The sequence below is a fragment of the Nannobrachium achirus genome (assembly GCF_963921795.1).
Source record: "Nannobrachium achirus genome assembly, chromosome: 8".
Classification (NCBI taxonomy): Eukaryota; Metazoa; Chordata; class Actinopteri; order Myctophiformes; family Myctophidae; genus Nannobrachium; species Nannobrachium achirus.
Genome location: NC_137817.1, coordinates 43,414,763 through 43,558,941, shown reverse-complemented (window position 1 = coordinate 43,558,941; position 144,179 = coordinate 43,414,763). Strand labels below are relative to the sequence as shown.

General features: G+C 42.1%; 4 protein-coding genes across 5 annotated transcripts in view; 3 read left to right on the top strand and 1 right to left on the bottom strand.

Annotated features, from left to right (window-relative positions):
* Window positions 1-20,877: 20,877 nt before the first annotated feature.
* On the bottom strand, window positions 20,878-44,628 carry LOC308290131 (myosin heavy chain, fast skeletal muscle-like; the record flags this gene model as incomplete). Its single annotated transcript, XM_080731906.1, has 39 exons — window positions 20,878-20,907; window positions 23,949-24,077; window positions 24,421-24,516; window positions 24,619-24,723; window positions 24,821-24,991; window positions 25,216-25,341; window positions 25,510-25,713; window positions 26,082-26,390; window positions 26,529-26,653; window positions 26,786-26,951; window positions 27,081-27,264; window positions 27,746-27,942; window positions 28,276-28,394; window positions 28,544-28,670; window positions 28,916-29,305; window positions 29,388-29,478; window positions 29,858-30,003; window positions 30,089-30,265; window positions 30,550-30,792; window positions 30,958-31,213; window positions 31,396-31,532; window positions 32,382-32,505; window positions 32,591-32,708; window positions 33,145-33,232; window positions 33,719-33,783; window positions 35,272-35,575; window positions 35,889-36,059; window positions 36,146-36,295; window positions 38,259-38,377; window positions 39,416-39,554; window positions 40,075-40,178; window positions 41,658-41,756; window positions 41,876-41,939; window positions 42,026-42,118; window positions 42,254-42,371; window positions 42,460-42,487; window positions 42,786-42,942; window positions 43,607-43,750; window positions 44,404-44,628. The coding sequence occupies 39 exons, from the start codon at window positions 44,626-44,628 to the stop codon at window positions 20,878-20,880; spliced, it is 5,838 nt and encodes a 1,945-aa protein (XP_080588032.1).
* Window positions 44,629-77,472: 32,844 nt separating this feature from the next.
* vps53 (VPS53 subunit of GARP complex) lies at window positions 77,473-128,046 on the top strand. Of its 2 annotated transcripts, none has more exons than XM_080731459.1 (22): window positions 77,473-77,597; window positions 80,354-80,434; window positions 84,202-84,251; window positions 84,350-84,416; window positions 95,491-95,577; window positions 96,227-96,342; window positions 97,338-97,457; window positions 101,526-101,604; window positions 103,966-104,109; window positions 104,559-104,701; window positions 107,524-107,668; window positions 108,275-108,370; window positions 110,075-110,169; window positions 111,557-111,799; window positions 113,655-113,802; window positions 114,194-114,276; window positions 114,490-114,568; window positions 115,165-115,313; window positions 116,372-116,441; window positions 116,867-117,004; window positions 125,868-125,972; window positions 126,409-128,046. In XM_080731459.1, exons 1-22 carry the CDS (start codon window positions 77,511-77,513, stop codon window positions 126,577-126,579), a joined length of 2,496 nt encoding a protein of 831 aa, XP_080587585.1. In that variant the 5' UTR covers window positions 77,473-77,510; the 3' UTR covers window positions 126,580-128,046. The 2 variants fall into 2 exon arrangements, with proteins under 2 accessions (XP_080587585.1, XP_080587584.1); XM_080731458.1 differs by having other exon boundaries at window positions 108,272-108,370.
* A 217-nt stretch (window positions 128,047-128,263) lies between these two features.
* On the top strand, window positions 128,264-131,124 carry rflnb (refilin B). Its single transcript, XM_080731320.1, has 3 exons — window positions 128,264-128,968; window positions 129,876-129,943; window positions 130,317-131,124. The coding sequence occupies exons 1-3, from the start codon at window positions 128,735-128,737 to the stop codon at window positions 130,633-130,635; spliced, it is 621 nt and encodes a 206-aa protein (XP_080587446.1). The 5' UTR covers window positions 128,264-128,734; the 3' UTR covers window positions 130,636-131,124.
* A 3,478-nt stretch (window positions 131,125-134,602) lies between these two features.
* dus4l (dihydrouridine synthase 4-like) overlaps window positions 134,603-144,179 on the top strand; it is a 15,538-nt gene continuing 5,961 nt past the window's right edge. The window contains exons 1-10 of the mRNA XM_080731904.1: window positions 134,603-134,907; window positions 135,112-135,233; window positions 135,342-135,459; window positions 136,092-136,214; window positions 137,357-137,583; window positions 137,734-137,997; window positions 140,014-140,057; window positions 140,966-141,072; window positions 141,544-141,644; window positions 143,525-143,672. Of these exons, the coding sequence (XP_080588030.1) occupies window positions 134,822-134,907; window positions 135,112-135,233; window positions 135,342-135,459; window positions 136,092-136,214; window positions 137,357-137,583; window positions 137,734-137,997; window positions 140,014-140,057; window positions 140,966-141,072; window positions 141,544-141,644; window positions 143,525-143,672 (1,340 nt within the window). The 5' untranslated portion in view covers window positions 134,603-134,821. The remainder of the gene's footprint in view (window positions 134,908-135,111; window positions 135,234-135,341; window positions 135,460-136,091; window positions 136,215-137,356; window positions 137,584-137,733; window positions 137,998-140,013; window positions 140,058-140,965; window positions 141,073-141,543; window positions 141,645-143,524; window positions 143,673-144,179) is intronic.

The following is a 144,179-nucleotide window of genomic DNA, read 5'->3' as shown; positions in this document are numbered from 1 at the left end:
ACTTTGAAATGTCGGGGAAGGGGATGACCTTTGGTGGGACGACCTTTGGCGCTGGGGCTCCTTCCGTGTCAATCATGGTGGCGGCCATTTCAGCCTTTATGTGGTGCTCGCTGCTCGTGCGATACCAGACAATTGTGATCCGCTTTTGGAGAAATTACCTGTGTTGGTTTGACTGCTGCTTTTATATCCGTTACGCTGACGACAGATCTACCCATGACGTCATCCATTGCTTTGTGGAGTTCAGTTTTGAAGCCTTGATTTCGGCAAATTAGATGTACTGTAGCCTACATGTAGGATGCTGTCATCATGCCATAGGTGACCATATACTGTAGGTCTATTTGTTGTTGTTGGGTGGGAGAGTGGAACTGGGGAGACACATCTTTGCGATCCCCCATCTTCAAGAAACATTTATTTTAGATCATCCGACATAATGTTCAAGTGCCACGTTCCTTTCCCTACAGAGAGAAAGACAGCGAGAGGGACATGGAGAGATCTATTCAATATTCTTCTATGAGTCTCGGTATCTGAATCTATCTCCAGATATCTCTGTAAATCTGTATACTACTATATTCTTCTGTATATAGCTAATTTATAACTAAATATGACGTCATGCCGTGACGTGACGTATCATGCTCGTTTCCTCGACAACACTGCCCCCGTAAATCCGATAACATGAGGATTCACAACGTACCGGTATGTTAGAGGTAACGAATGTTTCTTCTTCGCGTCTCCTAGTCCTGTTGCGTGGATCTGATGTGAATTATTCCGTTTGGGACCTTCTAAGTCTATGCTACTTCGCTCTTCCTTGAAGCAGATTATAAGGTTGGGGTGGAGTGGAGCTATGATGGGTCTACTCTATGATGATGAGATTACATATCTTCAAGACGCTAGAAATATCGTGGTAATGTAGAATTCATCTTTGAGGTCTTGAATCTCATGTTGAACTATGAAGGTTGAGTAAGTACATCACATTTCCATATGCTACGTGAACACATCACATTGTGACTGTAAGTAAGCTATGTAGGTACATTGCGAAGAAAGGGCTTGAAATCAAAGTTCACAGTATATCATTGCGACCGTAGGACGCATTTACTACCAAAACCTCCACCGGCTGTCCGTCTGTGAGTCAATGAGTCAGTGAGTGAGTCACACTTTTGCCCTGCTCATATCTCCACAACCGTTGCTCCCATCCATGCCAAATGTTGCACACACACTCCTTACCTGCCAAACTACAACCTCCAAGGACCCCCAGAGCTCCAGGGACCCCCAGGTCCCTGGGGGACCCCCAGGTGTAAATAAATGTCCCTCCGTGAGTGACACGTCACACATCACACTTTTGCCCTGCTCATATCTCCACAACCGTTGCCCCCATCCATGCCACATTTTGCACACACACTCCTTACCTGGCAAACTACAACCTCCAAGGACCCCTGGTGTAAAAAATGACCACATGTGCAAAAATGACCAAATGACCACCCCAAGTGGTGGCGCCCCCAGTGGAGGACCCCCTCCACTGCAGCTCACATAAAATGCCGTAACTCGGGCTAGGAGCGTCCGGGAGAGCCGGGGCCGGTACCTATTCGTCCGCCAAGGCAGCGCGGAGACCCCACCCCTCATTTCTCACATGGCCCTCTTCTAGCGCCACCTGCAGGCCGATTTTTAAAACACATTTTTGGACACTGCTCCTACAGTTTTTGCCCTAAAATCACGCAAATCGCTACACAGTATGTCTACACTCATCCCATCAACATGAATCTGTCCCATATAGCGCCACCTTCAGGCCGATTTTAAAAAAACACATTTTTGGACACTGCTCCTACAGATTTTGCCCTAAAATCACGGAAATCACTACACAGCATGTCTACACTCATGTGATCAACATGGATCAGGAAGATTTTGGAAAAACCCATTTTTGCCCTATTTGTGGAGATAAGCGACCATCTCCCGATTAGGGAGTCTTACTGGTACTCCCTAAATATTTCTGCACCGCTCACTTCGCACGGGTGCGATTTTTTTTGTACATTTTGATGCAAATACTTTTGTACTTTTACTCAAGCACCATAATTGCTGGATTATAAGCCACACCTGAATATACGCCGCACAAGCTAAATTTAGAACAAAAAATCACACCCATGTGAAGTGAGCGGTGGTCGTGCTTGCATAACGTCTTCATCAATTGGTAATCGGTGATGTAATACAGGCTACACACACACACATTGCTATGGCAAAACGCTGTGGAAAAAGACTAGGATATAGGTCTAGGATGTAATTGGTGATGTAATATGGCTACACACACACACACATATTGCTATGGCAAAACACTGAGGAAAACACATTGCTATGGCAAAACGCTGAGGAAAAGTGGCTACTGATAGGTCTAGGATGTAACTGGTGATGTAATGTGATGTAATATGGCTACACACACACACATTGCTATGGCAAAACGCTGAGGAAAACACATTGCTATGCAAAACGCTGAGGAAAAGTGGCTACAGATAGGTCTAGGATGGTGATGGCTACACACACACACACACACATATTGCTATGGCAAAACGCTGAGGAAAACACATTGCTATGGCAAAACGCTGAGGAAAAGTGGCTAGACACACGCACAGCCACTCTATGGAGCGGTTTACCACCGCTCAAAACCAAATGTTTACATATTAGCCGCACCTGACTATAAGCCGCAGGTGTCCTTCCTGCTTCCTGTTAGAGCGCCCCTGGTGGCCGCTGTAAAGTCTATATATAAATCCTTGTTAAAGACCATTGTAAAACTAACTAACTGGCCGTTAGCTGTAAAAATATCTATATAAGCCGCACCGTTGTATAAGCTGCAGGGTTCAAAACATGGGAAAAAAGCTGCGGCTTAGTCCGGCAATTACGGTACATTTTGATTGAATTCCAGACTTTTCCACCATCGGCAGTTGACCTCTATGTCATATCAGCGACACGGCATGCAACAAGCGTATGCAGCAAGTGTAAGTGTATGCAGCATGTGTCGACCACATCATACTCCAGTCCAAACCCTACCTGTCCATTGTCCTGTTCAAGTTGTTAGACATCTCCCATCTGGACAGCCACAACTCCATCCTGGCTGCCATCCCAATGTACTCTCTCCAGCCTTCTATAATTCATCCAGAACGCTCCAGGCTGTTCTCGCCTGTTCTTTTAGCCGTGCCAACATTCTCCCATATCGCACCCGTCCCTATGCTACCCTCCGCTGGCTGCCAGTGGCCTGGATTGTGTCACATTCAGAAAATCCTGGAGTTGGAGTGGCAGTCAGGGAAAGCTGCTCACCCCTCCATGCCCCTGGGCCAGGGTCCTGCCATACACTTCAGCCTGTAATCTGTTCTGTGCTGCATTACTAGAGGCAGGGACGTGCTGGGCCCCTGATTCAGCCCGGGAAAAAGAGTTGGAGAGGCCCTCATTGCGCGCTATAGAGAGAGATCTCTCTCTATAGCGCCGCTGCTACTCAAAGATTTGCCATGACAAGTGACAAGCCAGTGGGCCAATTACTGTACATGAGTTATATTTCGTCGTTGTAGGGTGGAAACCTTGTACCGGTATGTCCAAAACCGTTTGTTTAGAATTTTTATCATTTTAAAAATGATTTAAACTAGTGAAAACAGCCGATCTACAAGCACACAACGCCTCGCACCGCGAGGCGTTGTGTGCTTGTAGTTCTGCTGTTTTCACTACTTTTGTGCGATGGCCTTGTATGATGAAGCAGGGCTTTGCTTTGCGAAAAAAATTATAAATTGGAAACTTGGAGATACAAGGTTTCTGCCCAACACTCAGTGACGATTTACTTTGTTGGCCGCCCAGCCCCCAACATGGAACGAAGGCAGACATTTTATTTAATTATTTTTCCTAATGGCCGGCCTGGACCGGCCGGGAATGAACCGGCCGTTTGGGAGTTGTCCCACTTTTCCCAATGGCCAGCACGTCCCTGACTAGAGGCCACTGAGCCCGAGCACTCTCCCATGACTATATGATACAATACAACACAGTATATTGCAGCAATGCAATATATTAAAAGAACGAGCCACCACGATACACTATGGACCTGCATTGCAGACAGAAGCACTTTAGATTCTCGTTATTGCGACCGTAGGTCGCAGTTACTTGCACTCCTATACTATCCAAACCTCCACCGGCTGTCAGTCCGTCCCTCCGTCAGTCCGTCAGTCCGTCAGTCCGTCTGTCAGTCACACGTCACACGTCACACTTTTGCCCTGCTCATATCTCCGCAACCGTTGCCCCGATCCATGCCAGATTTTGCACACACACTCCTTGCCTGCCAAACTACAACCTCCAAGGACCCCTATGTCTACACTCATGTCATCAACTTGGATCTATCCCTATAGCGCCACCTTCAGGCTGATTTTTTAAAACACATTTTTGGACACTGCTCCTACAATTTTTGCCCTAAAATCACGCAAATCGCTACACAGTATGTCTACACTCATCTCATCAACATGGATCTGTCCCATATAGCGCCACCTTCAGGCCGAATTTTTTAAACACATTTTTGGACACTGCTCCTACAGATTTTGCCCTAAAATCACGCAAATCGGTACACAGTATGTCTACACTCATGTCATCAACATGGACCTGTCCCATATAGCGCCACCATCAGGCCGATTTTTTCAAACACATTTTTGGACACTGCTCCTACAGATTTTGCCCTAAAATCACACAAATCGGTACACAGTATGTCTACACTCATCTCATCAACATGGACCTGTCCCATTTAGCGCCACCTTCAGGCTGATTTTTTAAAACACATTTTTGGACACTGCTCCTACAGATTTTGCCCTAAACTCACGCAAATCGCACAGTATCTCTACAGTCATGTAATCAAAAAGCATCTGTCCCATCTAGCGCCACCATCAGGACGATTTTGGTACAACTAATTTTTGGCCTATTTGTAGAGATAAGCGACCAACGGTCGCTTATCTCCCGATTAGGGAGTCTTACTGGTTGTAGCTCCATTGCCCTGTCCTGTAACGTGTAACTTATTCTATTGTTCTGTGTACCAGAACCATTTTTTAACCGTGTGAAGCACAAGACAATTTTCCTCTTGGGGGAAATAAAACTTTATCTTATCTTCTTCATCTATTCACTGAAGCCACCTGCCCTCTCTCTCTCTCTCTCTCTCTCCCCATAAACCCTTACATTTTGCCTTTTTTACTATTTTGATTTTTTTTTTTTTTTTTAATAGTTCAAATAGTGGATCTACAAGCTCACAACGTGTCAATGTATTTGAAGTACTCAGAAGATGGGGTTTGACAGTGTGGTGCATCAACGCAGTGTTTTCATTGGTTGGTTTTCATGGCGGTGTCTCGCACTTCATGTGAGCAATGGTGTAGGAAATGATAACAGAATGCACCAATCTGCTTGATTGGTCCTTTAGGCTTAATTGTTACACATGCATCAATGTGTAAACTATCAGCTGGTAGGCCAATGTTATGAATGAAATTATCTTTCAATTGCAACGTTACGTTAGCAACTGCTGCTTTTCAGAAAGTTTTCGTTCAGAGTTGGGGTTCACCCATAGTTCCGGCGGGCCGTTGGTCCGACCAGGTTAGCATTCACCAGGTTACCATTGACCAGCGTCGGCAGGTTAGCATTTCACCAGGTTAACATTCACCAGCGTCGGCAGGTTAGCATTTCACCAGGTTAGCATTCACCAGCGTTAGTTTTACTGAGGTTAGGGTTAAGGTTAGGTTTAGGTGGTCGGAACACTGGTCTGTCGGCCTATTGATGCGGACCCTCAGAGTTAAGGGCCAGCTCGCGTATCCGGAGGGAAGTATGATTCCCCAGAAAAAAGAATGTGTGTTTTTGATGAATCTATCATGGTTATAAATGGAGTTTGAAGTTACATTTGGTTTGCATAGGAAGGGGGTGTGGCTGATAAAATCAATACCAAATCTCTAAATACTGAATCAAGCAACTTAAAAACTGTTCTGGGTGCTTCCAAAAGCATAAGTAGATGATAAAACGACCAAATGTTTTTTTAAGTAAATATCCCTTTAAGTACAGTAGCCTACTTATATGTGAATGTACTTAGTTACTTTATACCAGGGGTCTTCAACGTTTTCAGGCCAAGGACCCCTTAGTCGAGCAAGAGATGACGCAGGGACCCCCACAACCTGTTCATAGATTCCATATAGTTTCATTGTTTGACAGCACGGTCATCAGTGTATTTTGAATTCATGTCAATTTGTGTTTTCAGATATTTAACCACTTCATTCGCCGTCATTAACTAATAAATCTGCTTGATTGGTCCTTTAGGCTTAATTGTTACACATGCATCAATGTGTAAACTATCAGCTGGTAGGCCAATGTTATGAATGAAATTATCTTTCAATTGCAACGTTACGTTAGCAACTGCTGCTTTTCAGAAAGTTTTCGTTCAGAGTTGGGGTTCACCCATAGTTCCGGCGGGCCGTTGGTCCGACCAGGTTAGCATTCACCAGGTTACCATTGACCAGCGTCGGCAGGTTAGCATTTCACCAGGTTAACATTCACCAGCGTCGGCAGGTTAGCATTTCACCAGGTTAGCATTCACCAGCGTTAGTTTTACTGAGGTTAGGGTTAAGGTTAGGTTTAGGTGGTCGGAACACTGGTCTGTCGGCCTATTGATGCGGACCCTCAGAGTTAAGGGCCAGCTCGCGTATCCGGAGGGAAGTATGATTCCCCAGAAAAAAGAATGTGTGTTTTTGATGAATCTATCATGGTTATAAATGGAGTTTGAAGTTACATTTGGTTTGCATAGGAAGGGGGTGTGGCTGATAAAATCAATACCAAATCTCTAAATACTGAATCAAGCAACTTAAAAACTGTTCTGGGTGCTTCCAAAAGCATAAGTAGATGATAAAACGACCAAATGTTTTTTTAAGTAAATATCCCTTTAAGTACAGTAGCCTACTTATATGTGAATGTACTTAGTTACTTTATACCAGGGGTCTTCAACGTTTTCAGGCCAAGGACCCCTTAGTCGAGCAAGAGATGACGCAGGGACCCCCACAACCTGTTCATAGATTCCATATAGTTTCATTGTTTGACAGCACGATCATCAGTGTATTTTGAATTCATGTCAATTTGTGTTTTCAGATATTTAACCACTTCATTCGCCGTCATTAACTAATAAACGTGACCTTTCACTCTGTACTTAGTCTGCTCTTTTCCCGTCTACACCACACCTCTTTGCCAAAAATAGAGGATCTACAAGCTCACAGCGCCTCGCAAAAAAATTGTATTTAAGGCTTATTCGCAAAATCTTTTTATGGAAACACTTCAAAATGCAAATAAACGTTCATTATCCGCAAAAGAAAAATATCCGCTTGGAGGAGGTGGATTTTGAGGCTTTATCGAATAAACTAAATGCGTATTTGTGAATGGAAACAGGTCAGACAATAATTGCGAATAGATTATGACGTTCTGGGTTCATATCGTCCTCCAATTTAACACTTTCCCCTGCCGCGTAACGTCCGTTAGCCCACAAAACAAACCAGTAGTTTGTTACACACAGAGTGACACGGACCGTGTTTAAATTCCTCCCGTTTTCACCTACCGGAGTCAAGCCATCCGTGGCTAACCCTTCCTCATCACACAGTGTTGCGTATCAAAAGTGGCCGATCTACAAGCTCACAGCAGCTCGCATCCGCGTCTCCGTGCCGCATTGTGAGCTTGCAGATCGGCCACCTTCCAGAGGACGCTGAAACTGGCAGGATGAGCACTGTGCAGCGACCGACCGCGGTTTTCCCGGTGAACCTGAGCACAACGTTGGGGGCGCGGGAGTGTGGGGAACACACACCACTGACTATTGCCGATGACGCCATGACGGAGAGGTTATATAGCTTTATGTATTGAGAGGAACTCTTGCCAATTTCGTAAGAGACTCGTCGCCAATTGTAATATATTTAAAAGTTATTTGGGGCCATATCATGATGATTGATAACCCCTTCTCTTCCCACTACTAGACAGCGACCGGGTCACAGCAGTCTGACGTGCAGTGCTCATGTGGTCATGGGACCGTCGCTAATTCGAATGACACCCGCAAATGGAAACATGCTAAATTCGCTTTGTCTTAATGCGTATTTCTGATAATTCGCTTCCCTAATTCGAATAAGTTTATGGAAACATGGCTATTGTTGCATAAAAAAGTTTAGAACAAGTTTACGAACAACGAAATTGGAAAACAAACCCCTAAATATGGACACTAGGGTTCAAGTTGTTAATATAAAAAGGATTGTAAGATTTGGAGGACCCCCTGTAGTAACTCTGAGGACCCTCCAGGGGCCCCAGACCCCTTGTTGAAGACCCCTGCTTTACACCACTGCAAACGTTCTTTGGCGGTAGCTCAGCTCCCTGACAATGATGATCCCACTGAGAGCTGTGAACATCTGTGCCCTCCTTAAGCACTTTCTGTCTTGACAAGTGTATCAAACTTATTCAGCTTTGGAGACTAGGGATGATCTCGACTACTGTACAGTTAGTTCCCCTCAGAGCCCGACCTCTCCATAGGCGGCTGTCGGCTGAATGGATTTAACGTCCATCCCAAAAGGTTCTGCCCAGGAGAGGTCTCCATAAGAACAAGCCTCTCGGCTTAATGGGAGAGCAATCGCAAAATATCAAAATAGAGAAATGTGTTACAGAGGATTGCTGTGTGCTGGAAACGAAGGAACTTGCAAAACAACAGAACGGAGATGTTTTCTCCAATCAGTGAGCACTACCTAAGCACAAGCCAGCGGGCTAATGATGGGCTAATGCACATGTTCTCAACCTTTTCAGGCCGTGACCCCAAAATAATCATATTTTAACTGGGGACCCCCCACCCTGACGAGCACTAGGGGTTGAGGCTTAACATTCGTATAACACGGTTCTATTGTGAAAATAGCAGATCTACATGCTCACAACGCCTCGCAATGCGAGGCGTGCTCACAACGCCTCGCAATGCGAGGCGTTGTGAGCATGTAGATTGTCTATTTTCACAATTTCTGCCTCTAATATTTGACAATTTGGCCAATGTTTAATTTGCCATTTTAGAGGTATTAAAAAGTCCTTAATTTGTCACTTTAGAAATGTGCAGATACCCTCTGTATACTTAAACTTTATGTTGGTTTGTTTACTGTTTAGAGAGAAAACAATGTTGCACATTAAATTAATCATCTGGGGACCCCCCAAAATAATTTCACAGGTTGAGAACCCCTGGGCTAACGTTAGCTATAGGATAATTCTGTTCGGGCGCATAGGGACGTGTCGATGTGCCGCTGTTTCGAGCAGGGGCATGTAGTCGGAAACCTGCTCCTAACCTGCCATGAAACCACATATTTTCAGATTTTCAGATGAGTGAGAGAGAAGGAGAGAGATGGAGAGAGAGGGGGCCGGGGGACACACACATGCTGAGGGAGACCTCCTCCCACGCCTGTCCTGTCAGTCTGTTCTAAAAATGGCCTCACAGGCCTCTCAGGATGGGGTGATGTATGTCTGTCTGGCTCAAATTGACTTGCCTAGAGCTGTCACTCACACGCACGCACGCACGCACGCACGCACGCACGCATGCACCCACACGCGCGTGCACACACGCAAAGGAAAACACTGTTTTGAGAACATGCACACTAAGAGAGAGTGAGGGAGAGAGAGAGATCAATACACCAAGACACTCATAATGGGTTTACAAATACATGCACTGACACTATACTGTACGCACACAAACAACAATTCTTCATTTTGCTCATGTACAAATGGCCACACAGACATGAACATGTTGAAAAATCTGACTTCAGTGATGTTCACACCTGAGCCAAAATGATTATACTGAAGTGTTATTGTTTTTTCTGCTTAATGTTTCTTTCTGTCTGTCTTAAAATGTATAAACAAATAAAATACATCTAGAATGTCATGTCTGTTATCCCATCCCTTGATGGGAAGTACGTAAACAAGAACGTGACATCCGATTATCAGATTTGATCAGAATTATAAAGAAAATGTTATTTATAAATAGGCTAATGTTTCACATCTATATGAAGGGCGGTGTGTACAGTAAGCCTAATGGAGACAGAACAAGGCAGACAACAGATTCTTCATGTTCCCAAAAATAAATGAAAACACCACATTTTTCTATCGATTACTCATCCCATGGAGACTTGAATTCATGGATCTTTTTTTGTTTCAGTTTTTGCCGCATTCCTAAACCAATCATTTGAGCTATTTGTGTCTCCATAGGGAACAAAGCAGGCCCTTTGTGTCTCCATAGGGAACCACTGCTGGTCATCAAATTATTGGCTATTTCAGTCATGCGACAAAAAGTCTCCATGGGGTGAATTATCAATAGAAAATAATAATAATAATAATAATCTTTTGGGTGAACTATCCCTTTAATAGTTTTCCACAAGATTCAAGTTCAGGCAACTGCTTGTCTGTCACTGTCTGTAGCTGTGAGTTTGAGACATATGATGGAGTGGCGAAGCAGGAGACAGACAAGAGCAATTGAGGTCTATAGAGTCGCAATAATAATAGTATCCATGCATGGGTTCTGTGGCTGTGTGCGCGTGCGTGCGTGCGTGCGTGCGTGCGTGCGTGCGTGCGTGTGTGTGCGCTCGTGTCCCCATTATCTAACCTCTTTGGGGCTGACCTTAACCACTTTAAACCATAATTACGTACTTTGTTGTACATCAAGAACAAAAATATCAATCTGCTGAATGTCCACCTTCTTTGCAACATATAATTATGCAAAATGTTGGCCTACGGGACAGTATATCCACTGAATGTTCGTCACATAGGGTTCTGGAGTCCTGAAACAAGTTGTGTGCTTGCAACAGGGGAAACTGTGTGGGGTTCGCTGAAAACACGTATGTTATACAGTAGAAAATGTACACATCCCTCCTCAGACTGACTTTTGATTCAGCTCAAGCCCAAGCAGTAATACTGTACAAATGGTAAGACAGAATTCATTTCCCAGAGGATTCCTCCCTGTGTTTGTTCAAAAATCTCAAAAATTATAAAAGCAATAATAACTGTGTAAAGGTGAACAAGTTGAACACAATTTCTAGTAGTAGTAGGAGTAGAATGCAAAAATAAGTGGCGGAATAAATATAAAGTGGGGAAAACTAGTGTGTGGGAGTGAGCCCCCACTTAGAATACATTAGCAGCAATCAATTGTTTAATCCATAAATACGTTTCTCAATAAGTGGTATAAAAATTAGTAACTCAATACTAAAGTAAAGTACAGATACTCAAACGATCTGTTGAAAAGCGTGATCCCAGCATTGATTGATTGAATTGATTGAAGACTTTATTAGAAGTTTGCATAGGAAAAGGTACAGTTTCATGACGGTACAGTTCACTGGTACAAGGTCTACTAAAAGGAGATCCATGAAAAGACTAAGCTTATTTCCACCATTAAAGTATCTCATATAACATTGAATGACAGCATCTGTGGCACCTGTACTGTTGAATTATATTGCAGATATTATGTGAAAACATTCAAAGCTGCCCATTATAGGCATCTGCGAAGATGTGCATTTTTATTAAAGGTTCAGGTGCTGGTAGAAGAGGAGATTCTGCACGAGATAGTATGACATCTCATGCAGGGGTAACATATTGAGCATAATGGCATTTTTTGGAAGGTTGTGATTGAACAGCGTTATTTCACCCACTACACTTATCTTCATATAATTGATCATTAGTAATGCTCCTTATAAGATGGCACATTATCCGTCTACTTGCTCTCTGTCTCATTGGTGGGCTATGGACAGTTCAGAAACTGTGTTTCTCTTATGCTGAAAATGTAGCATGCTGAAATAGAAGCCACAGTTCTTGCATCTCTCTCAAGGTCATCGTCAGACAAGCTACATTGTCCCTTCCAGTCGTCCCTGTTCTCCATACATGGGTAGTTTGCGTTCCTGCAACTTTCTTGAGTACATACTGTACACCAGTGGTTCTCAAACTTTTTCAAGTCAAGGACCCCCAAATTGACACTTAGCCCACGGACCCTCATTTGAAAAGACATGCCAGGGACGCCCATAAGAGAAGATTTTTATGGCTCTAGCAGTGATTCCCAAGCATTTTAATTTCAAGGACCCCCAGTTTGACATGCATTAGGTGGACCCCCATTTAATGCATTTCTATCTGTAAAATCAATGTTAATTTAACTCTGAGAGTTAAGCCCTTTGCACACAGGCGCGTTTATCCGCATGGATAAAACGGACAATTTCGTTTTTTTAAAAGAAAACAATGATTCTCTATGACCTCATGCACACCGGATCCGAATTGGCCGTGCGACGAGTGGCTGCGGCCGTGCGTTTTTTTCTCGATCGAACCTAGTTCGATTCGTGCGTCTTGTCGCATGCGGTAAAAAACTCATCACTCCTTTTATGACTCCTTTTTGGATCCGCAGCGCCGATTCCGCACAGCATTGCACACCAAATCCAATGCGTTTTATTCATACAGCAAACGGAAGAAACGCAACTGTCCTGTGTGCAAAGGGCTTTACAGACCCATAAAGGTCCATTTGGTTCCAAACTATCATTTAGCTGGGGGGACCCCCTGGAACTCTCTCAAAACCAATTCTGTACACCTTAACGTGGGACCGCTGCGTGACCGATGTCGTGTGTGTTGGTTCCAAAGGACCAATTTACTGCCTAGCAGCTCTTGATGTATTTGGCAATGTATTGCTGTCTCGTTTTCCTGGCAGCTATTTTCTCGCTCACCCCAATTAATAAAAAGCTTGAAATCTTGTTTGAAATGACCAAAACTGCCAAAGGATAATGATATCATTGATATACATTTCTCAACTGCCCATAGCCCCCCTCTGAGACAGACAGAGTGAATAACGAGTATTAGAGAGGACTGAAAATGGATGAAATGGTCCTTTAAGCAATTTGTTATGACAGTGCATGTCCATAACAGAGCTCGCTCTATTATTATGGCCCTGCACTGCCACAGAGAAACAAAGCCTGATTTATTGTTTGCTTTTTTCTCAGCACAAAACTGACTTAAGGGTTAGGCATGGGGAGACATGCTGGTGGAATGAAAGCCTTTTCCTTGAGGGTCCTGGAGGGACGCTTTTTTATTTTTATTTTATTTATTTATTGAAGAATCAGGTGAAAGGAAAGAAAGGGCATATGACTGAGAAGCTTTAATGGCTGATGCAAGGCCACGAGAGAGACTATTGTCAGTTGAGTGAAAAAAAATGAATAAAAGTTTGAGTTGGTCAAAAGAGAGGCTGCATTAGGGGTCTGGGGGGAGGGGAGGGGGGCATAATAACTAAGACACTAGCTGTGAGTAAAGGTTACATCTGAAGTCTTTCATTTGATAGTCACTCCTCAATCCTCACTTGAACCGTAAGTCATTCTGGTCCGCCATTTCAAGGATCATCCCAAAGATCTAATTTCGTCTCTGAGGGATCTTTGTGGAGCTATGAGGGAGGATACAGTACATGAGAGCAGCCTTCAAGGAAGCTTTTCAGCTGAGCTGAACGCAATGGCAATGTTTATGTCTCTGCTGGCAAACTTGAATAAGATGGCATCATGACCTGATGAATGTGCCGGGTGAGCAACGTCATTGCATATACGAAAACAACACTACGAAAACAGCCTTACTTAAATTGCTTAATCATCTTACAGCCTGTTAGAACCTATTGCCATTACCATGCAGTACACAAGATTACTTCGTTTTAAACATTCCCACTGTTGATTCTGAGCTGGGTAAGAGTGCCTTTCATTACCTGTCTGTGCCCCACACGTGTGGAACTTCGATGAATTGAGTACAAAGGACCCCAATGGAAACAAGCCATAGTGCTTTCTTGGGTTTCAAATCCTCTTAGCAGACTTTAAGACTATATTGATTCTGTCTGTACTTTGAAATTCTGAAATGTCTATTATCTTGTAATTAGCTTGTGTTAAAATCGTAAGCTATGTTACCGTAACCCTAACCCTAACTGTAATCAGGGTGTCATTGGATTGCTTAATTGACCTTCCTGAATAAATACAAATATATGTATATATTTTTAAATTATATAAGCCATTTGCCAACCAGTATGGTGATCAATAAATGCACCTCCTGTGACCAGCCTAGTCTGTAAAGTCTGTAGTCATGAGGTCCTTCTTGTCATCACAGTACACAGCTGTGCATGTATTATTATTATAAAATAAAGCAAACTGTGTTTTCTCCACATTTCTGTTCTTCATGAAATAACAACATGTGTCTGACTCTGTGTCTGAACTACCTGGACCACAAAATGTATTTGACATTCTAGAGGCTTTGGTTGAGATATATTCCACCGTTGCATGTGCATTCTCTGTTTGGCATTTGCCTAAATGCTATGATGTCTGATTACAACCTACAGCTATCACACATCACATGTGTTACATGTCTAATGGTCTGGATTGTTTAAGATAAATACTATTAGCGTTAGATATGTGTGATGCTTAAAGCATGCTTCTGTTTTGATATCCTGCATCTTGAATGCTCCTGTTCTTGCTTTAGTGTGTCCCATGTGGCTTGTATGCACAAATGGCAAATGCAAAAGCTATTGGTCTAGCATTATATGATACTTACAGGCTTGTAGAATCTTAATGAACTTATTGGGTTACAGCTTATAGTTTGAGAAGACTGCTAATTAACTAATTGGCCTACATTCAGCTGTTGAACGAATGTTTCAATTGAATAGAATTAATAGATTCGTGAAGGTGAATTCAGTTGAATAGCATTAATTTCGGTCTGTAATGAAGCATAGAAATGAATTGATATAAATATACAAATTCATATATGCATTTGTAGACACATAAAATGAAGCACAATAACAGCACAACAACGCAATTTAAAGACTTCTGCTGGGCGTGCATGCTGACCTACTGGTCCAGGCGCATACCAGCTTACTGCAGCTTAGGCATTGCCACATAGGAATGGATGCCTGGTGGCGTCACCGGTTCAATTCCCGATCCGGGTGACATTTCCGCATGTCACTCCCCATCTCTCCCCCCTTTTCCTGACAGTATACTGTCCTAAAAATAAAGGCATAAAAGCCCAAAAACAAATCTTAAAAAAAAAGAAAGACAAAAAGAACAAGACTTTTGTTGTCCGAAAAGGTGTAGACTGAAGCTATGGCCTATCTTCTTAACCCATCAGGTTCAACCTCAAAACAACAAACAACAAACATTGTGAATCTGCTAATCACAGTGACAGTGAGTAAATGTCATAGCAAGGCAATCAATGAACAGTTAATTTGTCTATCTATCTATGACAAATGACTCAATAACGATACAAATGCATGTGTTTTGTCTTGAAGGTAGAAGGAGGACGGTGGGGGGCTACCGTTTATATCATTGTAATAAGACAGACGCTAGCAGCAGAATGAGCAGATCCAGCTGTGCTGCAGTAATTGACGTAGCTTCACATGACACTTCAGAGGAAGGGACGTTTCATTTCTATAAACATGAAAAGCATCCTTGTTTCATCTCTCCTCCCTTTGGTTACTGACTGCTGTGTCTACACATCCTCAGTGGGAGGGACAAGATGAAAGGAAAAGAGGCTGAGGGAAACATGAATGGAATTTAAGAGATATTGTGTAAATAAAAGGATTGAAAGAGGGCAGGGGTGTGGTTGTTGGTGTTGGTGTTGGACCCTTGTGCAGATAATACTTCTGGGAAGAAGGAGACTGAGGTGTCAAGCAGACAAGCCTATATGCTACACGTGAAACCTGCAACACAGAGAATTGCTTTCGACGTTTACAGCACACACTAACTCAGGAGGTAGTCACAAAACACAGGGGAACTTACTCAATAATGGACCGCCACAGGTGGACTAAATAATCACAAATGAGGACACCGACAAGCAGGCACAAGAGTGACATCCAGAGGACAAACAAAGAAACACATGCAGGAACATGATGTCAGGCAGGGCACAAGGAACCATGACACTGATGTAGTAAAAGCAGCCTGGGAGCCGCAGCTGAGGTGGCAGGTACTGTAGGTAGAGGGCAGAGGGCAGAGTTCAGAGGCCAGAGTGTGACTGGCAGGAGAGGTGGGCTGAAGAGCCCCTCTGGGCCACACTGAGCCTGTGTTTTACTTTGAATAAAAGTATCAATACTGCTACGTAGAAATACTCTGTACAGGTAAAAGTAACCGGAATTCAAAATGTGCTTGAGTAAAAGTACAAAAGTATTGACATAGTACTCATTATCCCATTTCAAGTTTTCAACAATCTTTTGAAAATAGCAGATCTACAAGCTCACATTGTGAGCTTGTAGATCTGCTATTTTCAAATGGCCGAAATGTATACAGGGATTACTGTAAGTGGTTAATGTTGTAATAATAAACAAAATCTACAAATTAAGAGGTAACTTCTGGAATAATTGTAGTGGAGTAAAGGTACAGTCGGCTATAGGCCTATTTGTCTCTGAGATGTAATGGTGTAGAAGTAAATGTAGGCCTACTGATTATTGGAAATTCTCCAGTAAAGTAAAAGAACCTCAAAACTCAAGTAAATATACTTAGTTGCTTTCCACCACTAAAGGGTGATTTCTACTTGGTTGCGCACCGGTGTACCCTGTCTGTCAGACACCGAAAATAGCCAATTTACAAGCTCACAACGTGCTGTTAGTTTGCAGATTTTCTTTCTTGGTGTGCGACACAGACGTGTCGTGCACCCAAGACCCAAGTACTGTAGGCCTATAACCTTTTTTCCCCTCTCATTTCCTTGATTATTGCAACAGCCATGTCAATGTTAGACTATTATTGCTTTTAGGCATTGAATGCCATTAGTCAAATGGTTCATTACTAGACCACAAACACACAGGAATTGAGTTGGGAACACTCTCCTTTAATGATTATTGTTCCTCTCAGAATGCATCAATACACAAAGATTTATACCTCCATTATTTCTGAAAACCTGACTATGGCACCAGTGTAAAATCCATATGTGTGGAGCATTGAGCTGTTTGCTTGGACATTTTCCACTGTTTTCCAGGTTTGGAGCTCTGGTCGTGAGTACACTGTTATCAAAATGTATTGTAAAGTAAGTATCCCACTATCTCATTGTATGCAAAAACAAGTATGCATCTATCTCTCTCTCTCTCTCTCTCTCTCTCTCTCTCTCTCTCTCTCTCTCTCTCTCTCTCTCTCTCTCTGAATATGTATGGTAGAGTACAGGTACGTATGTATGTATTGCTTAAATGTAAAGAAAGAAACTGTCCTGGGGTGATTTAGACGACTTCTGCAAAAATAGAGCCCATTATGTCCAATCGGACACGATTGGTCAAGCTTCACGTGACATCACAATTACATAATAAAAATAGTAAGATGGAATTCATCAGGAAGAGTACACTTTTTTTTCCCCAGTTCAACCACAACAGCAATTTCTCAGAATTACACCTATCTAGTTCATATAATTCTACCTTCTTTCCAACTCCTAAAATGGCTACCTGCATTTTACACATTCACATTAAATGCCATCCATTCACTTTATATTTTTATTTTTATTTTTACTACAGTGCAGTGTAGCACTTTCACTATCGGCTTAGATTCAATAGCCACCTTTTTTCGGTGGATTTAACTGCTGTGTTTTCATCTTGTTTACCATATCATGTCTCATATCAATGACCACCAAGGTAATCAATAAAGTCAACCAACGAATTCGCTTCTTGCAAAGGGTTGCCCCGCTGATCAATATTAAATCCCGAAAGACACTAGGAGGAGCTCTTATTGGGCCCCTCATTGATTACGGAGTCCTTGTCTGGTATCGCGACGCCCCAGCTGCCTTAAAGTTAAAGCTCCAAACAGCCCAAAACAAACTAATTAGGGTTGTGCTTGGTCTCCCTCCTCAGACCCACCTTACCGATCATCACCACGAAAGCGTGGGATGGCTCAAAGTAGCTGACAGAGTACAGCATCTTGCAATGGGCCTGGTGTACAAGATACACTACACCTCCAAGATTCCCATGTACCTGACAAACTACTTCTTAAAGGACAAGGATGTTCACAATCACAACACCAGAGGCAGCTCCACTAATCATCATCAACGTAGATTTAACACTAAACAAGGCTCTAACTCGTTCTCCTGCTACACCATCAACATGTGGAACGCCCTTCCACAAGCCCTAAAGGAGAGCAAATCCCTAGCCTCCTTCAAAATTGGTATGAAAAGTCACCTTCAGACAGCTGCTACCCGTGACTTGTAAATAGACTAAGCCCCCATGCTCCCCCCCCCCCCCCCCCTTTTCTCTTTTTTTGTTTCTGATGTTATGCTTTTGAAACTGATATTATCCTAGATAAAGTACTATGTTCTATCCGTCTGTCTTTCAATGTTATATGAGATACTTAAAGTGTGGTTCCTGTGGAAATAAGCCTCGGCTTTCTAGGATCTCCTTTTAGTTGACCTTGTACCAGTGATTTGTACTGTCATGAATCTGTACTTTTTTCTATTGCAAACTTCTAATAAATTCTTCAATCAATCAATCAATCAATCCCTTTCCCTCAGCTGTCTTATGCTCCCAGGGCAGACACTGATCTTTTCTATATTCGCCTTTACCTCGAATTTCATGGCTTTATTTGTCTGTTGTCTGAAATTGTTTCTTCCGAAACCAAGTGCGCCTTCAGGGTTGGAGGTGGGAGGACAAGATGAGGGAGACAGAGAAATCATGGGTGACAGGGGAGGAAGATATAGGGATAAGATGGGAGAATTGAAGGAAGGGAAGAGAGGTGGCAAAATGACACATGGCAGGGTAAGAAATGATAATAAAGGAGAAGAAAAATAACTTTCAGGGCATGCAGTATAATATGATCTAAGTGTGCAGGAAGGGGTGTAGGGTGGATCCTTGTAGGCCAATGGTTCTCAACCAGTGACCACTGGTGGTCCTTGAGGGGGTTCCAAGTGGTCCCCAGCTAAATGATGGAGAGTCGGTAATCGATTGGAGCCTATAGATCTTTAACTCGAGCGTATCATGAAACCAAATGGACCCTTACAGGTTCATTTGGTTTCATGCTATGCTCTCAAGAGTTAAATTATTGTTAAACATCTGCATTACTTAAAGTTATACCATGTAACTTTTTTTATAAAACAAATCTTAAAATTGTCCTAACTGTTAAATCGCTAAAGTTTTAGAACACCCACTCCGTTATTTTCAGCTTCTAAAGCCTTCTCTTTATGTTTTCTATGATCCTGACCGGGGGCCGGTTTTCGCGGAAAAATTACGTCATCATACACTACCGGCCAATCACAGCGAGGGTTATACACTGCCAGCCAAACACAGCGCATCTTGAAGTGGGGTCGCTATCACAATAGGGCGGCCATATTTGTAGGCGCCCGTGTGTCTCTATACTCGGGTGAAGGAGTCTGTTTCTCCGGAATGCCTGAACGCACAGGAACCAGGGACCCCTCTAAAGATAGATCTCGGCGAGGTGGAGGCAGACGCGGGGGTGTGAGGCCCGGTCCGCGGCGGAAAACGGCCGAAAGACGCGGATGCGACCGCGGTTTGCTATAGGGCTACTGACCACTAGTTGAGCAACGTACACAGTATAGCTTTAATTCACAAGAAGTCTACACAATTAGAGAATATAGAATAATTGTTATTTTGATCAACGTTGGCCTGTTATCTCTCCGATACACATCAATACAGCATGTAATTGAGGACAAAATCGTATCCAATGACAACTAAATATTCTTAAGTTTGAGGTCAGAGAGGCTAAATCTCATCAAATGGTGGTCCATGGCTCAAACGGGCAATAAATAATGAACGTTGATAAGAAATGGGTTGAAAACCTCTGTTGTAAGCCATCTCCAGTGTGAACAGGCGGCTCTATAACAGCCATATTATACAGAAATTGGACCTACTTACTTCACAGGTCTTACCAATGATAGTATACTATGGGTCGTTTCATACCGTTATAAGGAGCCTAACTAATTTCGGTTCGGGAGGACGCCCCGACCCGAAATTATTTAGGTTCGGGGGGAGTTCATCCATACTTTCTTAACGGCTAGTGCCCAAGTCGCTTGTAAATATTGGAGGTCCGTGGCATGACGACGTTTGTGGCCGATGAATGAGCGTTGCAGGGCGGATATACATATCTGACTTGCCCTCGCGCTGCACACTGAATGACTGGAGGTCCAGTGAGTAGCAGCTCCAGCAGGCAGCAGCACCAGCGGGGTCTCTTCTCTCTCTCTCATTCACACTCACAAACGCTCGGCTCGAGCTCTGTCAAAAACATTTAATCTACAAGCTCACATTATAGACGTGCCGCCTCCCTTGCTGCATGCATGTCATCACGCAGTCACACAACTCGTCGTGGAAAAAAAACATATCAACACGGAACACTAGCAATTAGCAAAGTTGTGTTTAAGCTCTTCTTTTCTCTTTAAAACGGTCGGCGACGCGTTAGCAGCGATACACCCAGCAAAGGCGTGTGTGTGTGTGTGTATGTGTGTGTGTGTGTGTGTGTGTGTGTGTGTGTGTTGCGCGCGCGCCTCCCAGTCCACCACTCTTCGTCTCCAGTATCCGCTCTCTGATGCCCAATACACGGCCACACAAGCATTTGGAAGTCGGCGTGTCTCCCACACAAACAACGGCTGTTTCCTTGGATTCACAGCCGAGAATATGAACGTGAAGCCGGGATGAATGAATGAGAAGACACCGCTGAGTACCGAAATTAAGTCGGGAGGTCACAACATTTCGTCTGCACCGTAGAGCCGAATTTAGTCGGTTGACGCCCCCCCGAACCGGGGGATGCGAACCATATTTGGGTTCGCCTACTGCCGAACCGAAATTAGTTAGGCTCCTTATAACGGTATGGATCGACCCTAAATGAAGCCTCTGTTCCATTCTGGAAGAGAGAGGTAGGTAGGTGTGGAAACCCCCTGCTACACCAGTGGGTCTCAAAAGCCATACCAGTTTTTATCCCGACACTACACGACACGGCACGACACCGCACCGCACCGCATTTTATATGTAGGTTTTCCACTACAGTACCCCCCCCCCCCTCTCCTCCCCTCCGCCCATCCGCTCCCGAAAGGAATCGACGCCCCTTTCAACATACGGATAGGATCTTTCTCTGTAAACACAACGGAGGAGCTAACTTGCGCTAATTATTTTTAGAGATGAGGTGGACAACTATAGCGACGACTAACGGGGTGAACATAGTCAAATAATAACTTTATTGGCCAAACTACACAAAGAAGTATGCTAGAATGTAGAGGCTAGTTGCGCTAGCATATATGCTACTAGCGCAGCTACAGTACATGTACTTTAGATTCTTTTCCCCATTCAACACATGCAGTTACAAATACTAACAGGATTGATTGATTGATTGATTGATTGATTGATTGATTGATTGATTGATTGATTGAAGACTTTATTAGAAGTTTGCATAGGAAAAGGTACAGTTTCATGACGGAACAGTTCACTGGTACAAGGTCTACTAAAAGGAGATCCATGAAAAGACTAAGCTTATTTCCACAGGAAACCATTTAAGTATCTCATATAACATTGAATGACAGACGAATAGATAGGATAGGAGACAAAGGAGACATCTCACTGAGAAGATCCATATAAAGATCTCTATAAAATAACGGATGGCCGACGCATTGGCCGTTGTTTATTTCGACTCGCGACGATAGATGTATGTCCGATTGTCCGCTGTTTGTGTTGGTTATGTTCTTGGTGCTTCGTGGAATCTCAACTGCAGGACTGGGGTAGAAAGCCTGGTGGGCGAGGTTAGGGCTGGGGAACACAATTCTGCCTATAATCGACCTCTTTATAAACAGATATAGCCTATAAAACAAACAGGTGTTGCTTTTATATTTGATTTGCAGCCGTGACTGCAAACTCAAATCTGTCTCAAGTTGTTATGAAGACACACAGCTCAGCCAGTGAGCCAGATTCTCCGACCAATCAGTATCAGCAGCGCATATACTGTACGTCACTTTTAAGGCACCGCTTCGCCTAGCCCGGACCCACTCTTGAGTGGATACTAAATAGTACCTCGTTTAGTACCACTTTCACACCACTCTACCCAGTTCCTTGTAGGGAAAAACCTGACACAAGTGGGCGGTGTGGTGTGGAGTGGTGTGGTGTGGGGCCTATGGAAAATGCGCTAAAGAGTGGTCCAGCCAGGGACCCGTAGGTCCTTGGGGGGTGTTCCAAATGGCCCCTTACAGGTGTGTAACTGAGTTACCTACCTACCCACCTACACTGTAACTCTTAGAGTGTGTAAATGGAACCAAATGGACCCTTACGGTGCTGCGGCATGAGAAGGCAGGTGTGAGAAGGTGTGCGTGCCGTGCCTGTGTTGTAATTCTGAAATTAAATTCACAAACATTGGCCAAAGCATTCAATTGAAAGTCCAAACTTTGAACAGGTATAACTCATGCCCTGTTTGAGCTACAGCCATGAAACTCACATATGTGTCTCCTCATGCCGAACAACTTTAACACTGACTCATGACCTCTGCCCTTTAGATCTCCCACCATTTTGAATTATGTGAAAAACAGTTCAAATCTATCTCCTCCTGGGATTTTCGCGCAATGTGCACAAAACTCTTTTCACATGAACTTTGGACCAATAGATATTGAGAAGTAAAACTGATCATTTGTAGGTGAAAGAATAAGGTTTTATTCACATACAACACATACATGCAAAGTCAAATTTTCAAGACACTTTGCAATAATGTGGAGGGTTAGTCCAAATATCACTGAAACCAATCTTACTCCAATTTGCGCTAATAGCAAACGGGCATAAGTCATGCCTTGTTTGGCCTGAAGCCATGCAACTTGCTTAGAAATGTGCCTTGACTCAAGTGGAACACATCTGTCTATTAGACCTAATCTGTAATAGGTGTAAAGGTGTAATAGGTGTAATTGCGACCGTCAGGTCGCAGTTACTATCAAAACCTGCACAAACTGTGAGTCCGTCCGTCAGTCAGTCCGTCAGTCTGTCTGTCACACGTCACATGTCACACTTTTGCCCTGCTCATATCTCCGCAACCGTTGCCCCGATCCATGCCAGATTTTGCACACACACTCCTTGCCTGCCAAACTACAACCTCCAAGGACCCCCGGAGAAAAAAATCACACAAATCGGTACACACTATGTCTACACTCAGCGCCACCATCAGGCCAATTTCTTTCAACCACATTTTTGAACACTGCTCCTACACATTTTGCCCTAAAATCACGCTGCGACCTGACGGTCGCTTATCTCCCGATTAGGGAGTCTTACTGGTAGGCTAAGTGTAAAAGTAACAGTTGTAATAGTGCAATAGGTGTAATAATGTAATAGGTGTGATAGTGTAATGGTGTAATAAGTGTAATTGTGTAATAGGTAAGAGGGAGTGGAGGTGGGTGGCGGTGGGTTAAAGTGGGTGCAGATGGGTGAAAGTGGGTGGAGGTGGGGAGAGTGGATGGAAATGGGTGAAAGTGGCTAGAGGTGGGTGGGTGTGAATGGAGGTAGGTGAAAGTGGATTGAGGTATAGGTCAGGTTAGGTTAGGGTTAGGTCTTCTTTCTCTCAAGTTCAATCTTCCATGTTTCTATGGCTTATAGTGCATATTGCTTAGAGGTTTTTTTTTCTGTGTGCCTTAGTCTATAACTTGGCCCCAGTATCGCTGCTTGCAGCTATATTTATCTTTGAAATGGGTTTACAAAATAGTGTGTGTGTGAATTGGAACCAGAATACTCTGACGAACCTGACAATTAAAAGTGATTGATGAGGCAGTGAATACAAGAAACAATAACAAAATATTTAGTTGCTTTCTTTATTGAATACAATGAGTCATATTTTATGACTCTTCATGTCGACTTGAATTGGAGAACTTATTCAGCAGCATCTTTTCCCTGTAAAAATATAAAATAAAATGGGAATATAATATTAGATTATGTAACACTAATCTTTTGTTCAATCTCAGTTAAAGATAATCATCTTAATAAATCTTAATATTGAACATGTGTTTACCTTGGCATCACGACTTTTAGTTCTCATCTTGTTGACCTGGGATTCGGCGATGTCGGCGCGCTCTTCCGCTTCTTCCAGCTCATGCTGAACCTTCCTGAGCTTGGTCAGATGAGAGTTGGATGATTCCTCCTACAAATAGAGATGGTTCAAAACATTGTCAATTTCGACAGATCATCTTTGATTTAGTTTTAGTCGTTGTCGTTTCAACGAAATTACATTTAGTTTTAGTCATATTTTAGTCATCTGAAATGTTTTAGTGTTAGTCTAGTTTTAGCCGAATAAATATCATATTGGATTTTAGTTGACTAAATCTTGTCAACTCAAATGTTTTTCCGCAGGCCTTGATGGCGTCGTAATGCCTGATTCTACACTTGGTTGCATGCCTAAAATGATCTACAAGCTCACAAGGCGTTGCACATGGCCACACGTGTAAATTCATCACCATGTATATTATGTATATTATTAGTCTTACCGCTTCCTCCGCCTGCCTCTTGTAGCCCTTCACCTTCAGCTGCAGCTTGTCCACCAGATCCTGAAGCCTGGCAACGTTCTTCTTGTCCTCTTCAGTCTTCAAGTCAGAGTGAATTCATAACGTTAGTTGTACGTCCAATCTATTAACTTTGTCAGAGGCATGATGATGGTCATTAAAGTGATAATGGTTTAACAGTACCTGGTATGTCAGCTCCTTCACTTTCCTCTCGTACTTGCGGACACCTTTAATAGCATCCGCTCCGCCCCTCTGTGCACTGTCAACCTCTCCCTCCAGCTCACGCACCTTCACAGTTGAATAATACGTTATGAGGTTATTTCGTCTTATCTCATCGTCTAAGTCTAAGACAACAAGCTGTGTTGAAGTGAACCATACATCTTACCCTGCTCTCCAGTTTCTGGAGCTGCTTCTTGCCTCCCTTCATGGCCAGGTTCTCAGCCTCGTCCAGACGGTGCTGCAGGTCCTTCACCGTGACCTCCAGGTTCTTCTTCATCCTCTCCAGGTGAGCACTGGTGTCCTGTTCCTTCTTCAGCTCCTCGGCCATCATGGCAGCCTGGAAAGCCATTGTTGCATCGTGTTGTATGTTAATATGAAGCATGATGACATGAGGATATCTAATAGATAAGGGTAGGGCATCCTAATGTATATGATTGTATCATATGTTAATATGAAGCATGATGACAATTTACGGCAATTTAGGCATTTAGCAGACAAAACTTAATCCTGAACGATGACGTGAGGATATCTAATAGATAAGGAATGGGCATCCTAACGTACATCAGTGATGGCTTTCTTGGCCTTCTCCTCAGCATTCCTGGCTTCTTGAATACTGTCGTCCACCTCGCCTTGGACCTGGAGCAGGTCTGTCTCAATCTTCTTCTTGGTGTTCAAAAGGCTTGTGTTCTAAAACAAAGATTCAGTTGAACAGTGTAAGTAAGCATGGTGTAAATGTTGTTTTATTGTGAACTTCAAACTTGACTTAATTACCTGAGAGTGAAACAGTCCAGTATTACGCATGGTGTAAATGTTGGTTTATTCGGAACACTGAACGTTTTCTATTGACTTGCGTACCTGGGAGTGCAACAGTCCAGCGCGCTCACTGGCATCCACCAGTTCCTGCTCTGCCAGTTTGCGGCCTCTCTCTGTCTGTTCCAGAGCCGCTCTCAGCTCCTCTATCTCAGCCAACATGAGGCCATTCCTGCGGTCCACCATGGCGGCTTGCTCCTTCAGGTCGTCCTGAGCTCTGACGGCGTCGTCAAGGTGCAGTTGGGCATCCTGAATGAAATCACATTTGAGGTGGTCACGTTAAGAGAAACATCAAAATGTGAGTTGTTTGATTGCAGTTCCACTGTTTGAATATAAAGCCCCTTTTCCACTACAGGGCCGAACCAGAACTAGAAAGAACCAGAACTTTCCAGAGGCAAGAACTTTCAAGAACCTGTGAAGTTCCGGGACCAAGTTCTGCTTACATTTCCATATAACCAGACCTAACCGGGAAGGTCCCAAAAAAAGCATCAGCGCTGCTGGCCCAGCCCATAGGTTCCCAGAACTCAAGTTTAGTACTACATCAAAAGCAGGACCTTAAAAAAATATATAGGTTCAGTTTCTGGAAGTTCTATGTGTCTGACTACTGTGTCCTGCACCTTGAGCTGTCCCTGGACGACCCTCAGCTGCTTCTGGGCCTCAGCAGCCTGGCGGTTGGCGTGGCTCAGCTGGACCTCCATCTCGTTCAGGTCTCCCTCCATCTTCTTCTTGACCCTCAGGGCATCGTTCCTGCTCCTGACCTCAGAGTCCAGGGTGCTCTGCATGGATTCAATCACCCTCTGGCTGTTCCTCTTGACCTGCTCCATTTCCTCGTCCTTCTCCGCCAGCTTCCTGTCCACCTCGCTCTTGATCTGGTTGAGCTCCAGCTGCACACGGAGAATTTTACCCTCCTCGTGCTCCAGAGTACCCTGAAATGTAACACAGGATCCAAAGGTTGTAATGTTAACATCGATCATATACTGCTACGCTGCTTGATGATAAAACGTATCGAACAAAATCTAAAATACAGAAAATGTCTTTGTTCGTCAAGGACCGAAAGGTTTTACCTCCGCTTCCTCCAGGGCTGTCTGGATCTCTGCCTTCTCTGTCTCCACCTGTTTCTTGGACTTCTCCAGCTCATGGATGCTCTTTCCAGTCTCACCCATCTGTTCAGTCAGGTCTGAGATCTCCTCTGCAGTCGATTGAAAAGAATGAATTGGGAACTTTTTCCATTCAGCGAGTGTTTTGCATTTGAATAAAGTTGGGTGTAGCCTGATCCACAAGATCTTGAACATTTAAAAGAATTACGTAGAGAAAGACTCACGTTGCAGGTTCTTGTTCTCGCGCTTCATGGTCTCCAGTTGGTCCAGAGACTCCTCATAGGAGTTCTTCATCTTGAACAGCTCGGTGCCGAGAGAACGAGCCTCCTTCTGAGCTGCCTCCAACTCTGACTGACCCTCTTCATGCTTCTGTTTCCATTCTGCCAGGACCTGCACAGCATTTTTAATGAGATGTATCATGTACCCCACTTTAAGGACCTGCACAGCATTTGTAATGACCCCACTTTAAGGAGGCAAGAATGATTTGGGTTTTAATATACTATTCAATGTCAAAGGCACCTTATCGAAGTTCCTCTGCTTCTTGTCGAGGTTGGCGGCTAAACCGTTGGCCCTCTCCACATCGATCATGAGGTCTTCCACTTCACCCTGGAGTCTCTGCTTGGTCTTCTCCAGAGAGGCGCACTTGGAATTCACAGCCTCGATCTGCTCCTCTGCTTCCTGGAGACGCTGGGCCAGCTTCTTCCTGTTGGTCAGTGTCAAAAGGAACCAAATTATTACGGGCAATATTTTGCATAGTGAGGGGCACCTGACAGTGTAAAACATTGGTTCTCAAAGTGGGGTCCGGGGACCCACAGGGGTCCTTGGGAAGGGGGGGGGGGGCTTTTGATGTAGCACCAAGTTCATTTGAACCACTTTAACCATACGTTGGCTATTCAAAAATAGCAGATCTACAATCTAACAGAGCGTCACTTTGTGCCATGATGCGAGCTTGTACATCTGCAATTTGAAATTTGTTTTAGAAAAATATCAAAATGTCAATAATTGGAATATATATACATTCCACATCCCGCGAAGCTTGGCCAATGTGACCCTGGGCGTACAACAAACTTTGAGCGCACTGTGCCAAGATGTAGGCCAGATATAGGCCACGCAAGCCAGATGTTGGAGCTTAGCTCCTTCCGGGAGCACCGATCAAAAGGGTGTTTAAAACACTGGTGACTTACTTGGCTTCCTCCAGCTCCTCAGTGCGTTGGACAGCATCAGTCTCATACTTGCTCCTCCACTGAGACACCTCAGCGTTGGCCTTGGACATTCCTCTCTGGAGCTCAGCCTTGGCTTCCTGCTCCTCCTCAAACTGCTCTCTTAGGAGGTCACAGTCATGGCGGGCCGACTGCACAGCATGGGCAAGGGCATTCTTTGCCTGTCAACATAAATAATAATAATAATGTTAGCTGAAGCCTGTTGCCACTTAGCTTCTCTCTGCACACGTCTTTTATTTTATTTTGCACTTTAGATACATCCTTAATGTATTACGCAGATTAGCTACATATCATGCACTTTATGTCTCTCCTTTCCCCCCTCTTCTCTTATGCTCTTATTCTCTGTCTTCACTGCAATGATGGGTCTGCACACACACATATATTACCTGTAATGTGATGTGACAATGATTGATTGATTGATTGATTGATTGATTGATTGATTGAATATTAATCAATATAAAACTAAGACAAAAAAAACAACAACTGTTCCTTACCTTAACCTCCTCTTCAATGAGTCTCTTCAACTCCTCAATCTGCTGGGTGAAGGCCTGCTTGCCTCTGGTCAGCTGAGAGACGAGTGCTTCCTTCTCCTCAAGTTGACGAGCAAACTCACCTAATTGGAGATTTTAATTATTTGTTTAAAACATTTCAAACAGATCATCAATAGCAAAGCATTGATGAAAGCATTATATCTAATTATGGTAAATCTTCTCAAGTACCATCGACAAACCAGGCAACATAGACCGTAAGATGGACATTTACCATTCTCTGTCAACAGTCTCGCTCTCTGAGCTCCAATATCGTTGATCTGGCGAACGTTCTCGTCACTCTTGGACTTGATTTCACTAAGTTGGTCCTCAAGGGTGCGGCACATCTTCTCAAGATTTCCCTGGAAATGAACATTGGACATATTCAATCATCGACGCAATTGTGTGAGCAAGGGTTCCGATTCACGGTCTTCAAGTTTTCAAGTCTTTTCTTTCACGCGGAGAAGAAAAAATACAATCGCGATGATCTGTGTGTAAGTTAGGGCGTCATTGCCATCGATTGACCTTTCTGAATTATTCAGGGCGAAATGAAAATGTAAAGAGCCTTATGTCAAGAATTATACGATACAAAGGCATTCCTTCGTACCTTTGCCTTAGCGACGGCCTCCATGTTGCTGGACAGGTCATCAATCTCCATCTTGTATTCACTCTTCTCCTTCTCAAGTTTCTGCTTGACGCGCTGCAGGTTGTCGATCTGCTCGCCCAGCTCTGCCACGCTGTCCGCCTGCTTCTTGCGGAGGGCGGAGGCGGTGGCCTCGTGCTGCAGGGTGGACTCTTCGAGGTCACGTCGCAGCTTCTGGAACTCGGCCTCGCGCTTCTTGTTCATCTCGATCTGAGCGGCGGTGGCTCCACCGGCCTCCTCCAGCCTCTCGCTGATCTCCTCCAGTTCCCTGGAGAGGTCGGCTCTCTGCTTCTCCACCTTGGCACGAGCAGCGCGCTCTGCCTCAATCTCCTCCTCCAGTTCTTCAATACGAGCCTTTTCAAATCAATGGACGTATTAAAATCCGGATTTACATTATATTATCATTATGATTCTAAAGAAGAAGAAAAAATAATACCTGAAGTTCTTTGATCTTCTTCTGCAGCTGAGCGCCCAATGATTGTTCATCTTCAATCTTACTCAGAAGCTGGCTGACTTCAAAGTCCTTCCTGTGGATTACAGAACAGCATATTTTACTGATAGTTTTTAGAACAACAGACTCACTCCCTAGCTTCCGCCGTGGCCTGAAGACTCACCTATTCAGACTTCACCTAGGCCCATAGCACTTACTGTAGCACTCGCCTTCCCCCAATGACCATACATGAAAGCTAGATAGCATTTTTATGTATGTTGATGTATTGATGTATTAGCTTGCTTATTGTTTTGATGCATTACCTTACTTATTGTAAGTCACTCTGGATTAAGAGCGTCTGCTAAATGCCTAAATTGTAATTGTAACACCTGTGTTAAATAGTCCCCCGTCTGAAAGGTGCTTTATTTCATAACGTTATTATTATTATTATTATTATTATTGTTGGTCCACATTACTTCTTCATCTTCTCGTCAGTCTGTTGCTTGTCGTTCTCCAGGTCCATGATGGCTTCCTGGGCCAGTTTCAGATCACCTTCCAGCTTCCTCTTGGTTCTCTCCAGGTCCATGCGGAGTTTCTTCTCTTGCTCCAGAGAACCCTCCAACTGCGCAACAATGTATTTGTCTTGTTATTCTGCTACGACAATAAACATATACCGCCTAAGTTCAAAACTGACTCTGTGGACTCACGTCGTCAACTTGCTGCTCCAGCTTGGTCTTGGCCTTGGTCAGAGTGTTGACTTTGTCTTCCTCTGCCTGCAGGTCATCCAGGGTCTGCTGGTGGGACTCTTGGAGGGCCTTCTTCTCCTTGGTCAGCTTAGCAAGACCTTCATCCTGGGAGGCCATCTCCTCGGTCAGGTTCTTCACCTAAAAAATTATAAAAAACAATACTAATAAATAATAATATATCTTCCTGAAAGGCTTATATCAGGTTCTTCACCTGATATAAGCAGAACAGAAAGTGTTGTCTTGGAATAGATTGTTGTTGCTCTCTGTCGGGTGGAAACCTCACGTGTCCAAAACAGTTACTTGTCAGGATTCACATCCAATCATAGAAAAATATCAGATTGGCAAGCTTGTAGATCTGCTATACTTTTGATGTTTTTGTGTGACAGTATAGTATGATCAAGCAGGGCAGTGTGATCATGAACCTTGTTTTCAGTGGCGTGCTTCTCCTTCTCCACTTTGGCCAAGGTCAGCTCCAGGTCATCGATGTCCTTCTTGAGCTCAGAGCATTCGTCTTCCAGTTTCCTTTTCTTGGCGGTCAGCTCAGCATTGATCTCCTCCTCATCCTCCAGTCTCTCTGTCGTCTCTTTGAGCTTTGCCTCCAACTGGATCTTACTTTTAATAAGACCCTCGCATCTCTCCTCGGCATCGTTCAGAGCCTCATCTCCCTTGTGGTCAACGGAAAAAGTAAAGGGAACAAAACACGAGGGAGAGGAAACATGTCAGAATTTGTTCTGGAAGAGATACACTTTTGCAGTTGCCTGTTAAAGGGCTACAGCCTCTTAGGGAGAATGGTGTGAAAAAAGCACAGCTTTGTGATCTGAGGGACTCACTGATGAAGCTGCCGTCTGGAGGTTATTCCTCTCCTGGGTCATTGCCACCAACTTCTCCTCTAGTTCCTTCTTCTTGGCCAGGACGGTGGCATGGTCAGAGACCAACTTATCATGGTTCTCCTTCAGGTTTGCCATCTCCTTCTCCATCTCAGCGCTCTGCAGGAGAGGCTTTATCTTGTAGTAGACCTTCATCCATGGCCATGTTTTGACATTCATGAACGACCGTATGTTGTATTGGATGGTGAAAACGGCCTCTCTATGAAAAAAATGAAAAGAAAATAAATGGTTGAAGTGTGTCATGATTGTGGACAGTGTTGGAAGAAGTATATGCTGTTATTATAGTGGTTTGACATTATAACAAAATCATATTGAACATGCAGTAAGTGTACCTACTTACAAATGGCACTAAATATTGAATAAAGGATTTTTTCAAAGTACCTCCTTTCCATCATCTTAACAAACTCTTTCCTCATGAGGAAACCTCGTGAGAGAGCCTGAGTCATTGTAACCAGAGCGAACAGCTTCTCATCTCGCATCTCCTCAAGGACACCCAGCAGACCAGCTTTGAAGAACACCTGAACACAATGTTACAAACACTCTAACTAAACAACCTGAAGAACACCTGAACACAATGTTACAAACACTGTAACTAAACACCTGGATACAATGTCACAAACACTGTAACTAAACAACCGTAACATCTACTGAATACAATGTTACAAACACTGTAACTAAACAGTCGTAATATCTACTGAATAAAATGTCACAAACACTGTAATTAAACAATCATAACATCTACTGAATACGATGTCACAAACACTGTATAACTAAACAAACAAAGAACAGCTGAACACAATATGTTACAAACACTGGAACAAAAAAAACTGTCTTGAAGACAGTGTAACAAACAATGTAACTAAACAACCATAACATCTACTTTTAGTCCTCTCTGGATAATGTTAAAGAGGTGGTGCCATACGCTTGTACTTTTTCTGATTTGTATGTGTTTATGAAGTTAACATTGTTCTAATATGCCACCGGGTGGGGTTATAATGGGCAGATTTGTCTTCCCTGTTTATTTGTGTTTACTTCCATAAAACTGAAAGCCTCTTAGTCAAAAGGCCCAGTCGAAAAACAGATTAAATGACATCATATACTCATCCCCTCCCCTTTTACCATTCACCCAACACTGTGGGTGTGGCTAACTTCAGCTGGGCCCCACCCACCTGACAACCAAGCATACCTAATGAACTGGTGGGTGTAGCCACATAAAAACAAAATTTTAACACTTTCATTACACTTTTTTCTTTTTCTTTTCTTTCTTTCTTTTTTAATCTTCCTCCTAGTATAATCATAATACCTAATCATCATGTTTTAGGTAAGAAAAAAATCATGGCACTGCATCTTTAAACCAGTGTGTTTACCTTGGTGTGTCCGAACTTGTACTCATCAACAGGGACAGGAAGCGACGCGAGCAGCTTCTCGGAGGCTTTCTTGTTGTCCATGAATGCGCCTTCGGGACATGCGCTGGCATTCAGTACTTTGTACCTGTTTTGTAAAAGTTCATGGTCATTTTGCTGCCTCCCCGTTAATAGGTGTGGAACTAAAAGCTGCTAGGAAAAGGAATTGATACCTCTGCTTGAAGTCAGCATATGGGATTCTGCTGGGGTAGCCCTTTCTGCAGATCCTGATGCCCTCCAGCACACCGTTACACCTCAGCTGATGGATAACCAGGGCGTTCTCCATCAGGCCTGTAAAGATGTTTTGTTTTTGTTTTTTAATTAACCAAATGATGGTATAAGTGTGAATAAAAAATGTCCATCCACTAAGCCAAGCATAGCGGTCTGATTGGCTTCTTCTCCCATTTTGTGCACTGGGTTTGTTTGTCTATCGGTTGGTGCACCAGTACGATCGGTACACCTGAAACTCATCCAATTACACGGTGTTAAAATATTACTATAATAGAAAGAATATGGTTACACACTGGTTCATTATTATTAGGACGAAACTGGCCAAAGTGGCATTAAATGAACACCTCATATCATTGTTTAAATGTTTATTTTCTGTCTTTACCTGCAGTATGTAATATAAATGTGTGTGTGTGTGTGTGTGTGTGTGTGTGTGTGTGTGTGTGTGTGTGTGTGTGTGTGTGTGTGTGTGTGTGTGTGTGTGTGTGTGTGTGTTTACCAGGAGTCTTGGTCTCGTTGGGAATCAGGCAACGCACAAAGTGAGGATGCGTGCGATGCAAGTTGGTCATCAGCAACGCCAAGTTCGCCTGTTGAGACATAAAAGAGACAATTTAATTAGGCTTAATAAATTATTAGTAAAAAGTGATACAATATAATATATCCTCCACTATTACTATATTAACCACTTAAGCCCTATTTTAATCTTCAGCCATTCAAAGATGGGTGATCGAAGCTCACAGCATGTGAGACAGAAATTGTTTAATAGGCTATGCACAGCAGCCATTTTGGAGAGAATTTGGTTCCCTTCTCACTTCCTTCACTGGTGTTACCAATATAATACTAATGAAGGCTCTGTTCCATTCTGGTCAAACAGTATCGTGCAAGTTGGCTTCATTGATAACACCTTTTGAAGGAAGTGGACTCAACTACTCTCCAATATGGCTTCTGTGCGTATAGTCTATTCCAACATGAAAAGACATGGATATAATGTTGATGATAATAATAATAATGCTTCATTCTTACAGGAATACAATAATTTAATAATGTTGATAATAATGAATACATATTCTTACCCTGAAAGCACTAGACACAGTCTGCATAGAGCCACCTTTCTTCTTTTTTCCTCCGCCGCCAGCAACTGTTTTTATTTGTCAGAATCATAAGTTATACACTTGTTAGAATCATGAGTTATCATAAGTTATACACAATGTATTATCTGTTTATATTTGTTAGGATCATGAGTCTTCTTATTCTTGTCGTGCCACTCTTCCTACACCAGTTTGCGTAGTACCCCTTCCCCCGCCTCCCCATTCCGTTCCTCTGTCGCGAGTGCAACACAGACACACAGTAGTCACTTTGACTGGCAGCGATCCCTCAGTTTTTACCGGACGCCCGTCCAGAAGTTGTTACACGCCGCATTTGCCACGTTTGAGTTTTTATATTAAATCGTAGCTTGCTGTCTGGGGCAGCTGCGGAAAAGCTCCAATTCCAGCAATGCAACGGGAGATAAGGTGATCAGGAAATCCAGTTCTCCAATACAGGCCAGTGTTATGAAATTCACAAAAGTGGATTTATCTCGTAATCTAACTCCAGATCACGTTCATTTAAAATGAGCCCTTCTCTTCGATCGTTACAAAAGCACTGATGGCTGCGATTGTAATTTTTCTGATCTGTTGAGTGAAAGAAAATACTGTGCGGAAACAACGGAAATACTGTAATTACATTACATTACATTTACTCAGATTACTTCGAATCTCCGAAATATAAGGAAAAAACAATAACATACCCTGCCACTTAAATCATTGTTTAATATCAACGGCATCCAATGTTTTAATATAATAAAAAATACCACATATTATATATATATATATATATATATATACCAGTAAGACTCCCTAATCGGGAGATAAGCGACCGTTGGTCGCTTATCTCCTGTCACACTGCTGACATCAGTATGACATCACACCGTACACAAATGACCCTTATATAAGACCGGCATTATCTACCGACAGATTAGTAACAAGATGTCAAAATCGTTGAAGGTTGAATCTCCAGATATGGAGATAACCAACACATCCCTCCATATATGGAGATAACCGACGAATCTCACTAAGTCTGACCTCACAAGCCCCATATTTCGACACGAACAACATATAACTCCATATATAGAGACATAGCTGCTGACATCAGTATGACATCACACTGCTGACATCAGTATGACATCACACCGTACACAAATGACCCTTATATAAGACCGGCATTATCTACCGACAGATTAGATGCAAGCAGGATCTCGACTCTGACACAACTCATCGGCTCATAAGCTGGTTCTCCCTCCATATATGGAGATAACCGACGAATCTCACTAAGTCTGACCTCACAAGCCCCATATTTGGACACAAACAACATATAACTCCATATATAGAGACATAGCTGCTGACATCAGTATGACATCACACTGCTGACATCAGTATGACATCACACCGTACACAAATGACCCTGACGGCACACACCAAGCAGTGTGATGTCATACTGATGCGGAGATATGAGCAGGGCAAAGGTGTGACGTAGTACCTTCAGGCTCAGGAGGAGGATAGAACACATTATATTATATTAATAAACATACCTTCAGGCTCAGGAGGAGGGTAGAACACGGACAGCAGCTTCACTGAAGACTTCTGGTACAGCTGCACCACAGAGTCGTTAAGCGGGTCCTTGTTCTTCTCCAGCCAGCCTGTGATGCTGTAGTCCACGGTTCCGGCGTAGTGGACCAGGGAGAAGTGGGCCTCGCCTTTGCCCTTGGCCGGTTTTGGCTTCTCAAAGGCCTTGTTCTTCCCAAGATGCTGGTCGAGCAACTTCTCTTGGAAGGTTTTGTCCGTAGCCTTTGGGAACATGCACTGCTCTTCAAGGATGGAGAAGATGCCCAGGGGCTTTGTAAAGGAGACAAAAGAGACAAATCAACAACAAAAAAAACATACTACCAGTAAGACGCCTAAGGCCGGAAAAGCTTGCCCTAAAGGGCGAGGTCGAGCCATCAGTCTTGGCCATATATGGATTCTGTTTGTGTGGTTTTCCTAACAGGGCATCAGCTGGGATACAATCCCTTTTATGCCCATATATGGAGATCCCTAACAGAATCCCTTTTATGCCCATATATGGAGATCCCTGCTCTCAGTGCTCTGAGTATCTGAAATTTATATTTACATTTAATTGTATACATAAAATATAATAATAATTGTATACCTTCTCAATGAGCTCAATGCAGACAGCCAAGTCCATGCCGAAGTCAACGAGATCCCAGGGAATTCCCTCCTTCATGTACTCCTCTTGCTCCAGAACAAACATGGTGTGGTTGAAAAACTGTTGCAGTTTCTCGTTGGTGAAGTTGATGCACAGCTGCTCCAGGGTGTTGAACTGTGAGTGGGAGAAAAAAAAACATTAGCTTGCAGTCTCTTGTAAAAATTATTTGTCTCCATTTTAAAACACAAGTCCATGCTTACATCAAAGATTTCAAATCCAGCGATGTCCAGCACTCCAATGAAGTAGTTTCTCTGCTGCTTGGTGTCCAGCTGCTCGTTTATCCTAATGACCATCCACAAGAACTCCTTCTCATAGATGGACTTGGCCAAGGCACCGACTGCGTTATTGACCTAAGGAAATAGGAACATTATTATTAGGGGTGTGATTTACACAGTTTACAATTTAGGACATTCTTAATCCAGAACAATTAACAGTAAGCAAGGAAAACACAGGCTAATACATCAAATGCATAGCAATAGTAATCTAGGATCATAGGTCAACCAAGAACCTATCATCAGTCTAAACAGTCTAATCTCAAAACATCTATAATCTGTTCATTGAAACTACAGGATGTCAGGACAAATTAACCTGCCATCTGTCTACATAATAAAGCTAAATTAGCCTTTGCATAAGCCTGGGAGGTTGTGAAGGCTATAGGGCAAGTGCTACGGGCTAGGGTGGATTCTGTAAAGGCGAGTCTTCAAGTTACAGTGGAAGATTGGGTGTGAGTCTGCAGTTCTAACTGCAATGGGGAGTTCATTCCACAGTTTGGGAGCCAGTTTGGGTGTTTTAGGGAAGATGTAATAAAGACCCTGAGAAGTGTGGAGGCACGCTCCCGACACACGTGCATGATGTAGGGGTGTAACGATACATTTTAATAGCGATTCGATACATATCACGATACATGGTTGACGATACGATACATGGACGATATTGGTTCATTCATGGCGATACGATACGATTCGATTCAATGATTTAAAATCGATATAGTAACTATTTATCAAAGACCTTAAATCTGTGTGAAAGGTGTGGATAGTGCAGGTTTTTAAGGGAAACATGTATTATTATGGATATAAATAAGTAAACACAGTGATTATCTGCCAAATACATGGACATTGTACAGTATATTGACAAACCTGCACCTTGACATGAACCCAGAGATTACACACATTTATCGATAGAAATGGAAAGGAAAAGTAATTAAACCCCTCCTTTTCATTTTTTCTTCTTAAAAATGCTAAATACAATGCACAAGTAGGTAGTATCGATACAATCGATTCTTTGCACTGCCGATTCGATACGATACAAAATAAAACGATACGATTCGATTTTAGTTAAAAACGATATTTCGATACAGTTACTATATCGTTACACCCCTATGCATGAGCACACCCCGCAGGCACGGCACGGGAGCGCGGCCACACCTGTAGCTTTAATCAACATCCAGACTCAGAGAGACAAAGACAAGCTGTTGGACCAAGAGGGAACACAGACTTTCTGTTTTATATTTCTTTTTCTCATCTCTTGTGCCTGTGTGCGTCATTGAGCTACTGTAAGTTGTGTTTCACGTTTACTGCATGTTTCACTGATTATGGCCGAGTTTATAGCTGAGTTTTCACAACTTTCATGTTTCTAACACTGCGTGTTGTTTCGTATGAAACCACTGACTGTGTCACAAATCAGTGTATGATTATAGTAACTTGGTTTATTGACTGTATTTGTTTATTATTATATTAGTGACTGATGTTATTAGGCACAGTATAGTAGGATATAAGACATGACTGATATGTATATACATGTATATTCTTTATTATTTTCAGAACCACACACAAACAACACTGTACCTGCGCATATCTGTGTGTTTGTTGCCCTAATCCATCAGTAAATGGTCATACTCTATCACTTGCCTCATCATTGCGTGTTTTGACTGACACCCCAAGGTGAGTACAACTCTATAACCCCCCCAGCACCTATCCCTTCACTTCAGAAGATACTGACAACGTCCCTAGCTGATCTGAGTGAGCGGGAGGGGTTGTAGGGCGCTTTCTTTTCTTTTCTCTTTTACTGGTATAACAATACTGTTAAAGAAATGCAAGGAACTGCACATGTTTCTGCAGAGTGATGTGTTTTGTATGCTCTTCTTCACATATTAAATAAATACATACAAATTCATTTGAATAATGTTGGAGGATACTTTTAATTACAGAGGGTGGTTTAAGACCCAACTCAAGATATTAGAGTTCTTGTGGTATGCTGTGTTGGGAATATAAAGGTGTATGAAATCAGAACATGGAAATCATGTAAATGACTCACCTGGGCCGGGGTCTGTCCCTTAGTGACAAACTCGTTTCCCACTTTCACTCTGGGGTAGCAGTATGCCTTAAGCATCTCTGCTGAGTTCAGACCCATCAGGTAGGAAATCTTGTCAGCCTCTGAAATGTTATTTGCAATTGACAATTTAGGCTTTTAGCAATCCAGAGAGCGACTTACAGTAAGCAAGGTGAACGGTGCCGACGTTGCGATGGTCGGACTCACCCCATTACTAACCCTATCCCTAACCTAAGCCACATAGTCGGAGTAATGACAATTAAGTAATGGAAATATATTGAAAATTATATTTAGCATAGTTAATTTAGAACAAGTAAATACGATACATGTGGAAAAGTACGCCATACATGGCCTACTTGTGCGACAGCATAGCGCGCCATGAGCCGTTTGTATTTATGTGTTAAACACACACGGCTACCGACCTACCTACCTACCTATGCAACCGAACGCAGCTGTACTTGCATTGCGCGCTCTGCTGGCGCCAGTAATAAACAGAGGTGGAAAGTACAATGTGTGATGTCATCAAGTTGTACTTTACAATACAAACCCCAAAATCAATCCTCCAGTTCTAGGCAACACAGAAGGGGGGGGGGGGGGGGGGGGACTTTTTTTCTATTTCCACACAACTCCTCTCAGGTATATTAATGACATATTTCAATATTGAAAATGGGTGGTCTTCCCCTTTAAGTAAAAGTATCAATACTGCACTCTAGATGTACTCCGTTACAAGTAAATGCCCAGAATTCAAAATGTATTTGAGTAAATGTATGAAAGTATTGGCATCAATAAGTACTTAAATTACCAAAAGTAAAAGTACAAAATGTTGTGAGCTTGTACATCTACTTTTTTCAAATGGCCACCGTATAAAATCAGGCTTAAGTGGTTTAAGTATGTTTTATAATATTGTAATTTAGATCTGCAAACTAACTAGTAACTAAAGTTTCAAATAATTGTAGTGGAGTAAAAGTAAAATATTTGGATCTGAGATGTAGTGGAATAGAAGTAAAAGTATTGGAAATTGGAAATACTCAATTAAAGTACAAATACCTCAAAACTCAATTAAAGTACAAATACCTCAAAACTGTACTTAAGTACAGTACTTAAGTAAAAGTACTTAGTTACTTTACACCACTGCAGCTTACCCTCGCTGCCATCAGGTTCTGCCTGTTCCTCGCGCTGCTTCTGCTTGAACTTCATGTTTCCATGGTGCATGACTGCACCGGTGAACTTGTAGATATAACTCCTCTCCTCTGTGGTGAAGCCCAGGATTTCAATGGCTTCCTGTTGTCAATGAGCAGAGATGCCGTTCCAAAGATTCAGATTAAGCATTAGATACATGGGGTCTTCAAATATTTGATAGGATTTTTTTTTTTTTTTTTTTTTTTTACATTAACCACTTGAACCCCAGCATCCCTATTCTGAGAGGAACATAACGAAAAATAGCAGATCTACAAGCTTACAACGCCTCGCTCTGTGAGGAGTTGTGAACTTGTAGATCGGCTATTTTTGGCAAAGAGGTTTGGTGTAGAGGGAAAAGAAGAGCAGACTAAGTTTTGATTGTTCAAGACAAGTGGTGTCTACACACTAATCCAACAAGTCTGCACTGTCTAACAAAATCTATGAACATTTTTAAGCTGCAAAACAATTTTATACAATATGTAGTGGGGGTCTCTGCTTCATCTCTCTCTCTCTCAACTAAGGGGTCCTTGGCTGAAAACATTGAATTAAATTAACAACACTGACTGCAGTAGCACAGCAAGTAAATTAGAAAGATGAAACGATAATGTTTGTTTCCACTGACATCAGTAGCGTCCAACTCCGCCTTGTCGTCAATGCTGGGCACAGCGATCACACCCATGCTGATGAGGGGGAAGTCATAGGGGTTGTTTGTGATCAGACACATCTCTGAAAAGGGATGAAAACAGGGTGACATGTGTTTTTATTTACTCATTAACACCTTCTAAGCCAAGGGGAGCCCCTTAATGTTAAAACCGTACTATATCGCACATCCCCCCAGGGACTCTCAGCCACGTCGTACATTCCCGGACTTTGTCTTTAAAACCGGAATAAAAGCTTTTGATCCGAAAATCGGCGATCGTCTAACCTTCCCTAGTCACCACTCGTGCACTGATAGCTCATGCAGACCGTGCATGAAGCAGAGGTGACGTCAGCGCCTCTCCTTCTCCAAGGCACCTTCCACCCATCCGTTTACTGTCTACACACTCGAGCTCCTCCTGCAGCCATGCTTGGGGCTATGCTAGCGAAACCTTTCAGTTCTGTTCTTCAGTCACACATGGACTATTTGCGGGGACATTTACGTGAAAGGATCGCGCACGCGAAACGCACGGGGACATCGACGATCGGCCAAAACCCCCATTCTATCCCAACGGAGATCGAGAAAATCATGGTGAGTTACTGGCCTGGGGGGGGAAAAAAAAGAAAAAACAGCGGCACTGTTCAAGATGGAGGGGCTGCGGGGTCATGTTTATAAACATAATATTATGTCTCAGATCACAATACAATAATAGAAATTTCACGGCTAATCTACCAACCACCATTCTATTTCGGACTGCAACGTGTTAATGTTCTCACTGCATCGTCAGTAATTCATTTAAAAGGGACTAAAACAGGGTGACATTGGGCCCGATTCATCAATCTGAGGCGTTGTGTGCTTGTAGATCGGCTGTTTTCACTAGTTTAAATCATTTTTTAAATGATAAATGCAAAATTAACGGTTTTGGACATACAAGGTTTTCACCCGACAACGACGATATGCAAGCTTTGCGCCCTGGTAAGTCAGCCTGGCAGCTGGTGTATTTCTGCATAAATCCCGACAAAATAACATTGATGAAGAATCTTGTGCCAGGTTTTCCACTACAAGGACCTGGGTAGAGTGGTGTGAAGTTGGTACTAAACGTGGTACTAAAAGGTATCCACTCTAGAGTAGGTCTGAGCTAGGCCAAACAGGGCCAAACACTTCATAATGACTGATCACTCACTGACTTTTCATTTAGACCACCAGGATATAGTTGTAATACATGATAATAGATTCTATTGTGTTATAACCACTATTATAATCTATTATAGTGTATTATAATTATCATAGTAATACATTAATACTTTATAGTGTATTATAATCACAGTTATAATCCATTATAGTGTATTATAATTTAGGATAGTTAATACTAATTTATATTGTATTATAATGACAGTTAAAAGGGACAATTTGTTTATTAACGATAGGGGTACTTTTGTGTAATGGAAAATGTAGATATTTTTATGTGGTGCGGTGTGGTGTGGTGTGGTGTAGTGTGGTGTGGTGTGGTGCTAAAGCTGCTGTCGAAAAGGGCTTTAGGTTCTCGCAGCATCATCAGTTCCACTTACCAATGATGTCAGGTTTGTGGTCGGTCATCATCTGGAAGAAGATGTGGTAACCTCTCTCTGCAGCAAGCTGGTAGGTCACTCTGGACTTCTCCAGCAGATCTATATGGGTTGTACATACCGGTAACTCATAATAATAATAATAATAATTTACATAACTCAAAATGTAATACTGAAGGCATAGGCCTATATAATGTTTCATCTGTGAACGTCATACTTACATGTCTCAATATCAGCGCTGGACAGTTTACCGGTTCCGCCGAAATGAATCCTGATGAATTTACCCTGTTTGATATAATAGCACAATTTGTTGCATCCCTCTCTACACTGTGGAATTAAGAGCAGGTTTTCTCATAAAAGTTTACACTTACAAAGCGAGAGGAGTTGTCATTCCTAATAGTCTTGGCATTACCATAGGCCTCCAGCAAGGGATTGGCTGCAATAATCTGATCCTCCAGGGATCCCTAGAATGTTTTAGACATCACAAAAATTTGGTCAGACTTATTTTAAATTGAATTACTATATTGAATCTAAATGTTTCATGTTCAAAACACACCTATTTGTTAAAGTTAAAAACCTGTACACATATTAATATATACCTTGATTTTACCGCTACTTCCTCCTCCTGCATCACCACCTCCACCACTTGCAGCTGCTGTTGCAAAGTACTGGATGACACGCTTGGTGTTCACAGTCTTTCCAGCACCGGATTCTCCACTGGTTAGAAGAGCATACATTCAGAGAAATGCAGTTTGTCAATTTGTGTACAACATTCTTTTTTATGTCTAGTAGATGGGAAACTTACGTGATCAGGACAGACTGGTTCTCTCTGTCTGTAAAAAAAAAAAGAAAGCAAACTATTAGCCGCAATTACAACACCAGAGGCAGCTCCACAAATCCCATCCAACCATTATTATTATATACAATATTATTTATTTTTTGCATAGTCCTGTGTATATTTGTTATTTCATGTCTCAAATGGACTACAAAAGGACCCCAATGTAAACAAGCCATCAGGCTTTATTGGGGGTTTAAAATATTTTAGTTGACCATGTATCTGAACCAATCAATCATGGATATGGCACAAAACCATTATAGTTATGTATGTTTTACGTTGTCCTGAGTACGTACCCATCAGCATGAACTGATAGGCGTTGTCAGAGACAGAGAAGATGTGGGGTGGAGCTTCAATACGCTTCTTGCCCCTGTAGGCATTGACAACCTCCTGGTCGTACACTGGGAGCCACTTGTAGGGGTTCACAGTTGCACAGAACAAGCCAGAGTAGGTCTGAAGGGGAGAAGAGAGAGAGAACATTAAAATCACACAATATAGAGAGAACATTAACACAACCCAACATAGCGCTGAGCATGCCACATATCTGGGACGAGGGATCACGTAGAGCTGGGATACAGGAGTCAACAACATGTCCGTACACGGACAAATGTGTCCGTGACAAAGACTTGGCCTTGACCGTGGCAAATTTGAGATTTTCTTTTTTACACACCATTTAAAATGTCTTATTTTGATCATGATACCCAATTACTGAATGTCAAGCCTCCAGGTTTTCTTCAGTATATGTATGACACTGTACTTGTGTCATACCACTAGTACAAGTGGACCCCCCACAACTCTGAGATTGTACAAATGGAAGTTGGAACCAAATGGACCTGTACACTCTCAGAGTTAAGGACCTGTTATGGCCATTCAGGCCTATCTCTTTCTGGTGTTATTACTGTCCGCTCATTTTGTATGTCCAAAAATGGCAAAAAATGTACCCTGCTGGGATTACAGTCTCAAGTTGCAAGTGGCATCAACTAATGAGCAAGTTGACAACCATGAGATTGTTTGCATTTGGTTTTCACCTGATGATATAACTTGAACTCTGTATTTCTCTTTCTTTGTTATGGACAGTTGCAATACTGTACTGTTCTCAGCATGTAGGAAACCTTACGTAGATCATCCATGCTGCATAACGATCTTTGAGGTTATACAGGACGGTGGCTTCTGTGAGGTGGGTCATCATGGCCATGTCCTCAATCTTGTCATACTTGGGAGGGTTCATAGGGGAGACATCTTTCTCAGGCACAGTTCTTTCCTAAAAAAATTAAAACACAACTTTAGAACGTCTTGCAATTGCACTGTGTCACTATTTTATCTTCAACTTCTTCTTAAAATAATGGCCTACGTAATTTTTTTGAGCGGGCTTGACCGAGTGTATGTATGTAGCATCTGTAACTAACTATGTATGAGCATGAGCTGCAATACCGCTGGTTGACCACTCACTTAAAAACTTGTTTTTCTTCTTTTTTTTTAAGGAAAAATTTAAAAACTGATCCAAAACTATAAAACTACGATATTTCTTAATCATTTCATCCAAAATGTTTATAATAATGTATAACTATAAACATAAAAATATGTTTAGTTATTTAATATAAGTGTGTTTTCAAATCGTTTGAATGGGATGGCAGCATTCAGACCAACTATTAAAAAAAAACACAATATTGAAAGAGTTATAGTTATCTTTATAGTTATTGTGTCCAGTGGCAATGGCACATTTCTATCACTTTTTTTTTTACCAGAGGTGGCCAGTGCCACAGAGTGACATGTCATGAGGAGCTGACAGCAAAAATATAATATTCCTAAAAAATAATAATAAAGAACCTAGGCCATTAGTTTCAAATAGCCTCGGGCAGGCATTTCAGTTCAAGAAGGTGACATTAGTTTAGATCCATCTCCACCTCTACCTACCTCCCCAGTAGGCGTTTCATCGGGGTGGTTCAGCATTTGCACGGTGACTTTGCCACCGTCTTTCTTCAGGATCTTACACTTGAGGTATAAGTCCGCCTTGTCGGCCACGAATGCTGCAGTCTTGGCATCAAAGGGCTTGGCCTGAGCCTCCATCCTCTCCCTCTCCGGCTTACGGAGGTAAAGGGCGGCCTTGCCGTACTGCTCCATCTCGGCGTCCGTACTCATGGTGGCGGCTTTTTTCTGTAGACGGACAAACAGATCGGTGGTGGTGGTGGAGAAAGTGTTTGCGTGTTTTACTAAAACGTATCGATTCTGCAATGTAGATACTGTACACTCTGTTACAGGTAAAAGTTCGGAATTCAAAATTGCCTTGAGTAAAATTACAAAAGTATTGGCATCAAAATGTACTTAAAGTACAGAAAAGTAGAAAGTACTCATTGTCCCGAATGTCCCGTGTATCAAATGTATACAAATCTTTTGAAAATAACAGCCGAAATGCATAGGGCGATGTGGTTTTGTTATGTTATGTTTTGAAATAATAATCCGAATCTTCAAAGTAACTATTAACTCGTTTTCAAATGCATGTAGTGGAGTAAATGTACAATATTTGGATCCAACATGTAGTGGTGTAGAAGTAAAAGTACTGAAAATTGGAAATACATACTCAAGTAAAAAATAATACCTCAAAATTTAAGTAGCCTACTTAATTTTACTTAAGTAAATATATTTAGTTAACACTGCAAGTGGATCAGTGGTTGTCAAACCAATTGATACGTTACATTTATGTCAAACATTTTGTCGCAGAGAATCTTTTCACCCCCATTAGGACAGCTTGAACGTAACTTTTATACTTGGCATTTAACCACTTAAACCCCAGCATCAAAATTCTGTGGGGAACAAAAGTAGCCGATCTACAACCTCACGATGTGAGCTTGTAGATCGCCTATTTTTGGTGAAGAGACTTGGTGTACAGTAGGCTGAGAAAAGATTACACCAAGTTACAGTGCAACGCAGGTCCTTTTTACAAAGTACAAGTGGTTAAACTAAAGTGATGATTGATGAATTCCAAATATTTTCACAGTATTCTGAGGCACCCCTACTTGCATCACGGCACCTACTTTGAGAAAGCCTTAAATAGATGTAGTTGATGCCTTTGCTGACAGATTCAAGGTTCAACGTTGGATAGCTATCTTAAGGGCTATTGTGGTAGACAACCAGCATTCCTAGGAGTCCAAGGTTCAAGGATTCAAGGTTCAAGGTTGTTCTAGTAAGTGTGACGTAAGTGTGACGTGGTTTGCGGTTTTCTTCCCCCATTCTGAATTCCCATAGACCTTTTTCATATTGCTTCATATAAGAACTATTTTCCAATTATAAACAAATTATCTCAGCGGTTTGACTCATATGGATATGAAGAATCAACTGATGGTGAGAAAACGATAATGTTACTGTCGCCGAATTAGTTACATTTTCGCTAGAAACAGGCTTTATCAAATATGAGTGACTGACTATCATAAACCATACAGAGCCACCTCGCCGACAATATCGCAAAGACCATTTGTTTATTTTTGGACCGCAGTGCTTATATGAGACGATTTAAGATGACTCAGTGTTGGGGTTAGGGTTAGGGTTATGACTCGAGTCACGTTGTGAGTGACTTCACTGTTCTATAGTTACGTTTTTTTTTTTTTATCCTTCAGACAATGCCGTGGTATATATAATGACAGCAAACAATATAATAAAAGCAAACGACAAAAGAAAAAATCTAAAAATATAGTAATAATAAAGATAATGACGTAGAAAGAGTGCAAAAGGCAAAAGACCCAAATTCAAATAAGAGCATTCTCAAATGTACATGTGCATAAAGTTTGGTATATTGTATACACCTACAGCTTTTTTTCCAGTGGTTGCTGCTACTGTATAACTTTTTGTAATGATCTGCACAGTATGTTCTATGTGCAACAGGTTAGTATATTCAACCTCCCAGTATATATTCATGTACAGTAGGTGCAATTCAGCCTCACAGTATCTATTTATCTTATGGTTGTAATGTTTAATAGAAGAAATGATGAACACTCACTTTTCCTCTCTACCAGTAGCGGTGGAACCTTGTCTGCAACCCTTAAGCATGGGGGGGGGGGGGGGGGACACATCATTATGAGGACATTAACATGAGTTAAATGATTTAATACAATTTATAATCATGAATTAAATTAGATTATGTGAATACTAATGTTCATTCTTGCCACACACCACTTCGTAAGAGCGACATTTTTAAATGTCTTAGTTCCACATATGAAAAGAGTGATCCATTTCAATATTAGTACATGCAATGAAATGCCCATTTGGTTATTTTCCTTTGTTTGTTTGTTTAATTTGTTTGTTATTTGCTTATTCCTAATTTCACCAAGTAATATTTTTTGTCAGTACAGATGTGTCTTTTTTTTAATCTGTATTGAAACAATGCTAGCTTTTTTCTTCCTAATACTCTTTAATTCCATTGTATGAATTAAAGTTACATTCAGAGGTGGGTAGACTAGCCAAACTGTACTCAAGTTAAACAAACTTTAAATCAATAATAATAATAATTTAAAAGTGCATGCAATGCAAAATATTATTTAAATAATCATAACATAATTGAAAAGTATTCTCCAATCTCCACTACAATTGCAGTCTGGCCCAAACCCATATCAATATAAATAGAGGAATACACAATCAATCATTTCAATCTGTACAATATAACATCAATGATGCTGTCAGTGTGTCAGTGTCAGTGTTCTTATTTGTGTGCAGGTGGGTCATGTCTGTAGCTATGTTGCGTTAAGGAGGCATGTTAACAATGAAAGGCTAACATGTTTAATTGATTCAAATGACTACATGGCTCTAAAACATTTATGTGACTATGAATATCCAACACCCCTAAAACATTTATGACTATGAATAGCTAACATCTCTAACACAACACATTAACATGACAAAGGATGGATGAAGTCTCACTCACCACAACCGAATGGAACTCTGAACTGCTCTCCTCTGGGTTCCGAGCCAGCCGCCTCACCATGCTTTTATATTGGTTCATTAGTGCTTGCTATGCAGAAAGTTAAAGTTGGAATGGCCTTTCAAGGTCCTTTCCTAGCCAAATCATGCCTATGAAACTTGATAGTGCATAAACCACATATCTTGGATATGTGGTTTATGTCACTATCATGTATCATGTCCCATGCCATTATGTCCATACCATAGGTATAAAAATAGAATAAATGGCAGCGTGCTGGGGTTTGGGCATCATTTCAGTATGACTTGCCAGATACAAAACAACTAAACTAAAACGAAATATTTAATAAAAAACACATTTTATACCTGGGTATAATTTTAAGGAATTGTCATTTTACATAATTTTCCATGGAAGAAGTATTCACATTAGTAAGTATGGTAATCAAAATGTACTGGTGTAAAAGTACAAAGGTATTGGCTTAAAAATTAATACTCATTATTATGCAGAATGTTACATTTCACAAGTTTCCACATTTCCACACTTTGAAAATAGCAGATCTGCAAGCTCACATCAGCAGCCGATCAATGCCTGGAATGTTGTCATTTTAGGGTCAAGGCCACTTGGTCTTTAGTGTTGTCTGTTGTCACATTTTTGAGAGCACAAAGCCAAGTCCAAGTGCAAGGGCAGGAAGGCCATTTAAACAATGACGTCCACTCCACAGTCATAATTAATTTTGCTTAAGCGTTAAGCTGTCTGTGATCCGACTTGATGTATGTATCGAGGTGCACGGACTTGACCCCAAGGTTCCTGAGGTTGGCGCTCACATTGTTTTTTGAGGGACCCAAAGCAACCAGCCACCCTGGATGCAATGCCATCAGAGGCCACAATGAGCGCCTCGGTTTTAGCCTCATTCAATTGGGGGAAGTTGCTTAATGGCAGAAAGACACTTGTTTAAAACATTACTACTTTAATTAAAATCATCAGGGCAGTCTGGGTTAAAAGAGCAACAGAGGTGGATAGCATCAGCATAAAGGTGGTAGAGTTAATAATGTGTCTAGTATGGGAGCAAATATTGTGCAAATAAAATCGGACCAAGTACTGAGCACAGGGGGACCCCACATGAAAGGGGGCAGACTTAGACAAATGAGGGCCTACTGCAACTGAAAAACATACCGCCGAGATTGGACTTAAAAAGTGACTTTAATACCCAGCACTCTGGTTGAAAAACGTACTCACAAGTAAAAGTCTGGAATTCAAAATGTCCTTGAATAAAAGTACAAAAGTATTGGCATCAAAATATTGCTAAAATACCAAAAAAAAAGTACTAATTTAGCAGAATGTCCCATTTCTAGTTTTCAAATGCATAAAAATCTTGAGAAAGTAGCAGATCTACAAGCTCACAATGTGCCACATCTCAACGCATTATGAGCTTGTATTGTAAAACTGCTATTTTCAGATGGCCGAATACTGTAGGCCTATAGGGCTGAAGTAAGTTAATGTATGTTTTGTAATGATAATCAAAATCAAGTAACTAGTGTAGATACGAGATGTAGTGGAGTAGAAGTAAAAGTATAGGAAATTGTAAATACTCAAGCAAAGGAAAAGTTTATTGTTAGTTATAGTATGTTACACCACTGCCTCAGTGGTTTCATTGTTAAACAATGCTGCTATAGCTTGGCATGGTTTGATTTCACTCAATGTGCCTTTTACAGTCAATTAGACCACCTTGGCAATAGAAAACTCCCTGTTTCACACAAATGTATTTAGGTACTTTTACTTTACTTTCCATTTGTATTACTTCTACTCCGCTACAATTACAGCATTTGACATCTTTAGTTACATGTTACTTTGCAGATTGTAGCCTATTGTTAATACAAAACATAGATTAAGCACTTAATAAAAGTTAAAAGCTATTCAAACACACACACACACACACACACACACACACACACACACACACACACACACACACACACACACACACACACACACACACACACACACACACACACACAGACTTGCAATATTATCCTTTTAGCTATTAAACTATTTAAAAGCCACTTCCAACATTCACCCCGTGCTTGGTATTTAATGAGAGATGGTGAACTCGCTCCATGGTACGTTTTTGCCGGTGGCTATTAAATTAAAAACTGCTGACCAAAAATAATCTGTATAACTCGGAGGGCAGGTGGAGTATGTCAAATAATTTAGATTATTTGGAGCAGGTTAAGATTCAGTGGTGGAAAGTAAGTATATTTTGCTGCTAGCCTATGAAATATGTCATCCAACGAAATGTCATTTCCAGCAGCACCTTTAAGTTATTTTTAGAGTTAGAGCCACAAGTGTGTGACATCATCTTTACGTTCTACGAATCCAAGTACGCCTCTTGTCTCAAACTACTGGATGAAATGAAGGACAACGTTCTGCTGGACATATATCTGGATCTGAAGTCAGAACACTGTACACACAGTACGAGGTGTACTATCAAAGGATTTATTTCCTAATTGTTTATTTATTTTAATATTTTAATATGCCGGTATATATATATATATATATATATATATATATATATATATATATATATATATATATATATATGTTTTTGTTTTTTGGGCTTTTTACACTATGTTACTTCAGTTTTGGCCCTGTTCTTGTAACAATTTCTGCAAGTTCGGTCACAGCTTGTCTGTATGTATGTACCTGTATGTATGTATCTCTGTCACGCCTGACACTGTGGTTCTATCGGTTTGTCGCTCTGACATCATGCTTTGATGTCACTGTGATATCAGGGGAACCACTCTTAACAGAATGGCTTTGCAGCTCTGACATCACTCTCTGGCTTCACTGTGATGTCACACTAACAGAATCACTTTTATACCCATAGGCAGGGGGAAATTAATTGTGAAATTAATTGTGAAATTAATTGTGTCTAAATTAATTAATTCATTTAGCTATTTCTTGAGTTCTCTGCATTAGGCATTGTAAATAGATTGTGTATGAAATCTCTGATCTCTGCTCTGCCCTGCAGGAGTTAACAAACATAGTTTGTTTTCGCTGAAAGTCGATCAAACTACAATAAAAAGGACTGTCTATCTATAACGCTGACATGTGTGTGAAGGATTTAACATGTAAGCAAGCTTTGTCGCTGACATGGAACGTGACATTATTAGCTATGTAGGAGCCATTATGGTCTTAGCATATTATTGCGACCGGTCACAGTATACCATGAGAAATGTCTCAGCTTGTCTCCATGTCAGTCAGTCAGTACACCTTTTTACAGTCTATGGGTTGGTTCCCTTGTCACTGTGACATCACAGGTGATATCACAGGTGACATCACCTGTAAAAGTCCATATATGGGTATTCCCCAGAATACCCTTTATGCCCATATATGAAGATCCCTGATATCATCGATATATATATCGATGGCCAAGTCATGGCCCATATCTGTGTGGCTGGTTCAGATAGGGATCTCCATGTATGGGCATAACATATATTGTATGTACTGTATATGGATACCTATTATTATTAAAGGATAACATTAAATAAAAAGTCCATATATGGGCATTCCCAGAAACAAAATCCCTTTTATGCCTGTATATGGAGATTTCTGATGTCATCAATCCCAGACCCTAACTGGCCCAAGAGCCTGCTTTACTCTGATTTACACCCTACCTTCCCCGAAAACGTTAATTTTAAGTCCATATATGTATATGGATATATATTAATAAAGAATAAAATGAATAAAATGTCCATATACAGTATGGGCATTCCCAGATGATGCCCTGTTAGGCTACCCCCTTATGCCCAATGCCCATATATGGAGATCTCCAGGCATCAAACCCAGGCCCTAACTCGCCAAAGGCCCGGCTTGGCTTTACTAATTAACATAAGTTTTATGCCCATATATGGGCCCTGCCCCAATGTCATCAATATTAAGGACATATCTGGGAATGCCCATATTTGGTAATGCCCATATATGGGCGTGACCTCGCCTTTTAGGGCTAGGTTGCATGTCGCCCTGAGGCGTCTTACTAGTTTCTAGTTAGGCTGCAGTTTTAGTTATTGACACTGGGTGGCAGGCTCCAGATTTTCAGCACTGGGAAGTTAGTTAGGCTGCAGTTTTAGTTATTGACACTGGGTGGCAGGCTCTAGATTTTCAGCACTGGGAAGTTGGTAACAGGCAAGAAGAATCAGAGAAGGAGAAGTCACACCCACACCACGTCCATGCGCCATGACACTTTCGGTGGCAAACTCGCACCTGAAGTTCGATAACATTGGAGTTTCTGAGCGCTGGCTGGGACAGCTCATGAACAAAAAATAATTCTGAACGAGAGAGATCTTTGTTGTATAATTGCTCCAGGAATATAAAAGAAGGCATATCACAGGTATTTTTACAATCCCTTGCTTTTCGATGTGCACGGTACATAATGTTATTGAGGCAGCTAAACAGCTGCGGCGGCTGTTTCTGTCTCGGAGATATCGCGAGATTTGGATTCCAGACAGGGAATGGTGGAGATACCAGCTAGTTCAGAAACGTAATTTGTGATCTTTAGATGCTTCTTTAATGTTATACAGCGTACACACCGAAAAGCAACACAGCAGAAAACAATGTGTGACTGACATGTCTTCTTTTATATTCCTGAGCTGAGTATTTTATAAAGGTCTCAATCGTTCAGAATTATTCTTTGTTGATGAGCTGTCCCAGCCAGCGCTCATAGACTCCAATGTTATTCACCGAACTTCCGGTGCTAGTTTTGTCACCGAGAGTGTCATGGTGTATGGCCGTGGAGCCAAAAAACGCCCTGTGTCCTTTCTTGCTGAGACGTTCTTTGGTCACAGGTAAAAGATTCAGTAGGCCTAGATCAGTGGTTCTCAACCTGTGGGTCCACATTATTTGGAGAGTCCCCAGATGATTAACTTAATTTGCAACATTGTTTTCTCACTCAACAGTAAACAAACCAACATAATGTTTAAGTGTATAAAGGGTATCTGCACATTTCTAAAGTGACAATTTAAGGACTTTTTAATACCTCTAAAATGACAAATTAACATTGGCCATATTGTCAAATATTAGAGGCTGACAATCTGCTATTTTCACAATAGAACCGTGTTATACAAAATGTAATGCCTCAACTCTTAGTGCTCGTCAGGGTGGGGGGTCCCAGTTATAATATGATTATTTTGGGTGTCGCAGCCTGAAAAGGTTGAGAACCACTGCACTAGATCATTTGGGTTGTTTGGGAGCACACCCTTCTTACCAGCAGACCAGAAACCAGACAGAAATACAGGAAAGCACTTCAGAACCCAAAACTGCAATATCAATGTCAACTGACAATTTAATTTCACGACTAGACATCCATATTGTTTGTTTCTGTGTCATACTGCATAGGATCATTCTCGACACAACCTGTGAAGTATACGGTATGTGCAAGGAAATTGGTGAACATTGCCATTACAAGCTACATTGTTTTTCTTACTTTGCAACTGTCTGCTAGTTTAATATTTGTATTGGCTTAAGTAGGCTACTTTGCAGATGGAGTACCATATTTATGTTTTCATTATTATGTTTATGCATTTGCACTCCACTAGCCATACTGGTGGCAGTAGAGTAATAGCGTCTGTTGATAATTTGTTGATATGTGAGCCCTGCACCTGCTATTTACAGATATAACACATTATCTGTAGCCTATGCTGGACAGTCCCTTTAATAAGCACTCTCTGGTATATCAGCCGATATTCGCGTTATCCTCCCTTGGGCGTATATAGGATATACTGACATGTGTGTGTCAGTATATCCTTACAGAGTCTAAAATCTCTTACAGTATGTATTTAGGCATGTCTGACATGTCCAGCTGGGACAAAATGCCCGCCTGTAATCCAATTAAAGCATTTCATTTGCATCCCTTGTGCTCATCACGTTTCATTTCAGCATTACATGTCAGCATCGAATGATTCATTAACAGACTATGTACAGTAATGTGTTGCACACACAGCATCTCTGACTCAGCTGATACAGTCCAAGATTGTCACAGCTTGCCAATCAAATCAAGCAGATACAAAACTTTCCTAGCACAAATATAGACTTTAACCAGACTCTACCAGTGAGGCATAACCTCTGACTGTACTACCCGTACTGTTAATAGTTGTGTTAATTAAGTATTCAATCGATCAAAAAAGGGTTGAGCACAGAACTAGCTGGGCCCCTGAAAAGGTACAGTGAATGAGCCCTCCCCAAACCTGCTTCACTCGTAACAGGTTCATACTGTACAGTAGGTTGTGTATTTGCAGTGCATACCATCCAGTTATTACACTGGCCCGGGGTGTCCAGGATTTCTGAGAAGTAAAACATTTCAAGCAGTCGTTCACCCAAAAAATGACTTCATTCATATCAATTACACACACCCCATGAAGCAGTGAATTCATGGAGATTTCTTTTTTTTTTTTTATGTTTTTGCACATTACTTTTTTTTATCTTTATTTATTGTTTTTCACATTATCATGTGGGCAGTAATGCTGTCCTCAATGCCCACCCCTCCACAATCCCAAGCCAAGGTATGGACAAAATCCACACCTACACAAAACAAAACAAGAACAGAAGAAATTAGTGGTATACATCTTTAACCCTACTATAGACACAATCAGTGAGAGACTCAAATATACACCTTTTTTTATTTAATACAAACACACACTTGTATGTAAAACTACTATGAAAAAGAAAAACTATTTAAATAAATAAATAAATAAAATAATTTGGACAGGGACATCAGGGGGTACAGGAGCAAGCACATGTACACAAAATCCACACCTACACAAAACAAAACAAGAACAGAAAAAAAAGGGAAAAAAAGGACAGTATTAGTCTCTACGGTACAGTACTCATATATATTTAATTAAAGTACATTGTTGGGTGGCAAACCCAGCCGCCTTGCATTGCCGCTGCCTTAAGATCCAGAGTTATGAATGAGGACCATGTGAGGGGACATTTTATCTCAAGCCATTTGATGATAATGATTAAGACCCTCATGTATATCTGGTAATAGGAGACACAAAGGAGACTCTTTGTGTCTCCTACCAGACACTTGAGGGTTGAATAAGATACTGTACTGTAAATAGTTCTCTCTCCTTCAACTGCTGACTCCTGCAACAGCTGCGAATGCTTTGTGAGACTCACTCTGATCGGTAAGAATGTGTTGTGGTGTGCCAAGGGTTATGTGCCTTACTACAAGAAGGGCGTTAACTCTGGGTTAAACATAGGCTTCATGACCATGTAGGTAGCAGTGGTGGAAAGTACATTTTCTTAAGTAGGCTACAGTACTTAACCCTTTGAAGGTCGCACCAGTAAGAAAGCTTTCAAAAAAAAAATTCTTTGCATTTTCTATTCTCTTTAGGCAATAATAACAACAATCAATTGTTTTTTTTGGGTTTTTTTACAATACACCACCCAGTTATTAAAATATAAGCCTCTACCAAATGGTAGACATGTCGTTAATGTTAAAGGTGTATTTAATAGGGTAACATTTTTAACTGATAGCTATAAAAATGAAACTTCTCCAGTTGATTACTTACATTAAAACAAACATTTATTGTATTACAAGTTTTCTGAAATTATATTTTTAAATATGCAAATAGGGCATTATATCCACAAAAATGCCCAATTTGTATGTATTTTGAGGACATAAATCTGAAGATTGGATAACGGCAAATTCAAAACTATTGTTTCATTTTCTTGACATATTAGTGACAAAACAAATGGTTTTTAGAGAATATGTTGAACTTTGATAATTAGGGTTGAATGTGTGAACAGGTGTACTGTGTATTGTTGATTAGACACTACTCTTTTACCACTAACAGACATCGCAACCGTTTGGTAAAAGTTTTTTAAAATAAAAAAATTTGGACAGGTACATCAGGGGGAACATTATCCAAAAATATCAGATCTACAAGCTCACAATGTGTTGCGTTGTGATTTTGTAGATTGTTACATATTGTCACGTCGCGTCAGATGCAACCGTTGTGAGCTTGTAGATCACACTCGGCTGCGGCGCCGGAAGCTGCCGCACAACTTCTGCGCATTGCTCGATGGGACGCTGGAATGTTGTGGATATGCTTAACTTTCACCAAAGGTTTATAGAACTTACACAACTCTACTTAGCTAAAGAAACATGGACAAACTAAACGAAAAGGCCACCCACCACTATGCTACAATGACTGTAACTCATGCTAACTAACGTGACGTCACACTTTTGCCCAACTCATATCTCCGCCATCGTTGCCCCTATCCATGTGAAATTTTCCACACACACTCCTTGCCTGCCAAACCACAACCTTCAGGACCCCCGGACCTCCACGGACCCCCAGGGACCCCCAGGGACCCCCTGCCACCGCCGGCAAATAGTGCAAAAATGACCAAATCAACACCCCAACTGGCCTACTCACGGCGAATTCCCGGGGACCACCGACTCCTGCTGCTCTAACAGTCCTTCACCTTCATTGGTTTAACTTTGCCACGCCCCCTCCCCTCATTGGCCAAAACTTTATTTGGCTTTACTCATCAACCGTTTGTCGTACAAACTTGTGGGTGGAGGGTGGTGTCAATTGACTTGATTAAGAGTCCTTAACCTTAATTGGTTTACCTTTGCCCCGCCCCCTCCTCTGATTGGCCGAAACCTTACTTGCCTTTACTCATCAACCGTTTGTCGTACACACTTGTGGGTGCCGTCAATTAACTTCATTAACAGTCCTTCACCTTAATTGGTTTAACTTTGCCCCGCCCCCTCCTCTGATTGGCCAAAACTGTATTTGGCTTTACTCATCAACCGTTTGTCGCACAAACTTGTGGCTGGAACCAATGCCACTCACAGGCCTCTTTGTGTATACTGTGACCTGACGGTCGCTTATCTCCCGATTAGGGAGACTTACTGGTAGTATGATACGTGTAATAGCACAATAGGGGTAATATGGTTTAATGGTGTAATAGGTGTAATAGTGTAATAGTGTAATAGTGTAATAAGTGTAATTTGTGTAATTGTGTAATAGGTAATAGGGAGTGGAGGTGGGTGGGGGTGGGTTAAAGTGGGTGTAGATGTGTGAAAGTGTGTGGAGGTGGGTGAAAGTGGATGGAGATGGGTGAAAGTGAATAGAGGTGGGTGGGTGGATGGATGTAGGTAGGTCAGGGTGAGTGAGGTCTTATTTCTCTCAAGTTCGATCTTCCATGTTTCAATAGCTGCGTTTTCCATAAAGCCTCTTAATGCGCAAGAGTTTTGTGAATAAATCCTTTTATGGAAACACTTCAAAATTCGAATAAACTTTCCTTATCCGCAAAACCTTTTATCCGCTTGGAGGAGGCGCATTTGTGAATGGAAACGGGTCAGACAATAAATGTGAATAAATTATGATGTTCTGGTCCATATCGTCCTCCTATAACACTTTCCCCAGTTTAATGGAAACAGACTAAATTCGCTTTGTCTTTATGTGCATTTCTGAGTGCCTTGGTCTATAGCTTGGTCCCACTATCGCTGCTTGCAGCTACATTTGTGCTTGATCTGGGCTGATTCTGACATTCATCCTCGCCTCTCTCTCTCAAATGTTTTATCAGATTTAGATGGAAGTTGTACCCTAGCTGCACTGAACAATGACAAAAGTTTGAGAGACATACAGTACATGAACAGTTAGTTAGTGTCGTCTGTAACTCTAATAAACCATCCTTCATAAAACAAATAACCGGATTGACAGCAGCTCCATAAGAATAGAGTGCAGCCATTGTTGCTGTCTTATTTTACATAGATGCATTGATTTGACAAGAATTTGTCAATAGCTTAATTAAATTTGATGGCACCCTTGTTTGTCTTTGCAATTCGGTGATTGGAGTGACATGTGGGCCCCATTAATGGAAAGGAGTGGAAGTGTGCCAAGAGTATAAAGCAACAAGATACACCTGAAAACAACATTTCTTTCTTACTGCAGTACCTTTAAGAGCTACTTTTTGTTGTTGTTGACCCAGCGCAACAATCCCTATTTCTTCTGAATGTTTGCAGTAGGTTGTGTTGTGTCATAATAAGATACAGCATCTATCTATAAATTCCACTAAGCCTATTTGTATACTGTGTGTGTGTGTGCGTGCATGCGTGCGTGCGTGCGTGCGTGCGTGCGTGCGTGCGTGCTATGCTGTGCCAGCCTCATATTTTTCTCACATTGTGCTGATTCTGAGACAATAGTTCTGGATGTTTCTAGGCCATGGATGTTACAGCAAGTGATCTCTGAGTGATCCACTAAGACACACGCAAAGGGAAGTGCAAGAAACACAAGCTATTTTTCCGAGTTTTTTAGGCCAACAACTATTTTATTCCAAGGTGGTCTTTTCTGTTTATTCATCCATCTCTATGCTTTACCCCCGCGCGTGCAAGCACGCACATGTCTCTTTCTCCCTCTCCCACTAAAAGCTATGATTGATAACAATAATTCTTGTGACCCAGCATTCAGTTACAGTATGAACTAGAAACCTTCACTGAACCTGCTGTATTCAGGTATGTTTTGCTACATATCTGTACTGTATACCAGTGGTTCCCAAACCTTTTAGCTCAAGACCAAAAAGAGAAATTAGATGTTTGCCCAGGACCCAAACTGGTGAAAACAGCAGATCTACAAGCTCTGCAAGCTTTTTTTTTGTGTGACCCATACGGATTTGTCCGTGACCCACAAATGGATCCCAACCTACAGTTTGGGAAACAGTGCCGTATACTTTATCTCATATGTCCTAAATATCAGTGTTTTCCCCATGCCCCATTCTTTTCAATACTATGCTATATTATTGCGACCGTAGGTCGCAGATTAGTGTGTGAACGGTCACAGCTTGTCCGTATGTACTGTATGTACTGTATGTATGTATCTCTGTGATTCTATGGGTTTGTCTGTGGTTCTATGGGTTTGTCGCTCTGACATCATGCTCTGACGTCACTGTGATGTCAGGGGAACCACTCTTAACAAAATGTGTTTGCCTCTCTGACATCACGCTCTGGCTTCACTGTGATGTCACACTAACAGAATCCCTTTTATGCCCATACTGTATATGGTGTTCCCTGATGTCATCAATATGGAATTCATAGTGGGAATGCCCATATATGGAGGCCACATCGGCCACATACCACACTAACAGAATCCATATATGGCCAAGACAGGCCAAGACAGCCCATCTACAGACAGGAATTTCTATGTATGGGTTTAAAAGGGTATGATGTCAGATGTCATAGACATCATAGGACTTTCACACAAAGAATAACTGAGTAAGCATGTTTGGGCTTTCAGCATATCTCCATATACAGTACATGTATATATGCATATATGGGTACCAGGGGTCTCCATATACTGTATGGGTAACTGGTCCGATATACGTCACTGGCCAGATGACCAAGAATTGGCGCGACCTCGCCCTTTAGGGTGAGGTCGCATGTCGCCCTGAGGCGTCTTACAAGTTATATACGGTATGTGTACACACACACACACACACACACACACACACACACACACACACACACACACAAACAGAAACTGTTTGCTTAGCCAGCATCACTTTCCATTATCACCCTCTCTTGTTTCTTTTTTTAATGGCCCAGATAAACAAACCGTGGTGAAATTGCAGCGGAATCTTACACCATTTATTCATCTCCAAAAATACACTCCTACAGTATAGGCCTGCATCTAAATCTAGGCTATGCAGGACAGCCTTTGAAGGGAGACGTGAATTCTCAAATATTCTGCATAACAATCTGCAAATATTTGAGACTACAAATGAATTGCACACGAATAACACGTGCAGCGGTTGAGGGTGGTCTATCATACCACTGACAAGTTTAAACCCTGGTGTCGGAGACACATGATTTACAGTGTTAAAAAGTTATTTGAAACAGACTGCTCTTTACCACCAGATCAGGGTTTCTCAAAGTCGGTGCCGTGGTTGACGCTAGTGGTAAGTAACTACCGGTACACTAGTACTTTTACTTTAAAAAAAAAAACGTTTGGTCATTTCATCGTCTAATCAGGCTTTTATGAGAACAGATTTTAATTTACTTGATTCAATATTTAGATATTTGATGTAAATGTTATCTGCCCCCCCAGGCTCAGGGCCTCTCCCCACACACACCCATTCTAACTTCAAACTCCATTTTAACCATGATAGATTCATTAAAAACACCCATTATTTTTCTCCTCCTGGCTGTGTTGTTTTTTCATTTATTGTCTCCACCAGCCGAAGGCAGGGGGAGAGTATGTTTTCGCCCCTGTCCGTGCGTCCGTGCGTCCGTCCGTGCGTCTGTCCGTCCGTCCTCCGAGTTTGTTACCAGCTAATCTACGGCGCCGTTGGCCTGGTCCCTGCCAAAATGAGCACACACACTCCCTGGATGCCAATTCAGAACCTCTGCCCCACATTTTTCAAATGGCCCTGTTCTAGCGCCACCTTGAGGCCAATGTTTGCAAAACACATTTCTGTACACTACTCCTACAGATTTTGTCCAAAGATCACGCAAATCGGTAGACAGCATCTCTACAGTCATGTGATCGACACAGATCTGTCTGATTGTCCATATTCCATCCTGATTGGCTGATATTGGCTTTCAAAGTTTGTAAGATTGGTCCATTTTGGACAAAATGCCTCAAATCACAAATGCAGAGTGCAATTAACATGAAATCGCGCACACACACGTTCCCACTAGGCCGAGGAAGAAATGCCACTTCAAAATGTTTAAATCAGCCTCATGGTGGCGCTATAACAAGCCCATTCGTGGTTTTACCTATAACTCCACCGATCAGTTTCAAACTTTGTAAGCGCACTCCCTGGATGCCAATTCAGAACCTCTGCCCCACATTTTTCACATGAGCCTGTTCTAGCGCCACCAGGAGGCCAATTTGTGCAAAACCACCTTTTGGCCAGTAGGCCTACTCCTACAGATTTTGTCCAAAAATCACGCAAATCGGTAGACAGTATCTCTACAGTCATGTCATCGACATGGATCTGTCTGATTGTCCATATTCCATCCTGATTGGCTGACATTGGCTTTCAAAGTTTGTAAGATTGGTCCGTTTCGGACAAAAAGTCTCAAATCACAAACGCAGAGTGCAATTATCATGAAATCGCGCACACACGTTCCCACTAGGCCGAGGAAGAAATGCCACTTCAAATTTTTTAAATCAGCCTCATGGTGGCGCTATGACAGGCCAATTTGTGGTTTTACCTATAACTCCACCGATCAGTTTCAAACTTTGGAAGCGCACTCCTTATAGGCCAAGGAAAAACCCTTTCCTTGCATTTTTCACATCAGACTTTTATAGCGCCACCAGGAGGCCGACTTATGTAAGACACATTTTTGACTACAGTCATATGATCAAGACGGATCTGTTCTGTATTAAATATTCCATCCTCATTGGCTAAGATTGGCCTCCAAACTTTGCAGGATTGATCCGTTTCAAACAAAATGCCTCAAATCAAACACAGCGTGCAATTGTAATGAAATTGTGCACTCACATTCGCAAAAGGCCAAGGAAGAAGTTACACTACAAAATGTTCAAATCAGCCTCATGGTGGTGCCATGAAAGGTCTAAGATTGGTGAAGAACACATGCCACCCTTTTTACATTGGCCTATTATAGCACCACCAGGACGCGTGGCTGGTGGAGACCTGTGCTCGGAAGTGCACTTCTTCTAGTTTTTGGAGCTGTGTGCAGCTCCCTATACGTGGCTGTGTGGGTCTGTGTGTGTGTCTGTGTGTGTGTGTATGTAGCCTGACTTCGGCGCGTAACTAGTGCCGCACCATTTACGCCACTCGCGCAATATATACATCAAAATGTGCGGCTCGGCCGGGAATGGTGTTCTATTACCTTTCGTTCCGATCCGCCTTACCATGCCGACGTAATCGGCAAAAAACGATGCTTAATTGTCCCCATTGACTTATAATGGGACAATGCAAGAAATCACTTTCAAGTATTTTTCTCTCGTAAACCATAGGAGCTACAGTTTCAAACCTCGGAGAGGAGATTCATAATGATTTTAAGAATGAATCGAAAAATAATTACATCACTCGGCCTCATGGTGGCGCTATAACGGCCCACTTTACGTTTTGCCCCGTAACTCTTGAACCGTAGATCGGAAAATTAAAATTATTTTTTCCCTGGATTCATATAGGCCACGCCCATTTGCGCCAGGATAGATTTTCCACCATCTTGAATTTTCTCCAAAACACACTTTTTGCTCCTTTTCCTACATATTTTCTTCAAATGTCACAAAAATCGGTACACATGATCTACACACACACACACACACACACACACACACACACACACACACACACACACACACACACACACACAGCTCCACTTCACACGGGTGTGATTTTTATTATTGTTATTATTATTGGGAAAATGGAAAAAATTAAATACAATAAAAAATAATTAAAAATAAATGAAAAAGGTTATCGAAAAAACATGGCCTGCTCACATATTAGAGGGTAGTATGAGTCATCAGATGGGTTTTAACGAATCTATCATGGTTAAAATGGAGTTTGAAGTTACAATGGGTGTGTATGGGGAGAAGGGTGTTCATAAAAGCCTAATGATGATAAAATGACCAAAAGTTTTTTTTTAAAGTGAAATATCCCTTTAAGTAATGCACTTAGGTGCAATTTTGAGGTATTTTCAATTTACAATACTTTTAATTCTACTCCACTACATCTCGGATCCAAATACTGTTCTTTTTCTCCACTATTTAACTTTAGCTACTAGTCAGATATAAATATAATATTACAAAACACATATTAAGCACTTTAGCCCTATTTTATACCTAGGCTATTTTAGTCTATCTACAAGCTCACAGCCCACAACGTGTCGCATCACGACCCTTTGTGGGCTTGTAGATATTGCAGTATTGATACTTTTACTTATTATATATTTGAGTAGCTACTTTTTCCACTACTGCTTGACGCAAGGGGTGCCTCAGAATGCTTTGATAATATTTGGAATTCATCAATGTCACCCGAGTTTAACCACTTAGACACTCTATATACTTAGTAAAACAGCAGAGTCAAGCTGTACTTGGTGCGTTCTTTTTCAGCCACTGCATAAATGTACAGATGGTTACTTTAATGGAGACGGGGAAGTCAGAGGAAATGAAGGTGACCTCGTCGTCTAGTCGAATGACACTAACAGCGTAATTAACCACGAGGCCTAATGAGCAGATTCTTAACGAGGCACATTCATTTGTTCAATTAGTGTGTGTGTGTGTGTGTGTGTGTGTGTGTGTGTGTGTGTGTGTGTGTGTGTGTGTGTGTGTGTGTGTGTGTGTGTGTGTGTGTGTGTGCGCGCGCGCGCATTTGTGTATGTGGGTTGCTGATGTGTTCACATCATGACATGTTAGCTGATACAGGCAGGTTATCCAATAACATGTTTCTTATTTCATGCATGTGTTTAAAGGATGCAGTACAAGTAAAAGTATCAATAATGCAATTTAGAAATACTATGTTAAGTTTTTCTTTGAAAATAGCCAATCTACTGCGGTGTAATAAGCTCCCTTATTACGTAATTTGAACACTATTTTTCACATTTCTTATATTAGCTGGAAGTACTGTGTAGACGGCAAGTCTGGGAATCTGATTCTGTGGGGCCAAAGGGGCCAAAGCCACTCATTGTCACCTGTTGTGCTAGCTGTTGATACTTTGTATACGCTCAAACAAGGTGACATCTGCTTGCAGGCCAATTTACTCAGCCTATCTTAAGACTCCACTAACAACAAATGTTCTTAGTGGCCAATAGAGTGCCCCAGCAAGCTTGTGATCCACCTCTTTTTTGAAACCTTTGATGTAGAGACTTTGAAACATTATAAAGACCACTTGAAATATACCGGTACTATTGGTGTGTCACTTCCACCAAGCCGAAGGGCTGGGGACTTAAGCCTCGATCAGAGTCTGCAGTGAAGAGCTATCCACCGCAAATTTGAGGTGGAAAGCTTTCCACCTCAAGTCAGAAAATGAGTGAAGGCCATCATAGTCCGTCACGGTGGAGTCCTATTCACCGTGACTGACTGGTCCAGTTCGACCAATCAGTGAACGGGGTGAAGAGCCTGTCTGTCTGATAGTAAAAATCACACCCGTGTGAACTGAGCGGTGGTTTACCCACCTCATAGATCATGTGTACCGATTTTTGTGACATTTGAAGAAAATATGTAGGAAAAGGAGCAAAAAGTGTGTTTTGGAGAAAATTCAAGATGGCGGAAAATCTATCCTGGCGCAAATGGGCGTGGCCTATATGGGGAGATGCGTCTTGACCCAAGGAATCCAGGGAAAAAAGAATTTTAATTTTCCGATCTACGGTTCAAGAGTTACGGGGCAAAACGTAAAGTGGGCCGTTATAGCGCCACCATGAGGCCGAGTGATGTAATTATTTTTCTATTCATTCTTAAAATCATTATGAATCTCCTCTCCGAGGTTTGAAACTGTAGCTCCTATGGTTTACGAGAGAAAAATACTTGAAAGTGATTTCTTGCATTGTCCCATTATAAGTCAATGGGGACAATTAAGCGTCGTTTTTTGCCGATTACGTCGGCATGGTAAGGCGGATCGGAACGAAAGGTAATAGCACACCATTCCCGGCCGAGCCGCACATTTTGATGTATATATTGCGCGAGTGGCGTAAATGGTGCGGCACTAGTTACGCGCCAAAGTTTAGGCTACACGGACGGACGGAGACAGACCCACACACACGGCCACGTATAGGAGCGTTGTGACCACCGCTCAAAAACAGAGAGATGTGTCGGGACTCGCGGTGGAAAGCTCTTCACCGCGAGGAATGATAACGTTGTAGTTTCATGACTCGAGCCGACTCTGATCGAGGCTTTAGGCCTCTGTACCATATGGCTCCATGCATCCTGTTTGTACTCTGCAATAGGCTAAACTTCTCTCTCTGCCTGCATCTCTCCTCTCTACTAGGTTAAGAATGGTTAACTAATAGACTCCAGTGTTTAGACTAAAGGTATAGTCTAAAATATACTTCACTACAAGCCGTTGTGGAACGGCTATTTTTATCTGTTTTTATCGTTTTTCATCGTCATGATACCTTTAACCACTTGAACCCCAGCATTCATATTCTGTGGGGAACAATAGCCAAAACTACCAATCTACAAGCTCACAGCGCATCTGATCATGTAGATCGGCTATTTTTGGCTGAAGAGATTTGGGGTAGACAGAAAATAAAGCGGTCCAAGTACAGAGGTTAACTGACATCCATAGTATATAAGGGTTTTTTTTTTTTCGTCTTTTTTTTTCTCTTGTAAAGTTTTCGAGTGAAGAATGAACCATGTGCTTCTTCCCTAGACAATGGCTGAGCTGGGATGACGGCGCTTGGAACAGAGTTTTATGGAGTGCTTAAATTCTAAACCCCTGCAGACAAACATGACAACAGAACGAACACTTTGTAGGATTATAAACCAGCTTAAACTCTCTCTCTCTCTCTCTCTCTCTTCTCTCTCTCTCTCTCTCTCTCTCTCTCGCTCTCTCTCTCTCTTTCTCTTTCTTAGACTCTGATTTAATAAAGGTGGCAGAATAAAGGGCTTACACTCAAAAGCCAATCATGCAGTGAGGAAGGAAAATAGAAATAGCCTGTTATGATCATCACACACGCACGCTCACCCAGCCAAACATACACCAATGAGAATAGGCTAGATCCTAGGTGGAATGTATTTAAGTAGATTTACTCAAGTAGGCCTACTGTTCTTATGTACAATTTTGAGTTACAAATTTATTTTACTTCATGCTTTCACAAATGTTGAACTAAAACATTGAAATCCACAATAAAAACATTAAGAAAGCTATTCAAAGCTATTCATCACATCCTTTATGACACCCTTAAATGCAGATGAATGCTTAATACTTCAATAATTCTACGCAAGTAAAAGGCCTGAGTACTTCTGGTGAATCAAACAAGGCACGATGGGCAAAGTCTTTGCAGCTCACACATGGATGCATTCATTCACGAACCCCCCCACAAACAATGGAAGGCACACTGGACATCACTATCACAGGGTACCAGGCTGACGATAATCCGGTTAACAGCTGACTAGCATTCAGTGTAGAACAGAAGCCCTGATGAAACACTTTGAATGACGCATGTTGCATCGGTTAACAGCATGACACTTAAGGACACTCAAACATTTTTAGGCCAGTGTTTGCCACACATTGGGTCGGGTCGATTTTGGGGTTGCCAGACCCATTTTCATTAAAGTGGGCATGACATGGCCAAAACAGCTAATTATGGCTATCAAATTAGCCAATTTTTTTAATGATGTCATGTACCCCCATGTTAAATTACCCAATCAAATTAATTTATTGTAGTTACTGTACTGAAAGTAGTACTTTCTGTACAGTAACGGCAATACATTAATTTGATTGGGCTAATGGGGGGAGGGGCGGAGACTCGCGGAGTCGAGTATCCATATCATTATCTTTTGAAACTGCCCCAAAAAAAGCTGTCCGAGGCATGTTTCCGACTTTCTAAACCAACTTTAAAACTATCAGTTCTAGGGGTAACGTGATTGACAGCTTAGAACGAGCGTCCAGCGATCTCCTTCTCCTCGGCAGCTTTGAGCCCTTTTAGCAGACATATGCAATACAGTCCGATTGCAGTACTCAGTAGGAGGCTGGCATTGGAGGAGGCGGGCCGTCTCGACATATGTCCTGCTGTCTCGGAGGACTGAGGTCCGTGGCTCATACACTCTGTGTGTGTGTAGCCTGTGTGTGACACACACAATAGCTCTCCAAAATAGCCATCACGTTGTGCGCGGCACGGCAGGACGGACGAAGTATACATTGCGAGGCACCGCACAACGGACGAAGTATACATTGCGCGGCACCGCACGACGGACGAAGTATACATTCACTACTAACTGATACGGCCCCGCCTCCTTTTCAGACCGTTTGAAGAAACACCACGTGACTTACTGTATCATAATGTTAAATTTCGGCCGGTGTCACGCCCCCTTTAAGTAAATATCCCTTTTGTGAAAATAGCATATATACGCTCTTAGGTATCTTTTTAATGTATAAAAAGATACCTACCTGCGTTTTGTGCTTGTAGATCTGTTTGCAAATAGTATACAGTGGTACGGTTATACAATGGTGCTAAAAGGATAACACTGAAAAACAGAGACAATTTTTCTTTTACTAGAATAGAATAGAATAGAATAGAATAGAATAGAATAGAGAGGATACTGAAGCAGAGCAGGTTACAGAAAGGTGTAACTCGTTCAAGCTGTGTAGAATAGAGTTGCATAACTTGCATTTCTTGTGTAGATTAAACCATTCCTGGCAAAGTACAGTATGTGTGCTGGTGTAGTCATGTGTTGCCAAGACATGTTGCCATTTCCTTTTGTTGTACAGTGCCCCCAGAAATGACGTTTTGAAGCTACTGGAATATAGGCTATAAATCAGAACAGATTATGATGTAGGCTCAAGTTGAATACAGTGAAGTATGACGTTGGGCACAGATCTGTAGAGTACAGAAAACACGCAGCTTATTGTATTAACAGTCGATTGAATTTAAACCAGTCCAATACAACCTTTCTTCTTTAATAGAGCTCACTCACTCTCCCTGTGTGTGTGTGTGTGTGTGTGTGTGTGTGTGTGTGTGTGGTGTGTGTGTGTGTGTGCGTGCGTGCGTGCGTGCGCGCGCGCGTGCGTGCGTGCGTGCGTGCGTGCGTGCGTGCGTGCGTGCGCGATGTATGTGGCTGGCTGCGTGCGTGTGTGCGTGGAAATACAACAGCCTGAAGGCAAAATTACCTGACAGAGGAAACCTATGACTGCAGTGAACTAATTAAACAGCTGCGATGGCCTCATCAATGTTAACAGCTAATCACACCATTAACATACTGATTACTGCTGAGAACTAAGTAAAGAACTGGAGGAGGGTAGCGGAGATGAGACAAGACACAAGACAATGTTGATTAGATAGTATGTCATTTGCACCAAAAGGGTGCAAATTAATTAATTCACAAAACATTGTGAATCGCTGTGTGTATTTGAAGTGAATGAGCCGGGTTTGCAGCCACATGGAAAACTCCCATTCATCCTCTCCTGTTCTCCTTGTCCTGTCACCATCATATGAGAGAAGGATGAAATACAATAACAAAATCTCAACTCAATTGGCAAGACATACACTGTAGAGAGAGAGAGTTTTATTGTTTGTACAGATAGCACAGGGAACACTTGGCTGTCTGGGGAAGAGAGCTGAGATCCAATCACTGAGATGTTTCAGAGAGTAACAAACAGGTGTGAGTAGAAACATACTGTACTGTACAGAGAGAGTGAAGTGGACAACTGGCAATAAAACACATAAAACAAATGTATTATTAACCAGTAAGACGCCTCAGGGTGACATGTGACTTCGCCCTTGGCCTAGAATTCTGGCCAGTGACGTATTTCGGAACAGTTACCCATAGGCTATATGGAGACCCCTGGTACGCATATGGAGATCAAATGTACTGTATATGGAGATATGCTATGAGAGCCCAAACATGCTTACTCGGTTATTCGTTAAGTGAAAGTCCTATGATGTCATCATACCCTTTTATGCCCAAACATGGAGATCCCTGTCTGTAGAACCACAAATATGGGCTGTCATGGCCATCTGTCTGGCCATATATGGATTCTGTTAGTGTGTGTGTGTGTGTGTGTGTGTGTGCGTGCGTGCGTGCGTGCGTGCGTGCGTGCGTGTGTGCGTGCGTGCGTGCTTGCGTGCGTGTGTGGCTGATGTGGCCTCCAATAATATATGGGCATTCCCAAATGAAGTCCTGTTACATATGGGCTTAATATTGACGACATCAGGGAACTCCATATATGGGCATAAAAGGGATTCTGTTAGTGTGACATCACAGTGAAGCCAGAGTGTGATGTCAGAGCGGCAAACCCATTCTGTTTGAATGGTCCCCCTGACATCATAGTGATGTCAGAGCATGATGTCATAGCGGCAAACCCATAGACTGTAAAAAATTGTACACGTCCAGACGTCCATGTGCCGTTTCACATACTAAACTGCGACCTTCGTTCGCATTAATTCTGATCCTACATCCAATCCCTCATATACTGTGAGTGTGCATACCCCCCGGGCACAGGACTAGTTCTCTAAGTAATAAAGTACTAGATGTTGTGTTCATCTGTGTACCCTCATTTGGTATTTGTAAAGTGCCATGGAAACACATACACATACAGATACAGATACAGATACACATACACATACACATACACATACACATACACATACACATACACATACACATTTTCATCAGACTATTCATTTTTGTTTGTTTATTAAGGTCCATTGGATAAAGGACAGAACATTTGTGTAGGTATTTAGTGATATTGGGGGGGGTATTCTCTCTTTTTATTGAGGTGAGTCTGTATGTAAGAGATGAAACTGGAAATCATTGGAATGATCATTTTCTTCTCAGACATTAAACTCAATTCTTGATTGTTTTGTCTGTGATTTCAGCCAGGTGTGCACAGCAGAAAATAGTCCGGTAAGCATGTCTATGTCGATTGTGGCAACCATTGCAGTTGTTGGTGTGTGTGTGTGTGTGTGTGTGTGTGTGTGTGTGTGTGTGTGTGTGTGTGTGTGTGTGTGTGTGTGTGTGTGTGTGTGTGTGTGTGTGTGTGTGTGTGTGTGTGTGTGTGTGTGTGTGTGTGGCTGTGGCCAATGGCGGTGACGGGTGTTGAGAAAGGCTATAGTGGTTCCTGTGTTGGCTATTTTGGTGTCAAGAATTCGCTCCTCAATCTCATTCATGTTCAACTGGCCCTCTGTGACGGACGGTCATATGCGTGGAGGTTTATCCCATAGACTGTAGAGAAATCTTGGACTAAGGTAACAGCAGGGGACAGGAATAAGATCAAGACCCTTGGTTGTTGATATTTTACGTGGTGTGATCAGTCATTCCTTCACCTAAATGTGGATAAAACAACAAAAATAAACTTAATAGCCTTTTCAGAGTAGCAGGTAAATGTATTGGAGTTCAGCTTAAGGACATCTGCCATCAACAAGTTAAAAGCAAAGCAATTGATTTTTTGATTGCTCCGAACACCCCCTGCGTTTGAGATATTGCCATCAGGCTGACACTTCAGGGTGCCTGCGGGAAAGACAGGGGAAAGAGAAAAGCAGAGTTAGATGGATAAACAGAGAACAAAAGATAAAAGCAGAGCTAGACTTGATTATCTTTTTAAAGAGGAAAACATTCGGTGCACCCGCTGGCCTGGTGGTCCAGGTGCATACCACATAGGCTGTGATGCTTGACAGCTTGTCGTGGGTTCGGGTCCCGAATCCCAATCCCGGCGAACGTTGCTGCGCGTCACTCCCCGTCTCTCTCTCCCTTTTCCCTGTCTATCTCCACTTGTGTGCTATCAATAAAGGCAGGCAGAAAATTCCCCAAAACATCTTAAAAAAAAAGAAAAGAAAAAAGAAGAGGAAAACATTCATGTGCAAACCCTGTCTGCAAAAACATCTCTTTTCTCTCTGTTCCAGAGATATAGGCTATCTGACCATGTAATTTTGACCTGTATTGTGACCTTGACCATTCACCTTTTTGACCTGTGTCACCTGTAGTAGCATCATGCTTCACCTTCAAATGACAAAAACGTCTGTTGTTGACAAAATGTTGTTTGTATACTTGATTGTACGGCGGATAGTGAAAATAGCCAATCTAAACACAGCTTAGAGCACAGCTTGAGCTATGAGACATCACCTATTAATGACATGCCCAAAATAGGGACACCAGGTTAAAAGTGGTTGATAAAATAAAACTCTGAATTTAGGCTTGATGTGTGGATTCTACATGTCTGGAAATGTTGCCCTATGATCATTCCCACCAAGTTTTATGAAAATCGGGCCATCTGTTTTTGAGTTATTTTGCTACTAGACAGACAGATGGAGAGAACCATTACAATACCCTGCCCCTGCCATGCACTGCTGCGGGCAGGGTAATGAAGGATGCAAATAGAGAGAAACAGAGTTGTATACTACTACACATATCTACTATATGGGCTCACAAAAAGTGAAGGTTTAGTTCATGGTTCGTGGGGATACGAGTCATTTTTATATAAACAGAAATCTGTTTTCCTGTGGATAACAGAGGGAGGACTGTACAATTTAACTGTCAGTTCCGGATTATGCGTTGAATAGCTTTGATGCAGTGTGCAAGGGATTTAAAACACTCTACCGTATCTTAAACTAGACTGTGAAATGGCTTTCTCGCAGTGTTAGAGGAAAACTGTAATGTTTTATTTTTCTGTGTTTCCTCCACATACATTCATCCTAAGTGTTGTGTTCTCAGGTGTGTCTCTAGTGATTGTCATATTTTCACAGGGTATAGATTTTAATTTGTGTAATATTGCTTGTTGTATGAAGTTTTGATTTTCGGTTTACTTAAAGTGTTGGTTCAGATTTCTTTTTTTCTGGTCAGTTTCTGATGAATATGTATAAGTAGTTACAACGGGGTGGGGGCCATTTGGCGGGCCCACTTATTCAAAATAGATGAATCCACAAAACTAGCATCATTTGTATTGTTGACCTATTTCTACCATATAGAACTAGCTTTCTTTCTGATCAACTGCAAAGCACCTTGTTTTGGGGAATACACTGCAGCGGCGTAGTGATAGTGGATACAAAAAATAGTACCATGCGACAGAGGGGTCAAAGTTGAACGAAATAGGTCAACAATATATGATATTCATCAGAAGCTGACCAGAACTCTGACCACGGGACTCTGGCAACCATTTAAAACCTTTGGAACCACTATATTAATGGCAAGTATTTCCTACAGCTGCATGTAAAAAATAGTAAAGTAACTTTCCTCTTCTACCCCGAATGTGAACCTGGATCTCCTTTGCAGTGCTGACATTTTGACCATTGAGCTAATAGAGACCGCATACAACATTTTCAAATGGAGGTGCGTGACCATACATTTTCCCCCGCTTTTTGAGTCACGCTCCATTATATAAGAGACAAGACCTGATGGGGATTCCATTTTCCATGAACTACCGGTATATTACAATGACAGTGACCTTGAATACCTTGAACAAAGACCTTGAATTTAGTCTCTCTCTCAAACACACATAGGCCTATAAACAGACTATGTGCACACACACGCACGCACGCACGCACGCACGCACGCACGCACGCACGCACACACACACACACACACACACACACACACACACACACACACACACACACACACACACACACACACACACACACACACACACCAAGTTGTCTGTGAATGAATAACAAACAAGGTCATACACCTTATCATGGCCATGCAAACCCCACAGGTAGCCATGTTAGTGAGGTCATTATTATGGCCATCTGGCACCACACACACGCGCGCACACACGTACGCACTCACTCACTCACTCACTCACTCACTCACTCACTCACTCATAGTCACTCACTCACTCACTCACTCATAATCCACATGCCCAAAAGCTCAAGGAATAGGGTTTAACCTGTGATGTTCTGCCTTACTTTTTACTTCTGTTTTATTAGTTTGGTCATTAAGGTCCACAGAATGAGAGGTCTGCTCTGCTGGAAACATCGCGAAAAAAATGTTATGGCCATTTGTATATTAGTGCTATAAGTAGCATGTGAGGGGTCAAACTAGGGGTTCTTCATGATTCTGAATCCATTGCAAGCGTTTGTTACTTTTGCATGAAACATATTCCTTGGGCTAAATTTCAGCCCCAGAAAACGGTGAGAAGTGATGAGTCATCAAACTAATAGATAAAGGTGCAAGGTGTTAGTTCAGGCCATTGTGTTTGTTTTTTGCAGTTTTGGCTTCATCTCTTCCCACAGTTTTGTTCAGCAACACGGTCGGTGACTCATGGAGGCAACCTATGTCACCTGGACATGTACAGTATGATGCAATGAAAATAAATAGAAAGCTATATAACACACATGTGTGTCTATAGTGCCGTTCTTTTCTCTTTTCAACCTCCTCACTTCAGTTGCATGCTTGGTGTACTGCAGAAATCTCCTACCTCCATGTTTCAACATTTAATGTTTTTTGTAATCATCGTCGTACCTGAGTGTTAGGCAAAATAGCAAAAATAGACAATCTGCATCTACAAGCTTGTCGTGTGTTGCAATGTGACGTGTTGTGAGTGAAAAGTAACAGTTTTGGACAAACAAGGTTTCCACAATTCCCCCTGACACCAACTAAATGTTCTCTACCATGCGAACCTGTGCAGACAGATGGCTGTGTTAAAATGCTACAACCTGTTGGCCCTGTTCGTTATTGTAGCTAAAATCGCCAAGAGGTGAAGCCCTCCAACTATTGTACCAGCAGTTAAATTCAAACAGTTAAACTTAACAGTTGCCCGGGAGAGTCAAGCAATCAAATCCTTGCATAATAAGTTTAACTGTTATTTTGACATACAGCAATTACACTCCATTGCTGCTTTTATATGCTACTTTGAGACTGAGAGTTGAAGCAATTAAATCATTTTGATCTCTGCTGTTGGTGAATTGTTAAGACCTGGAATTATTTTATACTTTAGCTAAAGTATTGAAAAATAGCAGATATACAAGCTCCCAGCACAGCACAGAGTGCAGCGCTGCAAGCTTGTAGATCTGTTTAGAAAAATCGTGATCTTATTTTGGGCAAATCTTTGAATATATCTTTTTAAAAGCGAACATCTTGTTCTGGGCAGGCCCTGGAACAACATATTTTGAGATTAGGCCTGAGTCGGCCAAATACATGAAACCCTTTTGTTAATATTTTGCAATCAATTTGCAGTTGTGATTCTGATTATAAGACCTTGTCACTGTCATATTATGTTTGCTGTATATGCTGTTCTCAACACAAAAAAAGATTGCCTTTCATTTTAAAAAGCCGCAACCTTGCTCCACTAAATACTGTCTCCCCCCTCCCATCTCTCTATTCCATTGATCTCTGTTCCTATAAATACATCTGGTTGGTAGTGGAGTGCGGCCAGATACAGACCCATGACTCTCCTCTATTGCCTCCTTCTGCTTTCACCTATTATTTCCAACTTGCTCCTCTCCTCCTTGCATCACATGCTTGAGTTTCTAGTCTCCCTCTCCACACCTATCCTCTTCTCTCTATGTCCCCTCTCCTCCTTGCATCACATGCTTGAGTTTCTAGTCTCCCTCTCCACATCTATCCTCTTCTCTCTATGTCTCCTCTCCTCCTTGAGTTTCTAGTCTCCCTCTCCACACCTATCCTCTTCTCTCTATGTCTCCTCTCCTCCTGTCTCAATATAATGCACATGCCATGGAGACTGTCTAACGGGAAAATGTGAAGGAATCAGTATACCAATCTGTTCTGCATGTAAAATGGGATTGAGAGACCTACAGTAGGAGGTAACAAGTGTACACATGCTGAGATTGGTGAGCATATCGTTTCCTCATTTGGCACCAGTACAGGGGTGTTGCACCAAATTCTGGGATCCTGGGTACTTTACCTATTGAAAAATAGCAGATATAGGCCTACAAGCTCACAGCGCGGCACAGAGTGCTGCGCTGCGAGCTTGTAGATCTGCTATTTTTACAAAATCTTGAAAATGTGTGCAAGTCTGTGCAAGTCTTTGAATATTTCAAATCCTAAGGTTTTTAGAAAAAACTATGTTTCTATGTCAGTGGTGCAGGGACCGCCCATAGTGGTGCTCAAACCTTTTCACGTGAAGGACCCCCAAAATGATATGTATTTGGCCACGGACCCCCATCTCAAAATATTTAGTTCCAGGGATCCCCCCCAGAAACAAATTTGCGTTACAAATGTCTGATTAAAAAATGCATATATTCAAAGATTTGCACTCATTTTCACGACTTTCCAAGCAGATAAGCTTGCAGCGTGGCACTCGGTGCCGCGCTGTGAGCTTGTATACCTGCTATTTTTCAATAGCTAAAGTATAAAATAATGAAGTCCCCTCCACCATGGGCCCTAGTAACTCAGTGTCCCCCCCCCCCCCCCCCCCCTTGTGACGCCCCCGAGTGGGTATGAGCTGGACACCTTTTTACTAAGCCAGGAGTAGGACAGCAGTCTGGAAAAGATGAAAGGATAAAAAGCATGGGCGTCATGGCCTTTGTTTTTTTGTTTACATCCGTAGAGGATAAGAGGCTGTTATCTCCGCCAGACATTACGACCACTCATGTCTGTGTGTCTGTCCAGAGCTCATCTGGCATACTTGTTATGCGCTGCTACGTTTCCTGTGCACGCTGCCAAGTGCAGGCTAAGGCCAATTGTTTTCAAATTGGTAAAAAAAAAACGACAGTATTTCATGAATAACTGTCACACAATTGTCCCTCCAGGTCATGGTATATGCATCCTGCGAGAGACACATGGTAAATGGTGTATATAAAGTACCTTTATGCAAGGCACTTTACAATGAATGGATTTGGAACAACTGAAGTTCGGGAGGTAAATGGTGCATTTATATAGTGCTTTTATCCAAAGCACTTTACAGAGATTGTGCATTACATTCACCCATTCACGCACACATTCATACACCGGTGGCGGAGGAAACCATGCAAGGCACCAACCTGCTCACCGGGAGCAATGTGGGGTTCAGAGTCTTGCCCAAGGACCCTTCGACATTAACTCAGGGGGAGCCCGGATTCGAACTGGGAACCCTTCGTGCTCTAATAACGGTTTCTCTACCCCTGAGCTATGCCGCCCCAGGTGTGGCCAAGCAGAGGACAATCAACTACTTCTAACCAGTCCCTGGCAACTCCACCCATGCCACCCCGTGCCAACCACTCACCTATCTCCTACCAAGCCGACAACTCCTCCTTTACCATTCACGGTGGTATAAAAACCCAACTTGAAAAAATGGCGGCGTGCATAGTTTCCAGTAACCCACCCTCCCTCCCTCTTCTTTTATGTTCTACCTCTATACTATCTACAGGTTCCAGGTGGGGTCTCTCTACATCCTCCAGCATGGACGCGTGCTCTTGACCCCTAAGCCAAAGTACCTGGGTCTGCGACCCCCCCGGAACCTCCCTCCTCATGCCTGCCATCCCTCTTCCATTCTCCTGACCATCGAAGCAGCACACTTCACGCTTGCATGTGGTGATGACCTTCGATGATCATGCTAGCACCCAAATGCCATTCTCGTGCCCTGGCCATCTAAACAGTACACCTTAGATGACCATGCACTCAGAGTGTCATTTCATGCCCTTGGCCATCTAAGCAGCACACTCCATGCTTGCATGGTGCGTGACCTTAGATGACCACGCTGGCACCCCAATGTCATCCCAGCCCTGATGACCTAGCCGGCACCTACGTCATTCATGCCCCGATGACCGTGCCGTCTCCCCCATGCTGCTCGCGCGTCTTAGCCATCTAAGCCGCACACAGCACGCTTGCGTGTCGTGATGTCCTTAGATGACTATTTCGCACTCAGCATTATGGCCGTTTATGCTGCACGTCCCATGCCTCGCATGTGATGCGCCCATAAACGACCATACACCAAAAGCGAAATGTTGATCGTGCCCTAGGCCATCTAAGCTGAACACTGCACGCTTGAGTGTAGTGCTGACCTTAGATGATCATTAGCACTCTGCATTCTTGGCCATTCATGCCACACATCTCATGCCACGCATGCGATGCGTCCATAAACGACCATACACCAAAACCTAAATGTTGTTCGTGCCCTTGGCCCTCTAAGCTGCACACTGCACGCTTGCGTGTAGTGCTGACCTTAGATGACCATTAGCACTCTGCATTCTTGTCCGTTTATGCCGCACATCTCATGCCACGCATGCGATGCGCATCATGTGCCCATAAACGACCAGGCTCTCGGTCTTTCAATAATCAAACCTTAAACCTATTTTTGTCTGATGCTTGGTCTCTCCTAGTGAATTGTGCATTACATTCACGGCGGAGGAAACCATGCAAGAAAAAAACCTGCACTTCGGGAGCAATTAGGGGTTCAGCGTCTTGCTCAATGACACAATCACAGCTCGGGATCGAACTGGGAGCCTTCCACTTGCCGAGGGGCCACTTTAACCTTGAGCCACTGCAGCCAAAACATACTAGCCATTCGGTCCGGCTTATGTACCAGTACCAGTACTGACCTTGCCTCGCTCCATCACACTACAACACACGCACGCACGCACTCACTCACTCACTCACGCACGCACGCACGCACGCACGCACGCACGCACGCACACACACACACACACACACACACACACACACACACACACAAACACACATGCACACACGTAGGCTACGATGCCTGCTGCACTTGCTAACATCAACCCAATACAGTTTGTTCGTGAGTCCTTTTGCTTGTATATCAGTTTGGGTCCAGGGGAGACATCACATTTCTCTTTTGGGTCTAGACTAGAGCTAAAAGATTTGGGAATCACTGTGTTGTAGCACCATCATGAGGCCGATTTGTGAAATGTGTGGGTTCTTCCTTGGCTTGGCTGGGAATGTGCATGTACACACACACACACACACACACACGCGCGCGCGCGCGCAGCACACACACACACACACACACACACACACACACACACACACACACACACACACACAATTAAGCCCTACGAAGGCAGAGCAGTGAGAGTGCAGTAACTAAGTACAAGAATTTCGCTGAAAATGGGTTTAAAAGTCTTACAGCTGATCAGCCAAATTAGATATAGACATATAATTACACTGATTGTATATCTGTTCTTGAGCTAATAGAGTTCATCCCCCAATATCATGAAGGCCAATTTGACATCAAACGTCAAATTCACACGAAAGGGGTCCCTTTGGGCCTGGTTCAACCCTTAAGACACACACAGTGAGCATGCTCCTTATGTTTTGCTGTTGTGTTTTTCTGGTCACCAATATTTCCCTATCTTATTTGTTGGGCTTTAGTTCAGCATTTTCCCCCTCCCATGCACAGTTGCACAGAATGCACACACATTTGTTATAAGATTAAATGGAAAACTGTAATTCGATATTTAACCACCGGGTGGCGCACTGTTTCTTCGAGTGCAATCCATGTCATTTGATATCCCAGCAGCCTCCTCACCAGGAAGTGCTATGCTGGAGCTGGAGCTGTCGCTCGTTTTGTTTTGACGATGATGGAGGAGGAAGAATTGGAATTAGCCGAGGATTTTGAGGCTATTCTGCATCTCACTCCAGAGGTGCAGCTAGCCATTGAACAGGTATCCCAGGACATTTCCATTTCACTTGATGCCGGTTAGCAGTTTGGCTAAAACAATAAACAATTCGATCATTGCAAATCCACTGACCGGGGACATTGTTGACGTCACGCTGGCTGCAGAATGGACTACATCACACTGTTTTTATTTATCCCCGTTTAAAGCGATACACTATAGTCATGGCAGCTGGAGGTGTAACGTTATGCTTGCTTATCACATACAGGAGGTCTCGTTTCTGCTTTAGTCTTGTGTGATGTTCCTCATGTTCGTTTGTTTAGTTGTGGAGGAGGTTGTTGGGAGCAATGCAGAGGTGGAAGGAAGCAGTATTGAGACCAACACAAGTACCAATAACAATACCCGATGACAAGTAAAAGGCATTGCATCAGTGGTTCTCAAACCTTTTCATGTCAATGGGCCCCAAATTGATTAGCAAGGGACCCCATTACGATTGATTGATTGATTGAAGACTTTATTAGAAGTTTGCATAGGAAAAGGTACAGTTTCATGACGGTACAGTTAACTGGTACAAGGTCTACTAAAAGGAGATCCATGAAAAGACTAAGCTTATTTCCACTGGAAACCATTAAAGTATCTCATATAACATTGAATGACAGACAAATAGAACACAGTACTATGCAGTATGCAGTAGATATGTAAAGAAAAACAAAAAAAGAAAACAGTAAGTCTAAACAAACAGTATATACAAAAGACGAGAAGCTCTAGCAGTAATTATCAACCTTTTTACTTTCAAGGACCCCCAATTTGACTTGCACTTTAAGCCACGGACCCCCACCCCATTTAACAGCATGTATCTCTCCCCACTTTATATAGTAAAATCAATTTTAATTTAACTCAGAGAGGCTATGTTACTCTCAGAGTTAAATAGCCATAAGGGTCCATTTGGTTCCAAACTATCATTTAGCTGGGGACCCCCTGGAATTCCCATCAAGGAGCCCTGGGGTTCCCCAGACCCCACCTTGCATTACATTACCAGCAAAATGTAGCCTATTAGTCCCTGCTCTGACTGAAAAGTAACTAGTGATTCAAGCTGTCAAATGCATTTATTGTAGTAGAAAGTACTTTTCTGTCTGAAATGTAGTTGAATGGAAGTATAAAGTATTGAATAAAATGTAAAAAATCAAGTCAAGTACCAAAAAAAATCACTTAAGTAAATGTAGCCTACTTTAAAGGAGTAGTTCACCCCCAAATGACTTTCTTTCTATTGATTATTGTCAGGCCAAGGAGACTAGTGTTCAATTATATGTGTGTGTGTGTGTGTGTGTGTGTGTGTGTGTGTGTGTGTGTGTGTGTGTGTGTGTGTGTGTGTGTGTGTGTGTGTGTGTGTGTGTGTGTGTGTGTGTGTATTTGTCGCATTCTGGTCCCAGATGCATTTGGGTCAGAATCAATGGGGGTACTAAATTTACGGTCAAGGCAGGGTCAAGTACATTTTACCCCCATTGATTCTAAGCTTGTGTCCCCATCCAGGGCCATGCATTTGGGTCCCCATCCCGAATCAATGGGGTACATTTACTATAAATCAACATTTTGTCTTGCGACAAATACAACAAAATATTATTCAACTCAAGTCTCCATGGCGTGACTAATAAATAGAAACAAAGTCATTTTGGGGGAGAACTACTCCTTAACACTTTCCAAAAAACTGCTTTTTATTGGATGTAATACTACAGCAATAATGTTTCTTGTAAATTCCATGGTGCATTTATATGTACTGTAGCCCATAGTGCCTTTATCAAAAGTGCTTTACAAGAATGTGCATTACGTTCACCCATTCACCCACGGCGGGCCGGTGGCGGAAACCATGGCAGACACACAACCAGCTCAGTTCAGTCAGTGTCTTGCTCAAGGACACTTCACAGTGGTGGGAAAAGTACTCAAATGTTTTGCTTTAGTAAAAGTTAGTTAGTTGTGAGCTTGTAGATCTGCTACGGTATTTTCACAATATTTGCCTCTCTCTTGAGTAATATTTGTCAATTTGGGTATTTAAAATCATTAAATTGTAACTTTAGAGTTTATAAATGTACAGATAGACTACGCTTTATACTGTATGTCGGTTTGTTTACTGTTGATTTAGAAAACAATGTTGCATACTAAGCTAATCATCTGGGGACCCCTCTGGGGGTTTATTGTTTATTACGGATCCCCATTAGTCCTAACCACAGTGAAGGAATGCTACTATTCCTAGGGTCCAAACATTCACACTTCACAATCAAATTAAAACATAATACAATGGAATTCTACCATTACATAGTTAAAACAAAACAAACTAAAATGATTGAAGATTTCGGTCTTACTCTTCACACATTCTATAAATGATTACATAAGCATTTTACTTTTACTCTCACTAATTATATGCAATTGCATCCATGTATAAACAAAAATTTGACATCCAATTTACACACAGTTCAAACATTAAACAAGCTAACTAACTAAACATAACTTATTTTCTAAGCACTGCTTTCTTCAATTTCTTTTTGAAGCTTGATTTATTGTCTATCATATGTGGTGGGGCCCATTCCAACGTGTTCCTGCTCAGTTTGGGAACCACTGATATACTAGCCTGATAAATCAGTCCGCACATTACCACCCCCTAGTGAAACGTATTGTGTGAAAAGTCTGACGCTTGCAGTCAGGCAACTGATATACATGGTATTGTCAGCTGCTGCTGACACTCGTGTTTAAAAGTATATTATTTTCTTTTCTCTCTGTCTCTCTGTCTCTCACTCTCTCACTCATTACAGGTTTTCCCCAGTCAAGATCCACTGGACAGAGCAGATTTTAATGCTGTGGAATACATCAACACACTGTTCCCCACTGAACAGGTAAGAGACAACCTCTCGCTGCATCAGATTACTACCGATTAGGGCCGCAGCGATTCATCGCACAAATCAGTCGAAACAATTATAAACGGAAAATGATAATCAACTATTTATCCCTACCTTGGGCATGTCATTATAGGACAACAGTTAAACATGTAATTCAAAAAAGTAATGGATAAAATAATCGCTAAGATGATCAATAGTTATGTTTCACTCCTATGTACTAATTAGTGATTACTATCCTGAACGGACAGGCTTGAGGAAGTGGTTCCCTTAACTTTTTCATGTGAAGGACCCCCAAAATTGATATGTACTATTTGGCTGCCAGGGACCCCCAAAAGAGAAGAGTTTTATTATTTTATTTAATGTTCAATATATTTCAAATATTTCCCATAATAGCAGACATACATAATGTCTTTATGTGCACAAGAGACCTTTTTTTTGTTCAGCATAGGCTTCTTCTACCCCTTTACTTATTACTGAAAGAAAGTAGAGTTCTCAAATTCAGCCCGAGCCCGACCCGACCCGACGTTATCGGGCCGAGCCGGGCCCAAAAATTATAATAATTAGTCGGGCCGGGCCCCGGGCTCCGTCACTCAAGCAACAGAGAACAGGCGCATATCGCTGTCTGACTGTCTTCAGCGCAGCACTGCAGCCTGGCTAAGTTCCTAACCAATGGACCAAGGATAATAGGTGACGCATACGGAAGTATAGTCTATCAGTTTCATAGAGCAGTCTGGTTGTTGTGATGACGTCACAATCGAAACCTTTGGATATACGGAAATTCACAGCACAGCAGCGAGTCACCGTTAGCTCTGTGTTGAGCGGCTACGATGAAAGTTTCGAGCAGAGCAGGCAGCAGAGAATTTCACAAGTTTGTAATAAGTATAAATCCAAGAAAACTAGTTTAAAAGCGGAACCAACCTGGATATTATTGACAAGGACTTAAGAGGATTGTATTACAACAACATCAACATGATCAACCTAAAAGCACCATACGTTGACATCCTCTTACCTTATAGAGACGATCATCTCCTCTGGTAAGATATTAATAATTCCATTATGCTTTCTGGTTAATCAAGTGTCCTTTGCTGCTGCTGTGTGCATTTATATTAAAGGGTTTACAGCCGCAGCGCGCCGCTTGTTGCCTGAGTTGTGTATGTTTAAGCATGGTGGTCAGGTGGTGTCGACCGTGTCGCGCACTAAACAACATATCTGCAAGCCCAGAATGCAAGCTAGATGAACACGTTTTGGGTTTATAGATCTGTCGAGCCAGCTGCCTGTGTTTGATGCGTGACCGTTGAAAGGACGAAACATAAATCACGCAGGCAGCGACGGCAGGGGGAGAGAGGATGAGAGCTGTATGATTGAGATTGACTGTTGACAACAACAGGGATTTAACGTTAGCACATTTTGTGCAGAACCTTGCATGTTTCATGAACAATTTAACACGTGAAGTTGCCATTTCGCCAACTATTATATGTGCATTCTCTCACTGTTGTAATTTGAGACACTGGTGCTGCCAACTGGCGAGTGGCGACGTTTCTTTTTTTTCTCTCTCTCTCTCTCGGGCTTTCGGGTTTTCGGGCCGAAAGTAAGCAAGTGTCCGAGTGAGAGGACATTATGCTCTCATAATGTCCGCACTCAGGACATTATGAGAGCATAATGTCCGACCCCGAGTGGTAAATAGCTTTTCTACCACTTTTTCCCGTATACATGAAAGAAAACACATAGTTGTAACTTGCAAGGATCTTAAGTTACAATCATTATTGCCTATAAAACTTCCGCGAGACAGCAGATAGTTCCACAAACAACATCTTCTACTCACCAACAGATGGCGCCAACTCCATAGTAATCCATGCGTCTAGCTTACAGCTAAGCTAACTTCAGTTAAAAGCACCGTTCCGGCCGTAAATAGAGGCTGTTCGCTTCCAGAAAGGCATAGGTTCAGAGAAAAGGGGCTTTAAAGTTGGCGGATTGCATTGGATCCAAATAAATCGGCGACGATAGTACGCACGTTAGTAAACATAGGACCGCTGCGACCTTCATTTGTTGGTTGGGGGAAGTCCTGAAGTCCCCGGATGTACACTGAGGCGCATTGATCTCGGACACACAACTTTGCGGCAGTTGTCCTCTCATAACCTCCGGAATTTAGCCAATCAGAATCCAGTATTTGAACACGTGACTCGAAAAAGTGGTAGAAATGATGATAATTGTTAGGGTCGGGCCGGGCTTCGGGTCGGCCCACTCGGGCCCAGTTAGGGCCGGGCCTTAATTTTCAGGCCCGTTGAGAACTCTAAAAGAAAGGTGTACTGTAGGTGTGCTATATAACTTAACTCCATGAGAGGGCACTGTTTACCTTTTTTGTTGCACTCATCATTGGTCTCTATTGCATGACATCTAACTGATGTCTGGTGAATCTATGTAGCAATGTGAATAGTTCAGCAACATTCAAGGCAGGGGTATATATATGACATATACATGACACACACACACACACACACACACACACACACACACACACACACACACACACACACTAAACCCTTTTGCAAATCCCGCCCCATTCTGCCCTGTTACTATGATGGGACATTAACCCTGGGCAGATTGTTTTTATAGTGGAAGTGGATGGGATTTTTTTCCCTTCATAGCCTCATTACAGCTATATAAAGTACCAAAGGAAAAACACCTAGGTGATATTAATAAAAAGGGAAGACAAAGGTACAGTAGTTACATTGCAAAACAGGGGGTTTACCCGAAAATATATGTTTTAATTCGTTTAATCCCAGTGGGACAGAATCCTCTTTGCAGATTCTTTTATAGTGGTAGTGGATGGGATTTCTTTTCCCTTCATAGCCTCATTACAGCTATATAAAGTACCACAAAAAACACATCTACGTGATATTAATAAAAAGGGAAGAAAAAGGTACAGTAATTACATAGCAAAACAGTAGTTTTCCCCCGAAAAATAAATGTTTTAATTAGTTTAATCCTCTGGATCAGAGATAGAAAGAGAAGCGCATTGCATCTTGGGTACTAGGAAGAGGACAGAGAGAATGTTTCTCCTCACATAATAGGCTGGCTTTTCGTAATTCTGCCCATTTAAATTATATGTACCCAATCGTGACTCTTAGACCATTGATAAGGTACATGTGAACTAGTTTGTTGAAGCTTATTCGTTATGATGAGCGAGATCGCTTGACGCTTGCCGTCGCTATCACCGTACCGGCCGATCTCCGTGTCGCGCACTGCGGACAGTTGTTGAAAGCCACATTCAATATTCTCCACTGCACAAACTCCACCCCCGATAGCAAAAAGTGAATGTTTTTTTCTGGTTGGCCAGTCAGGGAGTCTCAGGGACCAATCAGAAGGCTGACAAACGGTCTATTGGCGCGCACAAATGAGCAGATCTACAAACTCAAAATGCATCGCATCTTGACACATTGTGAGCTTGTAGCTCAGCTTTATTTTGCATTATCAAATGTAACTAGACGTGCAAGGTAAAAAAATACAATAAAATAGCCTTTCTTTGACCCCTTCAGAATGAGACAGCAGGGAACAAGGAATCCTGAAAAACTTTACTCTGGGAAAATTTTTAATACAATTTAGGAATGAGGCCGCAAGCCATATTTGCCCCCTGTGGCGCACTTTGGACAACCCTGTTGTAGCTACCCTGTTGTATTTATGACAAAGTATAAATTAGGCAGGCATAACTTTTGGTGGTCTTGGGATGTTCACTTACCTACTTTCTCTTTGTGTTTTCTCTTCAGTCACTGGCTAATATTGATGACGTGGTGAACAAGATCCGCATGAAGATTCGGTGAGTAGATACTAGTTGACTGTCATAGAGGCCCATGCCAGCCGTTATTTCCAGCTAATATGACCAGAGCAGTAATTCTGTGTCATCATGTCTGACAGGCGTCTGGATGATAACATCAGGACTGTGGTGAGAGGCCAGACCAATGTGGGCCAGGATGGCAGACAGGTGAGCTGAGCCACTATTCATTAAGCCACAGAACTTTTTCATTTCAAGCCCCCCCAGTTTGATATGCATTAGGCAATGGATCCCCATTTAAGACCATTTCTGTATCTCTGCGGACCCCATTCAACACTCGTTTCCAACTTGGTGGACATAACAAACTACGCCTACCCTACAGTGCTAAAAACATAATGAAAATCATATCACTGTTCCAATAGTTTCATTCGTTCTGCAGTGTGTGTGTGTGTTTAGTTTTTTACACTGCCTGAAGCACAATATCTGCCCTGGCCAAGTGGGGATTGCCTTTTGGAAGAGTGGTTGAAATAAAAATGTGGTCTCCCGCACAGGAGACTCGTGTACAAATCCTGAGTAGGACATGAAACTTGAGGATTGCAGCTTAAATTCTGGACGGATACACATTAAAGTGTATTACCCCCTCAGGCCGGGAACACAAGGCTTTATTCAAATCGGCCTAAATGGGTTAAATGAACACATATCGGTACAGTATGTTATGTTAAACACTACAGCAGGAAGGGCTTGGTGTGCGGGACTTGACTGCTGTCTGACAGACAACATTAGGGCTCATTGATCAACCAGTCAGTGTTAAAAGTGTCGTCCTTAAACTTGGATTTGGAGGTAGGGCTCCTGGATTCTTCTGACCCAGACAAGTATGTTCCTCCCCTCCTCATCTTCCTCTCTTTTCTCCCTCCGTTCTGCTGCCACGGAAAAGGACAGGATGAGTCAGATCCCATCTTCTCCACCATTCAAACTAAAAATTGCCCTCTTTATGGAAAACAGAGGGTTGGGAAATGAAATGGATTCCCTTCCCTTCAATGCCGAGGTTCCATTTGAACCTGTGGTTTTGTGTCTTGACATGTTAATTAATTTTCGTGTTGGAATCGCGTGTGTGTGTGTGTGTGTGTGTGTGTGTGTGTGTGTGTGTGTGTGTGTGTGTGTGTGTGTGTGTGTGTGTGTGTGTTGTGTGTGTTGTGTGTGTGTGTGTGTGTGTGTGCGCGTGTGTTCCGACCAGTTTAGTGGATTAGGCGCAAGTTGTCGTCAGTGTGTCTAGTCTGTTGGGCCTTTCTCTTGCAGTCTGCTACTGTTTGGTAGCGGAACGTTCTAGCCCCCTTCCCCCGCGTCTCCACCCCACCTCCAGGCTCGTGACATTAATGCTCTAACCTCCTTCCCCCCGCGGCGCTGCCCCACCTCCAGGCCCATGGCATTACACACAATAATATTAAGCTTGCCATTCCAAATCCCACAGACTTGAGCTGGTCCCGACATTTCTTAGGAAAACATCCCTTTCTGCAGATGGAAAGGGGAGGAAATGGATATTCGTCTTTTTGAGGAAGGCGGCGGAGGCAGGATAAGGATGAAAGAGTTGAGTTTACGCTACAGCAATTTATCTTGTGTTAACTTATCTCGCTAACCGTGCGAAATCCTCTGGGTAACACCCAGTTATCGGGAGGGCGTGGGTGTGCGCAGAAAACTGTGGTAATAAAAGCTGGAGAGATGAAAAGATGGGGATAAAGAGTTCTGAAGGAATTCCCTGTCGTTTTTCAGTCTGTTGTGGAGTCTGTCATCCAAGCAGTCATGCTGCAGCAGTGGGCAGGCAGTTCCCACAGAGGAATGCGCCTTTCTGATGTGTGGGTAGTGGTAACAGACTGTTGTACTGCCAGTTAAATTGGTTGAACATAAATGTTTCCCCCTAGAAATACCAGAATGTTTAGTTAGACCTGGATTTGCTGTTTCTCACATGTACTAGAACAGGGGTCTTCAACAGGGGGTCCGGGACCCCTAGGGGTTCCTCAGACTTACTACAGGGGGTCCTCCAAATCTTTGTGCAATAGAAAGTTTTTTTTTCTACTTTTTTATATTAACCACTTGAACCCTAGTGTCAATATTCTGAGAACTTTAGACAAAAATAGCAGATCTACAAGCTCACAACGCCTTTTGCTGCGAGGCGGTGTGAGCTTGTAGATCGGCTATTTTCGGCAAAGAGCTTTGGTGTAGAGGGGAAAAAGAGCAGACTAAGTACAGAGTGAAAGGTCAAGTTTATTAAGTATTTGATTTGATTTGATTTGATTTGATTTGATTGACGGTTCAAGTGGTTAAATATCTGAAAACACAAATTGACATGAATCAAAAATACACTGACGATCTAGTAAGGGAAAGTTAGCCTATTGCTAGACCAATCTGGGAACTAAATCTAAATCACTAGCTTTCTTCACAAATGTGTTCATAAAGGTGTCTACTATCACCTCTGAACTTTGTCAAACCCAACTCCCTTGACATACTTTGTGGGAGCCAATCAAAGTTATTGGGTATCCCAAGGGCCTGGGATTAAAGGGGGAAAAATAGAAAATGGCCAATATGAACGTATAAGGTGTGTAATTTGGGTATTTTGGGGCTGCTGAATCCATTCCAACCATTAGTTTTCAGTTAAAATGACTCCTTGGCCATAACATAGGCCACACCTACTTTTGTGTGTCCATGAGACATATAATATTGGCAATGAAAAAAGGTTGGATTAGGGTTTGAATTCATGAAAACTATTCAAGATCAGGTGGGTAAGCGCACATCATGACACAGCCATAATTTCATGGCAACAATTAATTTATTTTTTTTTTTTTTTAACTATGAATAACGTGTTCGCTTCGTGCCTGGTGCTAGTCTGAAAACCACATTTTGGTGGTAAACTTTCATATTAACTTCTTCAGTGCCATATTTAAAGTTGTACCATGTAACTTTTTTTATAAAACAAATCTTAAAATTGTCCTAACTGTTAAATCGCTAAAGTTTTAGAACACCCACTCCGTTATTTTCAGCTTCTGAAGCCTTCTCTTTATATGTTTTCTTCTTAGCAGTGACAGGGGCGGGATTTCGCGCCAAAATGACGTAATCTGCATCATCTGTATACGTTGTGTATACGTTGCCCAATCACATCGCCGATCATGCACACATGGTACACTACCGGCCAATCACAGCTTATCTGCTCTGGTCTCCAGGAAGCGCCTCCGCTTGGCTACAGTGTTTACCATGGTGAAGGATTTTAACCTCTTAATCCACAAATCCTGGCCAGAAAATTACTTCTACCATGCGTTCTACCCCTCCACGGATTACTATCGGTCGCCGTGGTTTGCGGCGCCGCTCCGGTGTTCCGCGGCGGTGGTCCGCGACGACTCTGGCCGAAAAACGGCCAAAAAAAGCAATACCGCTACTGATCACTAGTTGAGCAACTTACACAGTATAGCTTTAAAGTGGGACCTCTTATATTGCCGGTTCGCCAACAAAGGGTTAAAAAAATAGTGTGCACGCTGGTGCACACATTCGTGCACAGATCATGCACTATGCATGTGCATGATTTTCACAGCTTTCAAACAAAAAAATCCGCTTGGAAATCCGTTCAGGCATTCAGGAGAAGGCAGCCCTTATGTTTTCTTCAAATGTAAACAAACATGGCTGCCATGTTTGAAAGATGGGGTTGGTATGGGGGTTAAACATGCAATTTCGCGATCGCGATCATGGCTAGTACACTGTTGGAGGTCCAAATTTATTTTTTTTCAAAAACAATTTTTCAAAAAAAAAATATATATATTATAAAAAAAAAAAAAGACGTCCAGAAGACGTCTGGCAGGGAGGTCCATAGTTAAAAAGACGTTTTTATTATAGAAAACGTCTTTTTTGGTAGGGTATGAGTTAACGCTTTAGAGATATGCTGAATGCCAAAAGCCTCTCTTCAAAAGAAAACCATATAAATTCTAAAACATATTATCAGTAGTTCCATTCACTCCTTCTCTCTCTGAAAGTTGTGTCAACAGGTTTTGACGTGTCCACTTGATGCCTCCAGTGTGGCTCCAGCCGTTGTAAACAATGGGTGTGTGTTTATGAGTTGACACGCGTCCGTCTCTGACGCATGCTGTGTCAGAGCCTTTGATGTGTGTTTTTTTTTTTTTTGGTGAACAGGAAGTAGTAGACCCCTGAAGGTATGTTAGGTTTATTTAGCACAAAGAAACAGTACACAAAATAGAAAAAGAAAAGTGCCAGGAGGAGGCAAGAAGCCCAAAGGGCTTACGCGAGGCCTCTACTCATGTAAAATACTAATAGAACATGATTTGTTAACAACAAACTATGAAAATGTAGAATTGGCATTTAGCAAATAAAATGATTGCAGTATAAAAATCTAAATCTAGAACATGGTTGAAGAACCTGATTATCCATAACAACCAAGCAAACAGGAAATGGAGGAAAAAGTTACCAGAGAATGTGTGATAAAGAATTTGACATTAAATGACCTTGTCAATCATCATAACATCCTTCAATTTGTTCTTGTCTTAATTAAGTGAAGAAAGTTGTATACCTGTAGAGTACTTGTCCCAAAGTGTAGTACCTCTGTAATTAAGGGAAAATGCAAGTGTCAAAAGTGGAGACACGCTTCTTTTGGGCTTATTTTCATAGACCTGGACGCTTGTTTCACCTATTCACTTGTTTCAAACAGCCCTAGCTAGCTTTGCTTTGGAGTCGTTATGTATAGGAACTGAGAGTTGAGATTGAGAATATGGTATTTAGTTCAAATGTGCGATGGGAAAATGTCGCTGGCGTATTTAGGCTTGCTTCTGCACTGTAGCAGACTAGAGGTCCATTCTACAGTGGAGGATTTACAGTTCACCACATCACCACCGATGGCAAAAAACGAGCTTGTTCAGTTTTTCATCTACAGGTTTCCGACAGCCCTGTTGATAGCAAACGTCTCTTGCCGACCACCTCTCCCTGTCGGCAGCAGATGCTTTCCGACGGCAAATCATGGCCAAATCTGTGCGGTTACCTTTATAGCCTTAGCCTACCTACAGACATAGTCTCGCGAGCCAGTCTGTTGCCTCCACAATTTTCAAATGCTTCCATCATATAGGGTCTGGAGCAATGGAAGCTCTGACAATGATCCAAGGATAAAGCGGAATTGACGCCTTCTCCCCGCTTCTGTCACGCAAATGTGCCCTAATATAAATCAAAAGAATCCTAACCCTATGAAATAAAATTTTAAGATATTTTAAAATATATCTTTGTGAATGGAAATGACTGCTTTCAGGATGTGTGTTCTAGACTATATAACATTCAGAGATTGTGGAATAGTTGTTTGGCTATGCAGGAATCACTATATCCTACACTACAGTATATAGCAGATGGAAAGTGGCATGTAGCATGACATGTTCTCCTCTGGACGATGATCAAATAAAATAGATTAAAAAAATTATAATAATTATTCTGAATCAAAAGTAAATCCTACATTTATTTGAGAGGAACCAAAGCCGTTTCTTCTGTGTGCGTTACGTTTTATGAGAGTTTGTTTGAGTTTATAATAGTTTACTACGGAGACAGAATGTCTGTCTCTTGCGTTTAATCCCAATGTGAATGAGTCTGCTAATATGAGGCCATCACAGGCTTACTGTATGCCTGATTTATAGTTGGTTGTGCGCCGGTGTGAGCTTGGAGATCGCCTTTTTTTTGGTGCGCCTCATGGCGCGCGAGAATGAATGGGCCGTCAGTTTGCCTTTCAGTAAAAGGAAGCTCCACACCCCTGTTTCTAAAATTCTCTTAACAGAGTACGTGTGCTGTGGAACGTGGTTTATTGTTTCGGATGGATACTCTGTGTGTGTGTGTGTGTGTGTGTGTGTGTGTGTGTGTGTGTGTGTGTGTGTGTGTGTGTGTGTGTGTGTGTGTGTGTGTGTGTGTGTGTGTGTGTGTGTGTGTGTGTGTGTGAGAACAGATAGCATCTCAGGCATGAGGACGCATGCTGGGCAGTGGTCCCTCGTTGTTCTCAAGGCTAAATGCAGGAAATGAGTGCAAGGAAGCCAGCCAGACTGAATCAGCTAGGCCTGCACAAGTACTGTTTCCTGCCAATAATATGAGCACGTTGTTGCACTGAGATTAATCTCAAGGCCAGTGTCCTCCGTAAAGATACGTAGTCACTCCCTACCTTCCAGGGTACTCTCAGATTTAAAAACGTTTGCATTGATGAGACCGAGAGGTTGTAAATAATACATGCCTCCCAGTTCTCCACGGACACAGACTTGATTCACCAGTTCATCCATTTTTACAATTCATCTGTGCAATCAAGTAGAGGTTGTCCAATAATGATTTTGCAAGACCGATTCCAATATTTTGTAGTGCCGTCAGCCAGTCAGTTAGTTTTTCTCTCTTTTCTTTAATGTTGTGAACAGTTTTGAGGCATCAGAGGGAGTAGTGAAAACAAACAGCCATTACGCATTCCCATTTTCAATTAAGTGGGTAAACAACTACACATTCCCTGTAATCCAAGGTGCATCCTGGGAACTAAATAAATACAAATAATAGCCAGATTCGGCGGAAGCATGCACCCCCAGCATAATAGGCAGAGAGAACGGACTGGAGACAGAAGACTGCATGTGTTTTTTTAAGCTTAATTTTCTAAACTTGGCATTGCTTTTAACTCATTCTGTGCCTATCCCGAACATGTTCGGCTTTATTTCAATCCAATACAATTTTTTTTTTATTAATTGACTTACCCTGAGCTGCTTGTAGAGTCGTGGGTGGTCCTGGCTCGTCCTACGCTAGCCAGCTAGCCATTTTACATGGTCCGACGATATATTCCATTAAAAATGGTTTAAAATACATTTTTGAGCCCCCCAATGTTCACCGAATGTTCAGCTTCCGGAACGACGTCCAGTGTGCCTATCCCGAACATGTTCGGCTTTTTTAATGAAATGAATAAAATGATCCGAGGCCTTCTGAAGCCTGGGCCTAAATTTTCAATCCAGTGTTCGAAATCCGGCCGCCCCCCGGCCGGCCGTTAGCCGCGAACGTTGCCGCGAATCGCCGCCGAATCCAATGAAAAACCACATCTTTGGAGGCCCATATCTCTGCATTGTGTTTTTAGGGATGTGGTGCGAGGTTTATTTACGGCGAAATCGCCTAAAAATGATCTTTTAAATGACAAAATGCTAATAGCTATTCTGTAGCCATTTTCATCCGGGACCTTTCCATGACGTGCACGAACGTGAGCACGCGCGTCACTGCAACGTGAGTCCCCGGATGCTAATGCGCTCGCCGATGGGAGAAAGCTTGGCATTCTTTGGTGCCATCTAGGGGCTGGCACTGGTAGGGTTAACCATTCAAATTTGGCTGGTTGGTTATATAACATATAATAACACATTATTATTCTGTGATGTGACGAATTGAGAATACATCATTGTTACATATACCGTATTTTCCGGACTATAAGGCGCACTTAAAAGCCTTTAATTTTCGCAAAAAACTACAGTGCGCCTTATAGTCCAGTGCGCCTTATATATGGATCATTCATTGACATTGACATTCCCTTTAGCACAGCTCCATCTGTTGGATGCATAAGCGTCTATTATGTGCGCCTTATAGTCAGGTGCGCCTTATATATGAAAACAGTTTGAAAATAGACCATTCATTGACAGTGCGCCTTATAGTCAGGTGCGCCTTATAGTCCAGAAAATACTGTAATTAATGCTTTACAGACACTTTAATCCTCACCTTAAGCACTGTGTTAGAGCATCTGTCCTACTTAATTACATTCAATCTCTTTACTGTTGTTTTTATCCCCTACTATGCAGGAGAGGGGGGGGGGTTCTTATATTACTATATAGTACTACGGACTGTAATGTCTCACTCTTTAGTACGATGGTGTCACTTGCATAAAGAACTGATCTGCAAGGTAACACACCGCATCCCCAACTTGTAGATGAGTTATGTTTGGCAAGCAACAATCACTGATTGGAGTATGAATAGGCTATATTCACAGTAGCCATATTGAAGAGAAGTTGGGTCTCTTCTTTCTCTTCCTTCAAATGTGTTACCAATGATACTAATGAAGGCTCTGTTCCATTTCACGTATCACAGTGGTTCTCAAACCTATTATTTCAAGGACCCCCATAACTCTGAGAGTGTACAAATGGAACCATTGGGTACACACCTTTTTAAGGGGTCATTGGGAACCCCCACACTTTGAGACCCACTGGTGTAGAAGAGTGTTTCCAGTGAGCCAACATGGCACAATATCAGCACCCTGACTCTGTTTGACCAGAATGGAACAGAGCCTTCATTAGTAATTCAGTATTATTGGTAATACCAAACTTCTCTCCGCTGTTGTGCATATAGCCTAATATTGATCTTACAACTCCACATCTTACGACTCCACAGTCTCAAAACATATCCTATTGGACACACGTTTCAGAACGGGGTAAAAATGGTGTCAACTGTCAACAACATTTGTTTTTCTGCTCATTTCGCTGTGTGCATGCGTGCGTGTGCATTTGCTCCGCCGGTGTGCACTACTTCTGTGTGCTTCTGAGAGGCTTGTAAAAGTGTTAAATTCCTGGGGCAGCTGGTGGCGGCTGTTAGCATTCTGTATGAGTGAGTGAGCCAGCAGCAAGTGAAGAAGAACAGGAGAGCCAAACTTATGTCCACAGTCCACACAACTGCCACCGGTTTTGGACAACTCTTGCCATTTACATTGGTATGGAAATGTAATGCCAAAGACCTGCTCTGGAGTGGACCATCAAAGAACAGCTGTGAGAAGATAGGGAAATATTAGAATAGTACATAAACTATCTAAACTAGCTCCTGGCATGGCATATATTATGTTTAACCGCTCATGTCCATATACTTGCAAATATATGTTTAAAATATATATGTTTTTACATGTATTTATTTCGCCCATAATGACATGCGTCACTCCCTCCTCACTATACACTGAACTACATAGTTTTGTAGTGGTGTCCGAATGCATACGGTAGTCATCATTATTATACCCTTTACCCTATAGTGGACACATTTTATCCCACGATGAATCTTGAAAAGTGTGGTACAGTACATGTTTATGCATTGCACTGAAATACAAATTGATCTGGCATGTTTTAATTGTGTGACAACAATGACATCATGAAATGTGTTGGGTTTTTTATGTTGACTATAGTCTACTTCAAGGGTCTTCAACAGGGGGTCTGGTGTAGAGGGGAAAAAGAGCAGACTTAAGTACAGAGTGAGAGGTCAAGTAAGTTTATTAAGTATTGATGCACTTCAACTGGTTGAATATCTGAAAACACAAATTGACATGAATCCAAAACACACTGATGACTGTGCTGTCAAACGATGAAACTACAGTATTTTCCGGACTATAAGGCGCACCGGACTATAAGGCGCACTGTCAATGAATGGTCTATTTTCGAACTGTTTTCATATATAAGGCGCACCGGACTATAAGGCGCACATAATAGACGCTACCATTGTGTTATGCATCCAACAGATGGAGTTGTGCTAAAGGGAATGTCAATGAATGATCCATATATAAGGCGCACTGGACTATAAGGCACACTGTAGTTTTTTGAGAAAATTAAAGGCTTTTAAGTGCGCCTTATAGTCCGGAAAATAGGGGTATATGGAATCTCTGAAAAGGTAGTGGGGGTCCCTGTTTCATCTCTCTCTCTCTCAACTAAGGGGTCCTTGGCCTGGAAACGTGGAACACTCCTGCTGTACTTACTACATAGACCTCCCTAAAGGTAGTAGGGAAGGAGTGAGTGATTTCAGACACACAAACACAGCACATGTGTCATCTAACAAGTTACTGCTATCTGATATCTAGCTAGTCTGTCAATTAGTCAGCCAATTAGTGGGAGCTGGTCATGGCTCCCATTCTGCAGCTGAGAATGGAGCATTAGTGGCGGGGGTCATTTTCCAAATGGTCCCGATGCCAGACGATGAAAACCCCGCTCCGAATGGAATGTGAGAGTAAACTGTGGGAGAGGTTTCTCATCCCTGAGATCTTTTTCAAGGTGTTTGATCAAGTCATGCTGTGTGGTTTCCCCCCTTCTGTCCTCTTCTCAGTCTAGGGCTGTCAAAATTGTCAAAAAAGATTATCGTTCAAATTACTCTCCATGAAAACAAGAATTTCAAACACAGCTACTTTTAATATAATAAAATATTGTATGCTGTAAACCTTCATTTGAAGACCACGGCGATCTCTCTCTCTCTCTCTCTCTCTCTCTCTCTCTCTCTCTCTCTCTCTCTGTTGAGCCGCGCAGGCTTTTATTGATGTTTTACAGAGAACAGACATGCATAGCACCAAGAGATGAGTTGTGATGGAAACAATATTTTCCTTTTACATGTAACGAGAAATCAAATATATAAGTACAAGCAATCTATTCAGTCAGACTAGTTATATTATAGCCCACCTGCACTTCTGTTATATTCTTTTGTTTGCATAAAATTAAGGTATACATGTGACAACAAGGAAGTTTTACCCTGAGGGACAACTCTGTACTGAGTTCTTAGATCAGTAGTCCCTGGAGTCTGGCTGTGAACTTCTCCCATCAAGTTACCAAATGGATCCCCCAGTTCAGCTTGACCTACATTATCATTTTGGATCAATTAAAGTGATGTGTCATTCCCGTGTGCATTGTGGATGCCATTGCGGGGTTGTCTGTCTAACTCTTAACTGGAGCAGTCTGCAAACCGATAGCTCTGCTTCCTTGCAAGGCCAGCTGCTGAGCAAGGTTACCGGGGCCCAGGATCTCTTGAAAACTTGTTTTATTTTATTTTTATTTTATTAGAACCTTAATTTTCACATTCAAACATTCATGGATTTTGAATATTCGACTATAGGTTTAAATATTGATTATTCATTGACAGTCCCATCTCAGTCTTTCTTCTCTCTCTCTCTCTCTCTCTCTCTCTCTCTCTCTCTCTCTGCTGTGATATAGCACTGATAAGGTGGGCAGCTGGAACGTAGCTATTCCAACTGGTCACATTGCTGTCCTAGAACGGATATTGTTCATTCATCAAAGAAAATGAAAGAATTTGGGGCAAAGCAAACAATGCCGTCCCCGTCGGCGTGAGGTCGTTCTGCTGTTCACATTCACAAGGGAGAGACTATCTCACTTATGAATGCCATCTGGCCATATTCTACTGTTCTCTTTTATCTGTTTCTTCTGTATCATGTTCTTGCCCCTTTTGTCTTTCTCTCTGTCTCTGTCTCTTTCTCTTTATTGCTGAGAACTTGTCTGTTTGTTTTGGACAGGCTCTGGAGGAGGCCCAGATCGCCATCCAACAGCTCTTTGGCAAAATTAAAGACATCAAGGACAAGGCTGAGAAGTCTGAACAAATGGTAAGCGTGCACAAGTGCATACACACGCACGCACGCACACACGCACGCACGCACGCACACACACACACACACACAACTGTTGCAGTAGGGGGCAGTGGGGAGAATTTATATATTTGTCAAGGTAATGCACCTTCCATGTGGTGCGTGTGTGTGAATGGGTGTGTTTGTGTGTTGATAAAGGAAAGAATCTAACAATACACATTGTTCTCTGCTTTCGTGTGTGTGTGTGTGTGTGTGTGTGTGTGTGTGTGTGTGTGTGTGTGTGTGTGTGTGTGTGTGTGTGTGTGTGTGTGTGTGTGTGTGTGTGTGTGTGTGTGTGTGTGAGATTTTAGCAGTAGCACGTGGACCCCTCCCTCAACAGGCATGCTTAAGCAATTATTTCTCAAACCAATGGGTGTGTTTTTCTCCTATTTCCTTTTCCTCTCTTTCTCCAACTCTGCCTCCTGGTAATGAATCTCTCTCTCTCTCTCTCTCTCTCTCTCTCTCTCTCTCTGTGTCACTATCTCTCTCCTGTTTGTTAATCATCTCCCTGGCCTATTCTGTCCATCCCTCTCCCATCTCTTTATCTTCAACCTCCATCTCCTGCCTTTTGTCCCTTTGTTGGCTCTCGTTCTCCTCCCCTTTCTCTCCCTGTCCTTTTGCTCCTCAGGTCAAGGAGATAACGAGAGACATCAAGCAGCTGGACCACGCCAAGCGCCACCTCACCACCTCCATCACCACCCTGAACCACCTGCACATGCTGGCAGGAGGGGTGGACTCCTTAGAGTGGGTATCACTGCTTCCACCCGGAACCACCTGCACATGCGTGGGTGGATTTACTCGCGACCCAGACTAATGGGTCGCGAGTAAATGTCAAAACATTTTTACAAAACATTAAGAAAATAAAAAAGTTCAACATTTTCCATGAATAACATCAAACAAAATCTATGATTTTTAAAAAATAATTTCATGAAAAAAGAAAAAATAATAAAAAAAAGAATCAATGACATTCCATGAATTAGAAACAAATGTAGTGCGCTTGTAGATTATATTCTTATCAATCTGGGAACGCATCGTCAAAGAAGAAAGGGCGACACCTATCGGTCGGCCTCTCTAGCGTTCTCTGAGGCTGTCTCGAGAGATTATATTCTTATAGACTATTTTCACTAGTTTGGGTCTCGACCTGAAGTTTGGGAACCACTGCCTTCCCCACTGTCGCGAAGCCACACCTTGTGAGCTTCTAGATCTGCTATTATCACTAGTTTGGGTCCCGGGCAAAAATCTATTTTCCGTTTTGTTTATTAGCCAAAAAATGTGGGAACCACTGCTCTCGATTGCCATCTGTGGGGCTAGAGCCATCCCTGGTGCAGGGTTGTGCTTTTAACCACTGAGCCACTTCACCACAAAGTTAATTTGAAATGATTTTAGAACTAGTTTGAGCTAAAAGCTTCCATCGCTCGTAGCTTGTAGATCTGCCAATTGTTTTTGGCCTATAATGGCTTGCCCAAACTACAGTGTTTTCATTTAAGTCCTACTGTGTAACTGTTTCATATAATCCTTCACTTCTTTTTTTCACAGTAACCGTAACCACTTAAAAAAAACGAATTGATAACCTCCCTATTCACTGTTGTCTGCCACTTGCACCAAAATAACACAGTTAAAAATAATTATAATGTCTTTATTAAGCTGTTAACAGTCCCGGCCGGACGTATTTTGACAAACCTACATTTTCAACATTTTAAAATGACATTTGTGATGTTCTGAAATTGTGTGTGTTCCAGGGCCATGACGAGGAAGAGGCAGTATGGTGAGGTTGCCAACCTGTTGCAGGGAGTGGTGAATGTACTGGAACACTTCCACAAGTACATGGGCATCCCTCAGATCAGACAGCTCTCTGAGAGGTAACTAATACACAGCACAAGCGCATGCACGCACGCACGCACACACGCAAGCACGCACGCACGCACGCACACACACACACTCACACCACAAAGCCTTTGCGAATGTGGTTATCAATATAATGCCAGGGGTGGTCAGCTTCGATGATAGAGAGGGCCACTGTATTTCCACACTCGCTCCAGAGGGCCACAATGCATATACTTTTGAGCATAAACGAAAGAAGTAGCAAAAGTAGTCGATCTACAAGCTCACAACTTGTCACAGTGTGATGCGTTTTGAGCTTGTAGATCTGCAATATTTGCTATTTTTGAATTGGAATCCTGAATTATTTTTTGCTATTTTTGAATTGGGATCCTGACATTTTTAATTTGTATTTAATTTCAAATGCATTTAGTTATACTTATGTTAACTTTATGAACTTAAATACAAATACATTGGACATAAAAAAGACATTAACTTTTTAATACTACTAGTCATTACTCATTACGCAAACTTAACTAATATAGTCTGAATTAGTTAAAGTGGTCATGTTTGCATGTTTGGAATTGTAACTGTTGAAATCAATGATATGTCAGTATTCCTTATGTGGCCCCCGGGCCCGCAGTTGCCGATGTATGATATAAGCAGTCTAGGTTCTTTGTCTTATCTGGGATCTGAACCCTGTTCTCCCGAGTGGGAAACCAAGTGTGTTTCCTACTCAACACCAATTGAAGAGTGGAAAGACCACCTCCAACCACCGCATTTTTGCTCTTTGATCAGACAGATTAGTTAAAATAACGATTTATCCAGTAAAATAATGTCTGTATTGCAGCATTAAGTGGATTAGTGTACTTGCAGAGGATTCCTTCCCAGTCCCTGGAGCAGTCGGGAGGGATCAGCGTTTAGCTTAAGGATACTTGAGCACTTTGCTGGTTATGCTGCAGCTACTATTCACAGGCTGGCTTAAGCGCTGGTGCAGTCACACAGCAGCACTATTCTACAACTTGTCATCTGAACTGTGGACAGGTGGTTAGAGTATGTAGGCCTATTGGTGCAGTCTTAGACTTATTCTTGCATCCTGTTCACAGACACACACACACACACACACACACACACACACACACACACACACACACACACACACACACACACACACACATACTGAATTAGGACCTGTTTTGAGCCCATATCGTCTGCATTTGTGCAAACATCTCAATCACTCACTCACTCACTCACTCACTCACTCACGCACGCACGCACACACACACACACACACACACACACACACACCTTTCTGTGTATTATTATAAGGAGTGTTCATAAAATGAGTGGTCTTTAAAAACCTGCGTGCTTGGAACTTGGACTAACAAAGATTCATATTTAGGTGGTGAGTGTGACTAGGAAGAAATACATGTGGTCTGTCTCGGCATGTGTGTGTGTGTATGTTAGTAGCCCTAGGCCTGTGTTTACAGCGAATAGAACCTCTGAAACAAATACTTTGTTAGCAAACAGGCAGCATTGCTGGAAACAAAGTGTACTACTGATGCATCGGGCTTTCCCACAACTCACCCGCCCCCACATTAATATTTTCCTGATAATACTGGAATCAAATGAGGACAATCTGGCCAGCTCCATGCGCAGGTTCAGAGCAACCCTGACCCCCGAATTCTCCTCTTTGTTTTGACTGAGGTGTGGCAGACGTCTCTTTTTTATTTTTTCTTCGAACCACGTAACAGCTGCATGGAAGAACTGAGTCCTCTGGAGGAACAGATGATGGGAGAACACGGAGCGCTAGGGAGCACAGGAAAAGAAAGCTACGCGTTCGCAAGGCAGCGTTGTAAATATCAAGTAGCAAGTATGTTCAACGAGAAGAAACTCGGGGGAGGCTGAGACAAATGTATATGTATATTTAGTTGCACGCTGTTACTTGTTGCACAACGAAAATATCTGATCTACAACGCTCACGACTAGGGATGGGACAATAAGCGATATTATCGTTTATCGTGATGAAAAACACTCACGGTAATCGTATTGTGAAGATTTAATTTATCATGATGTCGTCCTCCGTCATGCACTGGGATCAATTCACCTTGTATTTGCAAAGCTGCATATCCGATACCACTTAAACCCTCTATAATTGCTAAAACGTATTTATAATATACGTACTTGATAGAGTCTTTTTTCACTCTCTATCAAATGTCTTTGCCAGAAAATAGCCGATCTACAAGCTCACAACTAGGGATGTCAAAAATGGACCTTTATCAAAATCGATTATTCTATAGCAATAATCGAATATTATTCGAAAATCGATAATTAATTATTATTATTATTATTTTATAAAAAAAAAAAAAAAATTCTTCTGTTTTTCTTTTTTTTTTTTTACTGGATTTCAATGCACATTTACATATGTACAACATGGCTCTTCAGGTAATTGGTAGCCTAACTACTACTCTTCATCTTTCTTTTTAGTGTGCCAGTGTACTGTTCACCTAATCTCTCAAGAACAGATTCTGTGATGCTTTACAATACAGAGGACGCTGTTTTCCCTTTTCTTTGATGATGGCCACCAAGTACCAAACAATCAAGCCTGAATCAATCACACCTGTGTCTGAGACAGGGGGGGAGGGGAGTGTGTAGCAGGCAGCTGCCACTCTGCTGTGCTTCTTCACTCTGTCTACACAGTTTACAGTTGGTGCTGGTGTGAATAATAAATCAATGGCCATTTACTATTATCATTAATACTATTGTTAGCCTATATTCTATATTTTGGTTGAAACTAACTAAGCCAAAAAATAGTATAAAAAAAAATATATATATATTAATATCTTTTCGATTTTCGATTATGAAATATTAAAATCGAATATTGATTAATCGAACGAATATTCGAAAATCGATTATTCGGTGACATCCCTACTCACAATGCGTTGGCAAATGTTCTGCCCCACGATAATGGATTTTGATTATCGCGATAATATCGTAGATTTTCACCGGCACACAACTACGTGCAACTCGGTCAGAGTCAGGCTTGACTGCAACAGTGCACGAAGACATCAAAAGCAGACAGAGTACACACAGACAGGGAGACAAACGGAGCAGGCAAGATAGAAAAGGTCAGACAGATTGAGTTGACGATTGGAAGGAAGAATGAAAGGTTCAGGCGAAACCACATTAGCCCGTAAGCCCGGAGAACGAACAAGAGATAGGGGCAGTAACCTCTGCCAAGCACTTGGCATCCATCTGCAGGGCTATCTGCCCGCCCTCTCCTGTTTACTCTGGACACTTCTCCCAGCTCCAGGGACGGGTCCTGGTTTAACCCTGGGTCCGGATGCCAGGGGCCAGGATGCCTTCATGGGCCTGCAGCATATAATACTGTAGATAGGGCTTCATCACGTGAAAGATATGAGATTGTCGTTGAGCTTCCCTGTCATCTTCAGGGGTTGCTTTCATGCAGACACACACACACACACACACACACACACACACACACACACACACACACACACACACACACACACACACACACACACACACACACACACACACACACACACAGATGGTTCTATAGTGAGTGCCATTAATACAGCGCCCGGGGAGCAGTTATGTGTTAAGTGTCTTGACACTTTGACACACAGACTGGGCTGGGGGATGAACCAGGGACCTTCTGGTTTCCAGACCATGGCCACTCTGCCCATGGAACTGTGGCTGCTCTCCATGTTTGATTGAGCCCCTTTAACCCATTCTAAATCCTAATGGTTTTCTGAAAAACCTATGTTTCTTTATCTGTGGTGCTCAAAGTCTTTCCATGTCAAGGACCCCTAGAATTATATGTTTTTGACCACAGAAAATATTTTGTTCCAGGGACCCCCCAGAAGCAAAGATTAATATACCTGTATATATACATTCAAAGATTTGCACACATTTTCATGATTTTTCAAAAATAGCAGATCTACAAGCTCGCAGTGCGGCACTCAGTGCTTTTTTCACTAGTTTGGGTCCCAAGCAAACATCTAATTTCTCTTTTGGGTCTTGAGCTAAAAGGTTTGGGAACCTGTCAGTGACGATCAGTCATTTGTTCTCTCTATTCTGTGTAGAGTGAAAGCGGCACAGAGTGAGTTGGGCACTCAGATCCTAGCTGATTTTGAAGAGGCCTTCCCAGCTCAGGGTTCTAAGGTAAATATATCAGACAACAGTGTGATTTCTCTCATGTTTGAGACTTTGATGTTTGTTGGTGTGTTTGAACAAACGACAAATAAAAGACTACAGTACATCTGCCATTATAAACACCATCTAACCATTTAATTAACTGTGAACATGTCTTTATTTAAAAGGGAACTTGCGTAACGCACAATGACTGGTGGGTGCTGGGCTAAAGAGGCTTCAGTTCAAAAAAGGGTAGAGCCCCTTAATAAACCAGACCGCACAACACCACTCCGTGGTTTGTGTGTGATAGAGTCTGTTTATTAACCAGGCAACTACAGCAGTGGTTATCAACCACTGCTGTAGTACAAATACAAAGGGAATGCATAATTGCTCATAACAACCACACCAGGGGGTCTAATGAAATACTGTCAACCTCCTAGACACATGAAAACCAGAAAAGGTACAACACTATGGCACCACCTCTTTAACTCTTGAGAGTGTAAAATAAAACTAAATAGACCCTTGCGGCTCCGTTTCGTTTCATGTTGTGCTCGCAATAGTTAAATTATTGTTTAACATCTTAGAGAATGTAGAGGAAAATGGTCCTTGATATGAAAAGGGTTGAAAACCACTGTACTGTAGTATTTAACCAGCACACTGTAGGGATGGGACGTAAAGCGATATTATCGTTTATCGTGATAAAAAAAGACACTCGTGATCAGTGTTGGGCAATATTACTTAGGAGAGTAATCGTTACTTATTACTTATTACTCCTTGGGAAAAGTAATAATATTATATTACTTATTACTTGGAATCAAGAGTAATATGTAATATATTAAGTTATATTACTTTTTTTTCCCCTGCAAAATCTGTTTAGCCAGCTCATTTTAGAACTGAATCCAATTTATTGGAACAATAAGAGTCTCTGGGATGCGATTAAAGAAATTATAATTGCAGGCTTTGTAATTCTCAATTAATCACATTTTAATCACACATCAATATTTGACCTGGGAACAGTTAGAAACTTTTTTTAATGGATTTTGGTATAGGCCTACAAGCGAATCAATTAATAATTAAGACATATAATATATAACCCAACTAAACATTGCTTATTTTTTATTACATTTAAAACTCTCAGCTCTGTTGAAGACGCCTGCCTATATTATCCTTAAATAATATGCTACATATTTTCTTTTCTGCCTAAAAAGTGTAGGCTATTTTAGACGTGAGGTGCAGGGGCTCTGGGTGTTCCCACTAAGGAAAGTAGGCTTTCAACTCCCTGAGGGTGCTGAGGCCTGCTTTGCACCCTCATTTTGGCCAGGGAGCACCCCCACCTCAGTAATTCCCGAAATTTACATTATAATACAGTAGATCAGCATTGGCTGGCCACAACCGGTTTGGCACACACTCCCATTGGTATGCAAATTTAGCCTTTTGTTTTCACCTGGCCGATTTGAGTTGGGTTGGGTAGCCTTCACTTAAAGCATAGCACCCTCAGCCATTGTGGGCTGCCGCCGGCCCTGACATGAGGCTTATTGAGCACAGACAGTGGAGGCTACGCTAACTGGCTAACAGCAGCAACTCAGTCCGCAGTGGTCCACGGTGGTCCCGCTGAGCTCCGCGGACGGTCCGCGGCGCCCCCGCGACGGACCCCTCCGCGACGGACCCCGCGGCGGACACCTCCGTGGCCGAGAGGAGTGCTTGTAGATTGTAAACGTCCCATCCATGTAAACGCGTCGCACGCTGTATATGCTCTCTCTGTGACTGTGACAGGCAACGCAGCGCTGACACTGGTCCATGCACTGGTCTCATGACATAAGCAACGTCATAACTGTGCGCGCTGCGCAAATGACTGATCTACAAGCTACATCGCATCTCTGTAGATGTATGTTGATGTCTTGTAGATCTGTTCTTTTTCTGCAATCGGCTAAAATGGCTAGTAACGGAGTAGCGAGGCTTTTTTTTTGCGGAGTAAAGCGTTATATATTACCATTTTTTTTAGAGTAATACCTTACACTACTCGTTACTGGAAAAAGTAATAATATTACAGTAATATATTATTAGTAATTCGTTACTGCCCAACACTGCTCGTGATAATCGTATCGTGATATCGTCCTCTGTCATGCACAGGGTTCAATTCACCTTTTATTTGCAGAGCTGCATATCCGGTACCACATAAACCCTCTATAATTGGTAAAAGGTACTTATAATATACATACTTTATAGACTTTTTTTCACTCTCTATCAATGTCTTTACCAGCTTGTTAATCGGCTATTTTTTGACAAATGTTCCGGATCATTTTGATTATCTCGATTTTTTTTATCACAATAATGGTGATGTGAAATTTTCAGACTGTCCCATCCCTAAGCACAACCTGTTATCCCCCACAGAGGGCAGGTGGTCCCAGTAACGTCCTGAGAGATGCCTGCCTGGTGGCCAACGTGCTGGACCCGCGCATTAAACAAGAGATCGTGAAGAAGTTCATCAGGCAGCACCTCTCAGAGTACTTGGTGCTGTTCCAGGAAAACCAGGATGTGAGTGTGGATTGGGAGGGGAAACGGCTGCCAGTGTCTAGAATCCGTAATGGATCGATTAACCACATGAATACTGGTGTCCCTATTCATTCAAAGATCTATCAAATGTAACATTGATATATAAAAAAGTTAAAACCATATAAAAGGAAGCACGTCTCAATTATTCGATGCATCGAAAGAGTAATTGTGAAAATAATTGACAGTTGCAGCACTACTTCCTTGTGACTGTTGTGTGCATGAGCAGCATTTGTCGATTGATTGATTGATTGATTGATTGATTGATTGATTGAATACTTTATTAGCAGTTCACTTAGAAAAAGCACAAGACAGTACAGTTCAATTGCAAGGTCTACTAATTGGATTTAAACCCAAGAAAGCACTATGGCTTGTTTACATTGGGGTCCTTTGTACTCATTTCATTGAGAAATGTGTTGTCCTGGTGTGTTTAGGTGGCGTGGCTGGATAAGATCGATCGTCGCTATGCCTGGATCAAGCGGCAGCTGGTGGATTACGAGGAGAAGTACGGACGTATGTTCCCTGAAGAGTGGTGCATGACGGAACGCATTGCTGTGGAGTTCTGCCACATCACAAGGTGCAGTCCACTACAAACACACGCCTATATTCATGTTTATACACAGATACACACAGTGGGATGATCCCAGTATCATTGATCATTGGGTTTTGTTTCCAAAACCCTTTTTGGATCCCAGCTTTCTGGCCAAGTGGCCATAGAAGTGTTGGATTCCAAATTTGGATCATGTTTAATGTTTAAAGACAGGACTTTTTTCCCTCCCTACAACATGATCATCAGGTATTATGTCTATACTTGGAGGAAGATTCTTTTCACAGAAAGTGTTAAAATTATGTTTTTATGTGGCCACACCCACCTGTTCATTGCGACCGTAGGTCGCATTTACTACCAAAACCTCCACGGGCTGTCCGTCTGTCTGTCTGTCAGTCAGTCACACGTCACACTTTTGCCCTGCTCATATCTCCACAACCGTTGCCCCTATCCATGCCAAATTTTGCACACACACTCCTTACCTGCCAAACTACAACCTCCAAGGAGCTCCAGGGACCCCCAGTTCCCTGGGGGACCCCCAGGTGTAAAGAATGACCAAATGTGCAAAAATGACCAAATGACCACCCCAACGGGGCTGCTCACAGGGAATTCCTGGGGACCACCCACTCCTGGTGCTCCAGAATGGATGCAAAAGTGGTGACGCCCCCAGTGGAGGACCCCCTCCACTGCAGCTCACATAAAATGCCGTAACTCGGGCTAGGAGCGTCCGGGAGAGCCGGGGCCGGTACCTATTCGTCCGCCAAGGCAACGCGGAGACCCCACCCCTCATTTCTCACATGGCCCTCTTGTAGCGCCACCATGAGGCCCATTCTTGCAAAACACATTTTTGGACACTGCTCCTAAAATCACGCAAATCGGTACACAGTATGTCTACACTCATCCCATCAACATGAATCTGTCCCATATAGCGCCACCTTCAGGCCGATTTTTAAAAACACATTTTTGGACACTGCTCCTACAGATTTTGCCCTAAAATCACGAAAATCACTACACAGTATGTCTACACTCATGTCATCAACATGGATCAGGAAGATTTTGGAAATAAGCCCTATTTGTGGAGATAAGCGACCAACGGTCGCTTATCTCCCGATTAGGGAGTCTTACTGGTTATATATACCTGGTTTTCAGTTGGGTGGTAACCCAGTTAAAAAAGGGGAGGGGATGATTTTATGATGTCATTAAAGTGGTGTATTTCGATTGGGCCTTTTGACTCAGGCTTTCAGGAAGAAACCAAACATGCAGAAAAAGTACAAAACTATGGCACCCCCCCCCCCCCCCCCCCCCCCCCCCCTTTAAGTCTTGGTTTGTCATTTGCCAATAGTCATTGTGCTTTTTTCTCCTAGGAACATATTTAAAGATAGTATTTATTTCCCCCCTGTAACATTTTGTCTAGATGTGATTTAATATAAAAGTCTCCTTTTTGCAGTGGTTTACCAATACTGGAATAAAGTCTAAAAGCATGCTTGCTTCAAACACACATACTGACAGTATAGGAAGAGAGTTGTCAATTGATTGATTTATTTATTTTGGGGGGCAGGTTTGTTTTATTTAAATAGCAGAGAGATGGGCAACTTGGGGCAGAGAGAAGCACCAGCCAGGATTGAACCAGGGACATTGCAATTATGAGGTCAATGAACGGCCAGCTACCAGTGTGCCCTGAAAATGTGCAGATTGTTTTACAAGTGAACCGCACTGGCGTTGCATACCTGGCATGAGAGTGTTTGTTCTGTTGCCAACTTTCAACCACTGTTGACCTCCATGAGCAATGACCTAGAGCCCCCACGTCTGTCTGGTGCCTGCTTTTGTGTGTATTGTATTTGTGAATGCTTTCATACTTTTCAGCATGATAAGAACTTCCTGTCAAATGTAGGGATGGGACGATATGCGATATTATCGTTTATCGTGATAAAAAACACTCATGATAATCATATCGTGGAGATTGAATTTATCGTGATATCGTCCTCCGACATGCACTGGGATCAATTCACCTTTTATTTGCCGAGCTGCATATCCGGTACCACTTAAATCCTCTATAATTGGTAAAAGGTACTTATAATATACGTACTCTTTTTTTTCACTCTCTATCAAATGTCTTTGCCAAAAAATAGCCGATCTACAAGCTCACAACATTGTGAGCTTGTAGATCTGCTATCTTTTGGAAAATGTTCTGCATCAGGATAATGGATTTTGATTATCGTGATAATATCGTAAATCGCGATTTCTTTTGTCACAATAATCGTGATATGAAATTTTCATATTGTCCCAATTGTCAAATGTTGCTCAGTGACAGCCAAGGCTCTGTATGCATGTATTTCACACAGCTTTTCTTTTTTCTGTGACTGTTTCACACACATTTTACCTGTATATCAAGGAACTACTGGAGCATTTTTTGTTAAGTGGACATGTAACAATATTATAAAATGTACTATTTGACAATATTCACATTATTGTCAGAACTAGCAGCGTCAGATAGAAAGTAAATGGTAAATGGTGCATTTATATAGCGCTTTTATCCAAATCGCTTTACAGAGATTGTGCATTACATTCACCCATTCACGCACACATTCATACACCGGTGGCGGAGGAAACCATGCAAGGCACGAACCAACTCACCGGGAGCAATGTGGGGTTCAGAGTCTTGCCCAAGGACCCTTCGACATTAACTCAGGGGGAGGCCGGATTCGAACTGGGAACCCTTCGTGCTCTAATAACGATTTCTCTACCCCTGAGCTATGCCGCCCCAGTATCATGGCAGGATACTGGGTACTGGACTTTAACTTCTGTATGTGTTGTGGATTTTGCATTTGTATGTTTGTGTGTGCATACCTTAGGGTGGAGCTAGCCAAAGTCATGCGGACACGAGCTAAAGAGATCGAGGTGAAGCTGCTTCTGTTTGCCATTCAGAGGACCACAAATTTTGAAGGTCTACTGGCCAAGCGCTTCTCAGGACGCACCCTGAACTCAGACTTACCTGGAGTAAGACGCACACACACACACACACACACACACACACACACACACACACACACACACACACACACACACACACACACACACACACACACAAAGTATTTTTTTCTTTTAAATCCTCAAAACTGTTTCAAGTCTGACAACCAAACTGAAGTCTCATCATGGAGAATAGTGATAAAAGCTGTCCCTGTTAACTGCTTAGGCCAAAATGGGTCCACCGGGGTCCGCATCATACACGATGACATACATTTTTTCACCAGCTCATGTCTGCGTGGACATCCTTGTCCTTTTTTTCTTTTTTGGCAGGGGAGGGATTACCATTTCTATGCATTTGATGTATTACCTTGCTTATTGTAAATCGCTCTGGGTTAAGAGCGTCTGCTAAATGCTTATGTTGTGAATTGTAATTGTGGACACTCAGTCATTGTTTTAGTTTGATTGGTTAACTCAAACCACAGTTCAACAGAGAACAATGTCATAATGGAAGACAATTTGAAATGACTTGTGGTTCCGAGACTTGAGTATTATTAGTATTAATCCCCCCTAGCAGGAATTTTAACTCCTAACCGTGGCTGCTGATTCCATGCTCTTTCTGTTTTAAATCTGTAGCAGAAGAGGCCGGAGAGCCCTCTAGAATCCACCAACCCTTTCCTGGAAGAGGATGCAGGGGAGGACGCAGGCTCTGAGAAGGATGAGGATCTGGACAGGGTGAGTTATGTGACTAGGGGCGGCTTGCACCAAGAGGGATTAAATAAATCTTAGTTTAGGGTTAATCAAGGGTTTGTTGATCTAGGTTTTATTTTAAATCGAGGTGCGTTGCACCACTTAAATTTAAGCATTGCTTAACAAATCTGTGATTAAACCCTTAACCTGTGATTAAAACCATAAACTGCGATTATTTCATGGTTTAAATGTCCTCCATCTTGGATTTGCGATGTAAACACACTGGAATAAACTATTCTCTTACGCCTAACATCATAACGTTACTTTTTTATTTACTTCGGGGAGAATGTGGGCAGGCCTATCACCTTCTATGTTAAGAAGAGCGCCTGCAGCCAAAAAATATTTAATTTTATAACGCTCCGTCATACGACGGTGGCGCTCGGCTCGCTACAGCGCGGTGCGGCGATGCGCGGCTATCCTCCTGTGAGGGAAGCAAAGAAATACACCACAGTTTGATAGTTTCGTCAATTATGAAGCGATTTCGAAAATTAAAACGTCTCCATATTGGTTGGGAAGTCCTCTTCCACTGACTGTAGGCCTATTATGTCCCCGTAAATATATAAATGTTCGCTATTTTAAGATAGCCGATGTACAAGGATGTATTGAAGACAACAATATGATGAGATTTTTGTTTTCAGCTGTGAAACGCTGTCTGCAGCAAGCCTGCAGGGCTTATGCTGTGAGGCTTCCCTCGCAGCCAGGAGGGGGACCCCCATTCATGTCTTGTCAATGGCATGTTTGCATTTAAACCACCTCTACAGCAGGTTTAAAATTGATCCCTTACTGATGTTTAAATCAAAGTTTAAAGTAGTGGTGCAACAGGATTAACAGAAATCCAGGTTTACAGTGAAAATTCAAACCAAGATTAAAAGGATGGTTTAAAACTAAACCTGATTAATGAAAACTAGATTTAAGGTTTGGTGCAAGCTGATTAAAAGATAAACCTTGATTTAAACCAGTTTAAGGCTTAAACCGTGTTGGTGCAAGCCGCCCTAGGCCTGTCACAATTATTACATCTTGTTATTATTACATTGTCTAATCATCATAATTATTTGACATAATCGCAGATATTTTGTCATAATTGTTTACATGTTGAAAAATGGAAAATGTAAATAGCCGATCTACAAGCTCACAATGCTAGCCTGGTTCCAGCCCATAGACCTGCCCACTCTCAAAGTGGACTGTTTCTCTGGTCTGGAATTGTGTTCATAATAAGTGATTTCTGGAGCCGAAATGACGGCTCCTCTAATTAGCGCAGGGGGTGGGGGTGGGTTTAACAAATAACCAATCCGTGCCGTCAAAGTCCCTTCCCTCCAGAAATCGCTCAAACAGGGCACAATGTCAGACTCAAGCTTCAGCTTCAGCCAAAGGCAAGAGCTCTACCGACTGAGCAACCCAGACACAATCATTTGGCACAATAATTGCCGTATAGATTAATCCTGTTGGTATGGAAAAGCAGGGGTTGGTTTCCTATCGTTTGGCATAATATCGTTTGGATTTCCAAGACTCCCTTTTCATATCGGCCGTTATCCCAGATCATAATTATAGCGCCATATGTCGATTTCTGAAAAATAGCACTGTTAACCTATGCACGCAACCTGAACGAGCAATAAATATAATAATAATATATAGTAGCCACTAATAAATAGCAGTTGTTTCATTAATTGCTTTTTTCCTCCATTCTCCCAGCCCAAGAAGCCCAAAGCTCCAGACAACCCTTTCCACGGCATTGTGTCCAAGTGCTTTGAACCTCACTTATATGTCTACATAGAATCCCAGGATAAGTGAGTAACACACACACGAAACACACACACACACACACACACACGTTATTTGAGATAAGTAGAGGTAGACCCCAAATTAAGTGCAGGTTGTGTGTTTAAAGCTGGCAAGTACAAACCATTTTTCCAGTGCCCCTGTAACAAACCCCCTTCCATTCTCCTTCATTGCCTTTTCTGTGTTTCCATCTCTTGTTCGTGTGTGTGTGTGTGTGTGTGTGTGTGTGTGTGTGTGTGTGTGTGTGTGTGTGTGTGTGTGTGTGTGTGTGTGTGTGTGTGTGTGTGTGTGTGTGTGTGTGTGTGTGTGTGTGTGTGTGTGTTCTGCTTCTGTCTCTCTCCACTGAGGCAGAAATGTTTCCCATTAGCTGCATGACCACAGACGCTGAGAAAGAGGGATAGAAAAATTGCCGTCACAGCAGATCTACAACCCCCCCCCCCCCCCCCCCCCCCACACACACACACACACACACACACACACACCCATTCACTTTCTGTCTGTAGTTTTGTTTCATTCCTCCTAACTCCTTCTTGCTTTCATTTACTCAGACTCTGTCTTGTTTTTTTATCTCTTGTCTCGTCTGTCCTATCACTTTCTCCTCCCTCTTTTCCTCTTTCCCTCTCCTTCGTCGCCTCCTCGTCCCCCGAGTCGTCACAGTGGTCTCCCCAGAAATGGTGTGCCACTCTGGGACAGCTCTCTTTTACATGAAGCCTCTGTGCTTGGACCACTGGAGCGTTGACTGTTGTTTCTTTTGTGACCAGGGGCAACAGCACAGAGTGGCCGTGGGCCCCGACCTCCTTTTCAGTTTAGAGACCAAAGGCCTTAAATGAACCCGGGCCAGATCTGCTTGTCCCCAACGGAACAGAACTGAAGAGAACAGTGGCCTGCTTGTTTAGCCTTGGCTGCGGCTCCTAGACGCAGTAGCATTTCAGGCCTGTTGGTACATGAACAACTGACCTGAGCAGCAGTGATTCTCAGCCTTTTCAATTTCACTTGGATAGACATTAGGCCACAGATTATTATTATTTATATTTTTTATCTCTGGGACCCCAATCTAAGGACATTTTGATGGTTAGATAATATGATTTGTTGTGATATCCATATTTGGTGATTCCATCTATGATTTGGTCCAGAAAACGTCTATGCATTGTAGGTATAGAGATAACAGTGAAGCCATTCTTCCATGCTCTCTAGTTGTATTTACTTGTCTTGTATTATGTAAAATGGTAGCCATTGTCTATCAATCATTTAGCTGGGGACCTCCGGGTTCCACATTGAGAACCACTGGACTAGATTGCTGGTCATTACAATGCTTGTTATCATGCAAATATCACCTCCTCTTCTACTGACTGAATCTCTAACCCCCTCCTTTCACGGTCGCCTCTGCTCCTTCAGAAATCTGGGCGAGTTGATTGACCGATTTGTGGCCGACTTCCGAGCGCAGGGCCCCCCGAAGGCCGGCACGGAGGAGGGTGGCGCGGTCCTGCCCAGCTGTGCCGACCTCTTCGTTTATTACAAGAAGTGCATGGTGCAGTGTTCCCAGCTGAGCACCGGAGAGCCCATGATTGCCCTCACCACCATCTTCCAGAAGTACCTGAGGGAATATGCCTGGAAGATCCTCTCTGGGAACCTTCCCAAGTAAGAAATCATCTGTGACAATGGTTCCCAATCATTTTCATGTCGAGGCTTAAATTGTTATGTATTTGGCCATGAACCCCCATTTGAACCAGTGATCTAGAAGAATTCATGTGACTGGTTTTGATTATGGAGTACCGAAGCTGTCAAAAACCACTCGCCCTGGGTGTTTTTCCCATTAAAACAATCACATACTCATTTTATATCACTTAATAGAGTTTGGGGAATTTGACACATACTAGAGGTTCGGACCGCGACGCGGCCCTCACACCTACATCGCACAGTTGATCTACTTGATATGCCCATATATGGAGATCTCTATCTGTCAGGCCTTTTATGCCCATATATGGAGACCCCTGATGTCATCAGTATATGCCCATATATGGGCAATGGGCATGGTGATATACCCATTAACCATATGGATGGAGATCTCTGTATCTGTCAGCCCTTGTCTCTTTTATGGCCATATATGGAGATCTCTATATCTGTCAGTCCTTTGTCATGGTGACATGAGCGTGACGCCAGTCCTCCCTTAAGCCAATATTAATATATTGGGTGGTTCCAAAGCATCAACTGATGCCAGAAAAGTACTAAGGTATAGGCCACCTACAAATCGACTACAATTTCAGGCTTAGAAGTGACCTAAAGACTACATGTCGCATTACACATGCCACATTTTCAGTGGGGACAGTAAATCACGAGATTTCCTAATACTTAGTACCAGGTTGCGGTATCAGCCGGTAACACGCGGGACAGTTCTTATGCTACATGATTTCAAAAAAGAATGGGGAAACACTTCTATAGCTTTTATAGTTTTGACGTCACTTTGGTACTTCATTATACAGTTGAGCATCTGCAATTCTCACCAAATATTCACTTTTTTTGCCAGATTTTCACCTGCAATACCATGCCCAAAATAAGGGCCAACAGGGTTAAAGTGGTTATTATTACTACTACTTATTACTTTCAGCTTTCTTTTGCACCCCATTCCAGTGGGTGCTACTAGCAACAAATTGGTCCATTAACTTGCTGTGAGCAGGACCAGTTGATTATAGTGATTAAGTGACAAGCCACTTTCAGCTGCTGGTTCTCATTCCCTACATTTCTACATGTCATGGATGAGTATGGTGAGACTTTACAGTAGTATATTTTGGATAAATGTAAGCTTTCAAAACAGAACTATTGTTGGAAAACTAAAGTGGAAAATGATTTTAAAAAGAAAGATGATGGAAGAGAAAGGGAAACAAGTCAGAACTGGGAGAGAAATTCTTTCTCGCTACCCTTCACTCAAGCTCAGCCGCTGGGCTTTTCCAAGAAATCATTTGATAAACACTTACTCGATACCAATCCCGGTAAATATTCCGCTGTCCATCAAAACTAGTTTGTTTTCTCTGGAATGGCAATTTATTTTCCCGTTGACTTTTGACAAACGAGCAGCACACTGCACCCACATGTTTTAATGTTTTTACTCTTCTCCGTGGAGGTGGACGTTTTAATTGGAATGTATAACACCAATAGCACACATCTCTGTCTCATGAGCCACATGAGATGCAAGACACGTCATACGAAGTCAAAATAAATGGTGCTTAATGATGACATGTTGGCACAGCAATCTTGCTCTCCTTTCTGCTTGTTTCCTTGTTGTCTTAATTATGTGCAAATAGATTGATGGAGTTCTGTGTAAAGGGGTTGTGCTTCTAGAGCACAGTGCCAGTAGCAGTATGGCTTGTCGGAAAGCATCCCAACACTACCTCCAATTCTTGTTCCTCATCTTCTCGCGCTTCCTCACTCTCTCTCTTTCTCTCTCTCTCTCTCTCTCTCTCTCTCTCTCTCTCTCTCCCTCCCTCTCTCTCTCTAGGACCAATAGTAACAGTGGAGGTCTCACCATCAGCAGTCTTCTGAAGGAGAAGGAAGGCTCTGAAGCGGCCAAGTTCACCGTGGATGAGCTGTGTCTCATTTGTAGCATCCTCAGCACCGCAGAGTACTGTCTGGCCACCACGCAACAGGCACGCGCGCGCACGCACGCACGCACGCACGCACGCACGCATGCAATCATGCAAGTGTTTTCACTGAATATTTTATTATTCAACCACTGAACTACACACACACAAACACACACACACATAATTCAATTCAATTCAAAGGGCTTTATTGGCATGAGAAAACATACGTTTACATTGCCAAAGCATGCGCACACACACACACACACACACACACACACACACACACACACACACACACACACACACACACACACACAACAATGCCTTAGTCATGACAACCACGCTAATTTAAAGCACACATGACTATATCGCTGCATTCTCAGTGTTTTCTCAACTGTTGTGAAATATCTCATACGTAAATAAACTGATATGTATGTGTGTATGTGTTTCATAGCTGGAAGAGAAGCTGAGAGAGAAGGTAGATAAAGTCCTGGTGGAGAGAATCAATCTCACTGGGGAGATGGATACATTCAGCACGTAAGCCACACTCAAATAAGGAAATCAGTTCAAATCACCCATGTATTTATCAATCGTTAAGCCCTATTTTATTTACCTTTTGTTGTCACACAAAAATAGTGAATCTACAAGCTCAGGTTCTGAAAAACATTTGTAATGTAATGACATTCTAGGTGGAAAGTGGTTTGATCACCCTGTTCTCTAAAGATGGAATATTTATCCTTTTGGTTTCAGTGTGATTTCCAACAGTATCCAGCTTCTGGTTCAAGATCTGGACGCTGCTTGTGACCCTGCTCTTACTGCTATGAGCAAGGTAGGACAACATTATGGGTCTGGTAATGTTGCCAGTAATTCCAGACAAATAAAATACATACACACGAAGCCAGATGTAGGAGCAACATGAAGTAAGCCTTGCCAAGCCATGAGGCCCATAGGGCAGGAGCCTATCTCCTGTTTCTGTAGCGTGAGGCAGCTTGATGTACACGTGCATCCCCTGGACATGACACTAGTATGTCGCAGGGACTTTCCCCCCAATCCAACCCTTGATGATGAGTGCCAAGCAGGGAGGCACTGGGTCCCTATTTCAGAGTCTTTGGTATGAGCCGGCCGAGGATCGAACCCCAACCTCCCAGTCTCAGGGCGGACACTCTAACCACAAGGCCAATGAGCTTTCCTGTTGATCTCTGACGTCATTTTGTTGACATCCTTTATCCATGCGCTTGACCTCTGGGATATGGATTGCTGAGGTGGAGTGCAACGCCTACCATTGGCTCCCAGTGCTTGGTGGGACTTATATTCTTATTCGCTGAGTTGGCAATGCCCGGGATCAAACCCAAAATTTTGAGGTCCAAAGGCGAGTGCTCTACTGACTTGAGAGTGTAACGTTTGGTCTTTCCTGTGTGCATCCAGATGCCGTGGCAGAGTGTGGAACACGTGGGCGACCAGAGTCCATACGTCACCTCGGTCATCATGCACATAAAGCAGAATGTTCCCATCATCAGGGACAACCTGGCCTCCACGCGCAAATACTTCACTCAGTTCTGCATCAAATTTACAAAGTACGACACACACACACACACACACACACACACACACACACACACCCCTAAACCTAATGTGGAAACGGGTGATATCGACTAAATCAAATATAATTTGTCCGATTACATTGATCAGAATATTGTGACTATATTTTATCAAACAAATAAATAATAATCATAATAATATTATGGTCTCTGCTCCTTTTGTCACAGTAAATTTGCACAATTTTTGCTATAATATATTCTGTGACAATTGTTTTTTGCATTTAGCCCTGTGGTTCCCAAAAGAGAAATAACATGTTTGCCCGGGACCCAAACTAGTGAAAACAGCAGATCTACAGATCTACATTTCATGCCGCGTTGTGAGCTTGTCGATCGTCTATTTTCACTACTTCTTAAGCATTTGTTTTTCTAATTCATGGAATTTCTTTTTTTAAGTATAGATTTTTATTTTGTTTTTTTTATCTTTGGATGTGTGTTCTAAAACAATGTTTTGAAATAATAATTAAAAACAAAATGTAGGAAACAAAAAAATAAAGGGATATTTACTTAAAAAAAAGAAAATGTGTTTGCGACCCACAAATGGGTCCCGAGTCCTGACCCAATGTTTGGGAAACAGTGATTTAGCGCCCATCCTAACTATTAGGAGCAGTGGGAAGTGCCATTAATACCTTACTACAGCACCCAGGGTGCAGTTAGGGATTAAGAGTCTTGCTCAGGGACACTTGGACAGATATACTGGGGCTTGGGGGGGTTGAACCGAGGGCCGTTTCCCAGGCAGCCTCTCTAGCCATTCAGCTATGGCCACCCACCAACATTCATTTTGGTGATGACTATTGCCACTTTCAGAATATATTTTCATTTTTTATGAATTGTCATTAGTAATGTGGATACTGGTCTTTGTGTCATACAGTAGTAAAATGGTGCAAAGAACAAGGAAAAAGACAACATTTATATCTCAATATTCTGAGGAGGAAAGTCATGTATATCGATTAATCCTGTGAAGCTTAATACAAACTACATAACACTCTAAATGTGCATGAAGCTGATAGATTTGTGTTTTTTTTTTCTCCCACTAGCTCCTTCATTCCTAAATTCATCAACCACTTGTTTAGATGTAAGCCTATCAGCATGGTAGGAGCTGAACAGGTAAGCTTGATTTCTGTTCATCTTCCTTATCCTCCTCATGCTACTATTATTGCGAATATTACAAATGTACTTTTTGTAAGGCATGTCCTTCCTTGCACAAGAATTGCATGTATTGTACCATAATCGATTAGCTGTACTTTCTCCAGAGGTTGACATACTCATGACGTTCTGCACTCAGAACATGTCTGTGGTATTCTCACGATGCCTAGCAAAACCACAACCAACGTCATGCCAAGACAAAGCATTAATGGAGTTCTTGTTTTGTGTGTGTGTGTGTGTGTGTGTGTGTGTGTGTGTGTGTGTGTGTGTGTGTGTGTGTGTGTGTGTGTGTGTGTGTGTGTGTGTGTGTGTGTGTGTGTGTGTGTGTGTGTGTGTGTGTGTGTGTGTGTGTGTGTGTGTGTGTGTGTGTGTGTGACCTCCACCAGCTCCTCCTAGACACCCACTCCCTGAAGACTGTCCTGCTGGACCTGCCCTCTATAGGTTCCCAGGTGCTCCGCAAGGCGCCCGCCAGCTACACCAAGATAGTGGTGAAAGGCATGACCCGCGCAGAGATGATCCTCAAGGTCAGCACCGCCCCAGTAGACTGTGGTTGAACCAAGAACCTCCATGTCATAAATTGATATCATAGCTGTTAGTGTAGTAGGGTGGAAGATCTGTCCAAAGCCACAGGCTCCTGTTAATACATTGTTTAAATATAAAACACAGACACACTTAACCACTGTCAACCTGGCATCCGGCCTGTTTTTGGCATATCATTACAGGCAAAAAAAGGAGCTGACATATAGATACAAAGAAGTGCCTGCCGTTGTTACACTGTCATGTTATTTCCTTTACCCCTAGACTAAGGGTTGTAACAGCCTGACAATGATGGTATACATGTGAGAGAGGGTGTGGCTGTTCGTGTGTGTGTGTGAGAGAGAGAGAGTGTGTGTCAGTCAGCGTGTGTCATCAAGTCAACCGTCTTTGGTTAGATCAAAAGAAAAAACTAATTTAACTCACTCTCTAGCCTCTAGTTTGAGGGTAGTTAACTGGCACGCTCTGCCTATAACTACCCTCTATAGTTTTCTTTTTCTTCTTTTCTTTTTTTTGTTCCTTTCAGGCGCTAAGAAAAACCCATTAGCGCAGAGAAGTAGGTATTATGAGCCTAAACCGTTGCTCTGGATTTATGTGGCTTTTCTGATGTGGGTGTGTCAGCAATATTCCACAAATAATGTAAAACTTTGACTAAAGGTGACTTCACACCAAAGAGACTACAGGAGACTCCTTCTGACTGTACACAGACTGCAACGAACTGCAAAAGACTAAGCACATTTTCGTCAGCGTACATTTTGTACGCCGACTGTACAGTAGTTACTCTACGCAGTTGTGTGCATGCTGAGATTGCATGAACATGAACGCTGGTATGGCAGTGTTGCCAGGTCTGCTCATTATAAGCGACTTTGGTCTTGTTTTCTGAAGTGTAGTTGCTTATTTGTCCTTGCTTTCAACATTCTTTTAGAACATAGCTAATGTAATAGTGCTATAATAATAAGTGGTGAAACTTTTGGGCTTGTTTTCATAGACCTGGTCGCTTGTTTCACTCACAGAATTTGGCAACCAGAGAGTTTTCTACCGCAGCGATGTTTCACTTCTCTCACCAAAACAAAACAGCACTATTACTAACTTTGCTTTAGACTGGTATAGGAATTGAGCGTTGATATTGAGAATTAGCTAATGTGCCACAGGAAAATGTCTCTGGCTTATTTAGGCCTGGTTTCTGCAGAAGCAGCAAACTAAAGGTCCACTCTACAGGAGTAACAAGTCGCCTCAATTCTACCGACTCTTTCATTGACGGGTTCCTCCGGCTTTATCGACGGCAAGCGTCTCTTGTCGACAAGCTCCCAGTGGCTCTCTGTCAGCAGCAAACGCTTTTCGACAGAGAATCGTGGCCGAATCTAGGCAGTTAAAAGCTGGCTTAATGATGGCTTTATCTAACCAGCAAACAAATATTATGACCCTCTTACCCATTTTTGGAGCATCACGTTCGTAGTCACGGTAAAATGTCGATATACTACTCGTAGATTAAAAAGAAAATACAGTAAAAGTGTTCTTTTGGTGAATTGTCTTGTTTCATTAGGCCCATTTGTTAGCAGCTGACTTAGGAACCCATTACTGTAATTGCACTTCTGATAAACATTTACATTTATCACTCTCAAACTAGAGGCTTCGGTCTCAAATGTTATAGAAATTGTTTGACTACCCCAATTTATTTTCAGGTTCCTTTTCAAATATCACTCCTTAATTACTGTATACATCTTTAGGTGGTTAATTTCAGTGGGAACCCAAGTGCAAATCTGAAATAGAATTGACCTAAACTAAACTAAACTTAATTGTCTTTTTCTTTGTTTTACCTTCAATTGATATTGGTCTTCTAGGTGAATTGACTTGTTGTCAACTGTCAATTATGAGTTACTCAAGTCTAAAGTTTACTAATTTTATATGTAAAAACTCTGAAAGATCCAGGCTATGTCATATAGACTAACCCAATACTGTATTGTCTGTGTGTTTGTGGTTTGACTTCCAAGCAATTGTTAAAATACTGTGGATAGAACAGGTAATCATTTGGATTTATTTTGGGAAGAGTCATCTTTTTATTGGTCCTTAACCTCACTGAGAATAGCATTTTATGTTCCTATAAACAAGTACACCTCACATTAGGAAAGGTCTGGATAATGAGTTGAGGTTGAGCACCTGTGCAGTAAAACCCTCAGTGTTCACTTGGTCATTTGTAACTCGGTGTACATATCGGTTTGAGCACCCGCAGGGTTACATTTGCACTGAGGACTTTACGGTGTATTTGATTTAAATGAGCGGGTCAGGGTAAGGAAGAACATGCACACATTGTCATGCACAGCAAGTGGTCCAGCTTCAGTGGGAAGGTCTGAGGGGGAAGGGGATGCAGGCATCTATTCACAGTCATGTACCCATACACAACGTAGGGAACATTAGCTTGCGTCGCTTTATCTGTGTTTGGCCCCGTTGTTTGTTCATTAAAGAAGGGAAACACAATTTGAATGCAGCCTTGCCCTAGGTTTACCCCATGGGACGCTAGTGGATAGTGGTATGTGGCTGCCATAGCTTAACCCCACCCTGCTCACCCCTCCCTGGAGCTTATACTGTACAGATGCTTGTATGGAAACACGCACATATATATAGATAGGCAGACTCACACAGCACACACCCGCCTGTCTTTGGCTTGTCCTCAGGTTCCCTGGAGAGTCCTCCTTCCTTCTTGTTCCTGTTTTTATCTGGTGGAAACCAGATCAGTAATCACCTCACTTTCTTTGACGACCATTGAGTACCTCTTCTGGATAGGCTATTCATGTCACATGGTAGAGCTAAGGGCCAATCGCAGGACAGTACCCCAGGAGTGCCCTTCTAGACAATGGGGCGCTCCTCCAGGCTATGGGGAAAATTAGCTGTTGGAAAAAGTACTCAAATGTTTTACTTAAGTAAAAGTATCGTAAAAGTATCAATACTGCACTGTAGATGTACTCAGTTATAAGTAAAAGTCCAGAATTCAAAATGTACTTGAGTAAAAGTATGAAAGTATTGTCATCAAAATGTACTTAAAGTAGCAAAAGTACAGATGCGACACGTTGTGATCTTGTAGTGTAGACAGTAGCGGCCTTTACTATGTTTCAACCGTCAATTGAAACGGGCCGCGGCCGTCAGGGGGGCCTCCGACTGCCGGTCAGTCTAAGTCCAAATCACGGTCAATGCCAATGACAGTCCATCGAAAACCCCCTCTCACACTGGGGCCCCCTTTCTGTAACGCGCTGCCTAATGTCCTTCCCCCCTCCTCACTCACACACTCAGTCAGTCACTCTGAGCAGACAGCAGAGGGGGAGAAAAAAGTTGTCTGAAAATAAGTTGTTTAAACAGCTTGGAAACCATTCGCTGCCACTGGATTAATAACTGATCATCAATACATCTCAAATAGGGATCTACTACCTTTGGATGTTCAATTGGAGAGGACAACAGCAACACATTGAAATCCACGTTTTTAGGCTCCAACCGCTTGCATTAGATCCAGAGAAATGCGATGCGTGATCATTTGTCTTCTCTTCAACACTGCGCATATTTTACAGCTATCCTAGGCTGTGTAACGTTAGGTTAACGAGCTCGTTGACCCTCATTTGACATGGGCATAGTCTGGCTTGTGCTGCGTGTGTCAACTGAATGCATTAGCCCAGATATCAAGTAATCATGATCTCCCCCTCATGCTAAAATGACTTTAAGTTCCACTTCTCCCCAAAATGTATTTTCCATCATGAATGACAAGCCTATACTATTGTTGCATTTAGGCTCTTTATTAAACTATAAGCCTGTGTTTTATTGCTACACAATAATGGTAAATAAAGTAGCTTACTCTCAAATAATCCATCCATCCATCTTCAACCGCTTATCCAGCATCGGGTCACTGGGGTAACAGTTCCAACTGAGATTTCTAGAGTTCCTTAATAATAATAATTAAAATAAACAATACTAATGATTATAATTGCGACCGTCAGGTCGCAGTTACTATGAAAACCTCCACCGCCTGTCTGTCCGTCAGTCTGTCTGTCACGTCACATCACACTTTTTTGCCCCTATCCATGTGAAATTTTCCGCACACAATCCTTGTCTGCCAATCCACAACCCTCCACCCTTCCAGGGACCCCCGCAGCTCCAGGGACCCCCGCCAAATTTTTTAAAACACATTTTTGAATACTGCTCCTACAGTTTTTGCCCTAAAATCACACAAATCGCTACAAGTGTATGTCTACACTTATCTCATCAACATGGATCTGTCCCATATAGCGCCACCATCAGGTCGATTTTTTTAACACATTTTTGGACCTAAACTTTTTTTTTTTCTAAAAAATATTTTTTTCAAACTTTCTTTTTTTTCAATTTTTTTTTTCAAACTTTTTTTACACTAACTTCAACACACCAATCCACCAGATTTTATATTGACTGTGTGTCAATTCTTGTTTGTTGTGAGGCAGCCTTTTTAGTAGCGGCTAAATTTACCTCTGCCTACCTCAGCCCATAGTTTACACTGAACATGCCCTATAGTCTTTACCGCTAGGCGTCAGTGAGTCAAAGAGTGCCGTTTCCTTGAGAATGGCTGGGTGTCTAATGCTGTGTTTAAACCTGGATAGTTCGAGCGGCGCGATTACATACAAAGTGAATGCAATGACGAGACGACGCGCTACCGGGCGCGGCGCGAACCATCCGAACAGGGCAACACGGACGGTTGCCCCGGTATCTTTGCCCCAGTTGGAAAAATCCAAGTGAAGCGACCTTCGCTTCCCCCCGACTCCACCCATCGCGTCCTGACAGCCAATCAGCGTTGATGTTGTCCAGAGACATGAGTAGTGGTAGTGGAGGCAGGGCGGTAGTTTAGGGGGTTAGTAGTTAAGTAGTTAGGGAGGTAGTTTAGTAATGAAAGATTCAAGTGGAGAAGGGATGGTTAAAGGAATGTTCAAATCATTGGTGCAGACTGCAGAGACTTGGAGCTCATTTCTTGATGCTAGACCACTAGATATGTTTTATGGTTGGTTGTATGGTTGCGATAAGATGAAGCCATTGCTGTTGTTACAAATAATGTTCCCTGGAGGAATGCCTTCAATGAATGTACATGTTTTCCCTTTGGCATGCCATACGTTGAAGGAACAATACATCAGCCCACTGATGTCTGCTTCTGAATACAAACGCCAAGTGATCGCCTGGACCGGCTATTACTACACAAACACAATTGAGACAGGATTCCAAGGCATGAAGCTTGTCATGAACTTGGACAGTTTCACAGCTCACACAGAGGCCCGGCACATTTAACTGTGGGTTATGATACTCTGATGCCGCCTTCAAAATCAGCCAGATGAAGGCACCTTTGTGGGTGGCATTTTACATTGCTGTCTGAATGTCTTAGCTGGCAGCATTCTTAACTGCTGGGGACATAGCCATTCAAAGACCTTCCCTAGAAGTACACAAGCAAAGTTATTGATACAGCATACATCTTGCTACATGAATCACCATGGCCTTGACCAAGGATCATTTAGCAATTGGTGGTTGTATGACATAGACAGACAATTTGGCAGATTCGACAGACATTGACATCACATACGTGTTCCTGTAAACCATGAATAATCAGCTGGAAAGTAGGTCATTTTAGCTCAATTTTCAGAACTTATGGAATGGACTGTAATTATGGTAAATGGACTGCATTTACTGTATATAGCGCCACTCAAAGCGATTTACAATGCATGTCACACTCACACACCGGCAACTGCATAGGCAACTGTGTAAGGTACCAACCCTCAGGAGCAGTTAGGGGTTCATATCAGTGTCTTGCACAAGGACACTTTTGCATAATGAAGAGGAACCAACAATCGAACTGGTTCCCAGATCGCCACTTCCACCCAATTCCATATGAATATCACTTTTTTATTACGCGTGTATCAAAAAAGAGGCTAGGTTAAGGCAAGACTCGCCCGTGATTGGCCGGAGGTAGGGAGCGGTCCACTGTGTTCACTTGGACCGCGTGGAGGTGCCTAAAGTTGGGGGGACGAAGAGTTACTATTCTGGCCCCCTGGTTTACAACTCGAACGGCGCTGAGTCGGCTCAAGCGGACTTCGCAATGCTCGACACGGTGACTTGCTTGCTTTAGCTTGCTCGGCGGTGTCTCGCGTGGCTTGTCCGAAAACAAGCACTCCTTTACAAGAACCCGCCTTAACCCAGTCGCTTTTTTGATTCACGCTTTTATTACAGAGGAGAGGGGAAGTAGTCTAAAAAATTCAAGGGGGGCTAAAACTGTGTAGAAAAAATAACGGCACAGCAGGACCAATACAAAGACTTTAAGGCCGGTCCTTCATATTGGGATGGTATCAGGATTGGTTTTCCAAGCAGTGGGTGTGTGTTTGATACTGTAGTGTTTTCACATTCACATTCATTTATTTAGTACAAAATCATGCATAGATACATGCTAAGTTTAACATAAAGTGCAGAAGGAGTTCCTGGGGCATGGGTTTACACTAGAGTCCGACCAATGCCAGATTTTTCAGTCTGATCCAGATTTTGGAGAGTCCGACTCTTAGCCCACAAATTATCAATGTTTTGACTGATATTTTGTTAGAAAAAAATATATAATAATAATAACAATAAAAAAAGATTTTATTCATAAATTTGATTAATTTGGAAAGTCAAAAATATCGATCTGGTGCCAATTTGTGCAGATTTTCCAGTCTTGATGAGTGAAAGGCCAGATGAGTGAAGAGAGTTTTAGTCTGCCTAATATTTTGGCAATCAGCTGCAGCACTAAGGAACCTCACTCACAGGTAATTACTTCCACCTTGAGTCGGGCTACATCTGGTGAAAGAGAAACTTATTGAGTCGATAGCCAGTATCCCATCAACAGCGGTCAGAAATAAAATCTTGGTAACTCAGGCTAACAAATAATGGCGTTCACTGTTTAAATGATTGTCTTTCCTACTATGAATACTAGAGTTTAAGAATACCTGAAAAGGAAAGCTACATGGGATTTTCAAGTTTGACCATTAATTAGAATATATTAGATATATATTATATTAGATATTATTTCTCCTTTTTTACTATCAATCTTTAGACAGGCTTTGTTTTTTAATTACATGCATTTTATACAATTAACTCAATATATTTTTACACTACAGCGAAATATAGCTAATGGGATGAAATTCCTGCACTTTGGGATTTTGAATGGTATTTCTTCCTTTGCAATTAGTTGCCACAGACTGTTGGTTAAATTTAATAAGATGTATGCCTTGTTAATATATTCTCATGATGTGCCCCTCTTCCACAAATGCACTCATGCACAACATTTTTACAACAACTTATTTCTTGTATATGTAAGGTATACTTAGCTTGTTTTTCAAGTCTGAGATTAGTTACAGGCGGAGGCAACATTTAGAGTTTCCCGAATAAGTGAGATACCGTACTCCGAATGTTTATGTCCATGCACTTGTCATCAAAAGGCCTATAGTTTGCATGATAAACACAGTGATGAGACGTCTCCTGTACGATCAAAAGCATAGACATGTTAAACCAGAGTGCATAGGCCTGTCTGATTACGGGTCATTTGGACTGCCTCGCATGACCCCTGCGACAAGTGTCGCTCAGCGCTGATGCAGAATTTTTGACAAGTAAAAGAGCTGTGCGATGAAGCATAAATTAGCCTTAAGGAGGCCTCTCTTGGCCAGTGTGAGGCCCGTGAGACGTGGCTGTTTTCCACGCTCTCCCAGCCCTGCCCACCACAGCCCCAGCCCTCTCCCACCTCTGAAGCTCTCTCTTCTTTAGGACTTTTGGAAAGGCAACCTCTTCCCCACCCTTGGTTCAGCCTGCACATTTTCCCCCCTCGAGCTGTTGCTCTTTCTGCCGCTGCTCTTGTGTTTCCTTGCTTTCCCTCTCTTTCTTTCTCATTTCTAAGCCCATCTCATTCTTAAGCTCTCCCCCCCCCCCCCCCCCCTTTCTGTCCCCTTTTTTTTACGAGGCAGCTAACTACAACAAGGTCTCCCTGCAGGCCTTTCCCCTTGGCCTTGCTCCAGGACAGTTGCTAAGTAAATCACTCAGTCGACAGCGATAGGAAGGAACCGGAGAATTCCACGCAATCCTGAGCCTTCCCTCTCCTCTCCCTGTGGTCTTTTACTCCCTTTATTCATAGTTTCTCACCCCCCCCCCTCTGTCCCTATGATGTACAATCTGGAGTACCATGTTAACCCTGAGAGTTTAAAAATGGATCTGTAAGGGTCCTCCACATTTGCATTGCAAAAAGGGAGTAGTATGATTCATCCCACAACATGGGGGTGGTTCCAACGTCTTTCCACCTCCAACGGTATCTGTCAACCATGTGTTGGTTTGTCTGCTTTGTTGCGGCTGGGAGCTCTCTCTCCACTCTGTGCTACCCGATCCACGTTTTCCACATTTCACTCTGTTCTTGTGGTGGGGGGTGGGGTGGGGGGTTGCTCCACATTTCTAACTTTCTTGTCTGGTCTCAACTAAGGTCAATTTTTGCCCAGACTCTCTCATTATAGACCTAAAAGAATTACCGGTGAGGCTAATTCTTATCCACTCATGCATGGAGTAATTGGCTTGTAAAAAAAAGAATATAAGGGGGTCCTAAATATAGCTCCATAGTCTTGGCTTTTTTGTTTGCAGCTTTAACCACTTGCACACTGTATGTTATACCTCCACACTCCCACCCCCTCTTGCCTCAGCCCCATGTGGGATCATTTAAAGATCTCTTTGGTCGTCCCATGATGGTTCACAGGAGGGGTGGGGGGGCTTATGGTTGTTCACATTAAACCCAAGTATTAGAAAATGTTCATGTATTAGGCATTCTGATGTCTTGGTTTCTCACTCCTTTTTCAGGTGGTGATGGCCCCGCATGAACCTCCGGTGGTGTTTGTTGATAACTACATCAAGCTTCTGGCTGACGGTAACCCTGAGACCTTCCAGAAGATCCTGGACATGAAGGTTAGTTGGTTTGGTTAGAAGTTCTTTCTTGCTCCTGCTTTCCACAGTGTTACTGTATACATACGCAGGAAAACATCACTACTGTGTAGTGATGTCTTCTTGTCTCCCTCTGCATATGTATTACGTAGCTGCCTATCATTGTGTTATACTCGTGTAACTTTTTGTGCAAGTTACTGTCCGCATATGTATTACGTAGCTGCCTATCATTGTGTTATACTCGTGTAACTTTTTGTGCAAGTTACTGTCCGTGTCGCACCTTCAATGGCCTGTTGCACCTCTTAACTGGATGTTTCATGAACTTGTGTAGTAATGTTAGTTCTGCAAATGTTTTATGTTGCAACCGTGTGTGTGTGTGTGTGTGTGTGTGTGTGTGTGTGTGTGTGTGTGTGTGTGTGTGTGTGTGTGTGTGTGTGTGTGTGTGTGTGTGTGTGTCTAGGGTTTGAAGCGCAGTGAACAGAGCAGCATGCTGGACCTGTTCAGACAGAGGCTACCCACCCCTCCGTCCGGGGCAGACGGCGGCCCCTCTCTTTCATTCAGCGCCCCGACCCCTGAGCAAGAGTCCTCGCGCATCCGCAAACTAGAGAAGCTAATCAAGAAAAGACTTTGAACAACCACACAGTGAACAGAAACGCTCAGTGGCCGCAAGCTGGAACAGTCCTTACTCTCTCTGTCTGGCTCCATTTATTCATCCCCAAAGCTTTGTGCCACTCCGTTCAGTCAGTGGAGTATTGCATACAGAGCACAAAAAAAAAAAAACATATTTCTTACTAATATTCTTATGAACCCTAGTCACGGTTGGAACATGAAGGAACTTCCTCATCTGAAACATGCTGTTGGTACTTGCATAATGTATCACCTTTCTTTTTCATGACACTAATGCCTTTGCCCCTTATCAGTACTTCTGAGCAGTCATATGCTGATTCTGCTCTGCTCATATACTGAAGAACAGAGCAGATGTGATGGCTCTGAAGCCAGGTTTATAGTTCACAACGGGTCGCAGGCTCGCAGCGTGACGTGTTATGCGCTTGTAGATCTGCGTGCAATGAAGTACTGTATATCACACCCTTGAAGTACTGCACTAATACAGGGCAGCTAAAGCCTGATCGTTTGTCACATTGTAAAATCTGCAGTACATCATACATTCAATACATTGCAGCACAAAGCACTTGGAAGACTGAATGAAGAGCAATCTAAATATGGTTCTTCTGAAAGCTCGTCTGGCCCATATCCCAGTCAAAATGATGACAAGACAGAGTTGACCTGAATGTGCTTTGAATCTCTCATGAGTCTCTCATCTATGGTTACTTTGGTGTGTCTCTCTGCTATGTTTTGCAAGGAAGTACATACAGTTTGCATGTCAATTTACATCACATAAAGGTAGACAGAATGATGTTCCACAATGCAACTCTCTCTCCTGGTCTCCTGGTTCTGGGACCAAAAGGATCTATGGATTTCCCGCCTCCTCAGTTCGACATGACATTATTTTGTCTTTGCTTTTGAAACTCTGGGCCATTTACAAATTAGAACCATCCAGCCAAAGTCTTTTGACTCGTGCCCTTTCCTATGAATGACATGTATCTGTTTTGTTTGTTTTGTGTATGTGTATCGCAGCAAGTATTGCTAGATCATCTGTAATGTGATCTTAATGGTTTGCTGTCTCTTAAATTGATGGGCAGTGGGCTTCTTTCCTTGTTTTTTAAACAAGCGGTCATACCTGTCTTGTTGCTATATTTAATCAACCCTGCTGATGTGGTGCACCTTCAGAATTCACTGTAATTTGATTAAGATAATCTTGTTTGGTCTAGAACAAAGTACAAAGAAGTCACAGAAAGAAACAATCTTTTCCTGTGCCTTCAATGTGAGACCGTCATCATACTTGATGTTTTTTAAGGATTGCGTGGTTCTGTAGCTTGGAGTGCCTCTTAAGTTGAGGTATCAAATTAATATATAATGATATAATTGCAATCGATTTCTGCCATTGGCTGAAATATTAAGTAACATTGTGTTTCTTTTCTGAATTGTAGACCCGTGGCAATTGCTGAGAAACACTATTAAAGTTTTGCTGTATGTCGTCTCTGGTGCGCCACAGTCTTTTATTATTACACTGCTACTACTTAATAGCTGTATCGCACTGAAATGACATTTAAAATCGTGAATGTAATGTATTCAGAGGCTGGGAAGATTCCCGTGTTTGCGATCTCTCCCCCCAGCCCAATCAGCTGCGAGTAAAGAACTTTGAAGGCGGATCCTTCTCCCATTTTTCCTGCAAAACAATGAGACCTTTTCAGAGGGGAGAAATGTGAAGACAAGCAGCAGGCGGGACAACCTCAAATGCCTTCTCCGATGACACGCCTGCAGAATTAATTAACGTTGGCATCTTCAAAGCTGCGAGCTGCAGCCCTTGCTCTGTGTTTTCAGTGTAGCTGTAGGCCTACTGTAGCATAGTTACTGCTCCTGGAGGTTCGATGAGACTGAACTGAAACACGTGGTTTCAGTGTTTAAATGGTTGCAGAGACTGTGTGGATTAGTGACAGCTGGAAATAACCTTGCAAACCGGCGTGGATTAAGTTGATCGCAGAATATAGCGTGTGTGCGTGGTTTTCTGGAGTTTAACGCGACCGATCAGGGCCCCGTGGGACCCCCGTATACGCGGACCAAAACTAACTCCGTTTGAGTGCAGCCTGTAGCAGGAAATTGCAAGCATTTCGAAATCCAAGGCTTTTGTTGGTTTGGCAACTTTCCGCCTCTTCTTTTAAATAGAAATGGTGGGCAGGTTAAACTTGCCAAATGTATGCGACGACGACCCGCTGGATATGAGCTGCAAAGCTGAGCGATTACTGGACAGCCCGGACTCCGGACTGCCTCCCAGCCCCAGTCCCAGCGCCTGGCTGAAATTAGCAGATCTACAAGCTCACAACGCGTCGCATCTGCCTGTGTACAGCGCGGAGAAGGGGGACAGGAGTCCAGGCTCAGAGGAAGAGCCAAGGGCTTCCCTGGTAGGTTATCAGTTATCACGGTTCTCCTGACTGACTACTTTGCGATCAGTGGTGGAAAAACTACTCGAATGGTTTTACTTGAGTAAAAGTATGTATCAATACTGTTGCAATGTAGAAATAGTCCGGAATTCAAAATGTAATTGAGTAAAAGTGCAAAATGATTGACATCAACACGTAGGCCTACTTAAAGTACCAAAAGTAGGCTAAGTGCTCATTATCCCATTTAAAGTTTTCAAACGCAATCTTTTGAAAATAGATCTACAAGCTCTCAATGCATCGCATCTGACCTTGTAGGTCTGCTATTTTCAAATGGCCTAAATGTATATTGGGCTGAAGTGGTTAATGTATGTTTTCTAATATTGATCTACAAAGTAACTAGTCACTTTAGTTTTTAAAATAATTGTAGTTGAGTAAAAGTACAATATTTGTGTCCGAGACTCCGAGATGTAGTGGAGTAGAAGTAAAAGTAGCCTATTGGAAATTGGAAATACTAAACGTAGTAAAGTACAAATTATGTGTACTTAAGTAAATGTACTTAGTTACTTTCCACCACTGCTGTGCTGACTACACTGTGATAAAGCAAAAACGACAACGTGTTTATCTCTTCTTCTGCCCTGCTTTACGAAACTATAGGTAATGCGATGTGTTTTATTGCTGATTAACTACGAGGCAAAGTTATTAAATAATCTTAATCTCCATGTCAAACGTGGTGTTAGAACTTTAGTGAGATGTGCTGCTGCTGCTACTACTACTACTACTACTATGGTATGCGTAGTCTACTACTGTACGTGTGGTCACGTGACGTCAGTGGCTACCATTTGGGTCCAATTAAGTTACAGCTCTTGTGACTGGGTCTGACTTCGCATGGTTACAATTTTACTTATCGGATCTCCCGCTCTCCCCCCAGCCCCAGCTGCACCCATTATCGTATGGAGAGGGTATAGCACTGGATCCTTTACCTCCCAAGGAAATGAGGTAGGTCTGTTTAAGCCTACTGACCTGCATATGAACAAGGTTATTATATGGCTTAATATGATGTTGTTGCTGTCAGGTGGAAACCTTGTATGTCCAAAACCGTTAGCTTTTGTATTTATCATTTTAAAAATGATTTAAAATAGTGAAAATAGCTGATCTACATGTCTTGTAGTTTCACTAGTTTTGTGCAACAGTATGATGAAGCAGAGGTTTACTTCACGAAAACATACAAACTGAAGAAACTTGGAGATTATGAGGTTTCTGCCCAACAATGACAATATCATACTTGCAGCACCAAGTGTCACTGTGTTTTTCTTTCACATGCGCCAAGACGACTAACTAGCTGCTTGTACCCCACCGCCACCCCCTGCAGATATACCTCTTCAGTGCACTATGACTCAAAGCGCCATTTCATTCAAGATGTGGCCTTGCAACCAAGAGGCCAGAGCCTGGAGCACTGCAGCCAGACTGTTATGACCCTGCCTCACAGCACCTGGCGCCGCTACAAGACACAGCTGGTCTTCCAGCCCTGTCAGCGAGCCCAGCGCTTTCAAAGCACCACCATTGTCTATCCCAAGCACACCCGAGCCGTCTTCACCACAGAGCTGAGCTACGACTGCCGCCGGCTAGCCAAGCGCTTCCTCTCCAGTGTGGAGCTGGAGTCGGCCAAATGCAGGACCTTACCTCAGTGAAGGAACATGGACAGGCTATTGCAGGGATTTCCCATGGCCCCCTAAGTAAGATGAACTGCCATGGATAAAGTCAGTGTTGTGGGGTTATTTTTTTTAGAGCCATGTTTAATTGTTTTATGTTCCAAAACACAGGGAGACAAACCTTCAGTGCTTCTGTGTAAAATGACATCAATGTGTCATCAAATCTCAATTTGTGACTGGTTGCAAATTGGCTTTTAGTTGTGTCCATGTTGGATTTGTTGTAGTCGTGACATTGTGTACATTGTGATTGTGTACAGTCTTCTTTTTAGATTGGCCCTTTAATGCTGACAAGGCATTTTTCCTTTCATCCACTAACAAAACCAGACACACGCATACACACTGCAGTCGCTCTGTGGTCTGACTGCATTCCCATATGTGCTTCCCCCGTGTCCAGGGCCAGTAGAAATGACAAGACGGACGTAATGAATGCTGAATGCCTGAGACACAATCTCAGTTCATGCAATGTAGAAGTGGAAGAGAGTTAGTGTAAGATATAATGTAACTAGTATGTAAGGGTGGGCAGTTGTAAGGGAGGTTAGTTGTAATGTCAACATAGTTTTCTTCAGAGTTAGGTTTGTATCCATTCAGTGGGTGTGGACTGGTGAAGTTGGTATATGTTTTGGCCACAAAATGGCTCATCCCAAATCAGTTTTCTATTGCATTAATGCAAGCTATTTCTTTTTTTAACTTCTTGTTATTCATTGTTAAAGGGTTACAGACTGAAGTGATACCCATCCTGTACCATGTGTGTTGGTAGATTACCCCAATTCTACTGCTTGAATGTTTAAATTGTCATAAACTCAAGTAGACAGAAAAGATTGAACATAGAGGATGGGTTATTATAAGTGATAACTAGACTGTAATTTAAGCATTCGATAATGAGATGTCTTATTGACATTAACTCTTCCCACGCTTTGAACGTTCACGTTCGCCCGATTTCGCAAGACCTTACCGCCAATACGGCGCTCGTTCGGTTCGTTCGTCTGATGACTGTAAGCTGATGAGGGGTCGCGCGGCCGTCTACTGTAAACACATTTTCCGCGGTGATGGTGTAAAAAATCCATTATGCGTTAGATCCACGGAGAACAATTCACTTCCTTGTTGATTTCCTCCGGCTGTAAGGCTCTGGGGCCAGTGACTGGTCTTCTTCTTCTTCAACACATAACAGGCAAATTCACATTCATTCTCGCATGACGCCGCCCTCTGCTGCCTGGCAGACCAAAGTGCACTATTGCACAACCAAAAAAAATAAAAATAAATAAATAAATGTCTGTCTGTCTATCTACTATAACGTCGCAAAGGTAAGCCGCTTTTTGATGGCGCCAGACCCAATAAATAAATAAATGATCTGGCAGTAGGAGAGTTAACAGGCTCTCACCACATAAAAATCACACCAGTGTGAACTGAGCGGTGGTCGTGGAGGCTGCGCAACAGCAAAACAAATATATAATAATAATAATTATAATAAAAAATATTAAAAAAATATAAAAAATAATAATAATAATAAAAAATATATATATATGGGTGCGTGTGAGAGAGAGAGCCATCCATCCATCCATCCATGTCACTCAGGCCACCACTGGTATTGCAGTTGATGCTCAGGGCAGACTAGACTCAACAGCACCTCTCTGGTCACCAGGGGTACTTAGGCTACATACGGACCCACCCACATACATAGACGGATACACACACGGCCACGCTATGGAGACGGTGTGACCACCGCTCAAAAATTGACTTGATAGTCAAATTTGATATATTTATTGTCTGTCTTTTGTTATGCCTTAAGTGTTTTTATTATTTACACTTTAGTACCAGTTTGAAATAAACTATTTGCAAAGCAACATTACATGTGACTTGATGGTGTTTTTAATTTGAGCAGCATTCATGGTCTGTTAGAACATTGATTAATCTTAATCCAGGTGTTTAATTAAATAATTTGCACCTATTTATTGGCTTAACAAAATGTGTGTGTGTGTGTGTGTGTGTGTGTGTGTGTGTGTGTGTGTGTGTGTGTGTGTGTGTGTGTGTGTGTGTGTGTGTGTGTGTGTGTGTGTGTGTGTGTGTGTGTGTGTGTGTGTGTGTGTGTGTGTGTGTGTGTGTGTAGTGTCCACTGGTAGAGAACTAGAAGTGAGGCGGAGGAGTACCTGTATGTCATTGGTATAAGGTCTTATTGGATGCTGCTTATTGTAATGTTACACAACTTCAGTTTTCTTTTTTGATAATGTAAGCATCATCTGTCAAATCAAATGTGTTAATTGATGTCACTCATTTCCTATTTCTTCTGCACAATATTGCTCTGTGACTATAAATTACAAAACAAAATGACCGTTGTCATTTGACCAGATTTGGAAAATATTAGTGAATCGAGGTACTTGGCCTGCGGTCAGGGAAGAAGCCAGGGTGAGTGCCCATGCAGTCAGCCCCCTCCAGTAGGCCTACTCCACACTCAATGAGTGTGTGGTGAGACTGAAGCCCGGATCATAGTCGGGTCGGTGTAGTCTTTTCGAGTCTTTTTGAGTCATGAAACTACAACGTTACAACATTCCTCGTGGTGGAGAGCTTTCCCAACACATCTCTCTGTTTTTACTATCAGACAGACAGGCTCTACACCCCGTTTACTGATTGGTCGACCTGAACCGGTCTAGACGGGGTAAAGGACTTCACCGTGGGCCGTGACTATGATGGCCTGCACTTATTTTCTGACTTGAGGTGGAAAGCTTTCCACCTCAAATTTGCGGTGGATAGCTCTCCACCGTAGACACTGATCCGGGCTTGAGAGACAGCTCAAACTCTAGCCTAAAGATTACAAATGATGCCACCCTCAGGGCCCGAAGGAGACCCAATTGTGTCCTAACTCTGTTTATTTCACAAAATAATGTATTTGTGTTTTCAAATTAGCAACATTTGTTACTACTACTGACTGTCACGTTCATATTACTGGACTAATCAACCTGCATGCCAGGTGGACTGGTGGAGCATGCATGGTATAGGGGCATACTTTTCCAAAGGGCAAAAGGATCAACTGATGATGGGCCACGGCAGTGATGACCTTCATGGTCAGTCTGCTTTAAAAAGAAAATAAAGGAAGTTATAACTATTTTAAAACCAGTGGTGGAAATGGAACTATAAGCTAGTATACAGCCTACTGTAATTTTGAGGTATTTGTATTTCCAATACTTTTACTACTGCTCCACTACATCTGAGGCAAATATATTACTCCACTACAATTATTTGAAAACTTTATTTGGGTCTACTAGTTAGGCCTAGGCTACTTTGTAGATTTTGATTATTATCACAAAACATAGGCTACATTATCCACTTCAGCCCTAGATACATTTTGACCATTTGAAAATGAGACACAGTGAGCGTGTAGATTTGCTATTTATACATTTGAATGCTTAAAACGCTTGAAATCTGATGATATCCTCTGCATAGTAGCCTACTGTGTTTTATCTGTCTGTTCTCTGAAGTTTTTAAAAAGGATCTCAATTTAAATAAGAAATGTGTTTTCTTGGGCCTATCCTTTTATTTGACCTTGTGGGCTACCTACCAGTGAACTGTACTGTCATGAAACTGTACCTTTTCCAATGCAAACTTCTAATAAATTCTTCAATCAATCAATTAAAATGGGACATTCTGCATGAGTAGCTACTTTCTACTTTTGAGACTGTAAAAGTACATTTTGATACCAATGAATACATTTATACTTTTACTCAAGTACATTTTGAATTATGGACGTTTACTTGTAATTTCTATTGCAGTATTGATACTTTTACTTCAGTAAAGAAATTCGAGTAGGCCTATTTCTTTCCACCGATGTTTAGAACTTGTGGAAATGGGAAATTCGTCTCTGGAAATTGTAAGCGGATGTAAGGCTACTTCCTCTGTTAAGAGTAAAGTCCGTAGTCTAAATCGTTCCGGGTACTTCCTCTGAGGCTGAAACACATCGAAGAACGAACCACATCAGCCACCACGTCGCGTGCTTTTCATTTCCACATCGCAGGTTCCTAGAACTTTCACACAGTTTGTTTTTCTTTGCATCCTGATGTCCCATCGGACATGAAAACGTACATAGCCCGAAAACAACGGAGCCTCCCTAAATAGAACGGACATCTAGCAGTAGTAATAGCACTGTGAGCTAACTGTTAGCCAACATTGTTGTGAAATGAACACATCCAATAGTAACATCATGGACATGTTCGAAACGGGAAAAGTCCTTAAAATATGTGCTCCAATGGTACGGTATTCAAAGTAAGTGTCTATTCCATCTAATCCTAACCTTCACTTCTGATCCTACTAACAAAACGAGTAGGCCTACATTATTTATGGCGCATGGAAGCTAATGATGTATTTCTAAGACAACCTGTATTTCATTCATTAGTATGGTTAATTTGACAGGAAACACTATTCGTGAATGCAAGTGGTAGTTTATGCTGCCTCTATTTTTTTCCTCAGGTTGGCATTCAGATCCTTGGTGAGGAAATATGATTGTGACATTTGCTTCACTCCAATGATAGTTGCTGCAGATTTTATGCGATCTGTCAAAGCCAGGGACAGTGAATTCACTACCAATGAAGGTGAGGCATTGCAGCACATGAGATTTGTTTATTTTTGCCTCATTGCAAACTACTATGTGCAATGTTCTATCCATTATGTTGAGCCTTCCTCTCTGTCTCTGACATCAGCTGACCGGCCCCTGATAGTGCAGTTTGCTGCCAGTGATGCACAGACCCTGGCTGATGCCGCCTGTGTGGTTGCACCTTTCTCAGATGGAGTTGACCTCAACTGTGGCTGTCCCCAGAGGTGCACCTTTAATCATCCTGATCTGCTTTGGCCTCCACTTTTAATTTAGTTTTTATATATGTATTACTTGTGCCAGCAGAGCACACAAGTAGGGTGATGAGTGCTGTCTGTATGTGGGTGCAGTATGTTGGCCTTCAGCCAATGAGGGAGCAGCATTCTCGGTGACGTCTCCACCAACCAACAAGTGGGACCTGATACATATCAGGTCACATACCCACATACATGTTTACAGATGTGTGACCCCACATACCATCACCCTACTTGCACGCTCTGCTGGTCGCACTTGTCGTTTTCTTTGTAAAGTGATGCAAATTACCAGACATACTTGGCTATGAGTGCACAAGGAGCAAGTTGGCACCTCGACAGAGTGCGGTCTAGTTTCAAGAATGGTATATGCTTAGATTGCTTTAATTTATAATAAGATACGTTTGCACGACTGTAATGAAACGGAAGTGGGAGGAGGCTCAATTACATATAAATAAGGTACTTTTGTGTCCTTCTGGCAGTGTGCATGAGAATTGTGGTGCTGATCTGTCCAGTTGTTTGCAAGATTATCTCTGGACAGACAGACCTCCGATGGTTTAAAATGTCATGGGCACGTAATGACTTATGTTTCCCTTTTTTATGTTTAGGTGGGCCATGTCGGAGGGATATGGTGCGTGCCTTATAAACAAGCCTGAATTGGTGAAAGACATGGTCAGACTGGTCCGAAACCAAGTGGACAATCCTAACTATACAGCTTCCATCAAAATAAGGTACAGTAGAGTGGAAAACAGATCCCATATTCAGTCATTTGGCTGAATCATTGTTATATAATTCCATGTTGCCTCTGTGTTAGCTCAGGTCCAGAGCGTTAGCGAGGTCTCTCTTACACTCTGCCAGGAACCCGGCTCAGATACAGGACCAGGAAATCCAATGCCCTACGAGGGCACAACTTCAGTAAAAATAAACAAAACTACTTAGCTACTCACCTAAACAAAGGCAGTTTTGCGTTGTTGAAAGTCTATTCTCCCTGGTGGGAGATAGAAAATAGAAAACCCACTCTGTAAAATACACCTTTTGAACAGAAAATAATACATGTCTTTCAGACTGAAATTATTTTTGTTTTACTCCAGTGTATATGTTTATATTACCAATTGACCATAATCTTTTGGGGGCATTGTGGAACTCCTGTTCCTGTATCTGAGCTGGCTTCCTGGCCTCGCTAATTCTGGGTCTGCTCTGCCAGAATATACTGTAGTTCAGCTTTCTTCTTGGTGACAATACTTATATGAATAAAACAGTATTTTAATTGTTGAGTATGTGAATACAATAACTAACTAGAGATGCTCCGATTGCGATTTTTGGGGCCAATACCGATCACCGAGCAACTGGAATCAGTATCTGCCGATACCGATATTCCCGATCACAGCGTCAAATCCATACATTCTTCTATTTATTGTGTTACTGTAGCAGCATTTATATATTTGATGATTCTTCTTACAAAACATTGACATTGTACATTAAGTATAAACATTAGGATATTGCAGGCTGAGGTCCTTTAGTATCTAATTCAACTTGTAGGAGTTGAAGCTGAGGTTACATTCAGTCTCACAGATAAATATTGTGAAAATACCTGATCTAGCTTGTAGATCTGCAAAGCAGATAGAGGCAAAGCCAATACTGATCAAAGCCGATAGAGGCATTATCGGCCGATCGCGATCACTCACCGATCAATCCGCACATCTCTATAAACAAACCATTTATACCCTGTTGTCATGTAGGACACCCCTGGTGTCTGAGTAGTAGAAATGTGGTCTCATGCTATGCAAGAGACTGGGGTTTGAATCCCAGTAGGACATACAAGTTACAGATTTGTAGCTTTAAATTAAAATATCTCTTAAAAACTCATTCACAGAATTCACAAGGACTTGAGACAAACAGTCGATCTGTGCCAGAAGGCAGAGTCAGCCGGTGTGTCCTGGATCACAGTGCATGGCCGCACGGCAGACGAACGCCACCAGCCTGTCCACCACGACGCCATAAAGACCATTAAAGACAGCATATCCGTCCCTGTGATCGCTAACGGAGATATCAAGTTCCTCCGTGACGTAGAGTCTATCCACAAGCTTACAGGCGTCGATGGTAGGTATTTTGGGGTTCAGCGTGATGCTTTTATCACTATCAGTTTTAATCATTTTCATTGTCTTACTGTGTTTGAAGTAGAAAAACAACACATTAAAAATGTTGTCTTCTACATGTCTCTCCTCTTGCTTTCGTTGGATTGCTTTCAAGGTGTGATGGCTGCACGGGGCTTACTAGCAAACCCTGCTATGTTTTCGGGGTATGAAGAGACGCCTTTGGAGTGTGTCTGGGACTGGGTGGACATTGCTTTGGAGCAGGGCACCCCCTTCACCTGCTTCCACCATCATCTTATCTACATGCTGGAAAGAGTTAGCTCTCAGCCCGAGAGAAAGGTTTTCAATTCTCTGTCCAGTACAACGGCTGTCATTAACTATCTCCACAACACATATGGCTCTTTAGAGACATTACGCACATGAATGTGTAATAACGTGTTTTTGTTTGTTTAGATTTTTACAATGTGTATATACTGTATTTTGAAAGTAAATTAAATGGGATTGTTATTTTCCATAAAATTGCTTGTCCTTTTATTCATTCCACTTTATCTTCTCCCCATAAGATGCCTGCAACAATCAAAACCCTGAAACACCTGTAATTCATCAAGCTTATTCTGTTGCTGCCGGGCAAATAACCTGTGTTCCAATGGATGCAGATTAGTTATTTAGTTACAAGCTCTTGTTAATACTCTTGTTGGTTAAATCTTTATAAAACTCAAAGACAGACTCCACCCCTATTTTTGACAAGTCATGTGTAAAAATGTTTGAACATGCTTGGAAAAGTATGAAAATGGATCTAGTGTTGTGAGTTTGTAGATCAGCTTTTTTCTGTTCTTGTGTGTAACTCATAAGATCAAGTATTCATAAAGGGCATTTATACATGTATATGTGTAAGGGTATAAATGATTTCTGCCTGAAAGCGATGATTTGCAATTCAGGTTCTCTGCATTTTTGATTAACCGTGCATTTCAGTGTCCTAACAACAAAGAATATACCTACCTCCTCCTACTAACCAGTCAATTCAATGGTACACTAAGGTAAACAGCCGGTTCCCAAATAGGTAGATTAGTATTAGTATAATATAAAATGTGCATTTAAAAATACAACAACACTACATGTCGTTGACACTAGCACTTTTCTTTTTTGGATTGTTGTAATGACAACCTTCTTTATCTTAAACTCAGCCTCCTCTTTTCTTCCCACCGCAAGCTCTAACCACTGCGCCTGCAATGACATGTACAGTGTGTGTATTTAAATATTGGAATGGTTTGGGATGTATTGGGGGGACACCCAATACATCCCAAACCATTCCAATATTTAAATACACACACTGTACATGTCATTGACAGAGTTAGTAATACCAGTAAGTAGGTCGGCTATTTTAGCCTTTTCTTTTCTTTTTTTCTTTTTATGGATTAAGTGTTAATTTAATATGTATATTTTTAAGTTTGGGTCCCTCCCTGGGCGTCAAACACTGGTTGACCAACACGAGGTGGCAGTAGAGACCTTTATGTTGAAGCAAGAAGTACCAGGGCTGACGGTCGTGACGGAAGAAGGAAGTGTCATCTGTCAAAGTTTAACGAGCAACTTCTGCTGCAGTTCATGACTTAAAGCTTCTTTGCTGAAGGTAACATTTACCGATATTACTGTAAAATTGCCCTTCCCTGTGGCTTTGTGCACGAATTAACTTAATATGTGTACAGCGTCTTTAAAAGTATGGCAGTTTTGCAATGCTAGGCTAGCTTTAACACGGGGCTAACGTTGAATGACACAGTGGAACACCCTCCTTTTAACTGCAGTGTTTGGCTTTTGAGTTTGAATTGATGGATAACAATGTGAAGTTAAATACAGTGGTGGGAAAAGTACTCAAATGTTTTACTTATGTAAAAGTATCAATACCACAATATAGAACTCTGTTACAAGTAAAAGGCCTGTGTTCAATATGCTGAGTAAAAGTACAAAAGTATTGGTACCAAAAGTAAATGTAAAAATACTATTAAAATGTTTGAAAATTGCACATCTACAAGCTACTTTCAAATAGCCCAGGTAGATATAAAATAGGGCTAAAGTGGTTAATGTATGTTTTATAATATAATACTTTATAACTGCCAAGTAACTAAAGTTTTCAAATAATTGTAGTGGAGTGAAAGTAAAATATTTTCCTCTGGAGATAGTGGAGTAGAAGTAAAAGTGCTGAAAATTGGAAATGGGCCCCTACTCCAGTATTAAGTAAAATTACTTCAAAATTATACTCACAGTAAGTAAATGTACCACTGGTTAAATATTCACACTTATTTTAAATGTGTATTCTTGTAATTGAATCATGCATTTAGGCAAACTGCATCATACACACTCATTGGTGTGTATCTATGACCAGAATAGTGTAGTATTAATATTGGCCTTAAATCAAATGTCTTTCTTGCCTGTATTAATATAGGCCTATACAGTACAATCTGGATCTGCAACTTCCCTGGATTACTGGTGGGATATATTTTATATTTACAGAATATTGATTGAATATAGAAAATATAATTGGATAAATAAATGAGTACTGAATGATATAGAATGAATTTAGAATAAGAACCAAAGTCTATATACATAATGCTAATAGCAGTAACCAGTAAATGTTATGTATGGCACTATATAATTATCAAGGATTTAGATTTTGGACTTGATTGTCCTCAAGGGGAAAGTCCTCTCCACATCACACAATAACACAATAAAAGCCATACAGCAATAATAATATACAATGATAGCAGTAAACATTTAGGTGCTTGTTCGTAGATCTGGTAAGTAGGGCTGTCACGATTATGACATTGTACTTGATGATCACTCAAATCATTGTGATTAACAATTTAATTGTGATTCTGTCGTTGAGCATTGGAACATTATGAATTAAAAAAATCTGTTTTGGTTTTAGGCTTGGTAAATAGCCAATGTGACGGGCGTTTAACTTTTGAGCTTGTAGATCTGCTTTTTTCCACTATTTAAGAAAATGTTTGGGCCCTATGTGAAAATCTTTCAACATGGAAATCAAATTATTATGACGATTATGCAAATAATAACAATTGTGATTATGTCAAATAGTACTTGTGTGAGTGTAAAAAAAAAAGAAAGAAAAATTGACATTGGCATTTCTTTGTGGGGCTGGGCTACCCATTTTATGTTTGTATCACTGATTGGGCCTTTAAGGTATGAACTTTGCACAGAGTGACTAAGAAGCTTAAGTAAAATATTTGAGTAAACAGGGGCTATATTGTTGAGTTAGAGTAGACGGCTAGACTACATCCACTTGTAGGGCAATTGATCTTGCTTTTTCTCCGTTTGTTGCCTCATTCAGTTGCTTGTTTTAGAATTAAGGAACATTTGTGATGTATGGTTTTCTGCAGAAGGTGTCATTGGAGATGACATTACAATGGACTGCTGTTGCCCTCTTCCTTTATGTGGAAATCGCCATCCTCCTCATCTTCTGTCTGCCATTCATCTCAGCTAGGAGGTAGGCTATAATTAAAAGTGTCTGTATGTGTCGTGTGCGTGTATGTGGTTTGTGCTGCGTTCCAGATCCAGAGTAGGAGTATTTTCTATCAATTACACACCCCACGAAGCCATGAATTCATGGAGATTCTTTTGTCACATCCATAAGCCAATCATTTGAAGATGACCTGCGGAGTCGACTCAATTGACCTGCATTTGAGTCTCCCGCCGCTCATCAAATTATTGGCTTAGGAATGCAAAAACAAAAGGTTTCATGGAGTGTGTAATTGATAGAAAAAAGTATTTTTTAGGGTGAACTACTCCTTTAAATATTTTATATGTAGGAGTTGGTCAGCAGCAACAATGCAAATGACGTGATTTCTTTCTTTATTCTTTTTTTTTAACAAATGTGATTTCAAAAGCAAAATATTATTAATTTAACATCATGGTTATGAGGTCTGTTTTTGAATACCCCTTTTGCTGCCCATTGAAGATGGCAGAGTATATTCCAACTGAACATTTGGAACAGCATCGCTAGGTTCTCGAACAAGATGTTCCTCACCATGATCATCATCCTCGTCGTCCTCTTCCTCGGTAAGCTTAACATCAACAGTCTGCTGCGCTGTATTACCTTTCTGGCTTTCTCGATGGCTCATACCCAAGTTAAAGTGGAAGGGCTTTTCATCCACAGTTGGATCAGATTAAGCATGAACAAGAAAGAACTGCTAGAGAACAACCACAAACCATTTGGATTTCAAATTAGTTTCATGCCTGAGAACGAGGCTTCAACCTCACCCTGGGATCAAAGCAAGACATGGACTAATTGCATAACAGGAAAGAAAAATCTGTGGTTAATGATCCCCTTAAATCCAGATGTGAAAAGACACATTTTAACGTTTAACCATATGAATGTGGACCAATCGGTCTGATCGTTCAACATCACAGGGCTGTCCTTCTTATGATAGAAATATAAAACAAGGTTCACACACTGTAGCTCAATTTATTGGCACATTCACAAGTTATGATTTGAGCTAATGCCCCTCAAACTTCAGACGGCTTAAAATGTCACTTGTGGCTGTGCAAATAAATTGCATTTAATGTGCTGTAGTGATGTGTAGGTTGATCTATAACCCCCAGGGTTGACCTGAGGTGGGGGCAGGTAGATCAACATGCAAAAAAGGGAAGAAAAACTCTTGTAGCATCACAGTTTCTCCTATGTCGCTCCCTCCCTCATAATGTGCACATATTCTATCACTGTATTATAAATATAACACATCATGGCCCATGATATGGCCCACATAAGTAACACATACTCAACCAACCAATTATTTACACACACAGCAAGTGAAGACGAATTTCTTCTTTAAAAAACACAATAATACATGAAGACAACAATATCCCTTCGTTCTTAAAATCCTGGCGAGGTGCAACATCCAGGGGCGTTTTTTTTTTTTTCCTGTTAATCAACAATAAAGAACAAAAATGTAAACAATTTGTTTATTTAGCACATACATTTGTTTTTTTTTTTAGGTGAGGTTCGGGTTGATGTTAACGCAGATATGGGGGTTGGGTGTTATGGGTTGGTCTCATAACAGGACAGGTATGGATTTGAATGACTGAAGACCCTCCTCCTTCATGAATTTATTGTAAGATTGTTGTAACTGAACCATTAAGAAAACACTACAGCAGTGAAGACCTACATTTATTCTGGTATCCTCATGAATCTGATCACATACATACTAGCCTTATGGTTGACCATATGTGCTTTATTGCGAACGTCAGGTTGCAAGTTAATATGAAAGCCTCCACCAGCTGTCTGTTAGTCAGTCAGTCCCTCCGTCTGTCCGTCACGTCACACTTTTGGCCCTACTCTTATCTCCGGCACTGTTGCCACTATCCATGCCAAACTTTGCACACACACTCCTTGGCTGGCAAACCACAACCTCCGCCCCTGATTTCTCACATGCCCCTCTTCTAGGGCCACCATGAGGTTGCTAAGGCCAATTTGTGTATACAAGTGACAGGACGGTTGCTTATCTCCCCATTATGGAGTCTTACTGGTAAATAATGGTTGAGTTATATTAGTATAACAATGCTAATGCAGAACTGAAAATATTACACCCATAATAAAATGTAGTTACTGTGGTCAGCCTTTGGATGGCAGTAAAGCTTGACCAAAAATAAAATAAATATTTATCCTCAGGATCGATTTAAATCGATTTATCTGACCCATCCCTAATTAACGGGTCAGATGGATACTAATGTGTGGACCTTCTTTGATGTTTTCACTGCTGTCTTTATTGGCCCAGCACCTGCTTTAAACATTTGAATATGCACAAATACCGCAGCTTTGTGCTGATTTGCATCGTGGATACACAGTAACAGCACAAAGGATAACTATGTTGTAAAACACTACTGTAGGAAGGAAAAAGGAGCTAGTTGTGACTTTCTTACTCCTTCGTTCGTTACTTCAGATGCTGTGCGTGAGGTGAGGAAATATTCGGCTGCGGAACACGGCAAGGATGCCAAGCTGCACCCCAACATGTTTGACCACCTCCACATGAAGCTCTTCAGAGCCCAGAGGAACCTCTACATCTCTGGCTTCTCCCTCTTCCTCTGGCTGTGAGTAGGCCTGTCACAATTATTACATAATTGTCTAATTGCAAATTATTCGTTTCCATGTTGAAAGATTTTCATATATTTTCAAACATTTTCAATAGTGGAAATGGCAGATCTACAAGCTCACAACGCGTCGCATCACAAGCTTGTAGATTGGCTATTTCCACTATCAATGTTCTTTTTTAACTCTTTTACCGCTTCGGACGTTCTCGTTCGCCCCAATTTTGAACCAGCTCGTTGCCAATACGAACGCTCGTTCTTTTACCTTGTCTGATGACTGTAAGCTGATGAGAGGTCGCGCGGGTGTCTACAGAAAAAACATCTCCCGTAATGCTGCTTTCAAATATCCACCACACGTAAACATCAATGATGTCCAATTCACTTCCTGGCTGTTCTCAGTGGACCTGATCTAGATTATGCATTTCTATGCTCTGAACGACGGCAAGCGGAGCGGCCCAATTCACATCTATTCTTTGCATAAGGCTGCCCTCTGCCGCCAGCTTGGCTAAA

Coding starts and splice junctions, on each gene's coding strand:
- vps53 (XM_080731458.1), top strand. CDS start 77,511: ATGATGGAGGAGGAAGAATTGGAATTAGCCGAGGATTTTGAGGCTATT. Junction 95,578..96,226: donor CTGAGAAGTCTGAACAAATG/GTAAGCGTGCAC, acceptor TTTGCTCCTCAG/GTCAAGGAGATAACGAGAGA. Junction 110,170..111,556: donor TACATAGAATCCCAGGATAA/GTGAGTAACACA, acceptor CTGCTCCTTCAG/AAATCTGGGCGAGTTGATTG.
- rflnb (XM_080731320.1), top strand. CDS start 128,735: ATGGTGGGCAGGTTAAACTTGCCAAATGTATGCGACGACGACCCGCTG. Junction 128,969..129,875: donor AAGAGCCAAGGGCTTCCCTG/GTAGGTTATCAG, acceptor CTCTCCCCCCAG/CCCCAGCTGCACCCATTATC. Junction 129,944..130,316: donor TTACCTCCCAAGGAAATGAG/GTAGGTCTGTTT, acceptor CACCCCCTGCAG/ATATACCTCTTCAGTGCACT.